The 105,357-nt window shown below is 36.8% G+C and overlaps 5 protein-coding genes, 3 long non-coding RNA genes and 2 other non-coding genes across 28 annotated transcripts; 6 read left to right on the forward strand and 4 right to left on the reverse strand.

Moving 5' to 3' along the window:
- Positions 1 to 483: 483 nt before the first annotated feature.
- Positions 484 to 34,159, forward strand: LOC101746168 (protein disabled). Of its 12 annotated transcripts, none has more exons than XM_062673936.1 (21): positions 484 to 759; positions 8,367 to 8,455; positions 8,761 to 8,896; positions 10,142 to 10,356; positions 12,518 to 12,661; positions 13,181 to 13,330; positions 15,423 to 15,608; positions 17,585 to 17,770; positions 19,266 to 19,730; positions 20,199 to 20,408; positions 21,596 to 21,753; positions 22,675 to 22,768; positions 23,159 to 23,754; positions 24,334 to 24,677; positions 25,019 to 25,165; positions 25,674 to 25,779; positions 26,309 to 26,662; positions 27,490 to 27,563; positions 28,337 to 28,415; positions 29,248 to 29,553; positions 30,224 to 34,159. In XM_062673936.1, the coding sequence occupies exons 3-21, from the start codon at positions 8,857 to 8,859 to the stop codon at positions 30,606 to 30,608; spliced, it is 4,239 nt and encodes a 1,412-aa protein (XP_062529920.1). In that variant the 5' UTR covers positions 484 to 759; positions 8,367 to 8,455; positions 8,761 to 8,856; the 3' UTR covers positions 30,609 to 34,159. The 12 variants fall into 12 exon arrangements, with proteins under 12 accessions (XP_062529920.1, XP_062529919.1, XP_062529922.1 ...); XM_062673942.1 differs by lacking the exon at positions 8,761 to 8,896 and adding an exon at positions 9,010 to 9,098 and having other exon boundaries at positions 485 to 759; XM_062673941.1 differs by lacking the exon at positions 484 to 759 and adding an exon at positions 9,010 to 9,098 and having other exon boundaries at positions 7,404 to 8,455.
- On the reverse strand, positions 33,986 to 35,095 carry LOC134200660 (uncharacterized). Its single transcript, XR_009975666.1, has 2 exons — positions 34,943 to 35,095; positions 33,986 to 34,425 (listed from the first exon to the last, which is right to left on the reverse strand). It is a non-coding gene; the product is annotated as an uncharacterized LOC134200660 (long non-coding RNA).
- On the forward strand, positions 34,945 to 38,471 carry LOC101737795 (lysM and putative peptidoglycan-binding domain-containing protein 3). 2 transcript variants are annotated; one of them, XM_004933384.4, is made up of 3 exons: positions 34,945 to 35,238; positions 35,311 to 35,494; positions 37,818 to 38,471. In XM_004933384.4, exons 1-3 carry the CDS (start codon positions 35,228 to 35,230, stop codon positions 38,364 to 38,366), a joined length of 744 nt encoding a protein of 247 aa, XP_004933441.1. In that variant the 5' UTR covers positions 34,945 to 35,227; the 3' UTR covers positions 38,367 to 38,471. The 2 variants fall into 2 exon arrangements, with proteins under 2 accessions (XP_004933441.1, XP_021208482.1); XM_021352807.3 differs by having other exon boundaries at positions 35,050 to 35,238; positions 35,293 to 35,494.
- A 153-nt stretch (positions 38,472 to 38,624) lies between these two features.
- LOC101737557 (heterogeneous nuclear ribonucleoprotein K) lies at positions 38,625 to 75,697 on the reverse strand. Of its 7 annotated transcripts, XM_062673944.1 has the most exons (13): positions 75,435 to 75,643; positions 58,831 to 58,871; positions 58,477 to 58,544; positions 51,419 to 51,516; positions 51,248 to 51,304; positions 50,460 to 50,503; positions 49,894 to 49,969; positions 49,688 to 49,810; positions 43,819 to 43,947; positions 41,494 to 41,925; positions 40,426 to 40,595; positions 39,722 to 39,813; positions 38,939 to 39,071 (listed from the first exon to the last, which is right to left on the reverse strand). In XM_062673944.1, exons 4-12 carry the CDS (start codon positions 51,506 to 51,508, stop codon positions 39,753 to 39,755), a joined length of 1,182 nt encoding a protein of 393 aa, XP_062529928.1. In that variant the 5' UTR covers positions 51,509 to 51,516; positions 58,477 to 58,544; positions 58,831 to 58,871; positions 75,435 to 75,643; the 3' UTR covers positions 38,939 to 39,071; positions 39,722 to 39,752. The 7 variants fall into 7 exon arrangements, with proteins under 7 accessions (XP_062529929.1, XP_004933438.1, XP_004933439.1 ...); XM_062673945.1 differs by lacking the exon at positions 39,722 to 39,813 and having other exon boundaries at positions 38,625 to 39,071; positions 75,435 to 75,642; XM_021352803.2 differs by lacking the exon at positions 58,477 to 58,544 and having other exon boundaries at positions 75,435 to 75,697.
- On the reverse strand, positions 39,271 to 39,355 carry Mir7 (microRNA mir-7). Its single transcript, NR_107234.1, has one exon. It is a non-coding gene; the product is annotated as a microRNA mir-7 (primary transcript).
- Mir2758 (microRNA mir-2758) lies at positions 40,238 to 40,313 on the reverse strand. Its single transcript, NR_107327.1, has one exon. It is a non-coding gene; the product is annotated as a microRNA mir-2758 (primary transcript).
- LOC134200659 (uncharacterized) lies at positions 70,161 to 78,369 on the forward strand. The gene is made up of 3 exons (XR_009975665.1): positions 70,161 to 70,290; positions 70,903 to 70,981; positions 78,189 to 78,369. It is a non-coding gene; the product is annotated as an uncharacterized LOC134200659 (long non-coding RNA).
- A 34-nt stretch (positions 78,370 to 78,403) lies between these two features.
- On the forward strand, positions 78,404 to 79,562 carry LOC134200662 (uncharacterized). Its single transcript, XR_009975669.1, has 2 exons — positions 78,404 to 78,518; positions 79,237 to 79,562. It is a non-coding gene; the product is annotated as an uncharacterized LOC134200662 (long non-coding RNA).
- Positions 79,563 to 80,399: 837 nt separating this feature from the next.
- On the forward strand, positions 80,400 to 90,455 carry LOC101737416 (store-operated calcium entry regulator STIMATE). Its single transcript, XM_004933380.4, has 6 exons — positions 80,400 to 80,796; positions 80,983 to 81,127; positions 81,613 to 81,734; positions 83,704 to 83,903; positions 86,509 to 86,583; positions 87,387 to 90,455. The coding sequence occupies exons 1-6, from the start codon at positions 80,673 to 80,675 to the stop codon at positions 87,474 to 87,476; spliced, it is 756 nt and encodes a 251-aa protein (XP_004933437.1). The 5' UTR covers positions 80,400 to 80,672; the 3' UTR covers positions 87,477 to 90,455.
- Positions 90,456 to 90,873: 418 nt separating this feature from the next.
- LOC101745889 (dynein axonemal heavy chain 12) lies at positions 90,874 to 104,921 on the forward strand. The gene is made up of 2 exons (XM_038017713.2): positions 90,874 to 91,764; positions 92,007 to 104,921. Exons 1-2 carry the CDS (start codon positions 91,630 to 91,632, stop codon positions 103,671 to 103,673), a joined length of 11,802 nt encoding a protein of 3,933 aa, XP_037873641.1. The 5' UTR covers positions 90,874 to 91,629; the 3' UTR covers positions 103,674 to 104,921.
- Positions 104,922 to 105,357: the final 436 nt, after the last annotated feature.

Here is a 105,357-nt window from a genome sequence, read left to right on the forward strand (position 1 = left end):
ATATTTCACTTTCTGTAGATTTAAATGAGGCTAATAAAACTTTAATCACATCTGCTAAAGTGTACGAATGTGGAAAATTTGAACTAAATCACTAGCCACGCCTATTTAGTTTTTTCATAAAGTTAATTTATCAAATATTTTCGCTCCATGACGTCGGTCATATTTTTTACTAGTTTAGACTGTTTGGTATAATCGTTAGCCTCGTATTATTGTACACAGGTGTGTAGAAGTTGAGTTATTTATTGCAGCCTATAGAGATTATATCATGTAATTGCGTATTATGAACGGATCCTGGAGTAGTTGACACATAACAAGTATTTATTTCTTGAGATAAAGCAATAAGAGCTCGAGAGATTTGAATATACTAGTCGCATCCCTTGATATGAGTACACCGGCTGTCTTATTCTTTGAGCCACGACAAATTCTTATATTTTTCTTTTAAAAAAAAGAATCAAGCACTGGAAATGACATTGACAGCAATTGACAGACCAAAAAATCTTAAATCTTTCTAAAAGTTCATCTTGATAAAAGTTCATAATCTATTAAATCTACACATGTGTACCATTGCCTAGGAACGAAATGTAACTGCGATAATTTAAATCTATAGAATGCATTAAAAACTTTATTAATTTCTCTTCATCTGTGTTAGAAGAAACAATTATAATTCAAAAAACTCGAAGATGTGTTTGTTTTGATTGTCAAAAAGAATCTTTATGGTGTATTTAGTTCAGAAACCTGTGTAAATGTCTGTAAATAGAGGTAAGTTTTCAATATCGAATGTAAAACAAACTTATTCCTCAAAAAAAATTGATTTGTTTATAATAATTATGAATTGTATTTGTTTACACATTAAATTAGGTTGTAGATGTAAAACCGGTTTTATTATTGAACTTAGAGAAGTCAAGGATGCCAGATGTTAAACATGACACAGCTGAAATAATTATTTCGAAACAAAAAGAAGCGCTGATAAATTTTTTTTAAGCCACTTAATAGAAATTTTCAATATTTATTTAATACCCAAATGTCGTTTTTTTTTAAACTTACATTGCGTTCTATGATTATGGATTTTTTTAATACAACTTGTTTGTCTTATTGTACTGCTGTTTGTTTCCCATTTGGAGTAAAGGTAATTCTGTTAATTTCACTAAAACCCGCAAACTACATTTTTTTGTGCCTTCTAATTATTGTACAGATAGGTTCTATAATATTATTGCTAAGTTCTGCAGAAAAACTTTCATGCTTTTTATTTTAATAGTAGGGTGACTACCATACCATACATTTTAAACTAATTATACAAAAGACCATACTGTTTAAAATCTCTGTCTATATTTATCAGTCATGTTTATTTGCTCTTCTCAAAAACAATAAAATACTAATTTATCTAAAGATTTGAATAAGTTTCTTTTCCTATTTGATAACAGTCATGTAGATTTATCTGCTTATCTACTATCTCTCTAACACATTTTTAATAAATTTTATAAGGCCTCTTCTGCTTATTTTAGCTTCACTAGAAAGCAAACAATATCTTTGTGTGTTAACTAACTGAAAATAAATTATTAAAGCGACCCAAATCTATAAAGCAGAATGTTATGGATTGTATTTTTATTGTGTAGAAGGATGAACAACACAGTAGACAGTAAAAAGTGTTGCAAAATCTCATAAACATTAGAACCTGAATGTTTCCTCACACCTTGAGAATTGCATTCATTAGCCTGCTCTTCCAGGTTGAATATGTCTACTTTGTTGCAGATACAGGTAGAATGGAGGCTTTTAAACAAATATATTCATTTCACGCTGATAACTATCATACAGTCATATTAAACTAAATATAGGAACTTAAAACTAAATTTTATTAACATAATTATTTCTTTAAACTAATGAAAACATTACATTATACTATTACTAATTTCTCAGCTGTTATGGGAGATAACAACTGTTATGTTTACAATAGAACTGATGTCACTGAATGTAAGAAACCAAAACAAACATTAAGGAAAATAACTAAAAAGATGAATAATTAGATTAGATATAGATTCTACATAGGTCACACAGACATTTACTATCTTATACTACCTACCTTCTAGAACTATTATAATAATTTTGGGGAAAAAGTATTTTCACATTATAGTATATATGAACTTGTAATAAAATCTCATTGGCTATACTATTTGTATCTGGCTGGTTTTAGTATCATTAAAAGTTTAAATTTTAAAGAAGATAATTCCAAATTCATAACGGGAAAATGTGTGATTTTTATTTATTTTTCGTACTGTCAAGATGAGTGAATCTAATGGAGAAATTCAATACATTTTAAAATTTTACTACAAAAAAGGTAAAAATGCAACGCAAGCCGCGAAAAAAATTTGCGATGTTTATGGACCTAGTGCAGTGTCTGTGAGAGTAGCACAAATTTGACTTAAGCGTTTTCAATCCGGAAATTTTGATGTCAAAAATGCACGTCGCTCTGGTCGCCCTGTTGCTATAATAAATTGCCATTTTTGAAAAAGTGGAGCAAGATCGGCTTATCAATAGGTACGACGTAGCTGAAGAACTGGGAATTGACCTCAAAACAGTTTTGGCACATTTGAAAAAAAATGGGTACACAAAAAAGCTCGATATTTGTGTACCTCACAAGCGCCCTGAAAGAAACCTAATGAACCGTGTACTCATATGTCATTCTTTATTACGACGTAATGAAACGGAACCATTTTTGAAGAAGCTAATAACGGGATGAAAAGTGGATCACGTACGACAAGAACGTGCGAAAGAGGTCGTGGTCAAAGGCCGGTCAGGCTTCACAGACTGTGGCGAAGACGGGTTAACTCGCAACAAGGTGATGCTGTGTGTGTGGTGGGATTGGAAGCGTTATCATTATGAGCTGTTACCACCAGGCAGGACCATCGATTCTGGTTCCACTGTGAACAACTTATGAGATTAAAGCAAGAAGTTGAGAGAAAGCGGCCGGAATTAATCAACAGAAGGAGTATGGTTTTTCATCATGATAACGCTAGGCCTCACACATGTTTAGCCACTCAGCAAAAATTAAGAGAACTTGGCTGGGTGGTCTTAATGCATCCGCCGTATAGTCCTGACCTTGCACCTTCAGGTTTTTCTCCTGTTTCGGTCTCTTCAGAATTCTTTAGGCAGTGTCAGGTTAACATCACGAGAGGACTGCCAAAACCAATTGTCGCGGTATTTTGATCAGAAGCGCCAAAATTTCTATAGCAATGGGATCATGTCCCTGCCTACAAGATAGCAAAAGTTATCGAACAAAATGTTACCTACGTACTTTAGTTAAATGTAAATAAACTATATTAAAAAAATATTGCGAATTTTCTTAAAAAAATGCGAAGAAACTTTTACCCCAATCTATTATGTATGTAATATGTCACTCAAAAATTTTGTTCCATAAATTGGCAACCTCAACTGTTATAATTCTTGATGTACCTATTATGTTGCTTTCCCTGTGGCACACCTGTCAGCACGGGTTGCTCCCACCGTTCTACTTTTTTTTTTTAAGAAGAAGAAGACCTTGGCCGTAATGCCTGAAGTGATTGTAATTTCGACCTTAGGTTTAGACGTAGGCGCCGACGTTTCATATCATTCATTTTATGTCTTTGGATACCCGGTGACGCTCAACATCGCGTGGGTCGAACCGTCTGTCCGCCTATGCTAGTAATAAAAAAAAAGATGAAAAATATAATAATTAAATCCATTATTAAAAACAAACAAAATTCGAAGAGTTTGTTTGTGATTACGAGATTAGAACTTATTAAGTTCATTATGTAATTATTATTTAGATCGGTCAAGCAATTATAGCATGTCATTAATTTTTAATCGCAAATAAGAATTTTGTTTCTAAAATTAAATAGGCAAGCAAAACTTGGTCGTTGCGTGTAGAAATGGCAAATATATTCGGTCACTACTTTCTTCGTCTTCTCTATTTTCTATAAAAACGATAAAGAATTGTAGTAATGTCACATTTGTTGATTCTTTAAAATAATAACGGTATCTATACAAATAAATAAAATTGAAGTGTCTGTGTCTAATAATAAAATAACCACTTTTTACTAATTTTTTTTTTTTATTTATTGCTTAGATGTGTGGACGAGCTCACAGCCCACCTGGTGTTAAGTGGTTACTGGAGCCCATAGACATCTACAACGTAAATGCGTCACCCACCTTGAGATATAAGTTCTAAGGTCTCATGTTTTAGTTACAACGGCTACCCCACCCTTCAAACCGAAACGCATTACTGCTTCACGGCAGAAATAGGCAGAGCGGTGGTATCCACCCGCGCGGACTCACCAGAGGTCCTACCACCAGTAATTACGCAAATTATAATTTTGCGGGTTTGATTTTTATTACACGATGTTATTCCTTCACCGTGGAAGTCAATCGTGAACATTTGTTGAGTACGTATTTCATTAGAAAAATTGGTACCCGCCTGAGATTCGAACACCGGTGCATCGCTCAGCACGAATGCATCGGAGGTCTTATCCGTTAGGCCACGACGACTTCAAGTCTAACTACTACTAAATGCGTAAGTATGTATACACAGTACATAAACCAAAAAAATTTTTTTTTTCTAATTTTGTCTGTCTGTTTTCCGGCTAATCTCTGGAACGGCTGGACCGATTTTGACGGGACTTTCGATGATAGGTGATGACATAAGGAGTAACTTAGGCTACTTTTTTTAAACTAGCTTCGCACCGCGGCGTCACTAGCGGTACGACAATAACCGCGGGTAACATCGCGAGAATCAGCTTGCAGGTAATAAAGAACAAAACAAATTAAAACATATTTTAATTTTAGACTACAATTCGGTATGTTTCCATTCCACATAATCTAGAGCAGTGATTCTCAACCTTTTTTTTGTTGCGGCACATATTTAACGATTTCAAAATTTGGCGGCACACAAAAAAAAAGATAAAAATTATTTACTTACTACAACACAATGCATAAATAGTTTATCAAAAAATTTTAATATACGTAATAAACTATAATATACTATAATTTTTTTTCTGGATTTAAATATATATTCATGTTTAAAATATTTTTCTTTTAAAATGATATAATTTCATAATATTAACATTATTATATATTCGCAAAATTTGGCGGCACACTTTTGAAATTTGGCGGCACACAAAAGTGCCACAGAACAGTGGTTGAGAATCACTGATCTAGAGTAAAATCGCTAACAAACAACGACTGAATACCTACGTCTGTATATTTTGTGTGTTTACTCATGCATTACTGTATTAAAGTGTCACAAGTAAAAACCGTTCTCCTATGCAAGCATATTTTTAATAAATAAATAAATATTTACTAACAATCACGCTACGTTAACTGGTCCCGTGATAAGTTCGTAAAGAACTTGTGTTACAGGTACCAGATAACGGATATAAATGTAAGATTTTTATTATACACATACATATATTTAATAGACATCCATAACCCTGGAAAAGACATTTATATTTATCATACAAATATCTTCCCTCGGCGGGATTCGAACCCGCGACCCCCTTGTGTAGTGACCATGTCACTTACCACTACACCAGACGGCCGTTTAATGTATCTTGTATGTTTTATTTATCTTTAAATAAATCTATCTTTTATTTATAGGTGATAAAATATACTACTTATTGTTGAATTGATGTTAAATATTATTATGTTATTACACATTCTGTCCGTTATATTACTATTCATAAAAATCGTTAGGGAATTGCGTAGGATTGTGTCGTGACGACGTTATGAAATCTAAACAATCTTAGTTTTCACGATAGCCTAGAGAACGAGATAGGCCGAGATAAGACACCGTTCACATCTCGAATCAGCTTCTCGAAATGATGAGTTTGATTTATTGATTTTGGAACCATCACATAATGAAAAAAAAATTCTGAGGCACCTTCAGATAAATGGTTAAATATAATATAATAATATATAAACAACGTCTCATTATCGGAGCAATAAATGCAAATTAATTTTCGAATCACCATTACCATTAGGTACCGTCAGCAGCATAACAGAAAAAAAAAATATTGTAAAAATTTTTGGATATACATTTATATACGTCTTCACTAATATTTATGTGACATTATGGTACTCGTACTCGTGGTAGTGGTATTTTGAGCCAGCCCTTGTAACTACCACCGCCCCTCCTATTTCTGACGTGAAGCAGTAACCCGTTTCGGTCTGAAGGGTGGAGCACCGAGACTAATGCCCGTATCTTTAGACGTTTCGTAAAATAGTCCTCCACTCTTAACTCATCCGATGATGCTCAAGAATTCCCTCCAAACTTACTCGAGTTTGGTATTTTTAGTCGACCATTACAATATTCCTCAACTGTCCTCGAGTGAGGTAATAATGATGAAGATTTGATCAAGCTAGCATCAAACCTATAGAGTTCTGTAGTCTATGGTCATTGTTTAATGTCAAAGTCAAGCTGCCGCTGTCTGTTTGACACTAGATGAACTTGTTTGATGTTTTGGTTGCTGAGTTATTCGTAAATATGTGTGCGTGCGGTAAATCTGAAAGTGTATTATTTATTTTCTAACCTAATATTATTTTAGATTTCGGATCCGGCTTTGTATTTTTATTCGCCGCTTTTGTGTGATTTTGGTTGCATCGTGTTGTTGAAGTGCTTTTCCACAACCAGCAGTTTATTATTATACAAATAAAACTTATAATCGCATTGACTTTATTTATCAGGTAGTAAGCAAAATATGTCTCTTATGTAGGTAAATAAAATAAAGAGTTTCAAATGTCTAACCTCGAACTATTTACTTTATTAATAAATATTATCAAAATTAAATTATCAAAATATGCGCGAATTATGCACAGATCCAGGCCATTGCACAACAATATCATATATTTCCATTTGCGGTCCACATACTATTTGTCATTGATAGAAAACCAGCCTTGAGGAACGTTCAAGGTACGTCGCGACGTACCTTAACTTGACAGTTCGATCACTTCACTCCGGTTAGGAAAATTTTCCAAGGACGTTTGAGTGGAGTTTATTTTTACGACTAATCATACCAAAACGCACGTTGGAGGTTGAGTCGAGTCGAGTTGTGCTCGTGTGAACGACTAAAGATACGGGTGTCAGCAACCAAAACATCAAACAAGTTCATCTAGTGTCAAACAGACAGCGGCAGCTTGACTTTGACATTAAACAATGACCATAGACTACAGAACTCTATAGGTTTGATGCTAGCTTGATCAAATTTTCATCATTATTACCTCACTCGAGGACAGTTGAGGAATATTGTAATGGTCGACTAAAAATACCAAACTCGAGTAAGTTTGGAGGGAATTCTTGAGCATCATCGGATGAGTTAAGAGTGGAGGACTATTTTACGAAACGTCTAAAGATACGGGCATTAGAACTCTCAACTCATGTCTCAAGGTGGGTGATGGTATTTACGAGGTCGATGTATATGGGCTCCGGCAACCAGATAACACCAGCATGACAGTAATCTCGTCCACCCAAGGAGCATTAAAAAAAAACGTAACGTAATTCGCCTTTGATAAAAAAAACTCATATTATCATAATGATCTACAGCGCATTTCAATGTACAAGTTAATGTTGATGAATAAAAATAACTAATTTGCCAACTTCATACTGTCAAAGTTGTTAACATAATAAAACCATAAAAAAAAAAAACATTTTATGATAATTAAACGGATAAATGTAAATATATAAAAATAATCGATTTTTATTACAAATATCGGCTATTTGAAATCGCGCGTTTTGCTTCTTTCTGTTTGATGTCTGTTTGATGTACCATCAATGGTGTGCGGCTACGCATCTTTGATGTAGGTCCAAGAATATATACCTATAAATAAATATTTCAATATTACAAGGAAAACTGATATTGTAAAAGTTGCACAGCGGGTATCAAATTAACGTAATTTAGGAACTTCAATATTGCTGTAGCAAACACTTGAGACGTCATTAAGGAATTACAATATAAAAGTGGCAAGAAACAAGAGTCTGGTAGCGAATATTGATTAGGGGTTGTGAGTTGCGCATGTGTGCACGTCGCGCACCCCTTGCTACTCACACAGGCGCAGCGCGCCGTTATGTGAGTGCGTGGTGGTCTGCCGATCGGGGGACATTCTGTCCCGTACACTGCAGTATTATATTCTGTTATTTTATTAATTCCTGGCTCAGCCCGAGCCGAATTATCGCATCATCGTCATGTGAACTACACCGCCGTCGAGCCGAAACGCGATTACAAATACATAGGTACCGCTAACGGCGACGAAAAAAAATCAATAAAACACGTAGTTCAACTTGCATTTCGTCGACATGTAGCTGTAGAAGTGTAGCGGACTCCAATAGTGTATTTCCGTTTCAGTGATAAGCAAAAGCTTCCGATGTTCAATCACAAGTTACCGACCGACTTTCCAATGCAAACCCTCCGTAAGAAAACCAGCCCGTGCAAATGTGAGTCTTAAAAAACGTGTACACTATACACCGTTACGGCTTTTTCGTTTACGAATTCAATACTCTAATTTACGTTAATGCAAAAAAATAATATAGTTTGATAGCGCTAATTAAGAATTGAGTCACGTTATCGCATCGTATTTACCTAGCTTTGTTATATTTTGCGTCACGTACATGGTAACATGCATGGATCGGCTGCTAGGCTCGCCTGACCTAACTATCCTAGCGACGTAGCAACACCCGAGCTTACTATCGTGCTAGTTTCACTCACTGTCATAACTAGTGACCCCTGGTATTTTGGACAGAGGGTGTGTTGAAGGGCCGCGCCGGATGCGGAGCGGTGATGCATCGGGGAACAGTAACACCATAATTTATTATTTGTGGTTTTGTCCGGGGAAATAATGCAGGTGTGTCATTTCCAGCACCTCCTGCGTCAGTTCGGTGAGTATTCACACAGATCTGTCGTCTATATTTCATAGCATGTGCATCCACACTACCGTTCGACGATTATCATTATGTCTTGTGACCGCTTTATCTATTATTTTTATTTATAGGGCATGATGCAACACTACTGCTATATGAACACACATAATGCCCTGAAATAATAAGTTGAACAGACTAGCGACAGACGAGGAGCTTCCTTGTTAGTACAATAAATAATTACGTAATGATTGAAAAGATAATTTGTCTCATAACCTGAGTGATTCTCATATGAAAATAAATTTGTATGGTAGATACGTAAGAAGTAAAGAATTCGAGATTGTTATAGTACTCGAAGTAACTGTAGCATAAAAGCCGAGTATGTTAACTAACAACTGACATCTCTAACAAAGCATGTTTCTTTCGTAAATAACTCAGATATGATTGTAAACTGACTAACTATGACTCAAAACAGCATTCCTCAAATATCTTAAACTTGAAAGCGTCTCCACGGAAAACATATTCGATTGTTCAAACGTGGATAGAAGTTAGCGCTCTGTGCCGCAAATAATCCTGATAAAAAAAAAACAGGATGTTCAATTAATGTCGCAATGATACACGGTAAGTAGGGACCAAAATAGGACAACGTTGCCCGCTTTTGTTTTGCACCGACTTGCGTCGCGTTTGTATGTGAAAAAAAAAGAATGCCCTCGCTATCATCAATGAAGACAGACCTAAAGACTCTTTTGAATAAAGGTAAATAAATTTATTTGGCGGCCAATAAAAGTGTTTGTGTGTGTGTGTTAAAAAAAAAAGAAGAGTGAATTTACAGTTTGCTGAAATCATTGCTTGTGACTGTGAAACGTAATCAAAATAATTAATTAACTGGGCGCGTTTATAGTTTAGCAACGTGTATTATTGTCAATAACGTGAACCGTTCCTGCCGGGCAAAACATCTGACTTTGACAGTAGCGCCAAGGTCGGTGATGATAGTTTTTTTTTTTTTATTACTGAGATGGGTGGACGAGCTCACAGCCCACCTGGTGTTAAGTGGTTACTGGAGCCCATAGACATCTATAACGTAAATGCGCCACCCACCTTGAGACTTAAGTTCTAAGGTCTCAGGTATAGTTACAACGGCTGTCCCACCCTTCAAACCGAAACGCATTACTGCTTCACGGCAGAAATAAGCAGGACGGTGGTACCTACCCGCGCGGGCTCACAAGAGGTCCTACCACCAGTAAAATGTTTTATTAATTCCGACAGACAAGAACGATCCTGGCCGGTTCCTCGGCGAGGGGGTTTCGTTTCGTGCGAAGCTCATCGGGGTTCTGGAGGTACCTGAGGCCCGCGGCGACAGAATGTGCCAGGAAGCGCTGGCGGATCTAAAGATGGCGATCCGAGCCGCCGGCGAGCACAAGCAGAGGATACAAGTTCACGTGGCCATAGACGGACTGCGCCTGCGTGACGACAAAACCGGCGTAAGTTAAATTAACCATTTCCACGACACGGGATAACGACCTTACATTTGTAATGATGTGACCGATCTTAAATTTGTATTTTTTATTTTTATATTTTTTATTGCCTAGGTGTGTGAACGAGCTCACAGCCCACCTGGTGTTAAGTGGTTACTGGAACCCATAGACATCTACAACGTAAATGCACCATTCACCTTGAGATATAAGTTCTAAGGTCTCAGTATAGTTACAACGGCTGCCCCACCCTTAAAACCGAAACGCATTACTGCTTCACGACAGAAATAGGCGGGTGGTGGTAACTAACTACCCATGCGGACTCACAAGAGGTCCTACCACCAGTAAATTTGTAATGACTAGTTGTCCCGGAGTAGTCGAAATTCGACTATAATTAATTGTAATTATAAGTTTGAACATTATGATGGTTCTAGTTACAGATTTCGCCAACACCCACACCATAGACAAATAATATTAAAGATAAACAATGTGTAAACAACAGTGTGTGTCAAATACATATGGTAGTGTGTGTAATGTTTTTTTTATTGATTTAATGTATTATTAATGCATAATAATAAAAAAAAAATAGGATTCTGCACTCCTCTAAATCTCTATAAGTGTGGGAAATTTCATACTTCTCCGTCCGCGCAATTTTCGTCAAAAAGGGATACAAAGTTTTTGCTTCACGTATATATATTATAAGTATAGGAAGAATCCGGCTGTTATAATATTTAAGCAATGCGATACTAATATTCGTATATAATGGACAACAATTTTAGGGCCTAATTGGGTCATAGTTCGCAAGTGGTCTATAATTATGATATATGTATTTACTTTAGTACAGAAAGCTAGTAACTGAAACATTAAACCCTCCGTAGTCGCAGACGAGTGAAGATGATCCCTAAGGATAGTGTGAATACTAAATGGCATTGTAGAAAAGCACAGAATCATTGCCATCAAGAAATACATAGCGAGAGTCAACCGTAAATCTATCTCGATAAGATATTATTATACTACATTAGGCCAAGGCCTGTAGGCCGTAGCTATAAGAGTCTTTAGACGCTGATAGTTTTAATAATAAATATAGCGACATTGTAATGCGATGAACGGACAATTTCATTAAAAACAGTTAAAATCGTGAAATTTGTATGTAGGGATTCCCGTCAAATCGATGGACAACACACAAAAATGTCTTGTGGAATCATTCAATAGTTCACCACAATAATCTCCTTCTACCAAATCGTCTAGATTATATTGATAGATTGATTATTAACAGAGTTGAAATACAACAAATGTTTATTTCTTCTAATCGCTGTTTTATTTAAGAAGACCACTAAAAATGCTTAGTTCGCAGCATCGGTCTTGCGAGTTTTTAACAAATACAACAACATTAATGTCCCGTAGGATCTTGTTTCTTCTTTGTATACAAAATCAGTCAATATTAGGTTAATGAAAAGATTTCTTCTTAAATACCGGAACAGAAATATATAGTGGCCCGTTTGACATGAGCTCTTGCTGCAACTCTAGACATTATCATTGACTCATAGTGCGTTGGGATATAATAATACTCAAACCGACTAACCGCAAAATTGAACAGATGGGACTTGTTGCGACTGAGTATTATCTCTAACACCAACAATACCGTAGTTTTAGGGGGAATAGGTACTAGGGGTAGAATAGGGACAAATCTTGGTTGTCACAACGCTTTTGTGAGATTTAAATTTGTTGAATAGAAAATGACTTTTATTTAGTGCTTAAGAATATTAAATAGATTAATTTAGTCATCAGTTTTGTAACTGATTAAAGATATTGTAAAGTTAATTACCTAAAGGTAAGTACCTACCTAACAACTAAATAGTGCCACCCCTATCGAAAAAAACTATTGTCCCTTATACGTCAAGGTCAACGTATAGGTCAAGTTAGTTTTTTAAGTTTTGTGTATATATTTCAATGAACTACGTCTAATAATGCATCGTATATGAAAATTTAAACCGCCGGAACCATTTTAATCTCATTTTTACTGGTATTGGACCCTAAAAGCGTCCCAATTCCCCCCAATCTACGGTATAATGTTATTCTTGTATATATTACCTTCATTGATCCAAATTTGACAATAGCTACATACAGGTCTTAAACAAAAACTTCCATTGAATCTTAATTTTCTCTACAGGACTCTCTGTACCATCATCCAGTGCACAAGATATCCTTTATCGCTCAGGACATGACAGATTCAAGGGCGTTTGGATACATATTCGGTTCACCGGACACGGGACATAGATTTTTCGGGATCAAGACTGATAAAGCTGCTAGTCAAGTAAGTTTTTTAAATTTTTTTATTGCTTAGTTTGGTGGAGGAACTTACGACAAACCTGGTGTTAAGTAGTTACTGGAGCCCATAGACATCCACAACGCAAATGCCGGTAAACGCCGCCACCTACCTTGAGATATAAGTTCTTAGGTCTCAGTTTTTACAGTACAACGGCTGTCCCACCCTTCAAACCGAAACGCATTACTGTTTCACGGCAGAAATAGGCAGGGTGGTGGTACCTACCCGTGCGGACTCACAATACGTCCTACCACCACAACAATCAACAAATTCTCGAATATAAACCAGGGATTTATTTTTGCCCCTCCATTTTAGACCAACCTCAAAACATATTAATAGAAGTCATTGATTCAAAAATACCTTCGAACGAAAAGTTTCGGATTACTTAAAAAATATCGTTACAGTCTACGTTTTTTAAATGTATTATCTTAAATCAGTATTTTGTAAACCAGCATGATATAAAAATTCTAAATAATAATAAAAGTCAGTAAAACCACCTCCGAACAGGTTGTGATAGCCATGAGGGATTTATTTCAAGTAGTGTTCGAGCTGAAGAAGAAGGAAGTCGAAATGGCAAAACAGCAATTGGAAGTTAAGACGATCATCAGCAGTCTTTCGAGGCACACGAGTACGTCAGCTTCGGAGAAACTTACAAAAGTGAGTAACCTAATTAGTCCTTGTTTCAGCGGCGCTCATAAGCCTAATTTCCAATTCACAACGAGACAGCGGTGGATTAAGGCTTTTCCTAATAGACTAGCCGGCGGTGTGTCATTTGTCATCATAAACATTGAGGAACAGATGTTAATTTGAAAAGAAATACATCAAGTTCTATACGGCTACTTGCATGGCAACAAATTGAATGCGAATGGTTCAATTTCACTCGTCGCTGCGCATGTTCATTATAGAATATTTTATAAAATCTCCATAATTGAAGTGTCCGCTCTTTCAATATTAAAACAACTGAATGACCAGCTTAGGTGCCAGAGGATCATATGATGATGATCATTGGAGGCATAGGAAGTTTCTCGGCCTTTAATCATAAGGTTTTTTTCCTACCTAATCGTTGGTAGACTAAGGGGCTGTTCCAACTACAAATGGTTTGGTAGGTTAGCTCGCGGGTTTCAATCTGGATGGACTTGCTAGTACTGGCCCCAGCAAGAGCAATGCTTGGCTGAATCTACCACCGGATCGGAATAGCAATCCGCTGAGAAGATCCGGCGTGAAACTCAGTGGGTTGATTAATAATAAGAGCGACTCGGCCACTTGGAAGTGCCACTTATACTTTACCACTTTCCCGTAATGCAGCCCATTTTATTTTCCCAAAGATCTTGCCCTAAGTCCCTTTTTCGGTATTTCCGTCAACTCGGGGGGGCTCGGAGCCAATCCAACGGTTCTATTTCTGCCGTAAACCTGGCATGTATTCCGGAAATAATATTCTTGAAATGAATGGTTGTAGCCATAATGCACGGGCCCGGGTAATCGCTACAGGTTCAGTAGCCGCTCTACTCATTTGTGCCTTTAAAAGAAAAGCAGTACACCTTTGATCTGACTCTTAAAACGGTGACTATAATTATTTATGAAATTGTAGAATCGCGTAACCTAGATCGGCGAAAGACACATCTCGATCATTTTTATGAAATGAAACACAGCGACTTAGAAAACGAAAATTATAATTTTATTTCGACAATTATAATTCATAAATACGAAATTATGTCGTCATTTATACTACCTATTGCAAAATTTGTTTAATTCCCAAGAAATAGCTGCTTGTGGGATTAGTCGTAAATGCGGGTAGTTTGAATTTAAGAGAATATTTTGTTCATACCGACGTTCAACAAAATGGAAACGCTCTTTTTATTCTCTACATAAAACTGATTAGTTATAGGGCTAAAACCTACTCAGAAATACAGAATATTTAGAGAATAAGAAAATTATATGTATTTGTTCGTATAAAGTCCACAGCTATTTGGGTCAGTGCCAGTGTACGACAGAGTCATTTCGCATTTTGATTTCCATAATGAGCTTGTGTTCAATGATAGCAGTTATCATTTTATTGCTGTTTAATATTAATTTGTATATCTGTGGATCGTTTTATGTATTCTGTGATTCGCTAAGGACACAACATTACAAATCAGGTTTTTTTTTTGTTTAATCTTGGGCAATTTATAATAATACAATAGGTTATACAGAGCGTGAAAGAATCGTTCCTATAAAAGGAAAACAATAATAACTTACCAAATAGGTATGTGTAAACACTTACGGTCTTATTCATAATGAGTATATCGGAGGTTTATAAGATGCTGTCAAAAAGACCTAGTTTTTTTGTAGCCTTATTCTGTGTAGATTGGCGGAAGAGCACGCAATTCACTTGGTTTTTAGTGCTTATCGGAGTCTATACAAACGTGAACTTCGCCAAATACCTTGAGATATGAGGTTCGAGTTCCATCAAACAATAATGTGTCCTAGTCTGAGAGAGCTATCATACATTTGAGACGTCTCCCTTGTGTCTCAATATAGATCGCGGCATTCACTGTGGTGTCTATAGGACTTCGGTAACCACTGAATTATGAGCTTATCTGTCGACACAGTAATATGGAAGCACTAAAACCACTCAAACTGTAGAACGATACGCGAAAATATGGAAAATGAACAATCAAATAAATTTTAAAAAACTTTTCAAATTTCCATATATTTATTTACGTTGTTTCAAACATTTTATAGCTTCATTTTGCTCAAATTGCATTTCCAGACGAATTCATCGGGAGATGCCAACACGACCGGTTCGAAGACAACCGAATCAGGTGCCGAAGGTGGTGTCGCTGAACTAGTGGACTTAGAACAAGAACTGAGTTCGTTAAGAAGAGGTCTAACACAAGTAGAAGGCCTAACGCCGTCCACCGACCCGTTCGGAGATTCCTTCATAGTAACCTCGCAAGTGAGACTGGGGACTAATGTACACGGGGGAAGTTTCTCGAACACAACAGGCGATAATAAAAAAATAAAAACTATAGTCTAGCAAAAGTTCAGAGCTCCGCCTTATAGTCCGTCTTGTTGGTCTCCCAATGGCTGTATATAATATGAACAGTTGAAGACGAAACGAAAATATTGATATAGCAAACTTGATCTCAAAGTAAATACGGGCCTTGTATTCGAGGAAATCTCCCCGCGTAAATCAACCCTGAAAAACGATTTAGTTGCAATAAAAAGCGAACATCAGAGACTCAATTTTAAACATTGCAAATCCATAACCGGTTCTACATTTTCACGAGTTAAAGAAAATAATATAATAATAATAATAATTAAAAAAATTTAGATTTTTTCTTAACATTTGGTAAAATATTGGGTTAGATAAATAAACGAACTAGTCTATTGACCAAAGTCAGATCAAAGGATGACAACTGCGATGCTCAGGGTGCTTCATGAGCTGGTTTTCCACCTGATGGATGCACAACCTTCGCTGGTATATACTGTACAGCGTTCCTATTCTCGCGCCATCTATTGTACGTTGATGTTACTATGACAGAAACTGAATTATATAAAAAACTAGCGAATTTATTATTGATTTCTCCACTATTTAATGGATGTTACTATATAAATAAAATATATACTTAAAAAATATATTTTAATATTTAAAATATATATAAACCTTCCTCTTCAATCACTCTATCTATTAAAAACAACCGCATCAAAATCCGTTGCGTAGTTTTAAAGATTTAAGCATACATAGGAACAGACAGATATAGGGGCAGAGAAAGCGACTTTGTTTTATACTATGTACTGATAACAAATAACCAAATTTCTCTCCGATAATAAGAGCGGAAGACCATAACATATTCCAGCTATAGATTTATGCCCTCTCCTATGTTTACTGACCAACTATTTCCCTAAATCCGCTTAAGTGTTGCTAGAGTATCGTTAGAGCGATTTTATTGTAAAATGCGTATTTGGGGGAAAATAATTAGACGCCCGCTGCGTTCTAGCGAATGAGTCGGTGTTCGAATATCTCAAAGGCATTTACCAATTTTTCTAGTGAAATACGTACATACCAAGCTTTCACAAATGACTTCCGCGATGTAGGAATAACGTTGTGATTATAAAAATGAAGTTTTGCAAAAAATATATTTTCCGTAATTATTGGTATTAGAGTGTCTTGTGAGACCGCACGCCGGTCATCGTTCTCGTCGAATCCGTCGCTTGCAACGAAGGGCTCGACGAATAAATGAACCCACATACACAGCCCACTGAGTTTCTCGCCGGATCTTCTCAGTGGGTCGCGTTCCGATCCGGTGGTAGATTCTGCGAAGCACTGCTCTTGCTAGGGTTCGTGTTAGCAACGTCGTCAGGCTTGAGCCCCGTGAGCTCACCTACTAGTTGAGGTTACGCTGAAATAGACTCTCAAGGCTATCAGCTTAGGTAGGAAAAAGAAAAAGGCCGCACGGCTAGGTACAACCACCCTGTCTATTTCTGCCGCGAAACAGTAATGCGTTACGCTTTGATGAGTGACTCAGTCGTACTATAGAACGGCGAATTTCAAGTTATGTCCCAATATGGGTGGCTGCATTTGTGTTGTTGATGTCTATGGGCTCCAGTAACCATTCCAGACACCGAGCGGGTCGTGAGCTCGATCATCTGTTCAAACAGTACAAAAAAACCCCGCAAACATGTGTGAATTTAAATAATTGCCATTGGTAGGGGCGTTTTAAGCTCGCATGGATATTATGTATCACTATATTGCCTTTTTCTGTATCGATGCGATCATGTGTCCTAATTAAGTTGATCAGATAGATCGTTCATGCGTGAACAATAAAAACTTTCGAGCTTCCTAAGTGTCTTACCTATTTCAACTTTCAGTTATTTCAATGCAATTTCGATTAATATCTCATGTAACAAGCGTGTCTGCTTACTTTACAGAAAGGACTGCTTCCCCCACCGCCATCGGGGGCTTCCACTCGAGGGCGAAGCACCCCCGCCACCCAGCGCTCCACGTTCAGCCCTAGCAAGACAGCACCGACCACCCTCCCATTCGACATAGTACCGGCTTCTTCGGACTTGGAAACAACACCGGCACCAATAGTGGACAGTGTTTGTGAGCAACCAGTGAGTATCAATCTAAACTGTTTCATATAAAGTTCATTTTCGTCTGACCTATCTTTATTTGGCAAGTACTTTTGCATGCTTAAAGATAATTTTGTGCTATTGAGCTGTTCGCATGATAACTAATAATATTTGCTTATAGCGATTTAATCCCAATAAATATATAAATAATTCTTATTATTAATTAATAAATGTAAATAATAATATAGTATTCTAACAATAAATAATAATTGTTTTAATAAATATTTAAATGCTTACTATACAATATTAAAATTTAAATATCATCAGAGTAATATCTGAATAATCTGTATGTATGTTCATGTGAAGTTCTCTGACAAGTGACATGAACATTTATCTTTGCAAAAGAATTGTTTGAATGGTATTCAAAGGAGAAATATTGCATGGTTTACTAATAAACAAAGAAGTAAAATTTGCACGATTTTTAAAGTAAAATCTATTTATTCGCGTTTTAACTATTCGCGGATTTAAAAAATGCGACCTGATTTCGATATTAATGGCTAAAGATTTATTTATTCGCGGATTTAATGAGTACATCGGTACAAACACATTGATAAAAATAATTCCAATAGGTATGTAGGTATCCAACCGAATATCTTTTGTAAACGCGCTTTTCTATATTCATAGAATGTATATCCAGCGAATAAAGAGCTTTCACACTCTGCATATTTATATTATAAATCAAAGAATTATAGGTATTTTAAGAGAATAAATTGATATTTCGCATAGTACTGTAATGTACTGTCTCCTGTCACGTGTTACGTCTGGCTATCTATGAACGTTGCAATTCACAGAAGAGAAACGACTTGTAAGACTAAAGCGGTAGTTATGTATTCGTGACACTTGTAGTACCGAGCATGAGCCCACCCGGAGCCCGCCTTGTGTGTGTGTGACCCTTTATATCAGCGGTCGGGGAACCGGGGTAAATTACCCCGAAATGGGGTAAAATGAAATTGTGGGGGGTAAATATGAAACTTTTTTGAGTAAAACGTATATATTGAAGTGAAACTTCTTTAGAATCCTTAAATTTTTAATTATTGTTTTCTTTTCAAAATTATCATGGGGGTTATAATGAAAGATTCTAAAAAGAAGCTATTTCGTTTTTTTTTGTTCTCCGCCATGGGGTAATAACAACTTACACAAAAATATTTTGGGGTAATAATTTAAAAAGTTCCCCGATCGCTGCTTTATATGCACGCTTCCACGATCACACGTGTTTTTGATTACGCGAATTTAAAAAAAACGCGAGAATTACAATGCACGTATAAAATTATCCGTTAGAGATAAAACTTGAATGTTTGTAGTTTTAATAAGTTTTGATGTCACGTCTACATGCAAGTCTTACGTGTGCCTGTGTTTGCAGGTGAGCCAGGCGGGCACGGGCGCGGCTCAGACTCTCGGTTACGACGTATTCACGGAACTCGACCCCCTCGGCACCGGCCGGAGTAAACCTTACGTTGACAAAAAGTTTTTCTTTCAGGATCTCAAAAATCCCCCAAAGAAAGTACTCAAAGACCTGGTGCCGGTCGCGCAGAGTCTGATTAGCGATGCTACGCCGGTCGCCAACGAGTGCAAGGCCGACTACGGTCGGGCGACGACGATGACGTCACTGTCGCGCCACTCGGGCGGGTCGGTCGCCATCGCCAAGCCGCAGAACGCAATGTTCGGGGGGGGCTTTTTCGCGTCCGATCCGTTCGCGGAAACCGATCCTTTTGATAACGCGGATCCGTTTTCCGATTCGTTCAAAGATGATCCGTTCACGAGTATGCAGGAGTTCCCCAAGTCTAGCGCGCCGAGAGCCGACGAACCGAAAACCGTGCCGAAAGATTCGGCGCTAGAGAAATTGGAACCGAGCTTGGAAGGTGCGAGGAATGTCTTCAACGGGCCCCTGCAGGTGTCGTTGCCGCCGGAACCGGCTCCTAAATCGCCAAGACTCCAAAGACAGGTTCGTCTAAAATAACAAAAATACATTTCGTTATGCCAAACAAGATTATTTTTTAAGGGATTTTATGACCTGGTAACTGAGACCTTTAAGTCATGTCTTATTTTAATTTATATTCATATTTTGATGAAAAATGATATCATGGAGTGAAATGAAATGAAGATGATTAATTTGAAACATTAATCAACTGGGATGAAATATAATCTCAGTAAAATGGTGGTCATTTACTAAGATTTTGACAGTGGACTTTTTGGAGGATCCCGAGAAGTTACGTCCAGCGGCTTTGTTTCATTTTCCCACATTTGTGCACTTTCACAGATATTAAACAGTTAATAAACCACCATTATTACACATTTAAACCCGAAGAAACACTAAATAGACAAAATAAAACAAATCACACAACTTCACTCCTCGCGTTCCCGCCAAAAAGTCATGCCAAACAAGAATTGTCACGTATTTTTTTTTCTGTAGGGCACAGACACGAGTACAATAAGACAACGTCCACAGCCTAGTTCTAAAATGAGCCAGGAGAATGCTTCTCCTCCTCCTCCCCTCCCTCCCAAGAAGACAGGCGAAGTGCTGGCAGTGCGACCTCCCCCTCGACCGCCGCACGATACTGAACACGAAGACTCTGACGTCGGACCGCCATTACCTAAGCCTGCCAGGAAGAAGGAGCCTATAGTAAGCGCCTTTTTTGCTGCCTTTTTTTTTGTGGATTTTGTAGTAACGCGACTTTTAAGCCAAGTTATTTTTTTGGAAAATAGCCCGATCTCATAAAATCTGTAACTCACTCCAACATAAACGAATGCTCTCACTCTGCGAAACACCGTGCCACATGGCGTCGCATTGCGAGAGTGACTGATACATGACCACGACCTCTCTGTCAAAAGTCTGGAATTCTTGCTTATTAAAGCCTTGACCGCTGTTTTCCACAGTTTGCAAACTATGGAAAACATCTTTTTTTTCCCTATTTATACGTGAAGCAAAAACTTTGTACTCCTTTTTACGAAAATTACGCTGGCGGAGTAGTATGAAATGTTTCACACTCATAGTTTATATAGAGAAGGAGCGCAGATGCTATTCTTTTTTTTTTTTAAATTATGCGTAAAAAATAAATTAAATGAATAATAAAAAAATGTGATAAACATTATCATCCATTTGACACACCCACGCCCATGACCAGTCTGTGTTCAAATTGAGAATAGATTAATATTGTTTTGCCTTCAATATTATTTAACTATAGTGTATGTAGCCTTGGCGATGATAGTCTTTGATAACAGACCCTTAATAATGTTCAAACATATAATTTCAATTAATTATAGTAAAATTTCGACAACCGGGTGAATACTAATATACACACATTTAGACTAAGTTGCTCCAATAAAACGAAAGCAATTGACCACGGAAGTAGGAACTATCGGTTCTGAAATATTCTATAAAGACTTGATACTTAAAAAGTTTGCATTGATTTAACTAAAGGATAAATCAAAGGTACCTAAACAAACAAAAAAACCATCATAATCATGAGCCCACAATCGTCTACCGCTGGACATAGGCCTACCTCAAAATCTCGCCACCATGTAGAGTCCTGCTAATAATAAAAACGCAGTCCTCTGCTTAGAGAATAAAAAAAACTGATCATTTTCTAAAGCAGTGTAAAATTTTAAAACATTAACTTTTGAGATATATTTTAATGTTAATTAGCAATTGAAAATAACTGGAATTATTATAAAATGGGTGTAGGTAAGCCTCAAAATTACATGTATATGAAAAAACGTATTTGTCAAAATATGCGACATGTGCCCTTTTCGAAATTGCATATTCAACTGTAGTCCCGTTGAGGTGTAACCAATGGTTGTTCGACGCAGGCGGATCGCAAGACGAAGCCGCGGCTGTCGTCCGCCGGCACCAACAGCAGCGAGGACGAGTACCTGACGCCGGCGCCCCCCCCGCTCCCCGCCGCGCGCCGCTTCGACATCACGCTCGCGCAGCTCCTCACCTGCTCCATGGACGAACTCGCGCTCAGGTCCCCCACATCCCTTTACTAGTGGTAGGACCTCTTGTGAGTCCGCACGGGTAGGTACCACCACCCTGCCTATTTCTGCCGTGAAGCAGTAATGCGTTTCGGTTTGAAGGGTGGGGCAGCCGTTGTAACTGTACTTGAGACCTTCGAATTCGTATCTCAAGGTAGGTGGCGCATTTACGTTGTAGATGTCTATGGGCTCCAGTAACCATTTAACACCAGGTTGGCTGTGAGCTCGTCCACCCATCTAAGCAATAAAAATAGAAAAATTGCGCACGTCAGAACGCTAAACTGACGGCGCGCTGTGACGCTGAGATGTGTTGTACTATTATGGTAATAAACTGTCAAACAGAGCGCCCTCGCTATAAAGGCTTCGTCAAACGGAACGCGTACTTAGCGCTGCGGTTTAACGTCGCGCTCTTTTCATGTCACATAAATTGACTAGATGAGTCCAACGCTCCTTGACGCAACGCATTCGCTAAATCATAGTGCCTTTCGATAGCACTGAAAATTTTAAAGTATTAAGATGTCGAGTGATTCAGATGTCGAGTGATTCAGATGTATTTTTTTTTTTTTATTGCTTAGATGGATGGACGAGCTCACAGCCCACCTGGTGTTAAGTGGTTACCGGAGCCCATAGACTTACAACGTAAATGCCGCCATCCACCTTGAGATATGAGTTCTAAGATTTCAGTATAGTTACAACGGCTGCCCCACCCTTCAAACCGAAACGCCTTACTGCTTCACGGCAGAAATAGGCAAGGTGGTGGTACCTACCCGTGCGGATTCACAAGAGGTCCTACCAGCAGTAGTTGTTATGTTGTTTAATCTTATATATATATATATATATATATATATTTGTGGTACTCATCATGTCTGCTGTTGGACCACGACAGTGCATTACAGACGCATTTGTGTGTGCAGATTACGAGTGCCGGCCGCGACGCTATCGTCCATGACTCTGCCTCAACTCACTGAATATTTGAGGTCGTACTTGGCGGCTGACAACGACCGTGCGGTATGTACATAGTACTCTTCCAACTGTTACTATGTTGTTTATTATTGAAGTGAAACTTCTTTAGAAGCGTTGAGAGTAAAACTGAACTCGTGACAGATTCGTTGCGGCTATAGAGAAAAGACACAATCTAGGAAGAGTGAGAGTGAGAAAATAGACAAATCATATCATGAACCACTTGACCGTGATGAGAAGGAAAGGACAAAGTAAGCTAGTTCGTTTCACTTATACATAGCATTTCTTAATACAAAAGAAATTTTATTTAGGGATGAAAAATTAAGAAAACCACAATACTACACACCGCAAAAGAAGTTTCACTTCTATATCACGCACACTAAGTTGTAAGCGCACCATTTTTTTTTATAACACGTTGTTTTTTTTTTCATATGGCAGCACATACACGTAGAGCCTTCCACGAAGACCGAGAAGGAGACATCGATATCGATAATACCGCGTAAATTGGACAGCACTATTCCGTCAGCGCCGGAAGCGTCGACAGATTTCAAGCCGCAGTTCGAAGACGACTTCGCTCCCTCGACCGAAACGAACGGAACCTTCGTTGCGAACTTCGATGATTTCGATAAAAAGGCGAACCCTTCGTTCGATCGATACGCGGTTTTCAGAGAGATACAAGAGCAAGAACTGAAGGCGAAATCGATTTTGGATCCGAGCGACGGCGAAATCGATAACAAGACCGACTCGGACTGCAAAGAGTTGACTGCGATCGACGACCTCATCAAATCGAAGCAAGATCGTGAAGAAACGAAGGAACTGTCCAAAAGTCCTTTGAAGAGCTTGGACGAGCTGACCTTGGACTCGTTTAATATGTTCAGGAAGTCGGTCAGCCCGAAACCTTCGCAGATTGAAGCGAAAATCGAGGACATAAAATCGGTGATGAAGAGTCTGCAGATCGACAAGACGAGGGGCAGTGTTTCGCCACGTGACAGTAATGGAACCGTCGAAATCAAACTAGAAGATTCCAGTGACAGGTTAAAATGTTTATCATATTTATCATATAGACGGGTGAAAGGCTGTTTTTAAAATTTGGAAAAAATGTAACAACAAAAAAACTTTTTCATGTACATATTTCAATGGAGTAAACTTTATTGAAATTCAATTGAAAACATCGAACTGTTAATGCTAATACTAAATAAGAAGCACCTATAATTACAAAGATAAATGTCGCGTATTAAGCGCAATGTCCCTTAAACCAAATAACCATTCAACCCTCGATGAGAGTTTGATTTTTGATTTTTTTGCTTAGTTATATGGACAAGCTCACAGCCCACCTGGTGTTAAGTGGTTACTGGAGCCTACAGACATCTACGATATAAATGGCGCCACCCACCTTGAGATACGAGTTCTAAGGTCTCAGTATAGTTACAACGGCTGCCCCACCCTTCAAGCCGAAACGCAATACTGCTTCACGGCAGAAATAGGCGGGGCGGTTGTACCTACCCGCGCGGACTCACAAGAGGTCCTACCACCAATTTAAAATTTGAATTTAAATATAGAGATATGATATAAAAAAAAAACTGTTTTGAATGACCGTAATATTTTTATTTCAGATACGCTGCTTTACGCGAAATAACTATAACCGAGCCCCCCGACGAGTTTGAGTCCCTCCCTCCAGAAATACCAAAGGAACGAAAGAAGTCCGATGAAAAATCGGACGGCTTCGATAACTCCGACTTCTTCGACTGCATCGATAATAGTTCTCTCTCGTTCACGCACGTTGAAGACGCGTTCAGGAAGAGCCCGAGCGTGAAAGAGAGGGAAGAGGAAAAGAGAAATGAGGATAAGAAGGACGTAGCTGTCGAGTTGACTCCGGTGCGGGAACTGAGGCCTCCGGAGAGGGTCTCGACCGGCTCCATTAGCGACGTTGTTAGCGGATCTTCACCCGATACAAAAGGTACAAATGTTTTTTTTTACTACTTAGAAGGGTGGACGAGCTCACAGCCCACCTGGTGTTAAGTGGTTACTGGAGCTCATAGACATCTACAACGTAAATGCGCCACCCGCCTTGAGATATAAATTCGTAAGGTCTCAGTATAGTTACAACGGCTGCCCCACCCTTCAAACCGAAACGCATTGCTGCTTCACGGCAGAAATGGGCGGGGTGGTGGTACCTACCCGTGCGTACTCACAAAACATGTTTGAGACCTGCATCGAGAATTAATTTTGGAAGTTTGCGTGAATCGAATCATTTTTGCTCAAATACAATGTCGATATGATGTTTGTGTGGGTGATCAGAGAAGTGCGTGGGGGGCGCGGGGCGGTGGGCCGTGCTGCGGGGGGCGGGGGGCTCCGGCGCGTCCTCCGACTCGCGGGAGTCCGAACCGCGCGTGCGTCGCTCGCACCGCCCGCGACACAGCCCCGCCGCCACCAGGACTGTCGTTGGTACGTACACGCACACACACCCACACGCATACACACGCACACACGCACGCACACACACACACGAACACACACACACACACACACACACGAACACACACACGCACACACACACACAAATCTACACCTTATATATAACCTAAAGACATAAGATGACAATTTGATGTCAAGTGTATAAAACTTACACACTTATGTTATGTTCGTTGTCAATTGCAAAACACATTATATAGACTTGTTCTCTTCTAAGAATAATGGTTTTTTTACCTAACCTGGTAGCCTTGAGAGGCTATGTCAGCGTAAGTAGATGAGCTCACGCGACTCTGACATGACGACTTTGCTAACACTAGCCAGATCGGAAACGCGACCCACTGAGAAGATCCGGCGAGAAACTCAGTGGGCTATTATGGGCTGGAAATAAGGCTTAACTATGGTCCTTGACCCTACTGATGTACTAGCTTCGGCACATTAGTTAGGACGTGTGCTCGTATGTCAATCATAATTTGGTTTGTAGTACAAACTTCGTCGTCGTCAAGAGACGTGTCGCCCTGGGATGAAGACTTGCCTCCGGTGACCAGACTGCCTAGACCACCTTCACACCATCGAGACCGAGAGTCGAGGTACCTACATTATTAACATTAAAATACCCCCCATTTTTTGTGATTGTAATAATCTGGACAGAAGAGTTCGCTCAGCTTTATTGCATTAGTATTAGTACTGTACTAATAATCATTGTGATGTCCTACCATTAAATGAAAGAAAAACGGGATAGTATATACTAATAATAGTAGTACTGCGATAGTTCTGGTGGTAGGACTTCTTGTGAGTCCGCACGGGTGAGTACTACCACCCCGCCTATTTCTGCCGTGAAGCAGTAATGCGTTTCGGTATGAAGGGTGAACTTATATCTCAAGGTGGGACGGCATTTACGTAGTAGACATCCATGGGCTCCAATAACCACTTAACACCAGGTGGGCTGTGAGCTCGTCCACACATCAATGCAATAAAAATAAATGTTCTGCTAACTGTAACTTGTGTTCAACAGCCAAACAAATTAGTAAGATACCTGAGTCTACCTTTATATCGTAATGTTCACACTGCCTTAATTCATTAGAACTGGAATTAATAGGAAACTTTTATGTAATCTAGACACAACTCATCCGGTTCGAGGGAATGCTTAGACTCCGGTAGCGGACGGGAAAAGGAAAAAATAAGAGATAAGAGAGACATGCGCGAACGAGAACGAGATGGAAGAGATTCCGCAAGAGATCGAAGGGATTCAGGCAGCGGGAGAGACAGGCGTGACATCAGCAAAGATCGAGACCACAGGGAGAGGAGAGACAGGAGGAGCAGAGAAAGAGAAAACGACTCTTGGGACAGAGATAGAAATTATAGTCAAGATTATAGAGACTCTCGTAGCAGAGAGAGGCCGACCAAAGATTACAGGGAGAAGGATAGAGACAGGCATAGGAGACAACGACATTCTTATGACGAAGAAGATGAGTAAGTTCGCTTTATTTCGCAATTCAATTCGATTCATACTATCACGCCGATAAGAGTAACGCTATCTAACGCTTTTATAGTTGATACGACATCCCTAGATTTATGGAGTACATTCTGGACAACTCGAGTAGCGTTAATGTGCATTTCTGCTATCTGACAATAGATGGCGTTGTACTTCTCGGTTTTACTAGTACCTTCGATGTTCGTTCGGCTATTCGGCGATAGATGGCGTTGTACTTCTCAATTATTATTTTTTTATCGGAAAAGTAACGGTATCCTCGACCAAAAATCGTTGCAGTGAAATCTATTGGTAGCAGTATAAGCCCACACGCCCGCACAAACTTTCCGCTTTGAAGGGTGGGATAGCTCTTATACAATATTACGAAGGATTCGACCTCATGCCTCAAGGCGAGTGGTTCATGGTTTTCTGTTCACCGTCTGCTGTAACCGCTTGACACCAAGCGGGCTCGTCCACGTTTTAATGCGCTTAATAGTGCCTGGTATCAGTAGTTATAAATATTTTATGAACAGATATGAGTAGGAGGGTTATTTTGATAATATCCTGAAAAGCACGCCACGCTTTTTTTCTTACATTTGTAATTCAAATTAATTAAAATTTATTTTCAATTTTTTAGTTGGATTTTCTATAAAAGCGTACCTATTTTGTTAGTTTTTTTTAAACTCTTTTTTAATTTTCATTTTTTATTGCAAAAAAAATTTAGCTGCGCAGAGTTAGTACGGTTGTATAAAAAAAGTAACCATCACGCTGAAAGAACATTGTTCTGTGCAGGCATACGTATATTAACAATTGCATATCTGACCCACAGTTACAGTGACGGGTGCGGTTCCGGCAGATCATCGCCCAGAGAACGCTGGCCCGACCAGAGATGGAGGAGAGACGGTAATTCCCCTTAAATTACGTTAATAACTAATTAAACGTCTTAACGTCATTATTTGGTTGGTGGCATTGGTTTTAATAATTAATATTTATCTACTCCTGACATTCGATAACATTTGGAACCTTTAATATTGGTGGTGTATGTATACATTAAAGATTTCATATGGTGATAAAAACAGTAATCCAGTGAACTGTGAAGGCGCTTGAGAACTGCCGCACATTCTTTTTAGTTTGTCTTATTCCTTATTATCGAAGTTCGTGACCGCCTCCAACCACGTCCTCGCGATAATACCGCCATCAAGCCCTGTCACCGGCGAGCCGCACCTTTTAAGAGTGAGGATAGGTAATTTAGGTACCTCAAACACCGGTCATCATGCCCGTCGAACCCGTCGCTTGCGACGAAGGGCTCGGCGAGTAAATTAACCCACAGACACAGCCCACTGAGTTTCTCGCCGGATCTTCTCAGTGGGTCGCGTTTCCGATCAGGTGGTAGATTCTGCGAAGCACTGCTCTTGCTAGGGTTCGTGTTAGCAACACTCCGGGTAACACGGATAAAAAAATACAAGTATTACTCAAAATAGACAAAACAAAACTAAAAAAATTGTATAATAACTGTAGATTAATTGTTAAGAAAAGTCATGAAGTCAAATATGCAAAAGCAATAAGATGATACATGCAATTTTCAATGCAAAAGTTCAAAATGGGCCATTTAACCTGTTATGGTCTGTTTAAGTTAAGAGTGAGGAATCGGATCAATAATGAATGTTTGTTCGCAGAAAGAAACTATGGTTCACTTGGATGGCGCGAGACGAGACGTCGAGCTGAAATGAGGCAAACCGAAGATAATGACAGGAGGTAAAGTCCTTTACGTTGATTTAAACGTTACATTACGTTAGCTAGCGGCATTGCTGTGGGCCATGGGCGACGGTAACCACTCGCCATCAGGTGGACCATATGATCGTCTGCCTACAGGGACAATAAAAATATAATAAAAAAACAAAATTATTTTAGCAATAAGTATAGTCAGAGGTAAAACTTTCGATCGGTCATTGTCAAGGGCACCGTGCTTCTAGGAGCTTTAATAACAAATCTAGTTTTATTTTTTATTTTTATTGCTTAGGTGCGTGGGTGGAGCTCACGGTCCACCTGGCGTTAAGCGGTTACCGGAGCCCATAAACACCTACAACGTAAATGCCGCCACCCACCTCCAGACATAAATTCTAAGTCTCAGTTTTAATAGTCCAACGGCTGCTCTACCCTTCAAAAAGTTAACCAGAAACGATCAAGAACTAGAGTTTTGTCAGCTTTTAAATCAGGTCATTTAAACCCACACAGCTTAGTTACAGCCCTCCCCCCCCCACTTCACGAGTTGGGGGCGCCCGGTGCGCTCGGGTGGTTACTTCGGTGGTTTATTCATCACGGCTCTCATGCGCTTTGGTTTCATGTTTGCCTGTTCGTCACTAATAAATAATCTGTTCCCGGGCGACAGCGGGTACAACTGTACCCAGTAGTAGTAGTAGTCTGTGTAGTATCAGTACAGTAGTGTGTTCGCTGCTCCGTGATTTTACGTACTAATAAATCGACTGATAATTATGGATTAGAAAGTGATCCAAATAACTCTTTATCCCGAGGAAATTTTACATAGTTGACTCTTACTGGATTACAAATTTAAGTGTAATTGTTTAAGATACGGCTCAACACTCGGGTGGCCCGGACGCCGGTCCACGAATGCGAGGCGGGACAGTGACCGCGAACGCGAGCGGGAGACCAGCCGAGAGTCCAGGGACTCGCGCGAGTCACGAGACTCCCGGGAGTCCAGAGAGTCGCGTCGGCGACCCCGCAAGGACGAACCCAGAGCGCGGCCCAGAGACTATCGGTTCTCGAATGATTTCTCGCCCCGGGACAGGGACTCGCCCTTCGATAACGACTTCCAGGAAACGCCGACACCGACGACCAAGAAACGGGCGCCTTACGCCAGCCTGGAAGGGACGAGGTAAAATATTCAAAATATAAAGTTGTCTATGGATTTTTGAAAGAAAAAGTTTAGAATTTATTTTTGTGTAATCTATAGGTTAATAATCTACCTAGATGAGTAGACGAGTCTATAATATAATAATGAATTGCTATTCGTTAGTCTCGCTAAAACTTGAGAACGGCTTGACCGATTTGGCTTATTTTGTCTTGAATTATTTGTGGAAGTCCAGAGAAGGTTTAAAAGATAGATAAATATGAAAATGATCAGAATTAAATAAAAATAACAATTTTGTTTTTCCTTTGATGTGTTGTTTGATGTGTCGGACGGATTTCTTTTGTTTGTTTTAAGTTTATTTTATACAAAAATTTAGGTCTTTTCTTTATCGATTGAGGCACTACGAAGTCTGCCGGGTCAGCTAGTTCTGTATAGATTTCAGTATTCACCGGAACACACTACGTATATACTATTACGTCATACGTGAGGCCGGTTGAATTGTGTATAGTATAAATTATAATGTACCTAACTATACTGAGACCTTAGAACTCATATCTCAGGTGGTGGGCGGCATTCACGTTGTAGATGTCTGGACTCTGGTAAGCCGTGAGCTCGTCCGCACACCTAAGCAGTTAAGCTATTAAAAAAAAAAAACGATAACAGGTCTCACAGCTGTCGCACCGTTGAATTTCAGATTCGTATTCGAATCAGAAGACGTGACGGCGTCCCCCGCGTCGGGCAGCAGCGCGCGGGCCCGCGACGGCGACTCGTCCACGACTCGATTCCGATTCGATTCCGACTCGATCTCACCTCGCTCGATGTTCGAGGACGACTTCACGGCCGTGTCGACGCCGCGGGGCCGGGCCGCCTCTATAGCCGAGGAGGACGAGAACGACGTCCCCCCCCTCCGCGCGAGACCTCCCCCCCACAAAGACATCAGGAAATCGGAATCGATTAACATATTCACTCGAGACTCGGACCCCTTCGAAGGCGATGCGTTCTTCGCGTGCACGGGCTCCGATCGAGTGGCCCGAAGAGAGAACTGGCCCGGAGACTTCCAAGGTTTTGATAACGCGTGAATCCTAAAACTAGAACTAGATAAATTATGATAGATTCATGAAGTGAAATTGGTCGCCTTAGAACTGCTGATTTGATATTGGATGTTATCGGAGTTGTGTTATCTTTTCCGTTATTAAGACGCTTCCTCGTTTTAAATGTGTCTTGCCATATTTATATTTCTTGTTTCGATCTCATTTACGTATACTTTACTATTTTTAATACTACTTACATTTATATTATTAATTTTTATTTTATTTCTCAAAACAAATCATAACTATTAAAATTACCTGATAACATTTTGATATATTTCAATCAAATTATCTTCGTGTTTTATAAATGTATTGATGAATGTTTTAAAATAAGTATATATTAGGTAGCTATAACAGTTTTTATTCAAACATTTTGCTGTTGTGTACCTACTAGACAAAGTGTATATTTAACAAGATATCCCGTGTAAATAGTACCTATATTCCAAACTTTGTCATGTCTCCGGCTTAAAATTATGTGGACAGAAATTGCTTTAGTCAACAATTAAATTAAATGCAATATTTATTATCCCTTTTTGTTTTCAAACTGAGAGCCAATCCAACATTTCTATAACAATAAATTAGGTTTATCCGAAATTGATTAAAAATTACTCAAATCCTTTTAAAAATTACTCAAATCCTATTAAAAATCAAAACATTCTTCACCTGACTGTGTCCACTGAAGTTTTGTATATATAATTTTGCAATATCAAGTTTAATGTTGACTCAAAAGTTTGTGTGAATTAAGACATAACATGTTCTAAATGTAAACATGAATTATAATTTAAAAAAAATTGCAAATTTAAAATGTTTAAATTTTTGGATAAGTTTTCAGGAGCATGCTTCAGAGTTACAATGAAGCTAGTTCTATATAAATGGGAGAATTATTCGAAGCGAAAATTTTCGAAAATTGTTCGATTATTTTTTAAGTCAAATCCTTAGTCTTTAGACTTAGTATTTTAGTATGTTATTCAACCTGTGATATGGATAAGGCGGCGCGCTTTGAACAGCTTTCTTAATTTCATTAGCGATTCAATTTTTTTTATTAAAATTCAATAGCAGCATATTGTACACTACACTTGTACAATGTTAAGTTATATGTTTGGCTTCATTTTGCTTAATGATTTTTTTACCTATTTGAATACTAAGAAATATGTTTTCATCAAAATAAAATTGAAATCGACAGAAACTCCATTAAAAACATATAAACGTACCTAATTGGTTTAATGGGTATGTTAATTTTGAAGTAAATGTAATTTCAAAATAAAATCACCTAATAAAAATGAATTCACGTCCCATATAGTCTGTGCGTCCAGCCAAAAAAAAAGACATTTCAACACGATATTATTCAATCTAATTATCGCAAAATCGTGATTTTCGGGCACAAAACTAATTTAACTCGATTGTATTCGTAGAAATATGTAAATATATTGTGTTTTTTAATGTAAATAATAATGATAAATGTTTTGGATTATGCACGTTATATTTTTTTAGATGAAATGCTTTTCGGAACTGTAGTAATTGTGAAGACTGACTCGGGGCTGTCCGTCTTTATTCGGTAAACAATTAATAAATAAATTCTCTTGCATCATTGAGTTCTATTAAGGTTCAATAGAGAACTTTTAGAAGCCACTTGTAACTAGAATAAGTTTTGAAACGGATTTAAATTTATCGATTAGAAACTATTATATATAATTTGCCATCGGAAAACAAATATATAAGTACCATTGAGTCGGTTTGATGTTGAACCTAAAGGGTGGGTACAAAGTTGTGTTTGAACACACGCTACAAAGGGTGTTCTTTTTAGTTTTATTTATAAAATAAATTGTTATTCATTTATTAACGTGAGCATTTCTCCAGTGGATTAGGTAAATAAAACAGTGTTGCATTTTATTTTAGTGTTTCGAATGTCCTGGAAATATGACTGGGAAAGTCAAGAAAAAACTAGATAGTTTTCATTTCAACTGATATAATCAATGTGAAAAAAGAAGTTAATAAATACGGCTACAGGCTTCGGTATATTAGCTACTTACAAGCGTGTTTGCTGAGAGCTCTACCTCAATGCAGTAAAATAATATGTTGATATAAAGCGCTATGCTACAATGGTTGATGTGGTAGCCATACAACAACATTTGTCATTCTACTATATTAACAGAGTTTATCACATAACACATAATTTTTCTAAAGTTATTGTGATACACTATATATAAACACCTTTCATTTCGACTGTTAATTTTTCTAGGACACTCACAAAAAGCATTTTGTTTTCCCTAGTTTGTATTTATACCAACTACATATTTGCATTCACTATGTATCATTTTTCAGATTTAAAAAAAAAAAAATATTGCATAGATGGGTGGACGAGTTCACAGCCCACAGTTATTCATATTATTGAAATATAAAAATTCTATTATTTTATTTGTCAAAATACTCACTAAATTTAATAAAGCATTTATGGGCGTTATTGATCTGACTCTAAAAATAATTACGTATTAGGATACGAAGTTTATCTTCAATCTTAATAAGTGACTATTAAAGAAAATTAAAATAAATGAAGTTATACTTTTTGTCTGTTATATTTTTAGTTAGTAATAACTCTTAAAATATACAACTTATAAACAGTGTACAGTTAGGAAATTATTCCTGAAGTCCAACTTGTATTATACACCTACTATTTTAACTTAAAACAATTTTCCTTTGTTATGTTTGTAAGTTAAGTAATCGGTCAGTAGTAGTGCCCCGAGAATGATGCCTTGTATCATGAAACGATATAATGTTGTTAAAACTAAAACCAAACAACACCTAGATGAGGCATGTCGACGCATAACAGACAACCAAAAAGGTATTAATTTAGAGTTAACTTTTAAAACTGTCAACGGTTGAAACCATGTAAGGGAACGTACCCATACTACGTGACCTTTTTTTTTTAGTTTTTTCGAACTCTCCCTCCCCTCGGTGATCACTCGTAGTATATGTCAAGACCCCCCTCTCCCCCTTTAGTTTTCACGTAGTAATTCATAATTATGATTTTTAATCATTTCACAGGCAAAAATTGAAAAAAAAAAAATTGGTTCATACTCGTCTTTATGTCATAAGAGTGCATGCACACTTAAATAACTAGTGAATTATGTAGTGTGAGTTTACAAAGCGCAAAAAACTGCGCGCTATATTCGAATATAAGTCGACCCCCGCTCCTGTGACTGACCGTAGTATTTTATAGACTCCGCTCCCCCCCCCCCCCCCCCCCAAATGAGTCACGTAATATGGGTACGTTCCCTAATACGCAGAACATTTGTATTAATGAGGAAACCAACTACTGAATATTCGAATGAAATTAAAGCGTAAACTGCAAATGAAGTTACCCTTAGTAATGAAATAAGTAGAATTTTTAATAATGTATTTTCTGTATAAAATGTAGCTAAAGCGAAAATTATGTGCAATTATTACCACCAGTACGACGTAATACCAAAGGTATTTATGTTCTATATGATTAACTGCTGTGTATTATATTCAACCAATAAATTTATAAACTTAATTGAAAATAATTTATGAATTGTTTTAATTAAACATTTTCCTATATGACCTTTTCTTCTTCTTCTTCTTCTCCATCGCTCCCTCATTGCTGAGGATCGTGACTCCGTTTCAGCTTGTCGACTGCCAGCCTCCATCGGTTCCGGTCAGTTGCCTGGTGTAGTGCAGCGCTAAGTGGTCCGCTGGTTTGCTCGGAGATCTGGTCGGACCAACGTTTGGGGCTCTGGCCTCTAGGACGTTTTCCTTCTAATTTTCCAGTGACTATCAGACTCCATGGAACCTATGTCAAATAATAGAAATATGACCTTTTAACTAGCGCGATTTCAAGCAATTTGTTTTAAAGAAATTAGCTTGTTATTTAAGTGGTTATTTAAGCTTTTTATTTTTAGAACTTCGTAGAACCTGCATTTTTTGCGCGCGCGTAAAAGTTTGCAATGGTGTTGTGTGTGGCAATAAATTATTATGATTAATGTTTTAATTTTTGGAACGCAGTCACGGACGAATTTTTTTAAATTATTATGTATAGCAGTAGCAGACGGGTATGTGCGTCATTTTTAATACTATTCGTCCATAATAGACACCTTGGACACTTTGCTGAGCAAGTCTTCAATAGCCACAAATTTTCATACAATTTGTATAATACAATAATTAAGAAGTTTCTAAAATAAAATCAGTAGATTAATCTTTGAGGAATAAGCTGCTTTTCTAATTTTAATTGGAAATTTCATAATTTACATATCAGCTATCTCAGAGCAATTTCATAAGCAGTGCTAATAAAATGCATTGGTAATAATTACAGTGCTAATACAATGCCTTGGTAATAAAGTGGTTTTCTGTTTTTATTTGTGGACGTCATCAAGAAATCGTACCGTCTTGCCACCAATCAATGTCAAATGTTTGATTGTCAAAAACATTGATATTCCGTCAAAATAGTTGAAATAGCAGCTGTTCACAGGATAATCCCTTTGATTTATAAATGAAATTAAAATAAATTTAACACGTTTTAGATGTTTAAATCGATGTGCATTCAATAATATTTGGGGTCATGTTAGACATTGTCAGTAAAAGTACCGTTTTTCACCATGAAACAAAGGTAAGAAAAGTAGAAAAAATCCAAGAAGATACTGCTTGTTTACGTGTTACAAAGAATGTTTACACCCCGCAGAACTCGCGTCATGCATAGTGGAGACGATTTAATATCGTATGACGTGATGAACAATAAAAAAAACGACGACAACGGCCGCAGTGACATACAATTATACAAAATTAAGCCACAAGAACATTTTATTGAGGCGCAAGTTCAGGAAGGAGATACGCTACAAGCAATTGCCCTGAGGTTTTACTGTTCCGTAAGTATTTAGAATTTGCATACTCTCTTGTATAACTGAGTAATTCAGTATAATAAATACAGTTCTGTAACCTGATTTTTTGTGAAAACCATTTGTGTACAAACCATTTGCCTTATTTGCATCTAATTTTAAAACCAGTTTCCTCATTGACACCATGTCAAAACTCTATCTTTCTTGTGATTTAAACTATACAAATGTGCAAAAAACAATATTTAATTGCATCAAATGCATAACTTTGCTCGCTATAAAAAATGTAAAAGAAAGTTGTTGTTAAAAATAGTGTTATTAAAACCTATTCAATTCACTGAAAATATCATCTTTTTTTATAATTTTACACATTTAACAAGAAATTCAATGAGGAAAATATTCAGTAATCCTCCCCTTATAACACGGTAGATTGGTTCTGCGTTGTAGGGGTGTTCTCCCATAACATGCTTGTATGACCCCATATAACACAATATGTATAAAGATAATAAATACAACACAATTGAAACAACGTGCGAATGTACATGGAATTAATAATGAACTGTACAAAACTTTATAAATTTCACAGTATCGAAATATAACATGTGAAATTCCATATTATTCAATATTCTCCTGATGTCTGTGCTATATGAAGGACTGAAATCACATAATATAAAAATAAATGCACTATAAGAGAATTATGTTATAAAGGGGATTACTATGCGGTAGGCAGCGGCTTGGCTCTGCTCCTGGCATTGCTGAAGTCCATGGGCGACGGTGACCACTTACCATCAGGGGGGCCATACGCTCGTCTGCCTACAAGGGCAATAAAAAAATAAAAAAAACACTATACTGGTCATGAGAATAAAGTTGTTTAAATTCATTTTGAAGACATGCTTTAAAGAGCAAGACCCCAGTGGACTCACATAATCTATATTATACTGGTGTTAAATATTACAGATAGGTACAATTTTTCTGGGGAGTTTCATACTTAACACATGTTCATAAATAACTTCCATAACATAAGAATAATACTGTGTAATAAAAATCAAATTGTAAAATTTTACTATTTATCTAACTACTGGATAAGTAAAACCATCCTGCGATCATGATGTTGTATTCTGGTTTGAGGGTAGGACATCTGTTACACAATTTTACTTCATACTAGAGGATGACCGCTTTGCTCGGTTTTTTTTATACCGCCATCTTGTGTCTTTAAAGCGGTTAGTTGCCCTCAATTAAGAAAAATAGTACATATTATTATTCGCCAATAGATGTCGATTTGAAGAGTTGATTATTGAAAATACGAATAAAACAACATTTTCTGAAAATAAATCGTAGCTAGATCGATTTATCGCTCCCGAAATCCCTGTATACTAAATTTTATGAAAATCGTTAGAGCCGTTTCCGAGATTCAGATTATATATATACAAGATTGCTCATTTAAAGGTATAAGAATATCCCAAGCTGGGTGGTCGAATTCACTTTGTGATGTCTGTAGGCTCCAGTAACTAATCAACATACACATCAGTTGTGAACTTGCTAACCCAACTATGCAGTAATTTTTTTGTTCCTAATTATTAATTTTTATTTATCTTAATTCATTTTTTTATTACTCTTATCATGTAATGTAATTCAATTTTCGATAACAAAAGATATGTGTTGTAATGTGTTAAGTTCATTGCTATGTCAGTCATTATCAAAATTTAAAATTGATGCTTGGCAAAGGTGTTAATAATAATTCAATTCTTTCAAGCAAATGAGGAAAATCTTTTTTGTGTTGTTTCAATATATTTATATAGAATCTTAAGATTTCGTATAATTTAATAAAAAGTAGGTACATTTATCTTAAGTAGACTATAGATATTCACCTGGAACTTTAATGCTTCTTTGGTTAATCTTTAGGTCTTCAGTAATCTATTTTTGTTGTATTTGTTGAGTAAACAAGCATATGTCGTATACATAACGGCTACTTTTTATTAAAATAAGGTAAACAACATGTACTAATTTTGAACTTAGGCGATTGTATGGTTTAACAACAATACATACTTGCATACCTGGTGTTAAGCTGTTAATGGAGTCTATACAATGATTTGTACTCTATGATTGAATTTCCAATACCTATGTTGGCCATTTATTACAGAACAAGTGTAATTAATAGTATTTTCTTCAGCTTAAGTTAGTTGTTAGACATAATGAAAACTACCCTTAAGGTAATTATGGTTAAATCATCTATAGTATAATAATTCGAGAATTTAGAAATATTGAGACATAATTAATTTAATAACATAATAATTACTTTAATAGTGACAAAATATAGTAAATGATAGTAAAAAAAGATCATCCACCTAATTCACAGATTGCAGAATTGAAAAGAATCAACCAAATCCACAAAGACAACGAGATTTTTGCAAGGAGAACAATTAAAGTCCCGGTTACACCTTACTCTGTCTTAACAGAGTTAATACCATCAGAGCAACCAGAGCCGACACCTTCAACCTCGAAACAAACGCCAAAATCGATACAGCAACTCTTACAAAGCAATGGCATACCGCAGTTACATCAAAGCAGTTTACCGCAAAAAGAGGAGAAAGACTATGCCATTGACTGCAATGCTGTTATTATGAACAGCACTTTAGCGTCTTCTGTTGCTCCTTATTCGGACGTAGAACCAGCAGAACAAGTCACAGAGGACACGCAATTGTTGCCAAACAAAGAAAAGATTCCTGTAGAAGCTATAGTTGTGAAAGAATTGACATCACATGGTGCTGATTTTGGACTGAAATGGTTTCATTTAGTATGCTTCATGCTATTACTAGTTGTGGTGATACCAGTAGTGTATATATTGTTTTATTTAGACAAGGAACATGATGAAATGGATGACCTACCACCCTTACATAGTACTTGATGACTGAATGTCTTGTGATCTAGCTGAGAAGCTTTAAGGTGTGATATATCATTTTTACCACAGTACATTGTATAAATTAAAAATTTTAATAAATTTTTTAACCAAGTCCTATATTTTCTTCGTTTTCGTGTGATAATACCACGAACGTTATGGTTTCCTTATTAAATTAGGGGGTTGAGCCTTCGTATTTATTCTAACCTCATATTTATTTGGGTCATCACAATATATGACAAATAATTTTCTTCAATGAAACCACAATTTATGTTATAAAATAATATTTATTTCATTCTATTCATCTATCACCGAATAAAATAGATCAGAATAACAAAAGAAAAATATTGACACAATCTTTATTCTCTCTTACAACTGTTTATGATAAATGCTTCGAAGTATTTATTGCCTTTCCAGAAAAAATACATTTAAAACAAAACCTAGCTTAGTGATACATAAATACTATGTAATTGTAATCTCGTACAATTATTAGTCGCGTTCGTTAGGTACATTACATTTTAATATTGCAGTTCTTCTGGTTAGACCATAATAAAGAACAACAGTTCAACTAGGTATATGAGCCTCCTGAAATTTACTGTACAAAATTAAACCTGATAAGAGGGGTTTTTTTAATCTCCACAAATTTGCCTGTCTTCTTCCAACTGCCGGAATCAGAAGTTTCCGCGTCCAAGGTTCGGATTGCTCTCGTGCACACTGTCAAACATAAAAAAAACAATTTTCAGTGATATGGACCATAAAATGAAACCATCATGTAATAAAAACAAGATTATCATCTGTGTTAGTCATCACAAAAGCAACACTAATAATTCCACACAGTTAGTTTATAAACGTGTTAGCGTCATCATACAAAGCGACCTGATGAGGTGTGAATGTGATCTTCCACTGAAGATTATGCTGTCGCTTTGTAGGCAGATTAGTGATTTCTTGTTAGTCAACAAAAACAACAAAATCACTAGTCTTCCATACAACACGAAGCGATATGATGTCACCTGTTAGTTGAAGGAAATCCTAAAAAAGATTGTTATTTTCAAAACATTTCTGTTAGTCACATTTAAAGTGTTACAAAGAAAACAGAGAGGTTCATTCCAGCACGTACATGTAATATCCTTATATGAACATAGTTTGTTTATCATAAACATTATCCTGTTTGTTTACATATTAATTATTCATTGAATACAAATCTACAATACAATAAATTAATTTCCTTAAAATAAAGCTCTTGAAAATGTGAAATGGTTGATGCAGTAACTTCCCTTTAATTTTTCTCTTCGAACACACAATCAATTTACATAAAAATATATTTAACCCCAAAGACAATCTACAAACAATGTTATAGTTTTTACCTGTCTGTTCTTACATACTTCATACTATCCGTTACATGGTCAACTTAGTTTTGTCTTTTTGCAGACAAAGTGCAGGAAATTCTTCAAACATTCTATTGTCAAATAAAATCTATTAGTAATTTAACTTTACAAATTAATGTATTGTCTTTGACGAGAATATAATTTGTTTGTTTTGTACATGTTTACAAAAGGAATAAATTTGTTTGTGAAAACAAGTAACGAAATTCAATGTGTAGATAATGAACAAAATTTTTTTAATGACTACGACCTAACATTTGCATGCCAATACGAAAGTTTTTATGATAACGCTGGACAAACAGTAAGCACAGAGAAAGCTTCATGCGATGGTTAATGTTGAAATGTAGACGCTATATTTTTATCATAAACAGTATGTGTACCATGCTCTTAATTAATTATAATAATAGATATAACAACATTTTATAATTAAGAACAGCTTGCGTGTTCTACCTACAGGTCACCTAAGCTATGTAATGAACTTGTCCTGTCGAGGCATTTCCAACCTAGATAACTTGGTAGAACACGCAGGGAGATTCCACCTGCTTACTACGTGTTCTACCAAGTCTTCTAAACTAGAAGACTTCATCGGTTCGCAGACATTTTCATAGACAACGCGTCAGGGCACTCAACGAGACATCTGTGTCCTTGACACTAAGATCCTATATAGTAACAATATATAATAATACCTCTGCTGTAACAAGTACTGCGCCATCTGGATGCGTCCGGGCGAGCCCGTGATGGTAATGATCCTGTCATTGGACCCCGGCAGCGGCTCGGCTATCTCTATCCCGGCGCCGCTCTCGGCTCGGATCTTGCGGATGCGGGAACCAGCTTTACCAATTATCGCGCCTGCCAACTGTAAAACGGTAATAAATAAGGTTATTTTGAGTGGATGTGTTTAATGGACGGTGGGGTGAGTTTAGACTTATGTTGTTTTTTGTTGTTTGCTGTAACTAGTTACATGTTTGATCATTTAAAAATATGATTGAGTCAATATACGCGAAATTAAAAATTTAACAAATAGGTTGCAGTAGTTTTTATACTTCCTAATATTGTATCAAAAGTATATGACTACTGGTGGTTAGGGCATGTTGTGAGTCCGCACGGGTAGGTACCACCTCCCTGCGCCTATTTCTGCCGCGAAGCACTAAAAACTTAGAACTCATTTCTCAAGCTGGGTAGCGGCATTCACGTTGTTGACGTATATGGGTCCCGGTAACCACTAACACCAGATAGGCGATGAGCTCGTCCACCCATTCAAGAAATAAAATATATGAAGTCAATAAATACAGTTAACAAACAAAAAAAAACTTCAATTACCAAACGGAGTAAAAAAAAATATATACATGTATATTCTTGATCCAGTTTCTTGCTGCTGGTCAAAGTATGAGACCAATTTTATATAATTATTGTATTGCTTTCAGTTCTTAGTATGGTGTGCTTTATCAAAATTAATAGGACGTCTTAAAATCGATAAAACTTATCATGTCAATAGATCGATGTACATATTATTATAATGGATTTCATAAAAATATGAATTTTATTAGCTGTTAGCGTAATTAATAATAATTTGGACAAATATTTTTTTCCTCCAAAACGTTAATAAACTAAGAAATTAATACCTAAAATGAATCTAATATAAAATAATTTTGAGGTGTCAGCGGTCACTGATCATGGTCGATTGTGAATCATGGGGCAGACACTGGTTATAATACATATCAAAATATAAACTTGAATAATTAAAAACCACTTACATCTTTAGGTATGGTAACTTGCGTCGAAGTGTCCTGTTGGTTACCCCCGTTATTGTTGAAGTTTCCACCTCCTGTACCAGATCCTCGACCACCTCCGCTGAAGTTACCCCCAAAATTCCCCCCGCTGAAGCCACCACGTGGAGGACCGTTGAAATTTCCACGGGGACCCGGACCGGAGAAGTCATTGTACCCGCCTCGTGGACCGGGGGGTCCACTCCGACCCATAGGAGGTCCGCGAGGTGGAGGCCCACGTCCTGCGGGACCCATGGGGGGGATGCCGCGGGGCGGACCACGTGGCGGACCTCGCATTCCCCCATTGCCGCTACGAGAAGGTCCGCTTCCTTGACCATTTCCGAAGCCACCATACTCTTCCGCATAGAAATCATCATAGTTGTGAGGGTCGTACGCTTGGATAGGACCCTTTATTGGAACCTAAATAAATAAATAAGCCTTTAATATTCGAACTAATAATTTGTAATGCTTAAAATTTAAGTTTTAAAATGTCTGCATGTCCTTAAAACTCTCTAGTTTTCTAAAAAGGATTTTTCTTATATTTCATACAGTGAAGTTTGAAATTCAGTAAAAAGAAAGTTCAGTTTGGTTAAGAATATAAATTTTATTAGATTGAGGGCTTCAAATGTTTTGTTTTCTCATTATACATACTAGACGATGACCCAAATTGCTCGTTTTTTTTTTTTTTTTTGATAACGCCGTCTTGGTGAACTCAGGCAACAAATCAAACAAAATCACACAAAATCAAATCAAACAAATCAGGGCAACTGCCCTCAATTAAGAAAAATCGTATTATTATTCGCCAATAGACGTCGGAAGGAGTTGATTATTGTAAACACGAATAAAACAACATTTTCTGAAAATAAATCGTGGCTAGATCGATTTATCGCCCCCGAAATCCCCTGTATACTAAATTTTATGAAAATCGTTGGAGCCGTTTCCGAGATTCAGATTATATATATACAAGAATTGCTCGTTTAAAGGTATAAGATAAGATAAGATAAGATAATAGAAAACGCAATTAGGTCTTTTATTATTTACTAGCTGACCCGGCGAACTTTGTTCCGCCTTAGAGACAATAAATGAGCAGACTTTTGATTTTATCAAGATCAATTTTTTATTTGGATAATTAATGTAATTTAAAAAAGCAAGTTTTTCAATGATATCTTTAATGGCCATGTATTTTAGTTGTTATTATTATTATTATTATATTTTTATATCTTGTTCTTCTTCAATCCTTTCACTCGCAATGTTTCGAATCCTAGTTGCATTACGGCTTCGTCGGAAAATATTTGATCGTGTTGGGCGCGGCATGGCGTTCTAATAATTACCTATCTCGGCACAATAAGCTAATAGAAACTCGAAACAAACACATCAACCTGACAACTTCAAAATTCTACTATAATTAACCATAGACTACATTACGTTTAGCAGTCAGTTGCGTTTTCTTATACCACGTTTCATGTCACGTCCCACGGGAACGTGCTAAAAAGTATCCTATGTCCTTCTCCTATTTCTAAGCTACCTGCCCACCAATTTTCAGCCAAATCAGTTCTGCCGTTCTTGAGTTCTAAATAGTGTAACTAACACGACTTTCCTTTATATGAGTCGTCTATTATCAAAGGTGGCAATCTGTGCATTTGGACAAAAAAATGTTATTGATATGTCAATACAGATTGATTTGAATATAATCGTCTCCTTCAAAGAATACGGTTCAAAACCTGCATTAAATAAAGGTTAATACTTAACCTGTTATTTATCTAAGATGTCGTTCCGAAGAGTTTTGTGACTGCCAATGGAATACAAAGTCAATAATTCGTTTTTCTGATTTACCAATAATTGTCCAAAAGTCACATTGCCGGCTTTGATAATAGTCGACTCATATATGGACCGTTTATTTTGAAACTGGTGTAAGTCCATTTTCTTTTGTTTCGAGAAAATTAAAGGTTACTACTATATTTGTCGATTTAAAAATACAGGTAAATCATAATATGAGGTCTGGCTATGCCACCTACCTCTGTCAATTGGACTTACACCACTTTCATAATCGATGATTATGCAATTTCATTTACCGACCGATTTAAGTTGTACAAAACATGGGATTTTTTTTGAGAAATTAAACACGGACTAGTTATATATAAAAAAATTACATTACATTAAGCATGAATTACGAGATAGCTAATTTTTCTCAAAAATGGACTTACACCACTTTCAAAATAAACGGTCCATATATAGGTTTAATCTGGAGTACCCGAAATCATTATAACTATAATTCCGAAACAATATTGGCTAATAATTCCTCAGCGGCCTCACCTGCCTGACGAGGTCCAGAACCTCGCGCACTCCGGACACGATCGAGTCCGGTTTCCCGATCAGCTGAACGATGCGCTCCGAACTCTGGGGCGCGGAGTTCGAAAATATCTTCAGGCGCGCACCGGTTTTCTGAAAACATTCGTTTCAAATTAAGCTTCACAAAGCTGTTCCTGAATTAAAAATCAATATTAATTAATGTGCTTAGTTTCTTTTTCGTTCTCTTCCACAATAAAGAACAAAAGTTTTGTTGTACCAACGAATACTAAACGCATATATCCAATTTTAAATCAAAACCCCTTTGTTGACACTATCACGATTTCAAAAATGCATAATTAATTAAATCACTTCCATTGTTTAAAAGGGACTTACGTTATTTTATATTTTAAACCTTAAATCACCGAAACAGACACCAACCAGTTTATATTTTAGTAGTAGGTTACTGAAATATTTTTCAATGCTTACCGGTGTTAGGTAACATGACAACACGTCACTATATTTAAATATTAATGAAAAACAAAAGAATGGAAAAGGAAAAAATTAAAAAAATAAAAACTAACCGATGGACAAACCTTTTTAAAGAATTACAAAATTTTATATGATTTCCGGCACATAAAACAATTCCTTTTCAGCGTGTATGGTAATCCGTCAGACGGTTTGCCCCGAGTGACGTTTGACAGAACAAAGTGCGCATGCTCGGAGCCATCGACCGGCGCACGTGGGCATCACGCACAAATAGCACCCCTAGGCACAACAACCGAAGACGCTAGCACGTTCCGACATTTCAACCGACAAAGAACTCGAACACTCCCACGAGAGAAGCTACGTAATTCCCGCAATAAGGTTAATGGACACACAACCTCTTTTAAAACCGAATTCAAATTTCGAACTCCGTGTTGATCGGTTCAAAGGGCGCGCGGTAAAATTCGAATAGATCAAAGTACGAGAGAATTGTCAAAGTCGAGGACGCACGCGGTACGCGACCCTCCATCGGGAGCAGTCGGTGGTGGAATGAGCTCGCTCGCTGTGAACGTGCACCACCTGCCCGCTGTTCCCCCCTCCTGCACTTGTAAGGCTCCGACACGGTAGCGCGCCACGCCTCCCATACGTAAACGATAGAACCTACTTTTGCTACGACATCGCTCCCTCCCCCCACTCTGCACGTCTTGGGAAAACAAGTTAAATGGGTCCAAGATTGTAAAGATTTTCCGACTTTCGATTTCCGAGAAACACGAGGAGATCACAAAGTGATTTCGTTAGTGAATGTTGACTTTAATATTCTATTAATAGGTATACAAAAATAGGAAAGATATTGTACTAAATTGATTTAGGTGAACATTTTCGGTTTCTTCGGTTATAACGAGCCGTGGACATAATTAAAACTAATTTTACCGTGTAATTTAACGTTTTTTATTTATTTTTTTTATTGTCAATAAATAATTTCCGACATGACTCTCATGCACCCACATTTGACGTATTGTGCTATGATCTATGTTTTTGTATAAAAACTATTTCAAAGGCTTTTACGTTTTATTTCATACAGAACAAACGAATAGTAACTTTGAGGTCTGGAAGTTCATTTGATCTTTTGTTCATTTGGTCTCATATTCCAGATAAGAGGATCTCACGTGTTTAATAAGTGTGAAACTTCATTATAGCATTGTTGTTTTGGTAGTAAAAATAAACTCAAATAGCAAAGATTAAATGTATCAAGATTTCTCAATGAAACGCCATTTTGATACAAAGCGGTAACTCAATAAGAGCTACAAGGGGAAATATTACCTTACCTCTACCCACGTTTCAATCATATTGCCTTCCCATTGGGAATTCCGATTGAGTGCTCTCTTTGTTTACCGAAATCAAAATTGCATTAAGGTTTGCTTATAGCATATCACGAGTAGAATATCTCGATTTATAGCTTGACTAGCCGTACTCGCCCGCTTCGCTGGGCATTTAAAATTAACATTATTATTTATGGTCATTATTATTAGGGAGTCCAACACTCGTATAAATATTAGCCTATCCATTAAGTACGTGTATTTTCTACATGGATACCAAGTTTCAAGTCAATCGGATGCATAGTTCAGCAGTTATAATGGAACATTGTAGGTTAGTAGTGTAATTGTTTAATTGTATATTGTGAATAAAATTATTTCCTTACATTATAAATTAAATTAGTTTTCGTTATCGTGTTGTTTTGTCGTATAATTGTAAGGAACGTTGTGTACAAATTCAGCACTTTGTCTTGTTTTGTCGTGCGCACATAACTTATGTTGCAAGCTAGATTTTGTTTCTTTTTACTTGTGTTTTTTATGTATCTTTTTAGCTTGTGATGTGTATTGTGAGCCTAATAAATAAATAAATAAATAATTAGTATATAGATAGTTTCTAATCAATTAATACGTTAAGTGCAGAGGGAATATTCGGGGGGTGAATGTGACGGGCGGAAGGCGGTAGCGAGGAATCCTTACCGAGGGCGGTCAGGTTCGATCGGAAACGGAAGCGGCTCGCGTGCGGCTCCCGAGGTAATTGTCGGTGTCACCACAGTCCCGCGACACTCGGTACGCGCCGACCACACTAATTACACTATATGAACGGCACATGTTCCGACCATCTCTAATTACAGTTATTTACCTAAAATATCGCGCATATACGGTGCTATAAAGTATCTAATGCAATTTTTGTTAACGCTGTACCGAATATGAGAAAATACATTTTTTAATAGTCTTCAGTGAGACGAGAGAGATATTTGCTTTTACTGATTGAGTTTAAATATTAACATTTTATTTCTATAGCCTAGCAGAACTATATAAGAAGTATATAATAAGATTTTGAATTTTCCAACGTTTCTCCTGAAAAATTACATAATTTGCATAAGTGACGTTATGGCATCGTATGTGCGATATAGAGAACTAAACAATTTGTATGGTTATAGGTCTTCTTTTTTTTTTGCTATATATACAGCCTAGAATTTCTATTTTTATAGGATTAACCCGTTGCTTCCTCAAAAGCAATTTTATTTTTAATTGATTACTGATAAATGAATGATGATTATTGTACAAATACATCTGCTTGTTCGCTTTTTTTAAATGTTAATTGTGTTTTTGTGTGCATTAAAGTGTATTCTCTCTCTCTCTCTCACTATTCTTTATCAAAACATTTCCTCAGGATGTGGAGGTTCAAGACTGCGTCACGTGCGCGCAACCCGAGCCGCGTCGCCGTGCTTCCGACGGATGAAACCCCGGAGTACACGTGACACCGACCCTGCGCCTCGCGCGCACCAATCCACTTCAATGGAAAACGGGTACCATTGTTCAAACTTTCAAAAGCGTGAAGCCGGACACGTTGATCAAGTCATTACTGTTCTCGAATTACTAAAATGTTTATGATTTACGTAGATTTGAGGTTTTTATTCCCTAGACAGACTTTTAGGCAGTGGACTGACTAAACGATTAGTCACGTCATAGAAAAGCAAACGTGAACATGGCCGTCCAATTTAATAGAGTTTGCGAGTTTGATCTCCGAGAGTCGCACTCTTCGAACTGGACCGAATGACTGCTTCACGACAATCAGAATAGCGGTCGCAGCCCGTGCGGGCCCATAAAACGACCTACCACAAGTCATCAATAGAGTACCTATCGTGTAAAAGGTTGCCGCGAAAGGTTTTATTTAGAGGGTTAGATATAGCGGATGTTGAGGAGCCATATGTCGGAGAATGCGTTCGAGGTTCGCGTCAGTCTGTCGTCGGGCATTGTGCAAGCGACGGGCCGGGACGAGCCCAGGTGCGCGCGCGCTTTTTGTGCGGCCTTCCGGCGGCTGCGAGCGCACCTGCCCCGACAGCTGCCGCCCGCGCACGCGCCCTACCACACTCGCTTAAGACATAAGCCTTCAAGAAAACTGCATCCTCGCACACTAACGGCGCGATAACACGAGGGGTTTTATTTTAATTTATTTGTTCTGTGATCTTGATAGCCCTGAGAGGCTATTTCAGTTTCTCCTTGACGTGTAGGTGCTCAAACCGGGAGTGTTGCTAACACTGGGCCTAGCAAGAGCAGTGCTTCGCAGAATCTACCACCGGATTGGAAACGCGACCCTCTGACAAGATCCGACCCTACGTCGCAAGCGGCGGGTTCGGCGAGGACGGTGACCGGAACGAGGGGTAACTAAACCTTCGCTGACACGCGACATCTTTATTTCTATTTGTAATAAAAATCTAATACTTCAATAGCTATAAAAACGAATTTGATGTCAATCATAATCGACGGGACGACGCCACTCTCGCATCAAACTCAGACCTAAAATCCGTCGCGAAAACATTAGACGATAAAACTAGCTAGCCATTATAAAATCATGAAACCTAATAGTGGCGTGACATCCCGAATTGCAAAATTACCTCGGCACGCTCCGACCAAGCAAACGTTTTAAAACTTCCACAACAAAGTTGCACGAACAGTGATACTAAGCTAACAAAAGGGTGCATTCGATTCGTATATTTACATTGAAACTAGTTATTTACGACATTCCGTTCCTTGCGCTGTACAAGTTACGTGTACTTGAAAAACAAATAATAGTTTAAAAAAACTAACAAAACACGCTTTTATAGAAAATCCAACTAAAAAATAGAAAATAATTTGTAATAAATTTGAATTAAAAATAGTGTAAGAAAAAATGATTTTATTGTAAAAAAGCGTGGGACGCTTTTCAGGATATTAACAAAATAACCTTTCTACTCATATCTGTTCATAAAATATTTATAGCTACTGATACCATGTACTAAACATCCAATAAAATTATTTTTTCTTACACTATTTTTAATTCAAATTTATTAAAATTTATTTTCTACTTTTTAGTTGGATTTTCTATAAAAGCGTATTTTGTTAGTTTTTTGAAACTATTATTTATTTATCATTTTTTAGTTGAATTTCAATTTTTTTTTAATGTTGAATTGTCATCGGTCCTTAATAAGCATACCAAATTTCGAGTTAATCCGACGTTTTGAAGGGGAGGGTCAAAATCATGTTCAAAGATTCCGTTTTACAAACATACATACGTCTGAAGCTAATAAAAGCGTATTTAGTTTACGCAGCTTAAGCAGTGTTGCTTGGCGTTAGACGATCCGAAGCACGTGTGCAGCACTTAAATAATCATCAAATATAGGAGGAGAATAGTTAAAAACATCCGCCTGATGAGGAGATAAAAACCGATATCCAGAGCGGCAGCTGGTTCCACATCTGCGCTAAGTCCGCGTGGCCCGTGCGAGGTACGTACGACGCCAGTAAAAAACCTTTACAAATAACTGTACCTAACAGAGATGAGAAAGGTGTTCGCTCACTCGCGGCATCTGTTCAACACCTTCATCATTATTGTATTATAAATAGATTCATTTCCTCTATAATAAACTATTTTGAGCATTCCATTTGGTATTTGGTGTCTAAATCGGTACATACACAATGAATAATCTAAAGTCGAAAAATGACATCAGTTTTACTTGTGATTGAACGGGTGCATTAGAAATTTTATAGCTGCATTAAATGGAATACATTTCGGTTAAACACCGACGGCGATTCCATTAAATATGTTTTAACAAGTCATTAATAAAAATTAAGCATATTTCTGCGGAATGTTAATGTGTTTTGCACATTACAGTGCTGCGTGATAAAATTGATTTTGAAATAAAGAATTATCATAGTCACAATCGAAAGTGTCGTATCATTTTGTATCGTTAAACCCAAGAGAGGGAATGAATAATTTGACAATAATGTGGACGGTACACAATAATTTTACGGTACAGAAATAGGCCATAGGATCTTACATGATGATAACATGACCAATCGACACAATCGACCAAGTGTTATTAGTCCATTCCACTCACCTCACGTAACTCTTTGATTTTCGAACCAGCTTTCCCAATAACGCACCCGGCTCGGCTCTGATGAATCAGCATCCTAACGTCTAGCTCTTGATCGCCCATCCTGGATCCACCCTGGTTATGAAACTAAACAAAAAAAAAACATTCATTTAGGAATAATTATTACTTAGTTTCAAAAGTTACTTAAACATCGTGAATTCAGTACTCACTTCTGCCAGGCACGGCATGATATCTTTAATGATTTCCACGAGCGTTTCGTCATCTTCAGCTGTTATGGAGAGTACCCTGGAAAGCGTGCATTAAGTCAACACTTTTACTCGAAAGTGACCGACCAAGAAAATCACAACCACAAGAATTTTAGCTATTTCACCATTAAAACAAATCAACGGTCAGGGAGGTCTGTTTGCAGGACTGAAAACTGTAATGGAGCATGATGAGATGAAACTAATCTCGACATGAAACATTTGAAGCCTTCTCCCGAACACGGGAGAGTTCACATGTGAAAGATTTGTCCCGGAGAAGAAATCCACATAGAGAACGGAAAGGAGATGCCGAAACATTTCGGGCCATCTTCTAGAAGTCTGAAGGCATTCAGTGCGTAGTGCATCTCGCAGAGAAATGTGGTGAGCGGGACTGGGTCTCTAACGTACAGAGTGAAACACGGCGATGAAGTCTCAAACAAGATCCGACTCCTGACTGTTGACAAGTAATGCTGAGACAAGTCGACTTGGATCTTATTAAGATTTTGAGAGTAGATGTTGGCGATATAGTTTACCGTTCGGGGCCGGGGCAATCTGGGACTGTTATAGAGGCTTTGTACTGCGTGGCGGGGCGGCGGGTGCGGGGCAGCGGCGACCAGCGGGGCGGGACCGGCAACCAAGAAACGCTATAGCCGTGCTGCGCCACTTCACACCGCGGACCAAATTCAACTCAACTCCTACTTGCTACACATTTTGCTCAGAGTTGAATGTGGTCGGAGCACGGATAGTGAGTGGAGAGGCGCAGCACGATGCGCTACTGGGCACGGGGACGTCTCGGGGGCGCAAAAGACCTGTAACTGGCTGCCGGGGGGTTATTCTGCCTACAGCCTGGCCGCTGGAGCGAATTCAATGCAACTAAATACTTTGTGGCATTTAAAGTAACTTCTCTGAATTAATATGTAAAGAAAAGTGTGTCTGTTACCCCGTTAAGATGCAGACGAATACAATCTGTACATTTATATAGGGTATAAGAGTAGTGGGCGAACCTGTAGTAAAAATGGCAAATGATTAACCAACAATATTCAGAATCTTAAAGTTTAACACGCAAATGACGAACTGTAATTCTATCCTATGTTACTAAAATATTATATAATATTATAAAAAATCAATTACTTTTCATCGACACATGTTGTACAATTTCGTTTTACTGCTATGTTATAAATATAGAATCAGGTAAGCTAAGTAATAATAATTTATTAGTAAAGCTATGTAAATTACTCACTGATGAATATCTACCTGCAATTATATACGTCTATGTGTCAATTAATTATTTGGGTTACGAATGTTATTTATACATACTGACCTGGCTTCTGAGCTTTGATATATTGCTGCCACCTTTTCCGATTATCGACCCAGCCACCTGTTAAGGTATTAAATTACTTGAGCACCAATAGGTTATACGAAAATAGTTCTTGTTCCTTAAACAATAAATTTTAAATAATTTTTTTTAAGTGCATTGTATATTTGTACGTACCTTGCTAGGTATCAGGAAGGTGACTTCATCGTCTGTCTGCCGGTGCCGTTTCTGGGCAGGGCCGTCGTCACCGTACGCGTCCCGTTTCATTTTAATGCCTGAATAATTTTATTAATTCATTTACGACGCTCTCCATATTATCCATTCATTATATTAGAATCCTAAAGCTGTCACTGGTTGTCAAAATTTAAACTAATGCTCATTTTTTTATTTAGTGTTGTGTATTGTTTTATTAAAAACTGTATGGTTAGATCTGCCATTAGTTCATCTCCCGTTAGTAGTATTGAGAATATTGTATTAATTGCTCATCTCAATTTCTAACTTAACACTATTACTTAATAAAAACTTAATACTTTATAACTTAATAATTAGTTTTTTTTTTCATTTAATGTTGATTTTATAATTGGTAAATTAAAAAGTTATCCATGAATAACAATAAATTAGAATCTGTAGAATTTAAAAATCAAACAGACGTTTTCGTTGATACAATAGCTATTTTTATGTAATTTAATTTTAATATGATAATAGGGATCAATTCCGATATATTATGAATAAAGCACAACCTATTTAAAATCGGATTTGAATTTCCAAACATAAATTCCTAGTGCTCTCTCGTATAGATATGAGTAACTATTAAGCTGTGCACTGTATGTTAGTAAGTGTCAAGATATAACAGATAACCTGCTACACAAATATACAAATATAGCCGGTTATCTATTCTAGATGTGGATCGCGTTTAGTTTTGTTTGTTTTGTTACCAAAGTCAGACCTACCTAAGATAGCAAATTTTTTTTTTACAACTTGTAACTTTCAGTTTATATTTTTTTACTCGGGAATTCTAGATATTTATAGAATAAAAATTAACCTGTGGCAATATGTGATAAATGTTTTAACCATGGAAGTAACAATAGAAGTCAGGAGTTTTAAATTAACCAAAACAAACTAAAAAAGTATTAAAAAAAACTACGAGTTATGATTTCTCTGAAGTGAAATTAAATCATTTGAAATAAATAAAAACTTTAAATCGCAGACACATCAATTTTATTTATTTGTATCGATAATAGATAGTATAATTGTGGGGGACAATAAACAGATCTAAATTTTGTCATTTCCTTTACACTAGCGTCTTCAATGTTGCATTATGCGCTACTAACAAGATAAGCTAACTTGTCCAAATTCAAGTCAAAGTCCAATCCAAGTCCATCTATTAACTTTACCCAAGCATTTCTTTTTAATACAGTTCTTCAGTCGGAGGCCCACAGAAATCAGAAACCAGTAACAGATAAAAAATCTATGCCTATTATCAAATTAGGAAAGAAGTGTGTTTGCATATTAAACATATAAAAAAAGAACTTTTGAGAGACCGTAATATGTTTTTTTTTAAACTGTACCTATTCTATTGTATCTTAGTAAAAGCTTACAATTTTGTTTTCTCTATGACAGTTGATGTGTCATTTAATAAGTAAAACTGTCCATTCTTATTAATAATTAGTAGTAATATTTTTGTTCAACAGCAATATTGCGCTTCGGCTATTTTACAGAAGTCTATACTTCAAGAACGTGGAGCAATGAATTCTTTAATAATATTTTGAGTGCCCATCGGTTTTAATTTATTCCCTTTACAAGTAATTGTCTAAATTTAGGGTAAGTAGAGGAAAAGCTAGGTCAATCAAATTTGGGAACGTCAAAGTCGTCGGGGAATATGTGTCGAACGTTGTATGTTAGGAGCAACAGTGGACTAAAGTAATCGACCGGAAAAGTTTCGGATGTTGAATTTGCGAGCTTTTCCTTAATCAATCGTTGACAAGACACATCTGCATCGCGCCTAGTCCAACGGAGCTGTAGTGAACAAAACTAGCACTAATACTCACTCACTACCGGCACCTTAATTTGACTCAACATTCACTCAAGTATCGGTCGAAAATCGATCTTTTTATTTATTTATTGCTTAGATGGGTGGACGAGCTCACAACCCACCTGGTGTTAAGTGGTTACTGAAGCCCATAGACATCTACAACGTAAATGCGCCACCCACCTTGAGATATAAGTTCTAAGGTCTCAAGTATAGTTACAACGGCTGCCCCACCCTTCAAACCGAAACGCATTACTGCTTCACGGCAGAAAAAGGCAGGGTGGTGGTACCTACCCGCGCGGACTCACAAGTGGTCCCGCCACCAGTAGATCTATAGCTATATTTGCTAGCTAACCTTAAAAAAATCCCTTTTTCTAAGACGCGAGCACAAAACGATTTGACAGCAAAGTCATAAGTTGCGAAAAAAATTATATCGCAAGTTACAAATAAAAAATTCAGAGTTAATAAAATAAAACATCAGACACTTGAGTTCAAAGTTGCGAGCGTCGAGATTTGAGAATTTTATAGGTAAGAACTTAATATCACGTCTTTACGTACAATATTCTATGTACTAAGTGAGTACAGTCTAGACTGGTTGTGTTTTGCGCCATATAAACGCTCTTTACGACTCAGGTCGCTGCGACAAAACCATAATGTCGTTATGCACACGCTAAAATTCTATTCTGAATCGTAGTGGCATTTTGTCAGATATATTTAATGAGCAAAAAATTAATTTTAATTCTTTTTTTTTATAGCTTAGTAGGGTGGACGAGCTCACAGCCCACCTGGTGTTAAGCGGTTACTGGAGCCCATAGACATCTATAACTTCAATGCGCCACCCACTTTAAGATATGAGTTCTAAGGTCTCAAGTATAGTTACAACGGCTGCCCCACCCTTCAAACAGAAACGCATTACTGCTTCACGGCAGAAATAGTCAGGTTCGTGGTACCTACCCGTGCGGACTCAGAAGAGGTCCCACCACCATTAATGAATTACCAAACAGAATCGAATATTTAATTAGAGATGATTGAATATTATTGTGAATCGCCTATAAAGGAATACATAGAATGTTAGTCGATCACAGAATGTTCTTACTAATTTTGTTCGATTATAAATAGCTTTCGAATGTAGTGCCTTTTTTTATTGCCTTTATAGGCTGACGAGCATACGGCCTACCTGATGGTAAGTGGTCACCGTCGCTCACGAACGTCAGCAATGCCAGGGGCAGAGCCAAGCCGCTGCCTACCATAAGTGTATTGCAAGAGGTCTATGTCTAGCCACGGTTTTTATCGTTCCGAATCATTAGGTCGAAGCCTTTCGACATGGTCATGGCGTTACGCGAGGCTGAGGAGCGCGAAAGGGAGTGGGATCCCTCTTCGGCTCCTCAGCGAAGAAGGCGGGGTGGGCGACGCGGGCACAATGCTCCCGTTAATCTCCCGTAGGGACTGTTGGGTACAGGGTGCGGGGGCGCCCGGTGCTCTGCTGTCGGTTCCGTGGTGAGGCGGCGCAAGGTGGCTCCTATGCGCCACTCACGGTGTATCCCCCGAGACGACGTCCTGAGGGATCTTCCCGGGGATGGAATCCCGTCCTATTGTCAGGACGGGTACCGGCGATGGCGAGCTTTCGGCGCGCACTGTGCGGTACCGTAGGTTTCGTGGAGTCGGAGTAGTGGAGCTCGATGGGGTTTAGTCGGTAGTCGGTTTTGCGGGGCGGGTCCTGCGTGGTAGACGCCACGCAGCGTCTCGCGAGCCTTTCTCAAGGCGTAGTCTCCCGGTAGTAATTGGAAGAAGATGACTTTGGCCTTCCTCTTCTCCCTCTTCTTCTCTGGAGGCGCCGGAGTCCGACATAGCCCGATCTGTTACCCCTCTCGACCGGGTATACGTAAATGGATTCCCCAGCGTTAAAAAAAGAAAAAGGTCGAAGTCTTTGTTATAATGACACCCTTCTCCCGAATGAGGTTACTGCTAAAGTCACTGCCATCTTCCTCTTTTTTCGGTAAGGCGCTAAGCATCGCACAAAATGTTGTTTTATGTGGTACAGCGAATTTGACCGACGTATCGAGTTCCTTTGTCCAATTAAATCGATAAAAAGCTTCCAACACGCCACCGTACAGTTCTATTCTGCTACTATCAAAAGTATTAACTAATGAAGGGGTTGTGGCACGTCAAATGCGGACGTGTGATGTGTGTAAATCATAATGCGTTATACATATGTTAGGTGTATTATAAGGGTAGGTACCCACTCCCCACCCGACATGCTTGTTTCTGTCGATTTGAAGGGCGCGACAGTAGTTACATAATTCAGCTGAGAATTCGACCTCACGTCCTAAGGTGAGTGGCGCATTCGCGTCGTGATGTCTACGGACTCCAGTAACCCCTTAGCAGCAGGTGGAGCGTTAGCTCGTTCACTCAACTGTGCTATAAATATAAAATTTGCTTACATTGGAATTTTTAGGAGGCAAATTTGATTTATTTTAATATTACACTTTTATTGTTCCACGAGACTCTAATTAAAAGTTAAAACATATTTATCAAAGACTAGCTGACCCGGAAGACTTCATAGTGCCTCAATCGATAAATAAAATACCTAAGCTTTTGTATAAAATAAACTTAAAACAAACAAAAGGAATCCGTCCGACGGGGGACACATCAAACAAAATTGCTATTTTTATTTAAGTCCGAGCATTTTCATGTTTATCTACCTTTTAAACCTTCTCTGGACTTCCACAAATAATTTAAGACCAAAATTAGCCAAATCGGTCCAGCCGTTCTCGAGTTTTAGCGAGACTAACGAACAGCAATTCATTTTTATATATTAAGAGACTAGTCTACTCTACTACTTTCCCTGTTCTTATTAATTTACTAACTTTCAATTGAAGACGTACATTTTCCTAATGTACAATTCATAAGACAGTGAACGGGTTCAGTGACATCTAAGCACCTGTACGCCTACACGCATGGTTTCTATTCGCGAACATCACAAAAGGGTTCCACAAACCGAAGCGCCCTATCGCAGCGCCCACAAAAGCTGCAAACTTTTTTAATTTCCTGTTACTTAGCTTTTTAAACTTTATGCGAACAATTGTAGTGCCTCGGTTGCTGTACAATTCGCTAACTTGACGACAACTCTAGATTAAATACACTTTAATTTTCCTTTTTTATTTTTACAACATAAACAACAACAAAAATTGACTAGTTTGGTTACTATCACATCAACAACAACCTTAACGCGGCAACTCAACAATATTCACTTTCATTCGGACAACGTGAATTCATAAACTTTTCGCGCTTAAATTATAGTTTAATTCTTCTCAAATAAAAAAAAATCGAATTCTACGAACCGTTTGATTCGTTTGAATAATAAATAAAAAAACGGTCTGTCCAATTATTATTATTTAGTGCTGTACCAATCGTCACACAGCACGATTCAATTACTAAAATTTTATGATAATAGCAGCACCTAGTATATGCTTTTCGAAAATGAAATATAGTTTTTATAGTTATCTATATGTATATTCTTACATGAAGCAAAAACTTTGTATCCCTTTTTACGAAACTTGCGTGGACGGAGGAGTATGAAATTTTGCACACTTATAGAGAATATAGAGAAGAAGTGCACAATGCTAATATTTTTTTAAATAATGCATAAAAGATACATTAATTCAATAAAGAAAACATTACATACACTACATACCATGTATTTGACGCACACACGCATGCATACTATTTATTGTCAAACTTTTGTTCTTGACGTCTGTTGTCAAATTGAGAATAGATTAAATATTGTTTGTCTTTATTAATATTTTTTTATAGTGTAGCCTTGGCGAAATTTGTGATTATAGAAGTATAAAATACAATCATAATAGTGTACAAACTTACAATTTCAATTAATTATAGTCGAATTTCGACTACTGCGGGACCTCTAGTAGGATTTAACTTCAATCAACCGTAACTCAGGCTGCTCCCGATTCTCTACGAATCACGCCATTCCAGCGGGCGATCAAAATCCAATATAATCGTAAACGTACATAATAATAATATGTATTCGAAACATCGATATGTTTTATTTTGTTTTATTTATTTTTAACTTTCTATACTTGACAGTATAAAGGAGGACTTAATACCATTGGCATTGTCTGATAGTCTACCTTAGGGGAGTGCAGAGATGAACCTTGGCAGGTGTAGTGTGATAGTAATATTACTTAAACATACGTATATATATTATATAACATATATAACATTTATAGATACAAAATCTCGTACTTAAATATATACATATAAAAATATATATCGACGCTTGAAAGGCAAACGTGACTAAGCGACAATAACTGATTTGTACATATAAATGATAGGCAATAAACATATTCGATGCGCAAAAAATATAAAATATATATTTCCAGGTCTATTAAAATCATTTCAATCCTACAGCTACTAGCTAGACTCTACTACAGCTAGATTCGTTAAAATAAATTTTGTTTTCAGGTATTTCAACTTTAAATTAGTCTACTGTAAAGTTCACGCCTTGTCGCTTAGTCACGTTTGCCTTTCAAGCGTCGATATGTTTCGTAATAAAAATCCATTGCTAACCAATGATGTCTAAAATAACTAAATAGTATTTTAATAGGCTGCGTACACAGCGCAATGTTTCGAAATTTGTAAACACTGGAATTGCACGTCCAGAATATCGGTTTGAGCATGGCTCCGTTGCCAATATCCGTAAACTGCGGAGGCAATTATACACCCCGAAAAACGTCATACAAAATTTTTAAGTTAAAATTTGAAATCAGTACAATGAGTAAGAGGGCACTATTTCGGTCGATTCAATGCCATGAGTCATCTCAACCGCAACAACGCGAAAAACTTCAATAATACCTTCATGTTGTGACTACTCTTTTCGGAAAAATCAAAGGGAATATATAAAGCAGTAATGCGTTTCGGTTTGAAGGGTGGGGCAGCCGTTGTAACTATACTTGAGACCTTAGAACTTATATCTCAAGGTGGGTGACGCATTTACGTCGTAAATGTCTACGGGCTCCACTAACCAGTAACCACTTAACACCAGGTGGACTGTGAGCTCATCAGACCATCCAGCAAAAAAAAAAAAAAATTCTATCAGATCGACAGGATAGATTATTAAACTCGTATAAACGGTATAAGTTAAGCGGTAAGTATTATTTATTATTATTTATTACATGTTCTACATTACATATTTTTATTTGCCGTCTCTAGTGTATGAATAGAACAAGCAGGATTGGATCGGAACCCGGAGCCGGCCTGGCAGGTGTTCGCCGCACAAAGAAGTCAGGTCACGGAAAAAAAATAATAAAAAGGAATAAAAAAAAACGGCGTACACTGTCTGTCACAAACAGCTGCCACCCCTGTACCTTTAGGCAACATTAAACACTTCATAGTATTATTACACCGAACACTAAATTATTTTAAATCCAAAGTACTGTTTAAATATAACATTATTCCAATACTTAAAAGTGTTGGAAAAAAAAAATTTGAAAATTTTAGATATTAAACGCATGATCATATTATAAATTATAAATTTACTTACCCAATAAAGTTCAGAGCTCCTACGATTACCCTGGATCACACCTAGAACAATACAAAAGCTTATTAGTTAGTTATTAAGAAGTGAAAATATTGATATGGAAAAAAAAGTTCGCGTATAAAAATCATCGTACATTGTAATTGGGGTGAGCGCGCATGGGACCCTTTCCCTGGTCCTCGTGCGTCGCCTAGGACGAGCACGAGGCGACTGACACCGTCAGGGCTCCGCTCGAGCGTTTGTAAGACACTCCCGAGACTCCGGGGCGCCGTAGGTGCACATGCGCACTACGAGCCGCCCCGTCGATATCACCCTGCCTCTTACTGTGCCCCGGAAACGGCAACTTAACGACTGAAACCGCAAGACACCCACCCTCTCCTCTCTAAACCAGCCTACATCTTTCACAATGTAACCCGAATTATCCGATCTATTTCGGAACCCTACGATCTCCTTCAGACGAAGAAGCTCATTGTCCTAACTCAAATTATGCGAAGATCCTCCTACATCAGGACAGACAGGGGTAGTATTTTATAATAATATCTTAATTCGGGGAAAATATACTACAAATCTGCCCTCAATTCCGAGGAAGAAGCTTTTGAAAGAATTAATACATATGAAAAAGTCTTGTTACAAAAATTACTACCGCTTTCTAGCCAAGACAATTTTATGAGATTATTGAATTCAGTTATCACTTCAAGGATACTTTTTTTAAGAAGGTTAGAGCTAACGTTTTACTACTGATTATTTTTCTGCGTAAATACTACAAGATACCTAATAAAGATAAGTAACGTCATGCAAATGCTCTAGTCAATAAACATCTTGTCCCAGTCCCATCAGTCCCAGCATTATAAAAACTATAACTTAATTCTCACATCTTAAGGTAGGCGGGTTCCGGTAACCACTTAACAAAAGGTAAGCCGAAGTAGGACGAACCTAAGAATTATTTTATAAAAAATATACCCACCAATATCACTAGTTCTTTGGTACACCAATATTTTCATTTGCATCAATTACTTAATTAAACTCCAAACTATCGTCTACTCGCAGATACAAAACTTAAAAAGAAATATAAGTTATTGATATTTAATTAGTTTGATAGTCCACATTAGATTATTACGTAGAGGAACTTGCATGCGACCCTGTCGTTAGTACGCTAATGTACACCTACGACCTCCCTCGAACCGAACACAATAAGTAGATGAAACTCGTTGATATTATGTCACAAGTCATAAAGATTCATAATCTATACTAATATATAAATCTACAGTGGTTTTTACGGATGTTCCGTTATAACTACTGAACCGTGCATCCGATTGACTTGAAACTTGGTATCCATGTAAAAAATTCAAATACCTACTTAATGGATACGCTAGTATTTATATAGTGTTGGACTCCCTAATAATACTGACAATAAATAATAATGTTAATTTTAAATGCCCAGCGAAGCGGGCGAGTACGGCTAGTATATTATGTAACTAGTTTTTTTAAACAAAAATAGAACCACAATTTTCAAAGCATTATAAGCGCGCATCGAAAATTAACTTTTCCTTCTTCCATACCTATTCGCTGAGGCTATTCCACGCGGACGGATAGGTGAGAGCTCGCGGGCTCATCATCTTGAGAGGATTTGTCAACACTAGCCCTAGCAAGAGCAGTACTTCGCAGAATCTACCACCGGAACGTAATCACGACCCACTGAGAAGATCCGGCGAGAAGCTCAGTAGGTTAAAAATAAACAAGTTTAAAATTGAGACAATATGACAGCGATAGAATGGCAAATTAAGTAATGACTAGAGGTCCCGCAGTAGTCGAAATTCGACTATAATTAATTGGAACTGTATAATAAGTTTGTACACTATTATGATTGTATTTTATACTTCTTTAATCACAAATTTCGCCAAGACTACACTATAAAAAATATTAATAAAGACAAACAATATTTAATCTATTCTCAATTTGACCACAGACGTCAGAACAAAAGTTTGACAATAAACAGTATGCATGCATGTGTGCGTCAAATACATGGTATGTATTGTGTGTCTTTATTGATTTAATGTATCTTTTATGCATTATTTTAAAAAAATATTAGCATTGTGCACTTCTTCTCTATATTCTCTATAAGTGTGGAAAATTTCATACTCCTCCGTCCGCGCAATTTTCGTAAAAAGGGATACAAAGTTTTTGCTTCACGTATTAATAAATAATGATATTCTGGATTTCAAATTTAGCTGCACATTAAAAAACTGGTACCGAGAAGTACAAAGAACCGGTCTAAATTAAATATACTTCTACAAACCTCCCGAAACACAGAACGAAGTAATAGCTCAAACTGAAAATGTATATAATTTTAATGTATCTATGTTTGTTGTGTTGTTTGGTACGTATGAATGTAAAAGTCGTATGCAAGATTTCACATTTTCTGCCCCTAAGCAAGGCTGAAGATTTTCGTAACATCAATTGACTTCCACGGTGAAGGAATAACATCGTGTAATAAAAATCAAACCCGCAAAATTATAATTTGCGTAATCACTGGTGGTAGGACCTATTGTGAGTCCGCACGGGTTGGTACCACCGCCCTGCCTATTTCTGCCGTGAAGCAGTAATGCGTTTCGGTTTGAAGGGTGGGGTAGCCGTTGTAACTATACTGAGACCTTAGAACTTATATCTCAAGGTGGGTGGCGCATTTACGTTGTAGTTGTCTATGGGCTCCAGTAACCACTTAATACCAGGTGGGCTGTGAGCTCGTTCACCCATCTAAGCAATAAAAAAAAAAAAAAAAAACATCAATAATAATAAAGAAATTTGCTAAAGTGTGTTTTGATATTACTCCGCTTTACTATAAAATGTGTTTAATTTATGTCACTCACAGCGATTTAAATGCCTTATTTCTCTTGACTCTATAATGTTCCTAATCATTTAACGTAATACATTTACATGTAATATGAAAACAAAACTCAACTCAATCAAGCTAACGAACAATCCAATAGATTTATGACTATTTAATAGCAATAATCTAACAAAATTAATCAATCTACATATTGTTCAATTTTACACAATTTACTTTGTTTTGTTTTTATTGATATTTACAAAAGAAACTAATTGCTTAGGTTGCTGGACTAGCTCACCGCCCACCTGGTGTTAAGTGGTTACCGGAGCCCTAAGACGTCTGCAACGTAAATGCCGCCACCCACCATGAGACATGAGTTGTAAGGTTTCACTTTTAATAGTAAAAAGGCTGCGCCGCCCTTCAAACCGAAACGCATTACTGCTTCACGGCAGAAGCAGGCAGGGCGGTGGTACCTACCCGTGCTGACCCACAAGACGTCCTCCCACCAGTAAAGATATTTCCAACTATTTTATTGATTATTTTCTGGCACCCGTAAAACGCAAAATAAATATAATTAAAGAATTAGTTAGAAAATGCGGTTTAGTAGCATTTTTTAAAACTTTCTGATCCAGCAAATTAGGCTAATAAAATGATTTTATTGAGAATGAGAGTTGATAAGTATGCAAATTTTCAAGTTAATTGGACGTCTTCATGTTGGTGAAAATTACGTTGGAAAATTCCGTTACGAAGATACAAAGAATACGACATATCAAACTAATAAAAGCGTAGTAAAAACTAATAAAATCGGCCGAAGGAAAAGAAAAGAGTACTGAAAAGTCTTTACTTTCTTGGAAAAAAATATTCTTCCCATACACTAGTTTTTTCAGAAAAAAAGACTAATGACACTAAACTCCGTCAATGATTCCATAATAAAAAAGAATATTAGTTGACTAAAAGAGGAGAAAACGGTACTATATACTGTTCAAATTTAGATTATGGTCGTAAAAGTCAACACATAACACATGATCGTGCTAAAAATACAACATGCATAAAAACGTTATATTGCTCAGTTTATTATCGATACCCTAATAATTCTAGGTCAGTTTTTATTTAAAATATTGGGAATAAACGAATATGGTACGTAACACCGATTTCGAAAGCTCATTTTTGTAACATGTTTTGTGATTAAATCAATATTTAAATAACTATTTTCTATTACACGATACAGCTCCCTCTCTTAGCGTAGAGAGAAGATGCATGTGACTAGGAGATGTATGGAAATGGTAGTGCAAGATAGAGGGGGAAGAGGTCGACCGAAGAAGACATGGATGGAGTGTGTGAATGACGATATGAGAGAGAGAGGAGTGAGTGTTGAGATGACGGCTGATAGAAGAGAATAGAAGAGAAAAATTAGCTGTGCCGACCCCACATAGTGGGATAAGGTGGAGAAAAAGAAGATACAGCTCCCTCTCTTCTCAGTTTAATATTATTATAAAATACGCAACGTACAAAGTTTGGATAGTTGTGTTTTAAACATTAACTTCAACAGCAGATAGTTGCGTTATAAACACAGGCTACAATCATACAACAAAGTAAATTTAAAATTCAGTACATTTCATAATATTTTGTCAATTGATCTATGTGTATTTGTTATTTGTCAATAGCTAATGGCTAATAGCATACCAATGAAGCGACGTTGAAGACAATCGTTGTCATGACGACAAGACCACAACAAACGTGGACAATAATCTACCGGCGACCATGTTATTAGGTAATATTGTTTCTGATGTAGTATTATCGATGGTAAAAACGTGAAAAGTTTGTTTTCTTTCCATGGCTATTGTTATACTTTATTATGTTTACTTTTTTTGTTTACGACTAACTTAAGCAATAGTCAAATGACCGTGTTACCTCGATCCAGAAAAATATGAGATGCGGTCGAGTGTTATTTAACTAGTATCCACAGATTTTACGAAAATTCCTATCTCATTTTGAATTTATCATGACCATCATCACATCTTGTTTTAGGCTTTTTTTTAAAAGAGAATTTTTCGTGTGTCTGGTTGTTAAATAACGACTGAGGAATCAGTGAAAACTAACAAAACCTCGATTGTGGGCTTCAGATTTATATTTTAGTACAACCAACCAAGATGGTATCGTATTTGTCAAAGTTATATCTACTCATTAATTAAATGGTCATTGGGATGTCTTGAATTTACACCTGCCCCGCCTCTCAGGGCAAGTAGATGGTATCATTAAAAACGTTACGTAGCTGCATTTAAAAAAAAATAATAATTAAGGTTTCTGTTTAAAAATTTGGGCTTCAGATTTCGAATTGTTGTGGGTGGTTGGTTATTAATTGGTTATCTTGTATGTTCATTGTTATTAGAATTGCGCTAAAATAAAAACCTACTTTTTTTCATATTCTTAAGTTATTTATAATATTGAACAATTCAAATTTAATTGAGTTGTAGATTACCTTCAGACTTCGTATACCTTTTTAGTCTACTATGTTACACTGCAAAACATTTTAAGTCTTAATGTATGCGTGAAACATCATGTGTGACACAATGAAAGTACCTTACCAACTTTTCGTGGGAATCGCGCGGCTGTGGTGACAATCATATCTGACCTAATTACCGGTACGGCTTTTCTATCCTAAGAAAATGATTTTAAACGCGCAATTATGGAAGCCCTCAGGGGGTCGGAACGAAGTCTATAATTTCTGTACACTAGCCACTGAAATATTCAGCTACTGATGGGAACACGACGGGCGCGTGGTGGCAGGCGCGGCCTTCATTCCTGAGAGTGGACATGTGGGGGAGTCTTGCCGATGTCACACGCAAACGTTTACAATTACCGTTTGGAAAGTTTTCCAATTCAAATTAATACTTGCAAATAATTAATTCAATAATTTAGCGACTTTGAAGGACTAGATAACTATATACTATATAGACTAGTGTCAAAATACCTATTATTTTTAATATATTTGTAGTGTCCGACTCAGAAGTAGAAGAAGAAGTACCTATATGTTTGTGAAAATAACGTGGATTTTCGAAGTATGATTTTTTTTTATTACAAATTCCCTGGATGCCATAATGAATTAATCTGCATTGACCTAATTCCAAGGCGGTATATTCTTTCTTCTGCTCTCTTGTATGGATGGACGAGCCATGGTCGGCAAAGTCTGACACAAAAAGTCCACAAGAATCACGATATATCACCACGAGGCACAAGGTTAATTGTCAAAAGACAAGACGGTTATATCGACCCGTCTGGACTAGTAGTAATAAAGCAAATTTATAAATTACATGTTGATTTTGTTACACAATATTGTTCGTTCACAACCGATGCTGTTCATGACCGCAAGTCATGTATGTACATAATTATTTAGACGGACTGCCACTTTTTTTTTCTGGGCTAGGCGCCGAAGTTCCTACGAGGTCCCCGCGCCTAGGGGGCGCGCGGGATATGTGGGACTGGTACCTAGGTAGGACCCTGCCTACTAACGACTCCCCTGCACTCTTATACACCCGACGTCCGATCTCCGTACGGCGTCAGTACCCGGTCAGAGTAGGGGGGTTCCCGCGGTCAACATTCGCGGAGACGATTTGCCACCGAACTTAAAAATGAACTATGACCAAAGGGGATGGCCCATTTTAGGCCCAAAGCGGACAATAGATTATAGAAAAAATACTTAGTGCATTAATTTTGTCATAAATAAATATGCATTTACTTTCTTGCAAATAAGCGCCACTATAGTTTACAATAAGTAGTTTAAAAAAAGTAACTCTATTGAAAAAACAAGGATTTTTATTTTTGCGGGAAAAATATTGCCAGCTTCAAAACCTTTTACGTATGAAGTAAATATTTTGAGTATATAAATAAAACATATAAATAAATCATTTAAAGTATTATCATTAATCAAACGATTTTAATTTTATGCACATAAAATAACATCGAAGACATACCCATTGGACTTTAACTTGTAACTATACTTGAGACCTTAGAACTTATATCTCAAGGTGGGTGGCGCATTTACGTTGTAGATGTACGTGGGCTCGAGTAACCACTTAGCAACACCAGGGTGGCTGTGAGCTCGCCCACCCATCTAAGCAATAAAAAAAAACTTTACTAGTATTGTTATTTAAATATATACAACTAAAACAAAAACATAAAAAATAATGTGTACTCGTAAAAAAAAGATTAAGATATAAATCAATTATCGGTTATTTAAAAAAATAATCGATATATGAATTTCATGTAATTATTTTTCTTTATACTGACAACACTGAATTTAATCTGACTGACTGATACTTCGCTTGCTGCTTGTGGTGTTGTGCTTGCGTACAAAATGGATGTGTTTTGATTTTTCTTCGATTTATTTTACTTTTATCAATAACGTTTCATACTACGACTAAAAAACATTGTGTGAATTGTAGTTTTACCCTGACCGAGATTTAAAACCGTGTATATGCTCTCCTTTGCTATTTTTAGATGATACTAATTGTGTATGAAGATGAAGAAAATATAGATATTTAAAGAATTAAGTGTGTTTTTATACCCTATTGGATAAAAATACATTAGAAACATCTTAAACATTAAGAAAAGAAAAGTTCTTGAAGTATCTCACAATCCGACACTTATTTATATAGAAAATTAACCTCAAAACGAGTTTTTATTTTTATTATATTTTTTATAATAGTGGCGTGAATTTCAATATATTTTTTAGATATCCAATACATTTAAGAATTTGAATCAGTACATTTTTATAGTAATATTTGATGTCCATCTTGGGCCTAGCACACTATGGAGAGTGGGCAATCCCCTTTCATGACAAGTACTTCGCTCGTTTTATTCGAAATTGGCATGATTTTGTTCAAGTTTTCTAGCTCATAGTTTCGACTGTTTACAAAATATCCTGTTAAAGCATTTTTTTAAAGTCAAATATTAGTATTAAATCTAATTATCCATCAAAAACACAATCACAGTTTAAATCTTTTGATTTTAAAGCCATAGGATTTTACTTGTTGACTAAATGACTTGTTGAAGTCGTCGTGGCCTAAAAGATAAGAAGTCCGGTGCATTCGTGTTGAAGCGATGCACCGGTGTTCGAATCCCGCAGGCGGGTACCAATTTTTCTAATGAAATACGTACTCAATAAATGTTCACGATTTACTTCCACAGTGAAGGAATAACATCGTGTAATAAAAGTGAAATCCGCAAAATTATAATTTGCGTAATTACTTGTGGTAGGACCTGTTGTGAGTCCGCGCGGGTAGGTACCACCGCCCTGCCTATTTCTGCCGTGAAGCAGTAATGCGTTTCGGTTCGAAGGGTGGGGCAGCCGTTGTAACTATACTGAGACCTTACAACTTATATCTCAAGGTGGGTGGCGCATTTACGTTGTAGATGTCTATGGGCTCCAGTAACCACTTAACACCAGGTGAGCTGTGAGCTCGTCCACCCATCTAAGCAATAAAAAAAAATGTGCGCGCGACTTCGCCCGTGTGGTCTTGTAAAGTTTTTTCCCCACCTAATTCTAGTGATCATGAGGGGTTATACTAGATTCTCCGAACGAGAATGTGAGCTCACAGGGCTCTAACCTGATGACGTTGCTTGCACTAGCCCCAAGCAAGATGAGTGCTTCGCCGAATCTACCACCGGATCGGAAACACGACCCACTGAGATGATTCGGCGAGAAACTCAGTGGGCTGTGTCTGAGGGTTAATTTCCTCGCCGAACCATTCGTCTCAAGCGACGAGTTCGACGAGAACGGTGAGCGGTACTTGGGGTACCTAAAAGCACCGTTAGTGGATCGGGAGGATTCGAAATGAGATGTTGAATAGTCGATATGCCATTCATGCAATTCTTATACTAATCCATGTAAAATAAACATAGCGAGTTTCAGAAAACGAATAAAGACATCTTTCGAGGACGGTAGTAAGGGCACTTACAATCTTTTAATAGCTTTATATTCAATGAAGATTTCGTGAATTTTATAAGAGCAAAGGTTGTGAAATGGAATGATGTAAATCTATCCAGCATGATATACCATGAGCGCACAACTGCAGGCCTGTATCATTTTATTAAAAAATTGTCTGTCTGGTTATTGATCAGAAGATGTGATGTACAACAAGTCAGATGAACTCATCTGTTCAGTTAGGCGAATAGCAAACAAATAGGTTCTCAGTTTTATTTCGATATTGAATTTATTTTGTGTTCAAATATTGACAAAGACCTGATCTATTATTGATAGAGTATTCAGTAAAGTCTTTGCGGTGAGGAAAATCTGCTCGGGTCTGCAACGAACGAACCGAAATACATAATAATATTATTTTCGTAATTGTTTTGCTTGACTCGAATACAGATAAGCTGTTAAAACGAACGAAGCCGAACGAACGAATTTTGTGTTTTTCCTTTAATCATTTCTATACAGTCACATTGCGAACACTAAAATGTAATCATTTAACCGTTGATATTTTTAATACATCAATGTATTTAACTGATTTCATTTCAAACAGGACCGGACAGTTAATCTTACAAAAAAGGATTATTGAACAATTTAATTTTTATTTTTTTTAAATGCGGAGGAACTGGGGATACCTATCAGCAACGCACTCCACCGGGCTGCAGGGCGGGATCGATGGAGACAGTTGGTTGACGAAATCGGACGGAGTCACGATCCTCAGCAGTGAGGAACCGATCGAAGAGACAGAGAGAGAAGGGTAGACGAGCTCACAGCCCACCTGGTGTTAAGCGGTTACTGGAGCCCATAGACATCTACAACGTAAATGCGCCACCCATCTTGAGATATAAGTTCTCTAAGGTCTCAAATACAGTTACAACGGCTGCCCTACCCTTCAAACCGAAACGCATTACTGCTTCACGGCAGAAATAGGCAGGGTGTTGGCACCTACCCGTGCGGACTCACATGAGGTCCTACCACCAGTATTAGGCAAATTATAATTTTGCGGGTTTGATTTTTATTACACGATGATTATGATTTGCATTTAGTAATTTATGGATGTAGAGCAATCAGTAATAATGATAGTAATAATGAATAGATTAAGTATAGTGGTTACAGAAAATATATACAACCATCCTGATGAACCGTGAGGTCGAACTTTCAATTTTTTTCGTAACGCCTGACCCACCCTTCAAGCCGTAACGCATTTCTTCTCATGTTTTGCGTCAGAAATAGGCAGGATGGTGGAATCTCTCTAGGAGCATGATACAGGTGCGGGAATTAAATTTGTGAGTAAAGTTGTGGCGGGGCTAAATAGACTGAATACAATTTAGTTTAATTCTACCCATTAATGATACAGGTTTGCGACTTCACTACGAGAATGGACCCGTCTGACGTGACGCCACGGCCAAGCGGTACTTCACGTCTGGACAAAGACTTTTCTTTACAAATTGCAGTTACAGGTGGTGTACTACTCCCAGTTTTGGGTAATACCATAAGCACCAGCTACTCCAATTTCATCCCATGCAGAAGAAGGCCGATCGGATTGTGGATAGATTGTATTGTCATGGATCGCTAGGGACCTTTGGATCTACAAACGGGACGGTTTCTTACTTTTTATACTGTATGTTCAAGGGGAGTAGAATAAAATTTGTTAAATGATCTTTTTGAAATGACTCAGTCATGTCCTTTTAATTATCGCAACACCCGCCATCAGAGCAGAAGATGTCTTAACACCACTAAATAACATATTCACCAGGTTGCAGATGACAAGTAGCAGCGTTGTGATGTTTATATGCTGTAGTCCCGCTTTAGTCTAGAATGCCTAGATGTACCGTAAGCCCGTCGTCTAATTTATAGCAATGAAAATATTGTGGTCGGTAAACTCTAAAGGAAAGCCACGTTCCACCCAAGTGCCCTTTACAAGTAACGTTTGCCGGTACAGTTTCCTTGTCGGCAGACGTTTTGTCTGAATATTTTATGTCCCTATCGATCATAACTTCAAAGTAAGAATATACACAAGTAGGCCGGTGTTGAACTCAGTTTTTTTTGGAAACCACACCTAATACGGAGACACTTTTGGGATTTCTAATTAATAAAACATTTAAACATAATTTACATATTATTATCGTTGATGGATAAAATGTGTGATTATTCAAATTATATGACTTTACAGATTATCAGCACATATTATAACTATTTACACGTCAATCACAGAACGGTAATAATCGAGATATAACGATTTACCTGCCCTTTAAATTAGAAAATTTGATAGCTGATAGATGGATTGATCTCATGCTCTACCAAAACTACCGAACAATGACATCATGTTAATCTTTGTTTTTAGGATTTAATAATTAAGTATTTTCCGAAAAGATCGTTCGAAATATTTTGTAAAGGATAACATTCAACAAAAATTGCAGCAGTAATATATTCTGCATTGCGTTCATTCAATCAATTTCACGTCCGTCGTACAAGAATTTTAAAATGATTCACTTAACTATGAAATGAGGGTAGTTTCATGACTTATTAAAAAGACATGTTGGTATCAAAGCAAAAATAGATCGAGAATAAGAGAGGTATAGATAGAACAGAGGTTTCGTGATCGTAATTGAAGAGGTTCGTAGGCGTGCCGCACGCCACGGCAGCGCACTCAACCAGGAGACATCTTGTATGTATTTGACTCTAGTAATTTCCCCGTCTGTCCTTGTATATTTAAGCGGCGGCTTCGGAGCCGTTCTCATGCATATGTCATGAACAGTTGCCGTGCGACGGTTTGTTGACGGCGAAGCCGCGGGAACGGCCACGACAGCCCCCCCTCCCGATATCGACCACCACCGACAATTATTACGTTCTACTTTCGATCTCATGGCTATCGGCACCACCCCCATGATAACTACCGCAGTGCCACCACGCACCTCGAAGGGATGAGGCGACAATTAAATACCATCTTTGAATTTTATCTGTATCTTGTATGGTGGACAACATAGGTAATTTACAAACGGGTATAAAAACAACTACATATTTCTTTTGTAACAAAGAACATGTAATAATAGGATTATGCTACATGAGTGAATACAACGTTTTACGATGCAAATTCAGTGCGTTGCATAAGCAATGTGATTGTTTGAACACTTGCTTTATATACATTTATGAGTAACGACAAATTGAATGCTGTAGTGGAAAATTTACTGAAAAATAATTTTAGAATTTCATTTCGCTGGGAACTGTTAGGTACCTACGTAGCATAATATTTTCTTAAGTCAGTCATTATCTTTTTTAGGATCTACCCAGCTCTTCACTTCTTAAGCCCCAATAGAAATTTGCCGTACTGCTGATAGGCATTTTGAAAGCCTTTACGGGTAGGTACCAAACGTACTGCGTTTTCGTTATTGCTTTCAAAGACGGACAGACACTCGACTCATCTGAAGGCGACTGGTCACCATCACGCCTGAATATCAGCAAAACTAGAAGCACAGCCATAACGTTGGCTACTAATTTTATTTGCCTATTTCTGCAGTCAACCAATTAAGTGTTGCGCTTTGAAAGAACAGAACAGCATAACAGTTGTAGTGTGGTAGTTAATGTTGCTTGGGCTTGAGTAAACACTTTTCATCCGATGTGCGAATTATATATTATTATAGATAATCTATATTCTATATATAAATATATAAAAATGAATTTCTGTTCGTTAGTCGCGCTAAAACTCGAGAACGGCTGGACCGATTTGGCTAATTTTGGTCTTGAATTATTTGTGAAAGTCCAGAGAAGGTTTAAAAGGTAGATAATTAAGAAAATGCTCGGAATTAAATAAATAAAACAATTTTGTTTTCCTTTGATGTGTTCCCCCGTCCCCCCCCCCGTAGGACGGATTCGGATTCATTTTGTTTGATTTAAGTTTATTTTATATAAAAGTTTAGGTATTTTATTTAGTATGTTATAGATAGATTATATTATTATTATAATTATACCTAACGATGCAATATGATTATGTATGATAAGAAGTCGTCGTGGCCTAAAGGATAAGACGTCCGGTGAATTCGTGTTGAGAGATACACCGGAGTTCGAATCCCGCAGGCGGGTACCAATTTTTTTAATGAAATACGTACTTGACAAATGTTCACATTGACTTCCGCGGTGAACGAATAACATCATGTAATAAAAAATCAAACCCGCAAAACTATAATTTGGATTATTACAGCTGGTAGGACCTGTTGTGAGTCCGCACGGGTATATACAACACCCTACCTTCGTCTGACGTGAAGCAGTAATGCGTTTCGATTTGAAGGGTGGGGCAGCCGTTGTAACTATACTGAGACCTTAGAACTCATATCTCAAGGGGGGTGGTGGTGGCATTTACATTGTAGATGTCTATGGGCTCCGGTAACCACTTAACACCAGGTGGGCTGTGAGCTACATCTACTACACATCTACGCAATAAAAAAAAATCAGATTGTTACCATAGCAATTTATGTATATGGCGGAAACAATTTATTAACAATTCACTTCGAACAAACCCATCGGACCTAGTGTTACAAATATTACCTAATTTTATGTTTGACTTTGTGATGAATGGCTATCGCTTAGAGTGAGGAAAACGATCATTAATTAGGAGCTTAGCTTACAAGAAAGGGCCTTGCAGCTTACGGAATAAGCACATGTTTTCAACTTTAATGGTTGCAATGTTTTTATAACCTATATTATTAAGGAGTTCAAGTAAATATGAAAATTTATTTGAAATTTATAGTAATATTTTTCGAAAACTATTTTTTCTACATTTCAGCCGACCCAAAAATCATATTCACAAAATCAATTACAAACACAATAAGAGTGTCTTACAACAAATTTTATTTAAATCAATTTAGTTATACAAGTTATAACTATTTAGTTAATTTAGTGAAAGATGTACTTTTAATTAGCTATTTCTTGTAAGCAAAGAAAGGAATTTTCCCGAAAAAAGTAACATTTGGTTTTAGATTTTATTAAATCTCATAATATATATTAAGATCATTAAAAAAAAACTACAATTAAGAACGACAGAACAAAAACTAGCAGCACAACAATGGTTAATCTCTTTATTGATTTAATAATTATAAGATTATAATACTTTATTCGATGTTGGCTATGTGTCAGAGATTTTGTCATTTTGAGTACCGTAACTTTTTTTTTTATTGCTTAGATGAGTGGACAAGCTCACAGCCCACCTGTAGTTAAGTGGTTACTGGAGCCCATAGACATCTATAAAGTAAATGCGCCACGCACCTTGAGATATAAGTTCTAAACTCTTAAGTATAGTTACAACGGCTGCCCCACCCTTCAAACCGAAACGCATTACTGCTTTACGGCAGAAATAGGCGGGGAGGTGGTACCTATCCGTGCGGACTCACAAGAGGTCCTACCACCAGTAATTACGCAAATTATAATTTTCCGGTTTGATTTTTATTACACGATGTTATTCCTTCACCGTGGAAGTCAATCGTGAACATTTGTAAAGTACGTATTTCATTAGAAAAATTGGTACCCGCCTGCGGGATTCGAACACCGGTGCATCGCTACATACGAATGCACCGGACGTCTTATCCTTTAGGCCACGACGACTTCACTAACCAAACATTCGAATAATAGCTAGCCAAATTGAATATAAATGGCAACTTTTTCTTTTATCTTGATGTTACTGATAAATTAAGTCAAAGTATTAAAGTTATTGTAATGTCATCAATCCTTGGGCATGTGCTAATTTTCAAATTAATCAGATGTCTTGAATTTGGTAAAAAATATTTTAAGCAACACCATTACATCAATAGATAAATATGAGCAGCAAGCAGATATTGATTTAAAATACCAAATGTTTTATAGTATGACACCTTTTATACCTGATAAACATCATGTAAGCTCAATCCATACCATTTCTATGCTTATACATAAAATACGCTTTTTTAGAGGGGAAACAATCATTATTAAGTAATTATGGTCCCAACTATTATTCACAAACTGCTTATATCTGCTGTTAATCTCTCACATGAGTTCCAAGACAGGTGTCTAGAGATAAATTGTTAGAATACTTAAAAGCCTCTGATAAGGTTGTCTCAAACTAGACCCAGGTAAAACCATGAACTATATCTGTTTCATAAAAACCTTCACAGTATAACTTGATATTATGTAATTACAGAATGTTCCTCAACTATGTGCCATAATATATTTTATTACATCATCATTACATTTAAATGCTGATTTGCTGAAACTCAAGATTTTCTTCTTTTCATTAATAATAATTATAACGCTATGATTTTGAGAAAACCTAAATCTCAACAATTTCTGGGTCATTTGAAATTCCAAGCATTCCATTTGATTTCTTACTTTTGATAACGGAGCAAAGCTATTTAGAACTGAAGGCAAATAAATTTCATTATAAGTTGTGTAAATAAATTTTGATTTTGTTATGTTTAGATAGAAGTTTCAAACAATAATTTTACCATTGTAGGCAAACAAGCTACAAGCCCACTTCTTAGGAAGTTGGTACCTTCCTGCGTGTACCTCAGAAACCCCAGGGCATTATCAAGATCTTTTAAAATAATAATAATCATAAAATGTATTGTTTTCACTACTATCAGTCTATCAGTATATCAATCTAAGCAATAAAAAAAATCAAGGGTATTTCCACCAGTATCATGTACTAAGACTTAAATATAATACGGTACTTTGATTTGGAAAAAATCATCTGTAATCCTGTTCTATTAAGTAAAAAGATCACAGAAAATAGCCTTAGATTTTTGGTAAGACTAATATTTTGAAGCTGCTTCTATTAAGGATTTTTTTCTTGAAAAATAAAAGAAGGTTTTCACGTCAGAGCTGGTATTACATGTAAGCTAAACTTTATAAGCACTTAAAGCAGCAGTTACAGATTGTATTAATGATTATGTTTGGATACTATTCTGATAGCTGGTGATGTGATGTTTAAAAGTAAATGATGTGATGTATATCAACAAATCAAAGCTATTGACAGTGCTAATGTCTATCTTCTGTAACCAGTTCAATGGATTGTAGTGATAGTAGCACTGAGCCTGAGATTAAAACAGTCAAGACTTGTCCAGAGCTTTGTATAACATAAAATCTTCAAAAAATTACTATAGATATGTATATGGCAAGTATTCTTGTCAGGTAATTTGAGTCATGTTAGCATAGATTTATGTTTGACACTACACATGTGTGTTAGAGGTCATAAATTAAGCTTAGATAGCTAAGTAGCTTAATTGAACTGTCAATAAACATTAAAAGCAAATTGCTTTTATAAAGGTAGAATCATTGAAATATACAAAACCAAGAACTAATCAATCCTTGGTATTATATCCGATTAAACAAAGAAAAACTAATATCCTCTTGAGAGTATGGATATTCTATCAATGGGTAATCAGTGTTTATTTAAATTCTTCGGGTATATAGACTTTATACAGACATAACCTAACCTGGAAAAGAATTGCTTTGCTTTTTAACTATTCTCGTTAAATCATTATTATTCGACATTCATAATTTACCACAATTTGTATTGTAAATCAACCAATGAAGTAGTACATTATCGTTATCTTTTATAATTTCTTGACGTACGTCTAGTCCTCGTGTACATTCATATAAATATTATATACTTCAATCATTTGAAGATCAAAATGTGGAGAAATTATTGCTATCATAAGTAATCCGTATTTTAGGACTAACTATTAAACAACGCCATGCACATAGACGCCGGTCACAAAATAATCAATAACAATTCACATGACGTGAATTCTATACATAGAATATGACGATGACATTTTAACTTACCTTTATTGATCGTTTGAAAGACACTAAAGCACTAAAGCACAAACAATATACGTTCAGATACAAAAATCTAGTTAAAAGTAAATTAGATCTCAATATTAAAACGCTAAAAATGGCGGCAACGATTGCAAAATGCAAATGCCATCAAATTGAAATAAATTGCAACAATTTTGTAGTTTTGTGATAATTTGGTAGCTTTTTCTGATGTTGTCAACAAAAATTTATGTTTCTACCTTAAAACACGTTCTAACCCCAAACTATCAGGATGTACTTCTAAATTTTTTCTTAAATTTAAAACTTATAGCACTGTTGTTATATTTGAAACTCAGTGAAAGAAGATTAAAAAGAATGGAATAGGTATAAGTTTAAATTAAACTTAACATGCGCGAGATAAAATATTTTCGAAGGTTTTTTTATATCTACGACTAGTGAACAAAACATTTTTTTTAGTATGAATTCACTAGCTATTTAAAGTGTTCCGTAGAAAAGTCTTCCAGTTACAGGGTTATTTTGGTCACGAAATAGGCTATAATAGGCTTCCGCCTACTAGATGGAGAGAATCTGAAGTATACAGTCCAAAACCCCCTATTACTCAATCCCATCCTCTCCTTTTCTCATTCGAGGCAGGTTTCATCTATCTCCCCACCACCCCAACCCCACCGGATGCTGTACCACTGAATCTTTCAGTCAGCAGGCTATGCGAAACCACCTAGACGGCGCCGCTAACCTGGAGCCAGCGTGGGTCGGGAAGTGAGATCATTTATCATCCGGATGCTCTTATAAAAGACGAGTGTACAGCTGGTTACATATCTTCTTGGATGTATGTAGAGCAATCAACGGCACCAGCCCCGGGTAGAAGTAGCGTGTACCAAGGGGTATCAAAGGGTGCTACCAAACTTAAGCTGAATCATATGTAGTTTTAGATTTCTTAAGAGCTGTTGGTTGTATCCAAATGCCAAATACGGAATATAGGGGAGACCGGGGCAAGATGAGATAGCTAAGACAAAACTCGCTGTACAAAGACAATCATACTCTTTAATTAAATTCTTTAAGAAAAAAAGTAACACTTATACATTTGTCTCTTAAAATTAATTATTTTATGATGCAAAATCACAGATTTTTTTTGACGAATAATGATTAACGATAATGAGACGAATTCCCTGTCTTACCCCATCTATGGAGCTATGCTACAGGGCAAAAGGAGTACGTATTTTAATCGGGCAGACAGCGTTCACAAATGTGTGCCTCGTCGTCTTCTTCATCTACTCCGGCACAGGAATCATGTGCCCAACCATGGAAAATACTGCAGATAGCCCAACCCTCAGTTGACTCTTAATATAAGTAACCACAATAGATGCAGGCCCAGTCACCGTCCTCCTCTTAAGATGAACTATATTCCGATTCGATTTCTTTGGCGAGTCTTTTAGCTTGACGCTTGTTTTCAGTCCTTTCTATCTTCTTATTTCCAACTTTATGTATTCGTTTTTATCTTTTTTAGTCTTCTGTCCATCAGTCTTCATCCGCTTCCGTTCATCCAAAAGTTCAGCTCGCATCTGCTTCCGAGCGTATATTGTACATGGGTAGGACATACGTTCCATGGCCAAGCTATGCATAGCTCTGGCTGCTGATGTCGGTTCTGGGCCAATCTTCTCCTGCCATGCCAGTTTCTTCATTAAGTGGGCTATCTATATGATTTCGCTGAGCGAACTGATAAGCTATTACACGAAGTTAGTTTCCTGTTAACCGCACTTCCATAGATTTCACACATTACGCCAACTCATCTTCTTTTTTTTCTGTAAAAACAGTTTTGAATCGTCACAAATGCTTTTTCCCATACTTAGTCGTTACCGAAATCAGTGTCGTCCTCCACAGTATCACGAGCTTTTCTTACACGGCGGCGGAACATCATATGTAGCTGAGGCTCGCGGAAGCCCCATCCTGTTATTAAGAACCCATAAGACCCAGAACTTCAGGGTCCCATTTGCCACGGTCTGTTTTTCGTTTATAGTTCCGAATCATTGTATCTGACAAAAAAACTTTATGAGAAAAGCAATAATATATCTTGCTAATGTAGAAGTTACAACAATATGTTCTTATACTTTTTTATATCACTAAGTCGGCAAAGAAGCTTACTGTTCGGCTGATAGAAAGCGGTTACCGTAGCCTATGGACGCTTGCAAAACCAGGCTGCAATACTATCGATAGGTAAGTAGGTACACAAAAGGTATTATTTTAAATTACAAGGAAGGGGCAAAACGGGATAGTATTCCGTTATGCCCCGATCATTGTGCCCCGACCCACATGTATTCAAATTAGTTGAAGCAATTCTATTGCGCATTGCTATTACCAGCGCAAAAATCTAATCTGAATTTAAAGTGTTATAGTACTACAACACGCTGAGGATTAAAACATTATATTCATTCAAGTACTTACATGTCTGCACATCAGTTTCTTAACCAAAAACCGGATAAAAACACTTACAAAATGAGTTTTTTTCCTATACAACGCAAAAACGAGATCCAACACGTTCGCTCTGCTCGGACGCACTTGCGCAGTCTGAATTTCGTGCAAATGGCACCGTTACCGGTCTGAACACGATTATCATTCATGGACACAAGCTTACTTCCCGTCCTGCCCCGAACTTCATCTTGCCCCGGTCTCCCCTACTTCAAGCGAATACTTCCCTTAACATACAATAGCTGACAATGGCGCCATCGAATAGTTTTTTTAATACTCGTAGTTATGAGGCCTTTCCAGTTTCAGCAAAACAGGACGAGCATGGGCTTAGCCCGGAGGGATGGAATTTGCGAACAGCTACCTGAGCGTCTATAAAGGAGACCTAACAACTCGAGAGCAGCTGCTTCACGAGTGAATCTACTGCCGAATCGGAATCGCGACCCGCTGAGAAGATCCGGCGAGAAACTCAATAGGCTGATGTGTGGGTTGTATTGCACGTCGAACTCTTTGCCGAGTTTTATATGTAGATACGAGTCATGACGGAAACTACCGCGTAGATCATGTAGGTCATGATTTTATGTACCTTGAGTACCTGATACCTGAACATTGGCCGTCTAAGCAAGATAGCAGGTAGGCATCCGTTCTTAGTACATACTAACACTACGCAATCGGCCACTTTTCGTTCGTCAGAAAATACGTGACGTCTGGGGGCCCTAGAATCTAGGACTATGAGAAGATCCGGCGAGAAACTCAGTGGGCTGTGTCTGTGGGTTAATTTAATTTAATCTTATCTTCAAAATATGCTTATTTTTTCCATTATGGGTAAACCAGCTTTCTGGCCTGCCTACTTAAGCTGAAATTAATTTATTAGTGGAGACTATAGATGTCACGACTTGCAGGACGCTAGACGAGCATAGTTCGCTTATTCGATTAGCTGGTAAAAATTGATTTGCAATTGGAATTGTAATTGAAGAAGTAAAAAACACTGACTAAAAATTGCTTGTTTCAAAAAAACAAAAAACCTAAAGTAGAATTTAGCACAAGAAACGTCAATTAAAATCATATTTACCTTATAGTCTCAATTCGAAAGTTTGCTATTTTAATTCTGTTTCATTTTTCTTATAATATTATAATTATAACCATCGTTGCCTAAAAGGCTTATTACATTTGGCTGAATTTAGTCGACTGAATTCAGAAGCAAATTTAGAAGCTTCTGATTACACTGTTCTAAATTCAGTTACTGAATCAATTGTCAGTTTAAGCGCGACGAAGTAAGATGTGTCGTGTGCGTAGGAGAATGGCCCCAGTATTGTCTAGACAACAACAAAATTTTTGTTTTTTGTTTCAGTTTCTCAAAGTAAAAAAAATAAAAACAAGAATATCGGTGAAGAAATATTTATTGCTGTACGGAATGTTAGCAAATATGAACAATATGAGTGACTTAGAACCAGCAGACTTCAAAAATTATCTATAAATGGATTCGATCTCGTTTGACATAATATTAAACCTTGTGACACCACTTATTCAAAAGCAGGATACTATCCTACGATAATCTATTATATAACTATTAAATAACTATTACATATCTAATCCTACGATAGTATAAGTCCAAAAGAAAGATTGGTTGTAACATTAATATTTCTTGCAACAGGAAATTCGTATCAAAATTTAAAATTTAGTTCTTTAATATCCCAACCCCTGATGACAAAAGCTATCCCTGAAACATGTCCGGCTATTTATAAATGTCTAGCACATTAATTATAGGCGACTGAAATTAATACTTTTTATTCGGAAGCAAAAAACAAACTAAAACGTCCTTACGCACGGAGAGTAATGGGACGATTGAATGAAACCATTCAGTAACTAAATGCGATTACACCTTCCTAAATGCGTTTCTAATTAGGCTTCTAAATGATTCAGTCGGTCAGAAACCATCCTTGCGACTAAATTCAGTCGTCTGAATTCAGCCAAGTGTAAGCCTATAAAGGATAAGAAAGATGGTGCATTCGTATCGAGCAATGTACCTGTACCAGTGTATAATCCCGGAGGCTGATACCATTTTTTAAATTCAAGATGTACTTATCATATGTTCACGAATTACTGTGGAAGTTAGGGATGAAATAATAGCGTTTTGTAAAAAAACCACATCTGCAAAAAAATTTGCATATTTACTGATGGCAGGGAGCTTTGTGAGCCCACACCTATAGATACCACCACACTTATTACCGTGAAGGAGTAATGTGTTTCGATTTGAGGCGTGGAGCAGCGGTTGTTCATTTGATGTGAGAAGTGGTACGTCTCATTTTTTGCAGGGCGATTAGTAATCCTTATGGATGTTTCTAAATACAAAAGTTTTTGAATATTTCACGTACTAAATTTCATCCAGGAGCTTTTACATTTTGATAGGACATGATTTCGATCTTTTACAATAGTCTTACAATGTGTTCCTTGTGTGAACTAGAATTTCCTTGCCTGTCGAATAGATGAACCAAAACTAAATTGACAACTGTCAAACAACTCACTGACAGCGTCCAAAGAGTAAAGAAATTGACAGAAATTTAGGTAGATTATTAATTTTTAATTATTTAGAACAGGCGGAAAGCAATAACAGACGTAAATTGATAAAATTTTAAAAAAATTACAAAACGTAGTTGATATTGAATGTAGATATTCTCCTTCTAATATAAAATTAATATATTGTTTTTGTTCAAAGTGATTTGATGTACTCCTTGAATAGTGTGATAAGTCAAGTGTTTACAGTGTAAATCTTAAAGTAATGAAAAAATGAATAATAGTTCGGATTACATATACTGGTCCGAGCCGCATTGCTCGAAGGATGCTCTTACCGATACATATGGGTGGTTCATGCAAATTATTTTGGCAGTTTTAGCATTTACCTGTTTAATAGGTAGGTTTTAGAACATCATTCACCTTTAATATTTCAAGGTTCCAAACAAACTTTCTAACAAATTATTGTCAACATTAGACATACAAAATTTCGAATACTTTGATCTGTATGAAAAACTAGCTAGCATTAATATACTTAAATATTTAGAATAACAATATTAAAATGAAACACTTATTATTTTTTCAGGTAAGAGATTTTGTGAACCACGTTTCGCCAGAAGGCCATGGCTGATATGGTTTTACGACACATCAAAGCAAGGCTTAGGAGCTCTTATAATTCATGCAGCAAATGTTTGGCTCTCACCACATCTTACCGGAAACCCATGCACATGGTATATGTTCATTTCTATTCTGATTGTATTATTGGTTATAATATATGCATTAGCTTTAAACATAATTGAATGAAAAAAAAAAAGATTTTAAGTACAATTACATTTAATATGTTCTATTAAACTGTAAACACTTGTTATAAGTTTATTAATTGAATTCTATGCAATCTATCTACATATATAAAAATGAATTGCTGTGTTAGTCTCGCTAAAACTCGAGTACAACTGGGCCAATTTGGCTAATTTTGGTTTTGAATTATTTGTGGAAGTCCAGAGAAGGCTTAAAAGGTAGATAAATATGAAAATGCCCAGAATTAAATAAAAATAACAATTTTGTTTTACCTTTGATGTGTCCCCCGTCGGACGGATTCATTTTGTTTGTTCTAAATTTATTTTATATAAAAGTTTAGGTCTTTTATTTATCGATTGAGGTACTACGAAGTCTGCCGGGTCAGCTAGTTTTTAATAAACAAACCTTTTATTTTCAGGTACATTGTAAACTTTATGTTGGATTCAACTTTAGGTTTATTGATAATATGGGCGGGAATCAGATTAGCTCAGCACTGTGCAAGAGTTTATGACATACCATTGATAAATTTTGGTGAATATGGTAAGATGCCTAATTTATATTAACTGAAGTTTTATAAAAAATAAGTTTCATTTGGTCACTACAATGATATTATTTGCATTTCAATCTCAATCCATCTTTATAAGATCTAACTCCGGTGTGTGTAGTTTTTACAAAAAAATATGTATGTTTCATTTGGGAATATGGTATATCTGTTACTTTTATGATATATCAACTGAGATGTATCTGTAATCCCTTTTTTGAAGGTCAACATTTATAATGTTAAATTTACCATCTAAATATTTTCCCTTAGATTAGATAGTTAACATTCAAGACTTTAATGGACTATCTAGCCAGAATGTGGTAGCCTACGAATAATATAACTATTATTATTCATAGGTGGTAGCAATAACACTGTCTATTACTTATTGGATAATTTTAGTGCCATTATTTTTTTAAACAGCTATCTGAGCTCACAGATATAAAATTCAAAATATAGCTGTCCCCCTTAAAAAATCAGTAAGGTGGTTTAGCCTATAGGTGCATAGACTAAAGTATATTTTAACAGGCCATTCCCTGTTAATCGAAGTAGCTAAATTATGCTTAGGTTGCATCTATGGGGCAAGGTATTGAAACAATAAACAGATAGATGAATAAAGAAGTAAAATATCTTCAGAGGTCAGTGTCAAATGTATATGATTAAATAAATATAACTTTTATTTCCATTGTAAATATGTTTACACAGTAATTCCTGCAAACTGCATACAAAACAGTCGCGCTCCTATATAAACCATCTGTGTAAACTGTATCATTGAATAAGTATTGCAATTATAAAGATCATTGCTTGTCCTGTTTTACATTTAGCAGTACTTCATATAGTGTACAAGTAATGGATATGTTTATATCAATTGCCTCTGAACCACAAGTCTTTATATGGCTTCCTTTAACTCGAAGGCTTATGGATGTATTTCAATGTTGATTGAGGATGTTATTCTCATTTCTATAAGTGGATTACTAGTGTAAACTGTATGATTATTATTTTACGAAATACACTTGCAGCTTTCCATGATGTAAGTGATTAAAAAAAATTATTTTGGGTTTGTCAAGTTTTTCCTTAATTCCATTGAGTATGGAACTTATATTAGTAATTTAATGTGATTACTAATGCATTTCCTCTATCATTTATCCTATATTGTTGGTGTCTAATAAATGAGATATTGACAAATAAACACAAACCCCGAAAGACAGAATATTAAAAAAAAGGTATGAAATGCTAATTCTGTGTTAGATGATTTAGGATTACCAACTAACCTATATGTAATATATACATATTGTTTGTAATCAGACAATACTGAGACCCCAATTTTTAGAGCAATCGGTAATTTTGAGGTATCCATATTCCATAGCCTAAAAGAGGCAAAATGTGTTTCTGTTCAAGCTTGATAATTTGGAATGTATTTTTTTTAATATTTTTAACCTATGTAATAATGTTCAGTACATCATGACTATATCAGCTTACATGGTTTTGGGCCAACGTCGTACCTATATCTGCTATGACGCAATCGGGCATATCTATTTGAAGGTCCATCTATATCTATACTAATATATAAATCTACAGTGGTTTTTACGGATGTTCCGTTATAACTACTGAACCATGCATCCGATTGACTGGAAACTTGGTATCCATGTAGAAAATACATGTACTTAATGGGTAGGCTAATATTTATATGCGTGTTGGACTCCCTAATAATAATGACAATAAATAATAATGTTAATTTGAAATGGCCAGCGAAGCGGGCGAGTACGGCTAGTAATTTATATAGGTATTACAATTCGTATCCACAGTTTATTTGTTTGAATCGAGATGGTCAGAGCTGTACAAATATTTGGCATTGGAAACAGAGAGAAGCCTATCTCCAGGAGAGGAGAGGCCTATCTCCAGCAGTGGACTGCTATAGGCTGATGATGATGATGATAATTGGGACACGCTCGAATAACCCAATATTTACAGGTAAACCTCCAATGTGCTCCGCGTGGATATGCCAGTGTATATTATACGCGGCTCTAGCAACATTTGCCAAGTCTGTCCTGGCGCTGGTGTTGCGCCTCCCGCCTGTGGTAGCGGTGCTGTCCACGTTGAGACTGTCTCCGGTGTCCGATCCGCGCCTGGAGCTAGCTGTCGTTATGCTTATAATACCATTCTTTGTTAATGTGAGTATAATCGTGTTGTTTATCATTAACGTATATATTGACAAGTGAATCATGATCATCGATTCATTAGTGTCGAGTTCATAACGTCCGTTCCACATCTTAGCTTCAGACATGATAAAGTTCTACGCAATTAAAACTACTTTTACATTGTTTCCGTTTTTTTATATATTATTTCCAATGTTTTGAATACTTTACATATTTTTGACCGTGATCACGTGACGAAACCGTAAAAGAAGTTTTAAATTAAATTCTGATTTGTGAATTTAATTTTAATTTGTTGAATTGTTTAGCATTTTGATCGGTTAGGAGGTAAATAAGGGAAATAGCGAACACATTGTCGTTTTCATTAAAATTAGTCATAAGTATCACAAGAGCTTAAGGTTTGTGCTAGACAGCGGCTTGACTGTGCCCCTGACATTGCTGATGTCTATGAGCGACGGTAACCACTTATCATCAATTGGGCCGTATGCTCGTCTGCCTAGAAAGGCAATAAATAAAATATAAACTCTGCGTAATTTCATATTCGATGAAGCATTATTTCGTGCTTGTGTGACGAACATACGTTCATAATATGTATTATAATTAACTATACTCGTAGATTTATTCTTCATTGTACACACATTGAGTTAAATTAGTTATTATGTAAATTGTACAAATCTTATCGCCAACAACGATATCTTCCGGCTAAACAATGTTGAAAAAAATATAATACTGTCAATTGTGTATTCAATGATAGTGACCGCAGTATAAAATCTTTTTTTTTTTATTGCTTAGATGGTAGACGAGCTCACAGCCCACCTGGTGTTAAGTGGTTACTGGAGCCCATAGACATCTACAACGTAAATGCGCCACCCACCTTGAGATATAAGTTCTTAGGTCTCAGTATAGTTACAACGGCTGCCCCACCCTTGAAACCGAAACGCATTACTGCTTCACGGCAGAAATAGGCAGGGTGGTGGTACCTACCCTCGCGGACTCACAAGAGGTCCTACCACCAGTAAACTTACACTTAGATGTAATAATGAAAACAAGGAATCATAGCCAATGTAAGATGTGCTCACATTTCCAGTGTATATTCCAACTGTACCTACGGATTGTGTTAAAAATCAAATAGTCTTTACATATTAAAGTCTAAGATTGCTGTTACGTAATTATTATATTAATCTTACAAAGCGGGCAAATGATTAAATTATTATCTTTCGAGTTGTTTCCTATGGAAATGGGTTTCTCTTGATCTCGGTGAATCTAGAATAACCTCTCGAGGTTTCTAGAAGAGGTAGGAAAAAAAAAGATTCACTAGTATAATAATTAATAAATAAATAAAAACGGGGGATAAATCCCACACGCCCGCAAACATAAGGTATATACTCTGTACTATGGAAGTTGGAGTTTTTTTTTGTCTTAGTTACCAGGTCATATTATCTTAAAAAAAAGATTTTTTTTATTGCTTCAATGAGTTAAGGAACTCACGGCCCACTTAGTGTTAAGTAGTTAACGGAGCCATAGGCATCAATCAACAAGGTAAATGCTACCAGCCAGATTGAGACATTAGTTCTGATTCCCAGTTTTACGGTACAACGGCTACCCATCATAATATAAATCCAAAACGCATTACTGCTTAACGGTAGAGTGGTGATACCCACATTTTTTTTTTTATTGCTTAGATATGTGGACGAGCTCACAGCCCACCTGGTGTTAAGTGGTTACTGGAGCCCATAGACATCTACAACGTAAATGCGCCACACACCTTGAGATATAGTTCTAAGGTCTCAGTATAGTCACAACGGCTGCCCCACCCTTCAAACCGAAACGCATTACTGCTTCACGGCAGAAATAGGCGGGGCGGTGGTACCTACCCGTGCGGACTCACAAGAGGTCCTACCACCAGTAATTACGCAAATTATAATTTTGCGGGTTTGATTTTTATTGCACGATGTTATTCCTTCATCGTGGAAGTCAATCGTGAACATTTGTTGAGTACGTATTTCATTAGAAAAATTGGTACCCGCCAGCGAGATTCGAACACCAGTGCATCGCTCGATACGAATGCACCGGACGTCTTATCCTTTAGGCCACGACGACTTACTATTACATTACCACCACCACCACTACATTAAATAAAATATCCTTAAATACGTTTAAATATGTGCTTAAATATTACTATATTCGTCGAATCAAACCTAAGTTTATATTAAATGATAAAACTAAATAATTATCAAATCAACCGAGATCGCGCAGTCGTGGCCAACATTACGAGTAGATTATAGGAATAGGTTAAACCAAATGACCTCAGTGTCGGACATATGAAATGCCTTTAAAGAAGATATTATTGTTGTTGTAGACTTATGGACCATAGACATTGTGATGTGAACACTACCTCGCTAACTTTGAAAATGATATACATAAGTCTATATAATTTTGGATAAAAGATTCTACTACAGTGGACGTATGATTAATTCTCGATACAACTAGAACTTGCATTGAAATCCATTCACGAGTGCTTCACGCCACTAGTAAAATGGTCCCAAAATTATTTGACATTTTTTTAATTTTAATTCTCATGATCTCGTTCGTTTTATTTTGTAATAATTTATCTATGTTACAGATACTAATATTCTGGGTGACAGATAACTTCCTAATGTATCATCCCAGAGGAGTCAGTACTAAAATTAAAACTAAGGTAAGAATGATTCGTTTTTCGATTTGTTGGGTTAATGTGTTTTTTAGTAGTACGTCATTAACTGATACCGAGGTCGTTAATCTTAGTCGTCAACATTAGTTAATGTTAGTAAAGTTGTAATTTAATAATTGTTATACATGATAATATAATTGGCCTTAAAATATGGGCACTATCAGTACTTATTTTACGGAATTATCGCCCTGCTTTCAAAAACTGTGCCGAACATCACAAAATTATTTGGTAAGCTTACGACCCACGTGTAGACGGTTACCGAAGCCCATAGAAATGTTATCTTCAAACGTGAGTCCATATTTGTAACTGCATTGAAATAACGGTTGTCCTAATCCTGAATGAATAATTATGTTGATTTACGTCCTAGCTGTATTTACGGACAAGATTTTCAGAAAAGGGACGTTAGTAAAATATTATATGAAAACTTTTCGATCAAAACTTATTATTGGGAAACGATCACAAAGTGATTTTAAAACGGAAATGGATATGAACAGTTGTATCGACCCATTTGGGCTCACAGTGCCACCGGCAAACAAAATAACATATATTATGTAAAAAATAATCGACTCAGGGCTAGTAAAACTCCCGCTTTGAGACATCTGGGTGTATACAAGGCTTTTCGTGTATAAAATTACGCAACTAGCCGGGACGAAAATGCACACAAGAAAAAAATACACGTAGATAATATTACAAGATTTGGCTGTGCGAACTATGTTCCCTTTGCTTGTTCAGTTGCAGAAATAAAAGAAATATATTTTTTTTTATTTACGTTAAATCCGTTTTAATAACAGGTGAGATACCAATCGATAAAGAAAGAGAAGTCTGGTTCGGAAGAGGACGAGCACTCGGCCGACGAGCGGCTGCTCGGCGCTAGCGTATGACAAAACAGGAAGCCCACAACGCAACGGGCTGTGGTATCGTAATCTCTTAGTAATAGTAACGTTTAGAATACCGACCGACTGCTAGTTCCGTAAGTTCAGAATTGTTTTCATTAATAAAGGTATAAAGAGATTGTTTCGATCGCGGAAACGGGATAAGCCATTAGACTAAAGAAACTTAAAAGAGAACCAATAGAACAACAGACATTTTATGGACCGATTTTTTTTAGTTGCTATAAAGTTGCATTTAAAAAAAAAGCAAAGAACATCGTTTGACAAACAGCCTAGAAAATTAAACATAACTGTTTTTGTTTTACCTCTTTATAAATAAATTTAAATATGATATTCCAGAGGTCGGACTTCCGAGAAAAATCTATAGACATAACGACTTTTTAATTCACTAAAATTTTTAACAAACAAGACAACAGTCATTTATGAAATCTAAACCGATGGTAATAAACGCCCATAATTAAAAACGAACCAAGAAATTCTATTGTTGTTATTATTCAATGCCGTAATTTGATTAATAAAAGCAACTGTTTATCGGACAACAATCATTGGAAAATAATTAAAAACAAAATTATAGAAAAAATAATGCACGTATTTTCTTGATATATCTGGTTTATTCTCGAAACTAAATAATACCGGGATAATAATTGGAATTTTATAATGCTACCTAAGGCTTCAATTCACTTCCATACAAAATTCCAAAGATTCGCATTCGTAAATATAATGAGACTAATAAATGCTTAGCTCCCTATAACACTGTGAGTTCAGTCATTTTAACAGATTCACGTCCAATTTTTTTCGAAGAGTAAAATATTTTTATACGTCTCATTTATGAAATGAATTGTTGTATAATGTTCCTATAGTAAAATTTATGTTAGTTCTTAATAATACTGCTGAGATCGTGTAGGATCACGTGCTACGTCTTGCTCGCGCTTTCTGCACTAGCGGGCCGAGTGAAAAGGACGCATAACTTATAAGTACACAATTATTATTATGCTTGTTATAACATCTATAGTGCCATGTATTTGGAATTGTTTTGAAAAGACACATCGAACCGAGACTGAAATTCTGTTGGAATATCTCGCTAATTCGATTATTTTTTTGTTTTTATTTTATGAAGTCGATATCATTATTTTAGTCGTCCTTGACCACGAAAACTGGGAAATATTCGTAGTATAAGAAATAATAAAATGAAAATAATAAACGCGGTAATTAATTTGTAAAAGTTGTTTTATAATGTCTACGACTCGCGCAAACCGAATAACAATACTACATTGTTAATTTTATTTTGAAATCAGCCATATTGCGTCATGACGTGGCTGTCTGTCGTTGCTTGGGGCCCTAAAACCGAATAAATTTTAATGTGCTGGCAATTCTAATGTTTGCTAATGTCAAAATAATACTACAAAAAAAAAACGTTCAGAAAAAATGAAAATAAATCCTGGCGTGTCGACATTGATTCAATGATTTCTTTCGTGCTGTGGCTGCTAGTAACACCAACGGGACAACGACGTGCACATTGTGTGTTGCGAAAGACAAACATCTTTATGTTAAGGATTGCGACTGATTCCGAACCCCGTAGTACAATAATCAAGTTAACTGACCTTTAGATCAAAGAAGAGAGAGAAAAACAAAATTACGTGTTCTAGCGAGTCGTTTACATTATATAAGGCAGTTCACGGTTCACGGCGATCACAGTAGAAGATCGTATTTAAAAAAAACGCCTTCCAGTCATAAAAGACAAAAAATGATTTATTTTTATTAGACATCACACAATAATAGCTCTGAATGAAAATGTTCCCTAATGATTTTGATATTGTAATCTATGTTAAGACGGATTATTTAAATTTTTTGTACAACATCACAAATAAAAATATTAAATTAGACATTTGTACTTAACCTCACATATTGTTGACACGATTTTATTTTAGAGCCTAAAAAATATGAATAGTCTGTGGTAAGAATCCAAGTATCTGAGGACTTTTTGGCGGGAACGCGAGGAGTGACATTGTGTGATTTATTTTATTTTGCCTATTTAGTGTTTCTTCAGGTTTAAATGTGTAATAACGGTGGTTTAATATCTGTGTAAGTGCACAGATGTGGGAAAATGAAATAAAGCCGCTGGACGTAACTTCTCGGGATCCTCCAAAAAGTCTTCTAAAAAAATCTCAGTCAATGACCACATTTTACTGAGATTATATTTCATCCCATATCATCTCATTTCATTTAAATTCATCTCAGTTGATTAATGTCTCAAATTAATCATCTTCATTTCATTTCACTCCATATTATCATTTTTCATAAAAATAAGAATATAAATTAAAATAAGACATGACTTAAAGGTCTTAGTTACCAGATCATAAAATCCCGTGAAAAAAAGAAGTATCTAAGAAAAAATGCACGCGCCTGCATCTGAAAATAACCTAAACGTGTTTGTATTTCGATCTGATTTTACCCTCCATTGCTACAGGAACGAATGATATTAAATTAATTGCCATTTTAATAAAATGTGAATAAGGTGTTAATGAAAAAATATTTGAGAATTTAAATTTAGTAGAAATTTTGGTTTTTGCAATAATAATGTCGTTTAAGAACACCTGGCGATTAGTTCTGAAAAAATCCATCGTGCGTTCTTGAATTAGCATTATGATATTTCACGTGGCTAAGGAATTATTAGTAAGCTTAGTTACATATATTTTTAATTTTTCGCCCCATAGTCGTAATTCACCAAATCAATTTGACCCTTTCATGCCTGGTGATACGTTAAAAAGTGCAGCTCTAAATGAATAAAATCTAAAAATGAATTCGAATATTTTTGTAGCTTTATCTTTTATTAACACCTTATAAATAAATGATGTAAATATTGGTTAAGGAAAATGTTTTGTAAAAATAATAATACATGTATATATTGGATTACTTATGATATATTTTATGCATATTTTAATTGTTTGTGCAAATATAATACGATATGTTTTTGTTGAGTTTTATTTTGTGTATACTGCGATGCAACATAGTGTTGTATTTATTGTACTTGCAGACTTATGTACTATTACTTATGATTTGCAGTCCAATGAAGCCCACCTGTCCTGGTGTAACTGGAAAGGTCTCTGGGCCACCTCCCACCACCACCACCAATCCCTCATTCACGAAAAAAAGCCAAATGAAAACGATTAATAATAAATAAAAATATAATAGTTTAAATAAAAATAATTTAAAATGAAACTATTGATATTGTTAACCTGGTAGTCCTGGTCAGGATATTTGGTCAATGTAGAAAAATTCTTGTTTTTCATCTATCCGATATACGTTTGTTAATTTGGTTGGGTAAATTGTTTTAAAATAATGGCTTACATAGGTAGACACAAATAAAACTAACAAAAAAGATGTTAAAATGGATATTTTTATTTCATTTGTTTGTATCAAAATCCGATAGGTGGCGCACGAGTAGTCATAATAACTTCGTACCTACAGTTATTGATAGTCACTAAACACTAAAAATTAAAACAGCGATTCCAAATGATTCAAAAAGCTTACGTTCTATAGTTTTTTGTGTGTGTGTGTGTATCATGTGTGTTTGTGCTCATCACCGCATTTACTTTAATGAAAAAATATTTAAGTTGTCAACAAATAGAATGGTCTCGAACAGGGAGAGATGACGGGACATCGTGAGTCTAAATGACGATCACGACCACTTTGTCACGAGTGACACGATTGAGAAGAAGAAGGTCAACAAATAATATAATCTTAAACAATACGATATTGTGATAACTTAACTAACTAACCCATTCACAGGGGGCTTTATGTTCAAACAGAACACCATATTCATGTCTGTCTTGAGCGCACCGCAACGAAGAAACGGACGAGGCGCATTAGACCTCGTAACATACTTGTGGTGATAATAAAAACTATTACAGATGTAAAGGAACGTTAAAAAAGTATGGCCCGATTCGCGTGACAAACGTTAACTTCTTTGTCAAGATTTATCGATGGCAGTTGCTATGACAATAACAATAGTTCACTAAAACAAAACTAACATGCGCGTCGTTTTAGTATCCATAAAATAAATAATATTATTTATGAATTGTTTTTTGGTATTTATTTAATTGTGCGTAATAAAGAAATATATTCGTTGTGCAATTAGTTCAAAATGGAAGAAAGGGATTTAAGGAAGTTACTTCAGACTAAGAACGGGTGTAGAGTTCCGGTGATGCCGCCGGTACCGGATATTCACATGATGGACAAACTGCCTTTCACACCTTTGCCGCCATACAATAGAATCAAGGTAGGTACATATAGTTTACTTATTAATTATTTGCTGGGAATGTATCCATATACTTTGTTTTTATGGCCTTTGTAGGTAGACGAGCATGGTCTACCCCATGGTGGGTGGTTACTGTTGCTCAAGGATTCAGGAGTACCAAGGGCATAGCCAAACCACAGGCTACCTATATATAAATATATATATATACCTACTATATCATCCATTACGAAAACTTACTGAATAGGTTTTCTTTCTTGAAACAGGATAAGCAGGCTAAGTTTCGGAAGATTTTAGAAGAGAAAGCTACTAAAAGGAAAGTGGAAATAGCACGACCCCTTCTCGAACTGTACGAACGTGATCGCCTTGTCGAGTCTCAATCGAAACACATCGGTGTCCTGCGAGAATGCGCCGAGAAAATTAAAGCACCCCCAATGCTAAAATCTTGGGAGCGAAAAATTCGTAATCTGATTCCGGCGAACCTTCGACAGTCCTTTCCGACGCTCGTGGAAGAGCTCATGAATGAGAGCAAAGACGAGTGGGATCGTAACCTCCACGATCTGGCTGTGAAAACGGTAATTCGAGACGTGCCAGGGGTGCCACGTAAAAGATATGAAGAACCACATTTCAAATTTAAAGGAGTCACATCGAATTATGGAAAACTGCTGAAGTACAGAAGGAAATTACAAGACGGCTCCCTCTTGTTGCATCCCTTTATAAGATTGATTCTTGAATCATCCGAGAAAACGTTCCCGTTACACATTATCGACTTGGCGAAGTACAGAGCCAAAGGGCCCATGAGCTTGGATGAATTTCGACTGAAAGTTTTAGACGAAATAAAACGGGCCGATTACTTGGTCTCGAGCACTTGGTACGGTATACTTGTCCAGTGGCTGAAGAATCCAAGGTGTCTCAAAGGCATGAAGCCGCGGAAAGTGAACGATTTTGTTAAATGCGCCACTAAAATGATTTCCATGCAGATACAGGAGCTAATGCGTCAATCAATAAACGCTATAATAGATTTTTTAAAGGATCCCGAAGCTATACCTGTATTGAATGTATGTTTAGATTTCGACGGAGAATTTATTTATGACCCGACCCTTGAGACTATTTATGAAGTTTTCCACAATATAGCAGATGCCATTTCTCATATATCACAAAGACTCATGCCTATTGAACAATATCTAAAAATACCTTACAATTATGACGCTTTGCCTGTCGTGTACAATGAGTGGTTACATAAAGACGGCCACGAAAGACTACAGCAACAATTAAATATAGTATTTAAACCTTTAAACCAATACGTAGAAAAATTACGACAGGAATATAATATGTTGTACGGAACACCAGCTAAAGAGGCTCTAGAGAAATTTATCAATGAGACTGAGGCATTTGAAGAGTTGCGAAATAAAATCAAATACTACCAAGACATAGATTCAAATATTACAGCCGTTCTGGAAAATGAATATTTTAATTGTGCTGTTGTGTGTCAACTAAGGATGGTTGACGGCTTGAAGTCCAGAGCCCTCGAATTTGTTAATGACATCATCGCCGGTATCGTCAAAGGACACATGGCGGAAAATGAAAGCATTTGTTCAGAGTTCGAAATTATAGCAGCTAAAGCCCTTAAAGAACCTGAAAACGCTACTGAATTAATAGAGCAAGGCGTTTATATATTACACGCAAAAACAGTTTTAGTTGAGGCATTAAAGGAAAGAATACTAGTTCAAATTAACATCATATCAAATCTATTAGAGATGACTTCACTTTCTTCGGACCATGTAAAATCAAACACACGAACTGTAAATTGGCTCAAAGATATTAAACCAATCTTCGAAAAAAATGCTGCGGCCTATGAAACCTTCAAAGCTGACATGGAGGAAAGTCTATTGGGCAAGATTGCCTATTTGAACAAAGAAGTCACGGACATGACGCCCTATCTCGAGTTACTTGATAACATGGATGATGTGAACCACACGCTTGAATATTTGGAATATTTAAGAAAACTCGTTCATCGCTTGCACGATTGCGATAAACTTGTGACATGGATAAATAATGAAGAAACCACTTTTAAATTTCCAGTAACAAATTACCCCGAGCTGGAGGAGCTGAAAGAGTTCATAATACCTTTTTATAGCCTTGTTTATTTGGTACATAGATGGAAACGCAGTTATTACACTTGGATGGATGGGCCTTTTGAGTATCTTGATCACAATCAGATTGAACAAGATCATGACTTTTACTATAAAGAGTTTCTGAAAATATCAAAAAACTACAGAAACAAGATAAAGCAGCAAATAGCTGAGGGCGTCGAGAAGAGGTTCCAGGGACTCGTTGATGATCCAGATGTTAATAATCTACCTGCACCAATGAAGTTATGTGCTCAAGCTGTCGCAGAGATAAAGGATTGGAGACCCAATGTCCAAATGGCACATATCATGTGTAATCCTGCTCTGGTGCAAAGACACTGGGACGAAATGTCCACTATCGCTGGTTTTGATCTAACACCCACAGCTGGTACATCACTCAGAAAGATTATAAATTTCAACTTATGGGGGGATTTAGATCAATATGAAATCATAAGTGTTGCTGCGACGAAAGAATTAGCACTCATAACAAACTTGAACAAAATGATGGCAGAATGGACTGATATTTGCTTCAAAACTAGTCCATACAAAGACAGTGGCATATTTATTTTGTCTGGACTTGATGATATACAAAGTGTCTTAGATGATCACATTGTGAAAACCGTTGGAATGCGAGGATCAGCATTTGTAAAACCATTCGAAGCTCAAGTAAGAACATGGTACGAAAAAATAGTTCGTGTTAACGCAACTATTGATGAATGGGGAAAAGTTCAGAGCCAGTGGCTCTATTTACTACCTATATTTTCCTCCAAAGACATAGTTGCCCAAATGCCCGAAGAAGGTGTAATGTTCGTTGAAGTTAATAATATATATCGTCGATATATGGGATCAGTAGATAAAGATCCACATGTACTTGAAATTGCTGGAGGTACTGGTATTTTGGAAGCGTTCCGAGCTGCGACTGCGTTCTTAGAAAAAATCAACGATGGTGTCAATAACTATTTAGAGAAAAAGCGGTTATATTTTCCGAGATTCTTTTTCTTATCAAATGACGAAATGTTAGAAATTTTGTCTGAAACTAAAAATCCACTCAAAGTTCAACCACATCTGAAAAAATGTTTTGAAGGTATAAATAGATTGGTCTTCGACGGAGAATTCAATATAAGTGCAATGATATCTATGGAAGGTGAACAAGTTGAATTTCTGGATATGATCAGCGTTGCTGCTGCTAGAGGCTCAGTAGAAAAGTGGCTTGTTCAAGTTGAGGAACAAATGCTTAAAGCTGTAAAAAGTGAAACAGAAATTTCCTATTATGACTATCCAAACATGGGTCGAGTAGAATGGGTTTTATCTTGGGAAGGAATGGTTGTGTTAGCCATATCTCAAATTTATTGGGCAGTTGATGTCCACGAAAGTTTAAATACTCACAAATTAAGTGAGTTACAAGCATTCCACTCTGAATTGACTAAGCAATTGAATGAAACAGTTGCTGTTATTCGTAGAACAGATCTAACGAAATTAAGCAGCATTACAGTTAAAGCTTTAATCGTAATCGATGTCCACGCCAAAGATGTAATATCGGATCTCATAAAAAAAAAAGTTACCGAGGTAACCGACTTCCAGTGGCTTGCTCAGCTACGTTATTATTGGGAGGAAGAACGGGTTTTCGTAAAGATAATTAATGCGGTCGTAGACTATGCTTATGAATATTTAGGTAACTCTGATCGACTGGTCATAACTCCGTTGACAGACAGATGCTATCGAACGCTGATTGGCGCTTACTATCTCCATTTAAATGGAGCTCCCGAAGGTCCAGCGGGTACCGGTAAAACGGAAACAACTAAAGACTTGGCCAAAGCTTTGGCAGTACAATGCGTTGTTTTTAATTGTTCTGACGGCTTAGACTACAAAGCAATGGGAAAGTTCTTTAAAGGATTAGCTTCCTGTGGAGCTTGGGTGTGTTTTGATGAATTCAATCGTATCGAAGTTGAAGTATTGTCTGTTATAGCTCAACAGATTTTGTGCATTGTTCAGGCTGTTAGACAACATTTAGAGACATTTGATTTCGAAGGTACTACCCTCAAACTTAATCCAGCATGCTACGTTTGTATAACAATGAATCCTGGCTATGCCGGTCGGTCAGAGCTGCCTGACAATCTAAAAGTGTTGTTCCGCACCGTAGCCATGATGGTTCCAGATTACGCAATGATAGGTGAAATATCACTTTATTCTTTTGGTTTTATCGATGCTAGAAGTTTGTCAATTAAAATAGTAACAACTTACCGTTTGTGTTCAGAACAGCTATCATCTCAAAACCATTACGATTACGGTATGCGTGCAGTGAAAACAGTATTGTCGGCGGCTGGTAATTTAAAACGAAGCTTTCCGAACGAAAGTGAGAGTGTCCTACTATTGAGGTCGATAACAGATGTGAATTTGCCTAAATTTTTATCATTTGATGTCCCTTTATTTGAAGGTATAATATCAGACTTGTTCCCCGGTATTTCTTTACCTAAGCCTGACTATGAAAACTTTTTAAATGCATGTCATGACGTTTGTGAAAACAATAACCTACAACCAATGGAATGTTTTTTGATAAAGGTAATTCAAACATATGAAATGATGATTGTAAGACATGGTTTCATGTTAGTGGGTAATCCATTCTCGGGTAAGTCTATGACATTAAAAGTACTCTCGGAGGCGTTGTCGTTAATACATGAACGAAATCAGCCCGATGGCTGTGAATGCACGTATAAAGTTTTAAATCCTAAGGCTGTAACGATGGGCCAACTGTATGGTGCATTTGATCCAATATCGTACGAATGGACGGACGGAATAGTGGCGACTATGTTTCGAGAGTTTGCATCTGAAGACACTCCGGTGCGGAAATGGATAGTATTCGATGGGCCAGTTGATGCTGTGTGGATCGAAAATATGAATACAGTTTTAGATGACAACAAGAAGTTGTGTTTGACGTCGGGTGAAGTAATGGCAATGTCGAACGTTATGTCTATGATTTTTGAAGTTATGGATCTTTCGCAAGCGTCCCCTGCTACCGTATCTAGATGCGGTATGATATACATGGAATCGACATCGCTTGGTTTCATGCCATTTTATAAGTCATGGCTAAACACTTTGAATCCTATATGGTTAGAAGAAAACGAAGAATACATCTATGATATGTGCGATTGGCTGTTTGATCCGCTAGTGTATTACGTCAGGAAGTTTTGCGGGCAGCTCGTTACGGCAGGCGAAGTAAATTTAGTTATAAGCACATTGAGATTAGTAGAGATGTTAATGGATAACGCCATCGAAGGCGAGGAAGACACAAAATATACTAGAACATGGTTTCTAGCATCTCTAATGACTGCCATTGTTTGGGGCCTAGGAGGGATACTGAATACAGACTCACGTGAAAAGTTTGACGACTTAGTGAAAGAATATTTTAAAGGAGAAAAAGGGATTCCATCAAAAATTGAAAGAATAGACGTTTCAATTCCTGCAGAAGGAATGTTAATCGATCATTTTTACATGTATAAGGGAAAAGGCTGTTGGAAAACATGGCCGGATGCTGTTAAGGCTGTACAAGTAAAGGAGCAGATCAATCTTCTTCAAACTGTAATACCAACACTAGAAACTGAAAAATTCATGTATTTACTGAACTTACATTCAAAGTACTTAAAGCCGCTGTTACTAATAGGACCGACTGGAACTGGCAAAAGCTTTTATGTACAAAACTTTTTAATGAACAACTTGGATATGGAAAAGTATACACCTGGCTTTATAACTTTCACAACAACTACTTCTGCAAATCAAACACAAGACTTGGTTATTTCAAAGTTGGTGAAAAGGAGAAAAAATAATTATGGCCCTACTAGAGGGAAACACGCTATAATATTTATAGATGATATGAACATGCCCGCCAAAGAGGTTTATGGTGCACAACCCGCTATTGAATTACTGCGATTATATTTTGATCAAAAACATTGGTATGATCTTAAAACAACCGACAAGCTATTCATATACGACACCATATTTTATGGAGCTATAGGTCCAGTGGGAGGAAGTCGCCAATTGATATACCCTAGGATGTTAAGACATTTTAATATTTATTCAATAAACGAGTTCTCAAAGGAAAGTATGACTAAAATATTCATGTCCTTGTTACAACTGGGTTGGAGAAGGAATGGGTTCGGTCAAGATACTCAACCTTTTATAGTAAATATTATAGCTGCCACTACGGATATATATGATCAAGCAAGAGAAAATTTGCGACCTACACCAGCTAAATCACATTACATTTTCAATCTTAGAGATTTCTCTAGGGTAATACAAGGTTGCGCCTTGCTAAGAAAAGAATCTGCCGATAATAAGAAGACGTTTATTAAAATCTGGATTCATGAAATAATGCGCGTGTTTTATGACCGATTAGTTGATGATCAAGATCGCGCCTGGTTCTTCGGAGTACTAAAAAAATCTACGAGAGATTTTATGAAAGATACATTTGAATCCGCTTTGGAAACTTATCAAGATGAAAAAGGTGAAGTAAATCAGGAAAATATAAAAAAAATGATGTTTGGATGCTATTTAGATACTGACAGCGCAGAAGGAGAAAGACGATATGAAGAAATTCCGTCTAAAGAAGTGTTTCTAAATATAGCGGTTTCTATGCTTTCTGAGTACAACTCTATGCACAAAGCTAAAATGACTATAGTATTATTTGATTATGCTTTGGAACATTTATCGAAAATATGTCGCATATTGTCAATGCCATCGGGAAATGCTTTATTAGTCGGCGTTGGTGGATCTGGCAGACAGTCTTTAACACGTTTAGCTAGTACCATCTTAGGACAACAAGTTTTTCAACCAGAAATTACTAAATCTTACAGCGTAAAAGATTGGCATGATGATATAAAGCTAGTGCTCCGAGAATCGGGTGGCCTCAACAAAGATACGACTTTTTTATTTACTGAAAGTCAAATAAAAGAAGAATCCTATATTCAGAATTTAGACAGCCTGTTGAACTCAGGAGAAGTGCCGAATTTGTACGGTTTGGATGAAAAACAAGAAATACTCGAATTGGTGCGCTTAGCCGCTCAAGGAGGTAACAGAAATTTGGATATAAGTCCATTACAAATATTAGCATTTTTTGTTGGTCGATGCAAAGCGAAACTTCACATAGTTTTATGTTTTAGCCCTATAGGCAGCTCATTTAGAACAAGACTACGATTATATCCATCACTAGTCAATTGTTGCACTATTGATTGGTATGATAGCTGGCCAGAAGATGCACTAGAAATGGTAGCGCATCATTATATGGTTAAAGTAAATGTGCCGGATCCTGTCAAATCTTCTGCTGTTATTGCCTGCAAACAGTTTCATGTTGATGCTCGCATTGTATCAATCGATTTTTTTAATCATTTTGGACGTGAAACTTATATTACATCTGCTTCATACCTTGATTTAATTAAATCTTTTACTACCTTAACGAATAGGAAACAACGTGAACTAAGAGCTGCCAAACTCAGATATACAAATGGTCTCGATAAATTGGGCCAAGCTGCCGATGCAGTAGCAATAATGCAACGGGATTTGAATGCTTTAAAACCTCAACTAATAGTAATGGCGGAAAAATCTGCAAAAATGATGCAAGAAATTGAAGTTGAAACAGCTATTGCAGATAAAGCCGCTGCACAAGTTAGAGAAGACCAAAAAGTCGCAAATGTTCAAGCCGCAGCTGCCCAAGAACTGAAAAAAGATTGTGAAGCTGACTTAGCTCTTGCTTTGCCAATATTAGAAGACGCAATTGCAGCCTTGAATACTTTGAAACCAGCCGATATAACAATTGTGAAATCTATGAAAAATCCACCATATACCGTTAAATTAGTAATGGCTGCGGTGTGCGTTATTAAAGGCATTCCCCCTGATAAAATTCCTGATCCTGATAACCCTGGCAAGAAAATGTTTGACTTTTGGGGACCAAGCAAGCGAATTTTAGGAGACATGGGCTTTTTAGATTCTTTAAAAAACTTTGATAAAGATAATATTCCGGTAGCCACAATGCAAAAAATCAGAAAGGAGTATCTTTCAAACAAAGATTTCAAACCTCACATAGTAGCAAAAGCTTCTGCCGCCGCCGAGGGTTTGTGTAAATGGATCATTGCTATGGATATGTATGATGCTGTAGCTAAAGTGGTAGCACCAAAAAAAGCAAAATTAGAAGCTGCTGAAAAAGAGTTTGCACAAACTATGGCTATTTTAGAAGAAAAAAAAGCTATGGTAGCACGATTAGAAGCTAAGTTGGCTGAACTGAATGAAGCTTTAGAAGAAGCTAACATTAAAAAGAAAGCTTTAGAGGATGAAGTGCAGTTGTGTATTGATAAATTATTTAGAGCTGAAAAATTGATAGGCGGATTAGGAGGTGAAAAAGTGCGATGGACTGTAGCAGCTGAAAACTTGCAAACCCTGTATGATAATCTTGCTGGAGATATTCTTGTTTCCTGTGGTATAATCGCCTATTTAGCTCCGTACACTTTGCCTATTAGAATAGAAATTATAGATAAGTGGCGTGACCTTGTAATCAAGCTTAATATGCCGCACTCTGAGCAATTTGTTTTTAAGGATGTTTTGGGCACTGATATTAAAATCCAAAACTGGTGCATCGCTGGATTACCAAGAGATTTATTTTCAATTGATAACGCCATCATTCAAGATAACTCGATGCGATGGTCTTTACTGATCGATCCTCAGGGTCAGGCAAATAAATGGATTAAAACAATGGAGAAAACGAATGATCTTCAGGTACTCAAATTCACCGATGGTAATTATATGAAAGTTATAGAAACTTGCTTGGAGTACGGGAAACCAGCATTAATTGACTGTGTGCTAGAAGACGTGGAAGCTCCATTGGATCCAGTGTTACTAAAACTCACTTACCTTCAAGGCGGAAAAGAATTTATTGCTCTTGGTGATAATGTCATAGAGTATCACCCAAATTTTAGATTATATATGACAACGAAACTGAGAAATCCACATTATTTACCAGAGATATTTAATAAGGTCACCCTAATAAATTTCGCATTAACAAAAGATGGTTTAGAAGATCAATTGTTAGGAATAGTTGTTGCAAAAGAGAGACCGGATTTACAAGAAAAAAGAGAAAAATTAATTGTACAGGGAGCAGCCAATAGAGCTGCACTCAAACAAGTCGAAGATGATATATTACGAACACTTCAAGAGACGAAAGGTGATATTTTGGAAGATGAGTCCGCAATTGAAGTACTGGATTCATCTAAAAATCTAGCCATTGATATAATGAAAAAACAAGAAGCTAGTTTAGAAACAGAAACAATAATTGAAAAATTCAGATTGGGTTACAGGCCCATTGCCTCGCATTCAGCAGTTTTATACTATTGTGTGACCGAACTTCCAAACGTGGACCCCATGTACCAATATTCGTTGACATGGTTTATTAATCTTTATATTATATCTATTGAAAACGCAAATAAATCAAAAGATCTAGAAAAGCGATTAAAATTTCTTAAGGATACTTTTACTTATAATTTGTATAGTAATGTATGCCGTTCTCTTTTCGACAAAGACAAGTTAATGTTCTCTTTTATAATGTGCTCAAAGATGATGCTTTCAACTGAGAAGATGAATGTTGACGAATACAAGTTCTTGATAACAGGTGGTATAGCTGTAGAAAATCATTTAAAAAAACCTGTGGAATGGCTACCGGACAAAGCTTGGGATGAAATTTGTCGGCTGAATGACTTAAAAGCATTTAGAGCTTTCAGAGACGACTTTGTTAAAACTATAATCAAATGGCAAGAAGTGTATGACGACATTGAGCCACAGAATAAAACATTGCCTGGAGGCTGGGATGAAAGATTAACCCAATTTCAAAAACTTCTGGTAGTCAGAGTACTGCGACCAGATAAATTAACTATAGCCGTTTCTCAATTCCTCGAAAAAGAAATGGGTCGAAAGTACACTACACCACCTCCTTTTGACATCAGCAAATCTTTCGGAGATTCAAACTGCCTTGCCCCACTTATATTCATACTCTCCCCTGGCTCTGACCCAATGGGTGCACTGATCAAATACTGCGAAAGAATGGGCTTTTCTCACAGATTCAATTCTATTTCACTGGGGCAAGGTCAAGGACCTATTGCAAGGGCCATGATAGAAAAAGCTCAAAGTGAAGGTGGTTGGGTTTGCCTGCAGAATTGTCATTTGGCAGTTTCTTGGCTTCCAGTGCTCGAGAAAATTGTCGAGGGTTTTGATTTAACGAACACCGATCTGAGTTTCAGGTTATGGTTGACTAGCTATCCTTCCGACAAGTTCCCTCAGTCTGTCTTACAAGTAGGCGTCAAAATGACAAACGAACCTCCTACTGGACTTCAACACAACTTGAATCGTTCATATATTTCAGAACCATTAAAAGAACCCGAGTTTTATGAAGGATGTCCTGGAAAAGACAAAACATTTAGCAAACTCTTGTATGGAATAAGTTTTTTTCATGCAGTTGTACAAGAACGTAAGAAGTTCGGTCCACTTGGTTGGAACATTCAGTATGGATTCAACGATTCTGATTTTCAGATATCAGTAATGCAACTGCAAATGTTTTTAAATCAATATGAAGAAATACAGTACGTGGCAATCAAATACCTCACAGGAGAATGTAACTACGGCGGACGCGTGACTGATGATTGGGATCGACGTCTAATCGTAACAATACTAGATAATTATGTGAATTCTGGCGTAGTCAACGATCCTAATTACTTGTTCTGTGAACTCGGTCAACAGTATGGCTTACCTCGTCGATGTGAATATCAGGATTATTTGAAGCACATAGAAAGTGTTCCAATTAACCCACCCCCAGAAGTGTTTGGATTACACATGAACGCGGGAATAACGCGCGACTATAGTATTTCAATGGAACTTACATCTTCTTTAGTCCTGGTTGAAGGAACAGGTAGTGGTGGAGAAGGGGGTAATACTGAAACCATTTTGGTTCTTATGGCATCGGAAATCTTGTCGAAGTTACCTCCCAAATTTGATGTTGAAATAGCACAAAAAAAATATCCTGTTGATTACAATGAATCCATGAATACCGTACTCATACAAGAGATGGAAAGATTCAATAAATTACTAAATGAAATCAAATCTTCATTACAAGACTTACAAAAGGCTGTAAAAGGTTTAATTGTGATGTCCCCAGCATTGGATTTACAATCTAACGCAATGTTGTTAGGTAAAATCCCAGAAAATTGGAGAAAATTCTCATATCCCAGCCTAAAACCTTTGCCAAGTTATGTGGCAGACTTTATAGAACGATTATCTATGTTAGAAGATTGGTATCAAAATGGGAAACCACCGACATTCTGGTTACCTGGCTTCTTTTTCACGCAAGCCTTCCTAACAGGGTCCGTTCAGAATTATGCCCGGGCAAAGACGATACCAATTGATTTGCTAGTATTCGATTTTGAAATTCGCAACGTCGACTATGAAACTACACCTCCAAAATGGGGTGTTTTTGTTCAGGGTCTTTTCATGGATGGCGGTAGGTGGAATCGTGAGACACACGCGATAGCCGAACAACTACCAAAAGTATTGAACGATAATATGCCCGTAATATGGCTCTACCCGAAATTGAAAAATGAATTCAATGAAGGCACAAGGTACAAGTGTCCTTTGTATAAGACTCTGGAAAGGAAAGGAGTTTTGGCCACAACTGGACATTCTTCTAATTTCGTGTTAGCCTTTTATTTGCCCTCCGACAAACCATCTGCCCATTGGATTAAACGTAGTGTAGCTTTGCTTCTTCAGTTAGATAACTAACTTTTATTAATAAAAATAGTGACAATTTAATTATCGAGAGGAAAGTTGTTTAATGTATTCGTTACGTTTGATATGTAGCGCATAGTTTAATGAAACGAAGTATGGGACAAAGGCTGTGGAATGGTAATAATGAAGTCGTTTTAACTTTAGCTACGGAGTTTACGCTGTCACAGGAACACATGGGGCTGTTAGCTAATTTTGTTTTATATTAACAGTACAAGAAATGTGTATAATTCACTTAAAAATGTAATTAATTTTGTTCACTTTAGACAGCTTATATCAGTTTAATCTTTGTGTTATTAATTTAATTCGTTTTAGTAACTCGATTTATTTTAGACTCCATGTTTTTATCATGATCGTCGTTGAACTTGTGAAGTCCGATTTGACGTATAATTACCTTTTTTTTTTTTTTTTTTTTTCGGGTAGAGGGCCGAACCTCCTACGAGGTCCCCGCGCAAAAGGGGCGCGCGGGGTATGTGAGACTCAACGATCTGCATGGTGTTGTGAGCATGTGGGGGACGTATAATTACCTGATTTTATGTTTTTTAAATTACAACTCTTTTAATTACAATCGCCATTTTTAAACAGATCAGGATATGGCACACCCAGCTTAGGACCTAAATTTTAAAAAAATTTGGCTGTTCTGTGCCGTAAATAGCGATTAATCTGATATTACTATTTTTTTAAACTTTCCCATACTATTATTAAATGAGGTGAGAAAATAATACATTTCATTATTTGGCATCAACAAATATTTTTTGCTTAAAAAATCCATAGAATATTTTTAATAATAAGTTTTTATCTGTGGAATAAAATAAAACAATTACTTATTTGCATTTGCATATCATCGTAGGAATATACCGGCAAAAATTCAGATTTTAAACAAAATGAAATGTTTGACCTGGGGGCAGGTAATCAGGCAGGTCAAAGTATCGTATCCATCATGAAATAATTAGGTACTTATGTTAAATACACCTATTTGTAGAATGTCGCGCGTTGCACATACGTGGCGTGCCCGTAGAAAATACAAAAATTCAATTCGTCCAGGAATGTCACGTGAACCTATTTCTACAAGTTTAGTTATGATGTAGTTTATCAAAATGAGTTTTAGTAATTAAATAATGTATAATAAATATAAATGCATCCGAATCACGTCATTTGCTTTATTTATAATAACTTTAATTTTCGACTTCTTTATATTGTTATCTGAGTATACATAATTAATAAACTTACAATACAAGAAACTTTTCCCTTAGTTTTGCTTTCTGAAGTTTAAACTCTGAATAAGTAGGGCACTTTCCTACAGCCACAAAACAGCAGCCTACACAAACTCTTTCAACTATTATCTTTTTTTTCTACTTAAGCTGATAGCCTTGAGAGGCCATTTCAGCGTAACCTTAATAAGTAGGTGAGCTCGCGGGGCTCAAACTTGACGACTTTGCTAACATTAACCCCAGCAAGAACAGTGCATCGCAGGATCTACCACAAGTATCGGAAACGCGACCCACTGAGAAGATCCACGAGAAACTCAGTGGGCTGTGTCTGTGGGCTGACTTACTCGCCGAGCCCTTCATTTCAAGCGACGGGTTCTTCGAGAACGATGACCGGGAGATTTAAAGACATACATACATATACTTATATGTTCGTTGAAATTACGCACACCTTCCGTTCAGTGAAGAATTGA

Source organism: Bombyx mori, chromosome 19 (genome assembly GCF_030269925.1).
Source record: "Bombyx mori chromosome 19, ASM3026992v2".
Taxonomy (NCBI): Eukaryota; Metazoa; Arthropoda; class Insecta; order Lepidoptera; family Bombycidae; genus Bombyx; species Bombyx mori.

Coding starts and splice junctions, on each gene's coding strand:
- LOC101746168 (XM_038017697.2), top strand. CDS start 8,037: ATGTGTGCACGTCGCGCACCCCTTGCTACTCACACAGGCGCAGCGCGC. Junction 8,456..10,141: donor GAAAACCAGCCCGTGCAAAT/GTGAGTCTTAAA, acceptor TAATTCCGACAG/ACAAGAACGATCCTGGCCGG. Junction 10,357..12,517: donor TGCGTGACGACAAAACCGGC/GTAAGTTAAATT, acceptor TTTTCTCTACAG/GACTCTCTGTACCATCATCC.
- LOC101737795 (XM_021352807.3), top strand. Junction 35,495..37,817: donor CCCTGAGGTTTTACTGTTCC/GTAAGTATTTAG, acceptor CCTAATTCACAG/ATTGCAGAATTGAAAAGAAT.
- LOC101737557 (XM_021352803.2), bottom strand. CDS start 51,508: ATGAAACGGGACGCGTACGGTGACGACGGCCCTGCCCAGAAACGGCAC. Junction 50,504..51,247: donor TATCAAAGCTCAGAAGCCAG/GTCAGTATGTAT, acceptor CCCGCCACGCAG/TACAAAGCCTCTATAACAGT. Junction 40,596..41,493: donor AAGTTACCATACCTAAAGAT/GTAAGTGGTTTT, acceptor ACCGTTTTACAG/TTGGCAGGCGCGATAATTGG.
- LOC101737416 (XM_004933380.4), top strand. CDS start 80,673: ATGAATAATAGTTCGGATTACATATACTGGTCCGAGCCGCATTGCTCG. Junction 81,128..81,612: donor ACCGGAAACCCATGCACATG/GTATATGTTCAT, acceptor TTTTATTTTCAG/GTACATTGTAAACTTTATGT. Junction 81,735..83,703: donor GATAAATTTTGGTGAATATG/GTAAGATGCCTA, acceptor CAATATTTACAG/GTAAACCTCCAATGTGCTCC.
- LOC101745889 (XM_038017713.2), top strand. CDS start 91,630: ATGGAAGAAAGGGATTTAAGGAAGTTACTTCAGACTAAGAACGGGTGT. Junction 91,765..92,006: donor CGCCATACAATAGAATCAAG/GTAGGTACATAT, acceptor TTCTTGAAACAG/GATAAGCAGGCTAAGTTTCG.